At 40.2% G+C, this 113,726-nt stretch overlaps 4 protein-coding genes across 7 annotated transcripts; 2 read left to right on the top strand and 2 right to left on the bottom strand.

Moving 5' to 3' along the window:
• Positions 1-15,364: 15,364 nt before the first annotated feature.
• On the bottom strand, positions 15,365-23,944 carry LOC125329696 (carboxymethylenebutenolidase homolog). Its single transcript, XM_048311992.1, has 6 exons — positions 23,740-23,944; positions 20,598-20,811; positions 19,894-20,001; positions 17,887-18,029; positions 17,413-17,504; positions 15,365-15,760 (listed from the first exon to the last, which is right to left on the bottom strand). The coding sequence occupies exons 2-6, from the start codon at positions 20,801-20,803 to the stop codon at positions 15,581-15,583; spliced, it is 729 nt and encodes a 242-aa protein (XP_048167949.1). The 5' UTR covers positions 20,804-20,811; positions 23,740-23,944; the 3' UTR covers positions 15,365-15,580.
• A 16,885-nt stretch (positions 23,945-40,829) lies between these two features.
• On the top strand, positions 40,830-86,506 carry MARCHF6 (membrane associated ring-CH-type finger 6). Of its 2 annotated transcripts, none has more exons than XM_048311979.1 (26): positions 40,830-40,915; positions 45,702-45,798; positions 46,631-46,704; positions 53,222-53,365; positions 54,715-54,787; positions 56,504-56,672; positions 58,051-58,243; positions 58,540-58,601; positions 60,589-60,621; positions 61,453-61,504; positions 64,174-64,232; positions 64,831-64,911; positions 66,098-66,166; positions 66,287-66,361; positions 67,198-67,332; positions 67,783-67,902; positions 69,968-70,068; positions 70,775-70,912; positions 72,367-72,568; positions 73,965-74,034; positions 75,272-75,453; positions 76,772-76,906; positions 78,766-78,855; positions 80,183-80,315; positions 81,490-81,625; positions 83,477-86,506. In XM_048311979.1, exons 1-26 carry the CDS (start codon positions 40,897-40,899, stop codon positions 83,565-83,567), a joined length of 2,733 nt encoding a protein of 910 aa, XP_048167936.1. In that variant the 5' UTR covers positions 40,830-40,896; the 3' UTR covers positions 83,568-86,506. The 2 variants fall into 2 exon arrangements, with proteins under 2 accessions (XP_048167936.1, XP_048167927.1); XM_048311970.1 differs by having other exon boundaries at positions 45,699-45,798.
• Positions 86,507-90,490: 3,984 nt separating this feature from the next.
• ROPN1L (rhophilin associated tail protein 1 like) lies at positions 90,491-101,794 on the top strand. Its single transcript, XM_048311957.1, has 7 exons — positions 90,491-90,566; positions 91,478-91,507; positions 92,875-93,024; positions 94,844-94,967; positions 95,139-95,300; positions 97,695-97,870; positions 98,728-101,794. The coding sequence occupies exons 3-7, from the start codon at positions 92,894-92,896 to the stop codon at positions 98,789-98,791; spliced, it is 657 nt and encodes a 218-aa protein (XP_048167914.1). The 5' UTR covers positions 90,491-90,566; positions 91,478-91,507; positions 92,875-92,893; the 3' UTR covers positions 98,792-101,794.
• On the bottom strand, positions 100,401-108,363 carry SNRNP48 (small nuclear ribonucleoprotein U11/U12 subunit 48). Of its 3 annotated transcripts, none has more exons than XM_048311927.1 (9): positions 108,277-108,346; positions 108,090-108,203; positions 107,942-108,002; positions 107,124-107,198; positions 104,519-104,707; positions 103,473-103,594; positions 102,924-103,039; positions 101,586-101,756; positions 100,401-100,685 (listed from the first exon to the last, which is right to left on the bottom strand). In XM_048311927.1, the coding sequence occupies exons 1-9, from the start codon at positions 108,313-108,315 to the stop codon at positions 100,646-100,648; spliced, it is 927 nt and encodes a 308-aa protein (XP_048167884.1). In that variant the 5' UTR covers positions 108,316-108,346; the 3' UTR covers positions 100,401-100,645. The 3 variants fall into 3 exon arrangements, with proteins under 3 accessions (XP_048167884.1, XP_048167894.1, XP_048167904.1); XM_048311937.1 differs by having other exon boundaries at positions 101,586-101,750; XM_048311947.1 differs by lacking the exons at positions 100,401-100,685; positions 101,586-101,756 and having other exon boundaries at positions 101,878-103,039; positions 108,277-108,363.
• Positions 108,364-113,726: the final 5,363 nt, after the last annotated feature.

The raw sequence follows: 113,726 nt of genomic DNA, 5'->3' as shown, positions 1-113,726 counted from the left end.
ATTCCAGAGCAAAGTCATAAGGCTCTAAACCCAGCCCTTTTGGGTTACATTTTTGGCTCTTCCCACTTGTGTGCTACGAAGTACAGCGTTCAAGGACCTTAGGTACTCCATACCAGCTTAAGATAACAGCAGTCAAATAAATGAGAGAAAAATTGTGAGTTTTCATCATTCCTAGAAAACAAAAACGGCATCAATGCTTGCAGAACCTTCTCTGCACTACGGCTGTTTAACCACATTTCCACTTTCTCAGTCACGTGGTCCTGGAAATAATTCTTTATACGTAAAGAATTTATTCCACTTTACCTTAATATTAACGTTAAACTTTGGAAACTAAACTGCTTTTAATTTGATTTCCTGTTGTTTCATGTTCCTTGATAGGCAATATGTGCTGGTTTTTCACTTAGAAGTCAAAACTTAATGCAATGCATCCATGTTCTCCGTACATGCAGTTGGCTGCACTTCACACTGTAAACACACACCTCTTTCAGATCTCACATTTCCAGCTCTTACTCGGGGACTTACATTTTTATCATGAAGATTTGGCTGTACCTGTAGTAACTATAATAATATATGTTATATATAGATTTATTCATATATACATGCTTTTATATATGTGTGTGTATATATATAAAATAACTATGATGATACGGTTGGGTAACTAGCTACCCTTTCATTTCAAGAAAATGCTGCATCTCAGTTTGGTTTTTTCCTTTTTGCTTAGTCACAGTGTTAGTGTTGCAGTTCACATGCCATTCCAGAATTTATGAATGACTGCTATTCTCTAAATAGACGTCCTGATTGTCCTCTCCCACATTAACTAACTTTCTAGCGTTAATGGAACACCATTACTGTGGAGTTATCCTGGTTTGACACTGGGGTAATTAAAGCACAATACACTTCCAGACTTCTGCATTCTTCTCCTGGCAAACGTGTTATGACAGCTGTATCACCCAGGAAACAGCTGCATTTATATATTACATATAGGTGGTGTCACATGGAAATCAACAGTTAATCAGCAGTTTCAGGTCAGAATTCTCTGAAGACATGGGAAAGATTAGCCATTAGCAGCATGTAAAGGAGGAAAGCCTTTACAATCCCATTAACAGAAATACAGGTCATTAGTACTGTTGACTATCTTTACATGAGACACACCACAATAAATATTTCCCTGACAGTATATTTAATTTGAGACACTGTCATTAGTAAAATTAAGATTTCCCTAAATTACATTTTCACCCCATTTAAATTACATACAGTCTTTATCTGTAGCACTGAAAGGGTGAAAGGGGACATACTCATGTTTGGATTTCTTGCAGCTTTAGAAGTACCAGCACCCGATGAAGATACGAAGCAGCTGGTTTCAAACTAATGGTAATGAGCCTTCCTCCCTCTCTAATTATGAGCCATAATTAAACCATGGAAGTCACTGTCACAAGGTGTGCTAGAGATCAGCAGTTCAAGCAGGTTCCAAAAAGGTCTGGCAAATCCACAGACTCTTGGTCTACCAGTGGCCATTCGACACAGTGCGGGAGTGGCAACATCTAGCTCAGAAATCCCCTAAAGTGAAGGTTGCCAAGATGTTTAGCAAGGGGGGAATATTCCCTACAAAGCCACTGCTGGCCACAAATGGAGTCTGGGTGCTGAGGTGGATGCAATCTTGAGGTGATGCAACATGGAGAATTTTGTCATATCATTGATGGAAAGACGAGCTAACAAAATACACCATGCAAAAAAACATGGATTGCTTTTTGAAATGTAAGATTTCCTCTTCAGGCAGCAGCCGTGGTTGTAAGTCTCACATTAAAATGTCCTGTCTGCAGACTGCATTGCACACTGATCAGACTGATCAGTTTGGGAATCTATAGTGTTTCACAGAGCCACAGGTAATCTGAGAAAATAGTACCCCCTCTGAATAACCTTAGCCACAAGTTTTGAAACAAGATGTGCTCCATTACATCACCTTCTAAATACACATCTGCCACCAGGCTACAAGCCCAAAAAGGCTTCATCTCTCTTAAATGAGCTTCACCAAACAATGTATTTGTGTTCCTAAATTTTGGACTTGTGATTTATGTGGAACATAGATGAAAAAGGGCCATAATACACAGATTAATTTGCCATTAACATTAATTTACCATCAAACATTAATATGAATCTCAAGGAACTGGAGAATATTTCAAAGCATGTTAAAACATGACACCTGCTCTTGCAGTCAGATTCTAGAAAATCTGTTAAAAGCAGGTCTCACAATCTGCAAAGACATGGACATAACAAAAGTATTTCCTATATGTGAAATATATGACAGTGCTACATACACTATAACTGAACAAAAAGCCTCTAACAGACACGTATGGATGCAATTTGTCACATCCTACATGGTCTATGGGTTCCTAGAACCAGTAGAAAAGAGTGTCATACAGCAAAGCTTAGGTGCCTGAGTAGATTACTCCAAAACAGCAGTGGAATTTTGATAAAACATTTTTACTTGGGTTAGTAACCGTACTTCCACAAAAGAAAGACACTTAAAAATATATATAGATTTCATTATTTGCCTAGGTTACATTAGCCCTTCTATGCCTAGTTCCATATTTCTGCTTGATTTTTTGATCTTCAAGCACTATTAGGAGGCTGAGTTTTGACTCACAGGATGGAAATTAAAACATGCAGAAATCAAAGATGATGGAGGTTATTAGCACATTTGATGAAGGGGAATAAAGACATCATTTTCAGTAAAAATGAAAAATTTAGAGTTCGTGAGATTGGATATATCATCTGAATCTTTGATTACTCCTAGGAAACATGAAAACAAAATCTTCAACTGACATTTTAGGGGAAATCCAGACTCAAATAGAGCATTCTACTTCTGCAGTGAGAAATTTTCATAATGTGAATATGGCTGTATAATATGTAGCCATACATACTAGCTTTACTTTTGAAGTTACTGGAATCACGGCTCCTCAAAGAATACCTTTCTAGATTAAAACTCTATTTAAACCAGTTTCTTAAGATATAGCCTGAATATCTGAATTAAGACTTCAAAGACGTCTTCTGTGCGTACAAGCTTGAGTTCTTCCAAACTGACTGGGAAAACCAATGCTTTAGTTAGTAGTCCAAAATTTACATTCTGAGAACATCAGGAAAGGGCAGCTCAGCTATCCCAGCTTCTTGAGAAGAGCACAAAAGGAAATCTGGTTTTAAAGTAACTGCAATCTAACCTTACAGAGCAGCTACAACAAAAATAACACTCTCTGCTCCCGGGTGAAGTTCTGGCTCTGAAGTATGCAGAGCAGTAGTAAACAGGAAAAAGGAAGCTAAATTGGGAAAGTGACCAAAGGACAACATGTATGTCTGTCCAGATCCAAAATAAGGACATGGCTACTCTGACCCGTTCCAAAACTAGGAACGAATATCCTCTCCACCATCTTCTTTGCATAGTATCCTTCCAACTCTGCTGAAAATATCTCTCCTCATCAGGTGATAGCCTCACTTGAAAAAAAATGCTACCTCAAGTGTTTAAGCTACACAATACACTTATGCATGTGTGCCTGCTGTAGGACATTCTTGGATTTACCTACCATAGAGAGATACACTGGCCTTTAATTCCAAGTGTGTGATCATCAGGTGACCTACATCAACACCACCCCCTCAAAAACCAATGACCCCTAAATTCTTTGCACCACACTTCTCCCTTAGGTGTTTCAGGACAGCATCAGCTTCTCTGGAACATATAAGAAAATGCAAATCAAGCAACCATAGTAAAACAAGTATTAAAATATGAAAATATAGAGATGCATATGACTGTCACCTGCATATGCTGCTACTATGTTTTCTTTTGCATACTTTAAATAATTAATTATTTCAGGTAAATGTTAGGGGTTGCTAATCTGATATCCTCAGAAAGACAAAAAAAGAATCTCAGTGGGATTCAATAAAAAAGTAACATAACTACATCAAAGAAAACATAAAAGGATGGATTGAAAAACTATGGATATTGATTACACACCTACCTAAGAGTTACAAAAGCTTACCATTCTGTGAGAAGCTGGATGAATTTTTGCTTTGTAAGTGTTGATAGAAAAGTAGTAAAAACCTCTCTAGAAAATACTATTTATTAGCCAGTGAAAATGCTGACAGCAACCGTAGGTTGTCATCTGGGATATTTGTTGCAGGGAAGTCAATGTAACAAACATGATAGATGTTTTCAGAATTTTCAGTGTAGCCTGAAATACATCTTGCCAAGATGCTGCGTTCTGAAGATACCTGTTTACCCCCGAAGCATGTTTCACCATGCAGAGACAGTAAAGAGAAAGTATTGGTGGGAGCGAGGTGGCAGTTCAGGCTTTTATATCACCTGCAGGCTGCTCCCAGCCCCAGCTCCTCACCCCCTTGGACACACCAGTGAAATTCCCCAACACTGCAGCCTTGCAAACACAACATTATCTGCCAACACACAAACACACACAACAAGCAAATTAAGTGCCAAAAAATTCTTTCCTGACTGGAGCTGACACTTGAAATATGTGAAGTGCCTATAAGAAATGCCAGGCAGCACCCAACCCTGCCTTCCCATTTCAGCAGAGAGGAGAGAGATTCCAAGCTAAAAAGTTTCCACAACAACTGACCCCTCAGAGACAGGAGACTCTGGAAAAGATTCAGTTATGTCTCCCATAACCTTCTCACCAAATACCCAAGCTCAGCAACATTCGATGTAGCTACTCCCAAGAATCCAAGGTATTTGCTCTCCCTGGAAAGTTAATTAGTTTGGCCTCTAATTAGTCTGATCCCTCTCAGTGTTGTCTTGCCAGCAGCTTCCCTCTCTGTTATTAAGGCAGTAGAGCCTGCTAGTGACAGGTCTTTGCTGATAAATGTGCAGGCAGTGTTGCACACAGGAGGGGAAGATGTGATACTCCTCCTGGCTCTCAGCACCATATTCCCTAGGGAGCTGCTGCTGGCCCTCACTGTGCCTGAAGATGCAGCCCTCAACTCCCTGGGGGCAATTACACCATGCTGGGAAAGTTCTCTGGCACAATCAAAAACTCCTTTCTTCTTTCCCTATAACCCCTTAAAGGATTAGTCTGTTACACTCAGTGAACCACCAGATCAGAATTATGGTTTCTCATGGTTTGAGTCACTGAGCACTTTTAAACTGGGATTTTTGAGGCAGAGGAAGCAACTTGCAGCCCATGTCACCAACAGCAGGTGACAAAAATTCTTCACCAAGCAACTACAAAGAGAGTTGTCCTTGAATTCTCTTCAAGGCAAAATCATTCATTCCATCCACTTCTAGGAAGTCATTTTAAAAGACTACTTCTGCTAGTGTAGCTAAAATAGCTGCATCCAATCTCAAACAAAACAAAACCAAAAGAAACACTAAATCAAACCAAACCAAAAAAAAATGGAAAAGGCAGTATCTGACAGCAGCAGGCAGTGTGGTATCCAGCTCCTTGACATTTTACTTGTGTATTTTCCTGCCATCTCAAGTTTTCAGCCAATCCTCAAACTCAGACCACTCATCAGAAGGTTTCTAAACTTCTCTTTCTGAAAAAAGTCTGGGCAGCTGGCTCTGAACACACAGACACAAAAATCAAAATTAATTAATCACCACACTGAGATTTTTTTTGGCCCTTCATTGCATGGAAGGTTTCTATCCAGACATAATTTTGATATCTTTTCTCCTGATAAAGTAATGTTTTTAAATATCATTGTTAACTATTCCACAGAAATACCTATGAGCATTAGGAAAGATTTAAATGTATCTATAAATGTTGATTTCAATGACTAAACCACAAAATACATTCTGTGATACAAATCTGGAAAATACTGATACTTTTATCCATACTATTTATATGTTTTTGCCTGAGTTTGAGTACATAATTTGAAACTATACACAGTAAAACAACAGATGATCTTGTAAAATATGATAAAACTATGTCCTGATTACAAAAATTTTACATTTTGCATACAACATACAGCATTTAACATAAATTCATCATAGATGGGTTTCATGTAAACCAAGATAATAAAATAATTGTTTACTGCAGAGCACATGGTGAGACTTACTTATGAGCTAGATAAAACCAAAACAACAGACACCTGATGGACTGAGGTCAGCAAAGAACAAGTGAAGGGGAACTGTGTGTGAAGAAAGGGAGGAGGGTTTTACTCATTTGGTGACTGGAAAAAGGGAATTGCAGTAAGAGTCCACTCAGTACTCAAGAGTTCCTACATCACAGGATGCAAACCCTGGCTCAGGATGACCTCGGCTGAAATGTGTCGCATGACCAGCAGCAGAGTTGTGGTGGTGCACTCACTAGTGGAAGACAGTTTCCTCTTGCAGAAAGGAAACAAGCAGGGATTCTGGAGGCTGCCATCACTATGTCACCAGCAGGTGCTGCTGTGTGTTCTCCCAAGCCCATCCCAGTTGGGAGCAATGGGATCCCTAGGAAACGGCAATCATCTTTCACTTATTAAAATGTCTTTGGCTCTCTCGGTCCTCAGACACACCTCATGGGTGTTACTGAACATGCTGAAATGACTGGATCCGTTTGGCCTGAATCAGACTGAAGTATGTTGCAAGCATTTACTTTCTTCACCTTTTTTGATCATTTCTACAATTTCTATGATAAAAAAACCCAACAATGACATCCAGACCATAACTGTATTTGGAAATGAATGGGCAAAACTGTGCAGTCTTTGGACAAGAATCTGTCAGAAACACACTGATTGCTTTGAAAGTGAACCTTTCCAAACCCATGCAGAAGAACTGTTTTTCCCACTCAAACTGATCTAATAAGGTGATACTAGACATCAGGCTTCATATAGTCTCTGAAAAGGAGTTCCTAAAGCTCTTCATCCCATGCCACAGTAGGAAAAAATCCATCTATTTTCCTCTCAGTAAACACAAATGCACCAGTTCAGCAGCATCTTGAAGACACATACAACTTCTCTTCATTCAGACACTGCTGCCTGAAAACACTCAGTTCTCCTGAAGCCTTCTTCCCTTGACCACTGCATTCTTAACAGTTCAGGTGGAGGGAAAGAAGGTATCCCAGAAACAAGTATGGCATAGCATGAATCATAGGGAAAATTTGCAAGGTAGTATGGAAAAATACCAATTGATCAGACACTGGGTACTTTTGACAGAGCAGATTCTTACTGTAACAAAGCAGCACATTGTCACACCAGTGATTTGCCAGCATCCTGCACAGCATGAAGGGTGTGCGTCCAGTCTCATGTTGAGAATGTTTGCATTTGGTCACAAGACAAACATGCTTCCAAACATGGAGCAGAATAGGGGATGCCAAGTCCTCAGGAAAGACAGTAGCAAGGAACAGACAATAGATCCTTGCATTGTTCCAGTGTATCAGAAAACCCTAATGCTTGCAAAGGTAGTGTTTTTTTCTCCAGAGACACAGAGTTCCTTTCAAGTTCCACAGACAGACCTCAGCCACAGGGCAACTGTCTGCTGACATCTGGCTTCCCTCATGCTCCATAGGCTCAGGGCATTAAAAGCACTATGTCTCCAATCTAGACTTCTACAGGATTATGTGGAGGTTTGCTTTTTGGAACTGCAGGCCTGTTTGAACCCTGTATGAATGTCTGTAATGTATAAACCAAACTGAGTACATTGCACCATATCCAGTTGTTGCAAGATTTTGCTTCCTTTTGGAATTTAACTGTTGCTGGACATCAAAAATGAGTGTGAAAGGTGTGCAGGGGGGGAAGAAGATTGTATTTAATACCCATGTGTGCATATGAATCATTCATATGCACATATTCAATGTGCATATTCAATATCATATTCAAAATATATGACATTCATTCATATTTCTGCTGCTTTCTGATGGCAGTTTTTTAAAATCCCATGATATAACTCAAATTGAATGACTGCTTATTTTAAGAAGGCTTGTAAAAACAGAATAGACACTTGTGTTTCAGAGCACACTATTTTTAAAAGCCATCTCACATTGCTGGGAAAATAGTCAGAATCACTTTGTACTGCATTGTGTTTTCACTATTCTATGCATTCTATATGTGCAGGCACTTCTTCTGTAAACAGCAAATAATGAAGGAAGCATGCCATACTCTGCCATGTTCCACAGCAATGTTCCTTTTTGGTTTTATACTATGGAAATATGTCACTCAAACTGCCCTGGTAATAGTTTCCTCTCATGTATGAGAATAATAGTTCTAACGTGAGGGTAGAAATCATAAAGAGTGGGATTTCTTGGATAATAGAAGATTTCTTACATGTATCCATTAGTTGTTAGCATTATCAGCCATGTATCTGGTGTTTGGGTGTTGCCATCCAAATATATCATGAATCACAATCGCTTCTTTGCCTGTGCTGGCAGGTGGTTTGCAAACATACACCTTGATGTGCCCAACTTGTACTTCCTGCCCCACAACCCTCATAGTCAAACCTGCCTCCAGTATCACATGGGCAGGGCCTCATTCATCAGCCATCTAGGAATCTGCAGGAAAGCAGAAATGAAAACCAGTTGTTATCTGCAATAACAAATATGATGAGTCAATCTTCATGCAGTCCTCCCCAACCCCTTCCAGACACCTAATAATACCCACTTGGTACTATAAGGTTGGAAGGGAAATTCCAGGTGTTTATTGTAAATAGGCTGCTGACATGTTTATTCCATAAATATTCATGAATTTCAGGTCAGTCAGCATAACCCACAAGTGTGTTAAGGCCAAGGAAGGGTTTATGTCAGTCTACCACTCCTAGCTCTGTGCCTGAAGCAATTCAGCATGTGATAACTACATTTCCATGTGATGTCCCCGCACACTGTCCTTCATAACCACTCTTCTCATGTGGTCTTACAGTTCCTCCTCACAGGCTGGCACCGGGTAACCTCTTGTTGTTACTCCTGTGGGACCCCATTGTCAGCATGCTGATTTTCTGACTACTGTTCCCTTCAACCTTTCATGCTGTATGTCCCTTTTCCCTTCCTCTTTAGGGAATCCAAAGCTGCTGCTGCCTACCTACACCTTGCTGGTCTCTTATATCTCCGGCCATGTATAATCCTTTCCCAGGGAACCCATCATTAACCAGCATCTCTAAAAGTTCTAAGAAATCAGCTTGAAGAAGGTAAATCAGCAGAAGGTTTCTTTGCAAAGTTATAAATTGTGCAATCTGAACCAAGAGTGGTCAGAAGAACAGAGACATACACCAGTGCTGTGCATACAACACATCCTCATACATCCCAGATACGTAACTTCTCCAGAGGTATGTATTTTAGAAGACAAACTGGAAATTACTCCATTTCTCCTCAAGTGAAGAAAGGTTTCTAAACAGTTCAAGACCTAAGAGGTCTTTTTAGAAGAAACCCTCAAGCTCAGTTTAGTTTCTTGTTCCTTTCAACAGGAGACAGGCCACTGTAGCATCTTTTTAAACCAAGCATTAGACATTTGGTGCTTCCTACTCTTGCCCTTCACAGGCATTAGGTAGTCATACACACAGAGCATTTATTCTACCCAAGTCTGAGAAGCTGTTTAACCTTGCTCTGCTGTCACTCTTAACTAATCAAAATGGCACTGTTCACTTATTCCCATGTAAATGCATGTACTGGAACAATATTCCTTGGTCTGGCTGGCCCCCTTACTGAAGTGAAATGCAGCATGCTGCCAATAAAAATCAAATGTGCTCTTCAATGCTTGACTGTTTTTTGTTAGGAATATGTCTTAGCCATTTATCCCATTCTATATTTTCTAACTAATTCAAATAGATGTCAAATAAGACCTTTAATAACACTTCCAATAATCTCTCTTCAACTTCTCTGCTACAATTGTAATGTAGCAAATGGTATTAAAAAGAGTTTCAAGATTTGTTTTCTCACACAAGACCACCCCCCCCCCCCCAGGAAAATAAAACCAAATAACAAAACAATTCAGATAAGACTCAGTTTGGGCAGAGTCTGATCTGTGAACTCCTAATATTGCAGCCACAGCACAACAGCATCTCTGTTGTTCTTTCACCCATAGTGGTGAGCCTGGTGTTACAGCATCAACACAGAAATAGGTAACAAGACTCCAAATAGCTCTAGTTTGAAATGCTTCTCTGCCTTCTCCTTCATCCATCTATTTATTCTTCCCACTGCTCATTTGTCCTTGTCCAGTTCCTTCTATGACATGTCATCAAGGTGGCTGCTCCCCATTTTCTCATGCAGCATAGGAGTGCCAGACACATATCTGTCTCCACAATACTCCATTCCGAAGTAGAGGTTTCTGCTACCTCTAGTGAGCACTGGTGATGCTTGGATGGCAGAAATTCAGTTTCACTAGCTGCTATTCTTTGAATACTACTTTTGCAGTGATAAATATTTGGGCTGCCCCTCTCATTTGAGCTTTATTTTGGTGATGAATTTTAAAGTGATTTTTCATTATTTGGCCAATCAAGTTTAACAGAGAATTGCAAGGAGATTAGCTCAGCATTTTGAAACTGTTTGCCACAGTTAAAATTCCTTTAAGCAGCTTAGTGTAACTCTATTTATGCTTGCTTATATAGGAAAAAGATCTGACTCATGATGAGCAAGCATAAAGAGAATACCCTTGGGTTAAAATTCAAATCATGCTTCTTCCAACTTATTGTCTTATCAAGCTCTAATGATATCCCAAGGTAATCTGATTTTGCTACGTACAGAAGACAAACTGATAAATATTCAGTACTGCAATATAAAATGCAGGGTGTGATGATGCTGTATGACAACCGGTGTTTTCTCTGAATAACTACAGACTCCTAAGGAGCAGGTGACATTCCACCTTTTATCACAACCCAGCAGGCTGGTGCCTTGCTGCACACAGAGACAACAACGTTGAACAGCTTTGCTTGCTACAGCTTCCCACTTACTAGGAAGCCAGGTTTCCTCTGACACTGGTGTACTTTTACTGCAGGATTTGGCAGGGACCATTCAGAGTGTTGATTACTGTAATTAGAGCCAAACTCCCTAAAAGTCTTCTTCATGGCAGTCAAGGAAAGGGGCCCCATCTTGTGGACATTTCCTGGAGCAAGTATGGTCTGGCTGTGAAGCTGTTTACCACGGTGCTGTTTATGCAGTGCTGAAAACAAGCTGTGATAACCAACTGCACCAGATCTCACCTAAACTATAGTTACCTCTGGGCTAAGAAGTGCAAAAACCACCTCATTTCCTTCTCTCAAGGCAAACCATCCTCCTGTTTCTGTAGGTATGAGGCATCCTGCCCCAACGTAGCTTTTAAAGAAAGACCTGAAGGGGACTTCTACGTACTGCTTGCAAATTCCTTACCTGCTCACTGAAGAGGGAGAATGAGAGCAGAGGAGGGTGAGCAGAGATGAGGTCAGGGCATCCACCACCGGTGAGGTCAACTAACCAACCCAAGAAACAATTTCTCAGGCACCCCAGAGGCCATGGCACATGTGGCCACATGCTGTGAGCAGCAGGAGAACCTGGATGCCCAGAATGGCTGGAGACACCTTGTGCCAGCCCTGATGACCAATGTCTCAGTGCCTTTGGAGAAGAGTACAAGCAGGCTTTCACATCTCTCCTATAAAATCTGTTTACACAACGTTGAGCTGCATCCCACACACTCTATCCCACACCTACAACACCTGGATCATAGGGACAAGCGCCACCTAAAGAGGCTCCCCACTGAATGCTTATTTTTAAGAAGAGGCATAATATTTGGGAAAACAGACAGGAAAAAGCTGTTGCACATGCAGTGCATGTTTCTAGCCCACTTCAAACAGGTTTTAACACCAATAACACAACCGGCATTTTGCACTTCAGGACGAGCTACGGCAGACACTGCTTTCAAAGCTCCCTCAAATTCCTATTTCCAAGAGCTTCATCACACTTGTCCCTTGTCTCCTACAAAAATGACATCATGTATAGCGCTGTCTTCACAAAGGCATGACACTTGGAGAATTTTTCTGGGGTTATGTAGGCACAAGAGTGGTGCCAAGGGCCTGGAGCTCTCCTTGGCACACATGGGAACGTTTGTGGGACTGGGACCTGGACATTTGGCAACACAAGATACATGTAGTGACCTGGTACAGCCCTCTGGGGACATGGGCTAACAGAGACTTGTGCCAAAAGCACCAGGTCAGGTCAGCATGGGGACTTTGGGGATCAAAGGAGGTTGGAGGTTGAAGGTGCCCTTGGAACTCACCTTGTCCAATCTCCCACCGTGGACCAGGATGAGACCATGACTAGTTTTACTATACCACCACTCAATGTTTTACTCACCCTGAAGGGTTTTGAAACTCTCCAAAGAGGGAGATTCTATCACTTCTCTGGGCAGGTTGCCCCAGAGAAGTTGTGAAACATCTCAGAGCTCCGTGGTTCCCCTGATGCCTACTGCCTCCTCACCTTCCCCTGTGCCTTCCTGACACAACCTTCTCCACTGCACCTGTGGAGCATGAAGATGGAGGCAGCCCCGCTGCCCAGCCACCCCTAGTCCCCAGCCTTGCCCCACTCCCACTGAACTCCAGGCTGAACAACCCCAACACTCTCATCCTGTCTCCACAGGAAAGGTGCTCCAGTCCTCTCACCATCTTTGTGGCCCAAAGTTTATTTTGGCCTATAACCTGCTCCTGATGCCTTCCTTCATTCCTGAGAACCATGAAGGCAGCCAGTGGCTACGTCTAGTGAACTGTTTGTTTTTGTCAGCACACTACCAGTCACCTTCTTCCTAGGTCATTTCAGGACATGTGTGCCCTTTTTGCACTGAATTAAGCCTCGTAGTCCTAGGACTCTAGAATAAAAATGCAAAATCTTAAGTGCTTGACTGTAGTAAATCCAAAAGAAGACAACTCTAACAACCCCTCCATGACTAAGGACTGTCTAAATGCAAGTATTACATAAACTAATAATGTCTTCAGTTCTGTGTCATGCACAACAACCAGTAGACCATGCTTATTTACCAGTACTGGAAGAAGAAAAGAGTCTCAATTCCATCATTTTTTGGATGACAAATAGCAGCAAGTCACTCTGATGATAAATGTATTGTAGTGCACCTTAAAGTGAACATTTTCATGTACAGCAGTGACCTTGGTTGTGTAATTTTGTCAGTCCTTGAGTTTAAGAGATAACCACTTGTGTCACAAATCTCACGGTCCCCAATACAACTGAAAAGAAGAATGACTGTGCTCATATACCTTAAAATGCCCTTATTTACACACTCAAAAAAAAAAAAAATCCTTCTTTCTTCTTCTGCCTGAAAACTCACTGACTGCAAAGCAGAACCTCAGACTTGGGAAATAAGCAGCGCAGATTCCCCTATTCGTTAGAGTCCATGGATATAAACATTTTCCATCTGAAGTGGTCTCACAATATAATTTTTAGGACTGTGGCTCACCATTGCCTTATCTTCACCAGAGATTAAGGCAGCAAGGAGTCTTAAGAAACGGCTCCCTGGCAAGGCAAGGTAACTGCTGCCAAATCTGTGCTTTGACACCGTCAGGTTTATATTCCATAAAGAGGGAAGGTTCTCCAGATTTCTTGTGGCAGACTGGTGGTATTTCTTAACACACCCACACAAAATGATTGCATGTGGATCAGGCTGTGTCTGGGTAATAGAAGGTGCAAGGGAAAGGGTACCAAAACGTGAACCCTTTTGCAAGCAACAGAGTGATAGAGGAACTCCTGCTCGTGTCAGAAAGAGTAATTATCAAAAATCAGGATGTCACACAGAAATGGCACCCTTCCTGTAATTAAACAGGAACAGCTACTGACTTATTGAATAAGGACTCTGAAATGTATCAATGCATTAATACAGCTCGGCATGCAACTGTGAGAGACTGGAAGGATTGTTGGCTCGAAACATTTCAGCTGTGTGTGTGCGTGTGAGGGCAGGGGCAGGTCGGGCCTTGCCTTTGGTGAGGTGAGGCTGTGCCCTGCATTCCCCACCCCCAGGCCCGTATCCCAGCCCCGCCGTGGCCACCAATGCCCAGCACAGCTGAGGCAATGCTCCACACCTGCCTCTGGAGCCCCAGTCTAGCCCCAGAGTGGCCAGATGATGTGAAGGAAGGCCCCAGGAAAACCAAAGGCAATGCAGAGCAAAGGGTACTTAAACCGAGACATGAGGCAAGCGTGTCATGGCCCTACTTCCTCTTGGAATATCTGTCAGCTGAACACTGCTGCACTAGGAGTGGTAGCTATACTTGTTCTTTTCTATGTCTTTCCTTCTTTCTTCTTCTAATTCCTTCTTATTTTTTTTTGAGTTTTGAGTAATTTAAAATCGGATGGGCTTGGAGTTTGCTGAATTGAACAGACAAGGTAAAGACTTTGTGAGATGTTTTATGTTGATAGAATGCTGCTCTAAACCTTTTGCCAAAGTCCTCTGATTTTCTATAGTTGCCAGTGAAGTTTTTTTTTTTGGCCTCTTGAGAATACTGTTGGTATTTCTCCCATGCATCTAACTCAGAGCACATAAAAGAGTGTAAGCCCTTTTAAGAGGCTCATCGAGCAAGTACTGTTTAACACGCTCGGTCTGTTGAGGTGTGTGGACAACCAGCATGCCATGACCATATAGCTGCCTTGATAGGATAACAATGGGTGAAACTGCCAGAAATTCCTGATATCAAAGGGAAATTCATATTAATGTAGTTAGCTAGCCTTAACTTATGGCAACATTAACTAGGTGACAGGGTGAGAAACCGACAGATGTAGAAAATAAAAAGGGCCATGGGTTCCTTAGAGAATCTCTGAGTAAACACTAGCTGCCAAGTCATTACCAAGGCAGTGAAATAAAAAAACCACAGAGAGCCAGCATGTACGGGGGGGATGCTTATTTTTGTTTATATATTATGTTGTTGGCAGGATATAAGGGTGATAAAGGGGAAGAACTTGAGAGAGGAACAAGGATATAACACAAAGCAAAAAATATAATCAAGATTGAATGAGCCCTGTGCCTGATCACCACAATTTAGACCACGACAACAAACCCACTGTTTCTGCAGTGTTCATGTCTGGGTAACTTCCACAGGAAGGACTGTTTATGTTTTTTCTTGATGTTGATGAAGGAATACTAGAAATACCCTTCTTAATATCACCAAGGGAATACCTGGAGGGTGTCACCACAATATCATTCCTTCCTAACTCCTTAGTATAGCCAAGTGTTTGTTTCAGGCATGGGAAATTTTTCCCAGCACAGCTGAGAAAAATACTTTGTAGATAATAAAAGAAAATGTCTGTATGCAAACGCAGGGTACTTCCATGTGAACACCTATGACCACCATCATATCAAAATAAAGCCTGAAATTACTCAAGTAAAGTCATGATGAAGTCATGCTCACTAGCAAAGGCAAATGGATAAACACTATCATTACTATCAGGGCCATAATGTAAAATAATGAAGTAAATAAAAAGCAAGCAAATTTCAAAAAAAATTTTAATGCCTAATCATCCTTTAGTCCAACTTTTATTTCACAATCTTCTGTAAATATTGTAAACAATAATTTAAAGCTATAAATTAAAATGTTCCTATTTTGGTTTGTGACAATTTTTAAAATATTCTTCCCTTGACTATTTTCTTCTCTCAAATTAAATCAATCGCTGATCTTGAAGCCTAGCATTCCTTTCAGCTATTGTCAAACAAACATTTTGATCCAATCAATCATATCCCTTCTAGCTTCTTCAATATAAGGTTTATCTTCAGGTTTCATATCTTCTGGCTTCAGTTGTGCAAACCCATGAACTTGCCCAGGATAAACTTTAATTTTATATGGTACTTTACAGTACTGTTTCAGCTTGTCCTCCAATAAGAAGATCTGTAAAAAAAAAAAAAAAAAAAGGCTTTTTTTTCCATTACATTATGGGGCTTTTTTAAGTTTGCCTAATTTCTGTTTCTCATAGAGAAAATGCCTCTTTGGTGTAAGACCAAACTCTTTTTTTTTTTTTTTTTTTTTTGTATGGATGAGTCTAAGAACCTCAACAGTTGCAGCAAAGATAGTTTGGTAAATCTTATTGCCAGATGTGTTAATGTTCTTAGGCTTGTAACCTACACTTTAAGTTCTGATCTTGAGAGAACATACTCCATAAACCTTAGTGACCATCAGTCCGAAATATTTTGATAGGCTTACTGACATGGTTTAAGAAAACATGAAGGGCTTTTTATTTTTTGGTTTACTGAACAACAAAAAGACATTGCTGCTGCACAATGTTTTGGTGATTAGTTCACACATGTTTACATGCAAAGTACTACTCCTGTGTTTAATCACCGTATACATTTTCCAGCACAGTTTGTGCTTACTTCTATTAAAAGTCAGAAAACAAAAGAACGAACACTTATTTTGCCCCACAGGTTTTTACTTCTACACTTCTACCCATTGTGCAGATTAGAGAGAGTACTGTGATTTGTTTCATGGTTTTTTGTTGGTTTTGGGTTTTTTTCATACGGAACCCTTTTGTTTTTCAGTGCAGAAAACTAGGTATTTGAGGGGGGTTTTTTTGGGGGGGAAGGAATTTTTTCTTACACAACCTGCACAGAAAGAAAGCTTCAGGAGCAAAAGGCGTGGTTTCAATGTGTAACACATGACAGAAGAGATGCATTTGCCAAAATTGTGCCCGTGGGAAAAAGACACATTCATCATAAAATGAGGACAGGGAGTGAAGGATTTGTTTTCCTGTGTGAAGGAGGCACATATGAGGTATGGATTAACATGCTGACTAATGCAGTTAGAAGTAAATATTGAATGACTTCTGCATTCCCAGAGAACACTGCCAGTTCTCCAGTCAGACGCTACCCTAAAAAACAAGCTGTGCTGGAGGTGGTATGTTATCCTTGCAACTGAAGAAAAAGAGTTTATGCACAGAAGAGGGCACCAGTTTCCTACCCATATACTTATCCAGCCTCTCACATATGCTTACAGTAGGGGTTATATCAGAACACAGATGGCAGCCAGGAGTCAAAACATTTGAGTCTACAAGTTGTTATTATCTCAGCTAAAATCTGTGTCCACTCTTTTGACACAGTTCAGTTTGTCTCCTTGCAGCAAAAGCAATTATTCATTGGTCCCCATCATCAGAAAGTTCAGTTATTGAACTTCAGAAAGCAGCTGAAACTCCTTTTTTTTCCCCCTTTCAGTGTCCAGATTCAGTGGTTTAACTACCTGATTTCTCACCCATAGCAGTAGCATACAAGTTTTTGAGATGCTTGGCTCATACCAAGTTGGATATCCCTGCCCAGTTTCACACTCCACTTATCTAGCCACTCAGAAGCTCATGACTGTTCTTTACTGTATTTCCCACCTCAAAAAGGAAGCTTTGAATAACCTAAACAAATAGGAGGGAAGTTGAAATATAAACAGAACCATCCAACCTGTCTAATTTTTTGTATCTGAAAATGGTTTCTAATGAGGATTTCTGTGTGGGATAAATGAACCACGGGAAAAGAAGAAGTCTTTCCAGAACAACAACTTACCTGATCCAAAGAAATAGTGTGGTCTTTCTCACCAAAAATGAAAAATGTGGGATTTAGTAAAGCGTATCTTTCTTCAGAGTCTCTAACTATTCCTATAATGTTTTGAGAAACAGTCTGTTAGTGAGGTTAGCATTCCTGCAACATAAATGGCAAATTAAAAGACAAAATTCCTATTTAAGTTTACTCATTAGGTACATTACTTAGATCAGGACAGTGGCTATTTGGATGGAGAAAAAACATTTGGAAAGCATATTTCCCTGCTCTCCAGGTACCAAAACAAGGAATTAATTTTTTTCTTATTTACAGTATTCTTAAAATTTTTATACCAATATAGCCTGTTGCTGAAATAACCATAATTAAAATCTGCAACTCACCTTTGAGTTTTTATAGAAATTTGTTACAAAGGAATGAGTAGAATTACAAACTATGCATAGTCATGTGAACCCAAGTAAGTTTTCATGTGTTCTACACTACCATAGAGGGACACCCCAGCGGTTAATTGAGGATTTTTCAGCATCAAGTGATGTACTGCCATTCCACCCCAGGAAAACCCAACGATACCAATCTTCTTTGCACCGCATTGTTCCTTTAGATACTTCAAGACAACATCAGCTTCCCTAAGACATATAAACAAAAGTAAACTAAGGAATCTATTGCAGAACCAGTACTTGACAATTTAAGAAGTAAATTACAAGACATACATGATATTTTTTCTGTGCCTGCACCTCCAATCATTTAAAAGAGAGATTACTTTTAAAAAGCACATTTCAGGCTAGATAAGTGGCTTCTATTATTAAATGAGAGTTAACATCTCTGGTCCTAGTTTAGGGAAGTACAGGTGTAGGCACTTAAATACTTACCTGAATTGTCACCTGCTCCTTTGTTTTCAAAATTAGTAAATTTTTATTTGAATCACTTTGTCTAGGACAGGACAACTAAAGACAAGACATATCTGCAAGTAGAACAACACCTTGCATTATGGACTGTAGGAATAGATAAGCTTCACTGTACTATCTCTATAGAGTTCACCTTTTTAGATAAAGATTTTTCCTATGTCATTCCTGTTGCACAAGTTAATACTAAGATATCCTACCAAGGCCACATGCAAGAATGTTATGCTAAAGAAGCAATTACTCAAAATTACACTGTCAGTAACTACAACGTTTAAAAAAAACTTTTGCGTGAGGTGTAATGAAAAAAAATATGAAAAATATTTTCATTGTAGGTGAGAAAAAGTAAATCTTTTTTTAATTGCTGACTTCTTAGGTCTCAATAATTTTATCTTCTTCATTACCTACAGAGTTTTAAATTAAGTTTAAATGCAGACTGCATAAACTATTAACTATGTTTTCAAATATTAGGTAGAGTTGTATGGTCATTCAGGTTTGGTAAGGCTGACCAAAAAAAACCCAGTATGAGAGTGACATGAAGAGGACATTGTGTCCTAGGCCTGTGGCCATGCTCTCTCAGATTTGGTTTGTTTGAAAGGGTAATAAGAAAGTCATGGGTATGTTGGATTCCATGTTCTCTGAAAGAGCAATGGATCTAAACTGGAAAGTTCACCTACAAGTGAACCCTCAGAAGACAGCAAAGGCATGTCTTGAGATTTTAATTTTTTAAGACAGCATCTACATATCTGCTCCTCTTTGGGGTGGGATTTTTTTATAATTGTTAGTCATTTGTCTTTTCAAAAATTTGGTCACAGCTTCTGCAATTATATGGTCAAAAACTTTGCTGGGAGACATTGAAGATGTAGCTGCTGGAATGTCTGGACAGGGTCAGAAGAATACTTGTGGCTTGCAGGATGGTAGCTGAGTAATAAGGTGTCATTGCCTCACTATCATCTTCTGAAATTTTGAGCTGTGGTAAGAGATGAAGAAACAGTAATGCCTCCCGTAATTCAGGGAAGCCTTGTTACTGGCACTGTTAAGCTGTACAGATAATGATCCCTCTATTTCACACTGAAAAAAATAGTACAGTTGATCAGAGGTATCTTAGGTTTTGGTCAGTCTAGCAAATTTTTGTGTAGTGCTGCTCAGGAGAGTCTCATCAGTACCCTTCATAATCTGCAAGGTAGAAAGCAAGATGAGCACATGACAACTGGCAGATAATATCTGCAGTTATAGAAGAATTTTCCTCTTTATCTTGAGGAACTGGGGGCAGAATCAGCACTTGTGAGTGAGAGTACTGGGTCTTTTGTTGCCTGTGAAACACTGTGAGCCTGTGTGGCCAGTATAACATAGTTAGAAAAGGGCCCAGGAAAACAAGATGGGGACAATAAGCAGTGATGGGCAGAGCAGATGATCCTTTTCAAATCCCAGCCAAGACAGTGCCCAGAACCACAGAAGAATCACCCAGAATAAGAAACTGTGGTTGTGCAGCCAGTTTGCCCTGCTGTGAGGTGCCACTTCTAATATTTCCTATAAATTCCCCTTATTTGCTGGATGATTTTTAGAGTTCAAGTACAAATATGTATCTTACTTGTCTACTTTCATAGGATCATGATTTTTCATCCAGTCAGGAAAGTCAACCCAGTGATCAGTAGGTTTCCAGGGTTCTGTCCCCTTGAAGAAGTCTGGGCAGATGGTTCTGTGTGAGAGATGGAATTCAGTCAATTTTCATTGAATCTGTGCATGTCTAAATGTCTCCGAATATCTTCTAGTCCAGAGTACACATCTACATGATTATGGTCTGAATCATGTTTTACTCATCCTTTTCTGCTGATCAGCAGAGCTAAAAGTATATGCCTTTGGATGGGAAAAAAAGAAGACACAAATAAACGCTCATTGTTTCCTTAGACACACTTAATACAAAAGGAAAGGGATTAAACAAATCTCCTGATTCTATATAAACACATATATACTTCTTTGCTATTACAAGCTAAAGCAAATGTTCGAAAGGTTTGGTTCTGAAAAGGTTAAAATAGCTGTTTCTCTTTGGATCACCCATGCTGCTTCATAAGCACAAACACAGGCACTTCAAGAGTCCTTTGTGCTCAGGTAGCCATTTTTCCTGGGTCAGTTTTAGTATCTTTGGTGGCTCCATGGAAATGTTCTGTTCATTTTCTTTTTAATGTGCTCAGACTGAAATGGCATGGTTGCCTTCTGTATATTGGAAACATCATATGCCATGCCTGGTGATCTACCAGTTTATTTAAGGTGAAGATAGGAAAGAAAGTTGCTTACATATATCCATGACCTGCCATCAAATCGACTATGTATCTAATATCTGGGAACCGCCATCCAAATACATCATGAACCACGATCACAGCTTTGTCCGTGGAAAAAGATGGTCTACAAACATATGCCTTAAGGTACTCAATTTGTACTTCATGTCCAAGGCACCCATAGTGAGACCTTTCTCCAGTATTATATAGAAAAAGATCAGCCATTTGAAAACCTAAAAAAAAAGAAGAAAAAGACAGCAAGAGTGTAAAAATAATTTGTTGAAAAAAATTTTACTGGGAGCAGTTAGAAAAGAACTACGGTATGGATTTGTAAACTAGATTCCAGTGCCGTGTGCCCCTATGCCCTTGAAAGGGATTGCAAGTAAAGCATATGTGCACGCCTCATTCAGAATATTTGAGAGTGTTTGGTTTTGTCCTTTCTCCAAAAGTAGCAATTAGAGACAATGAGCCAGTAGATGTGCTAGACAGATTAAAGTCAAAAGTTGTTCTGACTCTCTGTGTCAAGAGCTTGGAATGGACTCTGTGCAAAAAGTAGATTGTGATCCTGTAATTAAAAGTGGTGTTACAATGCATCTGTACAAGGAATCCAATTAAGTCTGCAGGGGCAGTGATAATAGTAGCATTTCCTAGTCATGTGCTGACTTTGTCCTTGGGGGTGCAGTACACAGGCATGTACATTATGACTGTCTCTGCTTCATCATTTCTACATCAACCTCTTATTTCAGTTTACGTTGTAACATGTACTTCATAAAACCATCTAATCTTCATGGAAGAGCAGCAAATTCCTGTAAAAATACATGCCTTCCTCAGCTCTCCATTAACTAGAGCAGCAGAGGGCTACACTTCACAGAGTAATGGGAAATTTTGCCTAGGCAATACGGACACATTCGGAACCCTGTTATGGACGGACTGAAGAACAGAGAGTTGATGCCACAGAGACTCACTGTTTGCTTATGCCCTACACAACACTTCCCAGTTTGCATGATTCACTCCGGCTCAATAAAAGAATCCAAATTTTATGTGCATTTAGACTGCTTTATACCCAAGATAATCATCCTCCCCAATGCACAGTGTAGAGACGCTGTTCTTCACCATCCTCTCCCAACCCTGGGGCTGCTGTCACCAGATCTGGCAGGGCCAGCACTGAGTTTGAGCAAATACACTTGATTACAACCATAACCCCTGACTGATAGTGGTGTAGACATACAGGAACTGGGCAGACATGTCTTTACTGCTCTAATCAAGCTCATTCAGATAAAGCCATGAGATGGATGATCTCTCATCATCAGTAATCCCCTGTGCTGATAACTGAGAATTGATTACATGTGTTAACTGTTATCTCACCTTTCCCAACATCTGAATGTCAGGCTTGGTGCTAGGAACCATGAAATAGCCTGATCTTCAGAATGAAACCTCGATTGTTTTGGCATTATGTGAAAGTGGAAGCTGTGACACTCATGGGAGATTATCTCCTACCATAAGCCCCCCATAATGCTTGAAATGCCTGAGAATGCTTGAGAGAGGTCTGTTCATACAAAAGTGCTTCCTACCTCTCTTCTTATAACCTAAGATGAATGAGCTTGTTGAAGTACAGGAGGCTGCCTGGAGAAACCACAGGCACTCCCAAAGATAGCTAACACTGCTGCCTTCTGAGATGGCAGCCACAGTCTTACGCCACTGCAGTCTTTTGTTCAGAAGGGCACAACCTGTGGTGTCCCCTTCAACAAAGTAGTGTTTAGGAGGCATTAAGCTATGCAAATAGTTGTGAACCAGCCTACTCCCTATCCATCAGTTGCTTCCCAGAAACCATTTCTTTGGCCTATGCTGGCTGAGGCTGGGCCAGATGGCTTCTTTCCAGGCACCAGGCAGTGGAGAACGTTAGTAAATAGTCAGCCACACCTGAACCGCTTAGAAGTTTGATGGGATCCTGTTCAGTCAGAAGCTTTATTTGCTCCCGCCTGCTTTGTCCTACGCAATGTGGTGTGGCAAAGCAACACGCCAGGATATTTCCAGTCTCACCTCATTCCCTCTTCCCACCAATTTCAGCCATTACACTTTTCCTTTTCCTGCTTTCCCTGTGGCACAGTTCCAAGCAGGCAGCATCTCGCCTCTATGCCCCACTCCTCATCACTGAGCTCCAGCACAGAGGAGATAGAGGGCCTGCTGGAAAAGTGACTGCTGATAATGGGAAAAAAACCACAGATATTGATGAATCTTGTGTCATCCTACTGCTCCTTAAGAGAAAGCCTTCTTAGAGCTTCTCCTTCTCTCCAGTGGTCCTGCTCTTCCTTGGGTGTCTTGATATCATTCAGCTTTCGTGCAAGAAACCTAAAAACTGAGGAGTTATTTACAGAACGCAAAGGTGGGCTCCACCAAAGGTGGTAGGACAGACCTGAACTACTGCATTTCTAGGAGCAACAAATCACATAGTTATATTCTGCTGAGTCTTAGTTTTCATCAGGAAAAAACGAATCTTTACTTGGAAAGTGAGGTTAAAAATCTTTTTAAAAACAATCAGGTTAAACCGAGGCAAAGATCCTGCTAAGGACAATCTCCACTTCTCAGAAAGTAAGTATGAGCATGTGATCTCAAAGTGCTGTGCTGTTTGGCAGGACCTTGGACTACTGATGCCAAGATGTGACATCTCTGCCCTTTTCCCAGGTTGAGAGATAACATTTTAAGCTACAGCAGCATTTCATTTCAATGTTAAGGGTTCAATATACCAAACAAGGAAAAGAACGGAAATTCATTACCATAAGGGCAAAAAAAATTATTACGGTTCTTTAATGTGAACTTGGTACTTGATGAACATAAATAATCAGTGTCCTCAGAACTATTGCTGTGCCACAGCTTGTAGCAAAGACTCAAAATGAAATTCAGTCTTTCCCAAAGTTGACAGCCTTTATTTTCCCCTTATCTTATCCCCTTATCCCTTGATACTTGTCTTTGTGCGATTTTTTACTGAAACCAAAATAATAGTTTCTCTTTAAAGAAGAAGATTTGCTGATTGTTTCATTTCTTTTCAAAGAGCAATATCTATTTGTTTAGCAATTTCAGATTTTCCCTTTCAGCACAGGTAAAAGTAGCTATCCTTTCCAGCTGTCAACTCAGTCTGTATGGACCAGTTTGCCATAACATACCTGGAGTGCAGGATCCTGTTTCAGCCCAGCTCGCTTCTTCTGCTCAGTGAGACACCAGTTAGATTGCTCTAAACTGAAAAAGAAGAAAACCAGTTCTTGCTGACTGTTTTGCTCCTGGTGCTGCCCACCCAGTTTTCAGGTGCTCTTCAACTCTTCTGCAGATTTTGGGATTGGGAAGTGAGGAGGAGAGGCTTCGCTTGAGAGTCATCCTGAACGGAAGGGGTGGGGACAGATCATGCAGAGAGGCAGTCTGCAGCAGGCTCCACATCAGTTGCCTTTACTCTACCTTTTATTTATTTATTATCTAAGGAGTTTAGAAAGAAAGATGCACCCAAACACTGTACTACACTATGATGTATGTGATGCAGCCATTTAAGACACTGCAGAGGCTTTAGATGTCAGTATTTGTAACTGAGATATTTAGCATCAGTGCTGTGTTTGCCGATGCATTTTCTTGAAGAATATTCATATACTTTATTGACTATAATAAATGCCATTAATGAAATTTGAGGCGAATTAAGATGAATCTGTCCTGGCAAACTTGCAGCTTAAAAAACTTACTAAGTCTCCCTAGCACACACATTAAACATATTACAACCACACCCATAAGTATTCTCAACAAGTCGAAAAGTGTTCCATGTTACTTGTGATTAGACTTGCATTCGACAAGCGAGAAAGACCTGAGTCTGTGGTGGCTCATTGAAATTTTCCATTCCTATTTCCACAATGGCACTGTATGCAAGGAACATTAACTTAGCCCTCAGGCTGACATACACTCATTTTCTCTGTGTGTACTCATGGTTTGAGAGTGCATGCATTTTGTGGGGAGGGAGGGCGTGCAAATGAGAGAGACAAAAGAGCTCAAAGAAACTTATAATGTAATTTCAAGACAATATCAATAAATAAATTTTTATTCTTAGTATATATGACAAACAAGTTCCCAGTAGATTCTCAGGAGTACTCTGTGTGGTAGGGACCGCAATCTGAGGACTATGTTAAACAGGTGATGGATGGACCCAGTTCACTAAACTTCAGATATTTACAGTGATGATGTCTACATGTCAGCAAAGTGTCTACACTCAAACAGTGTCATCAATATTTAGAGTATGATTCACACTCCATGGGTGTCTTTTTTTGAATGAAAATAGGTAGTCCCCTAGATGACCCAACTAGTGCAATAAGATTGCAGTTCTGAGTGCATAATAACCCAGGCACAATGCGTCCTACCTCTCTGTGCTGTGGGAGCTGCACAAATCTCAAAATTAAGGTTTGTCATGACCAGAAAGAGGGTGTTTGTCCTGTCATACCTGTCAGGAGATTTGCACATCAGGAATGTACGAGAAACCATTAAAAAGATTGCTTGTGTTGCAAGGGATGGAGGGGGGAGACTTGACTGAAAAGATCCAGCTTGTACTTCGATATCAGTGGCATCTTGCTTGACCTTGTGTAACCCCACCCGGGTGGGTACCTTGTACTCAGATCCACAAGACTGAAGTACTGTCTTCCTACCTTGCCCCCACGGAACTTGGATTCATCCAAGCTGCTGTCCCCTGGAACAGACCAGACCAGCAGAGGCATACATCTGATCCCACATGGATCTCACAACTGTAAACCCTGTGTTGGTGCCCAGCCTTGGGGGTGGTTAGGGTGAAAGGAGAGCAAAGGAATCACTTTGCTCTAGTGCAAGCCTTTGCCTGCACACTGTGTTTATATTTGATCTGCAAACCCTCTATCATTCAGATCTCTCATACTTGATGAGACTGTCTTTTTCTCTGTAAGATACAATCACCTCTGCAACGGACTCAGGATTATGGAGATCATTGCACCCATGAACTTCTTACAGTCTCAAGAATCTTGGGCATTTAATTTTTTATGCCTGCTGTGAACACCTCTATTTTTAGGGTTAAAAAAAAAGAAGGGAGAAGACAGATAAGAGTTGGAATGAGCACAACAGATTTACTTGTTCAAACACACAGTGGTGGAATTTCTCCTTCACCTGAGACACACAGCTTGTTTTTGTTTGGCTTGATTTCTTTTTTTCCTGAAGGCTTGCACCAATACTTCTCCAACTGCTCCTCCTGGTTTTATAGAAATGGGCCTAGAATAAAGCCCAAAAGTTAATCACCACAGCTGCTGGCTGCAATTTTAGCTGTATATCAGTAAAAGAAACAAGATCCTACAACATGCAAGCCTGCTGCCCTGAGGCAAAATAGAAAGGTATTCTCTCCCAGATGACTACTGATATCTAAAAACCCAAAAAGGCAGGTACTCTGGTGGCATCTAATGCAGAAGTGAAACAGAGGGAGAAACCAATGAGCAAGCTTAGACATGCCTGATTCACAGTCACCTCATGCAGTATTTGGAGTGCTGCTGGTAACAACAGACTCGTCAGAAAGTTGAAATCATTACAAATGTTACATTTATGTTGTGAAAAAACCTGTTCAAAGCATCTCTGTTGAGTGATAGGATTGCAGCCTAGAAGCTGCAGAGGAGGCAAGAGGGACAGCAGGGCTCCCCTCTCCTCTTATGAGGTGCCAGCCAGCAGCAGCAGATTTAAGGGGTTACCATTGCCAAGGTACCTTGTGAGGAACTGGTAGGGAGGCTCTCAGGAAGGACCACAGCAGACGCACAGTGGGATGGGGTCAAAACGCAGCTCTGAGGAGCCAGCTGTAATGCCACTGGAGACTCTGTACCCAACATCTGACTTCATAGCAAGAGGAATCCTTTGGGATTTGGGTCTCTTCAAGAGAGGGGCATAGCTATTCCCTCTAATAGAACTTCACTGAAAAGACAGCCTTAGTAGTGAGCATGTAATTTGGAGCTTGGTTTGGTGCTTTTTTTTCCTGTGTGTTATCCCAGTTCCTTTCCCTCCATCCAGTAAAATGCTGCATACCTAAAGTTATCTATTGAATCATCATTTGGGAGGGGAGCAATATGTTTTAGCAAATCTGATTTAATACTGCAGGTTTCTGGCTTGGGTGTCCAGTCAGTGTTTGAATAAAGACCCTTGGAAATCAGGTCAGCTCTTCTTACTGCAAATCAAGGCTTGGCAGGAGGTTTACATGTACAGACACTTCATTTCACATAGGTGAAAACTAGTCTTACACTTACAATTTTGTTCTTTACCATTTACCTAGCATGGTACTCTGGAGCTGGTGGCTGCCTTTGCCTGGAACATTACAAAAATTCTCCAAAGGAACCCTCTGATTTGGTTAGTAGTGAGCCATATCCCTTACTCTTTCCCATGCTTTCCCATGTCTCTGAGAAAAAAGGCTCCGATGTCTGTCCTCTGTGGGAGTGAGTGACCTTATCTGCTTCATCTGGTGCATCATTGGCAGGCATGACCATGTTCCCTGGGCTGATCAGAGCACCCGCTGCTCCTCACAGGGCACGAGGACCAGGGTGATTGCTGCTTCTTCACTATAAATCGTCACATCTCTCACCATGCTTCCACTCCCTTGTGATTTTATTTGCTGCTAAAAAATAATAGACTCCATCTGTCGTCATCTCTCCCTTTGGCCATCTCCCCATTGCATCCACCCCCTCGCCCTCCTGTTCCACTCTGTTCCATTTATCTAAGTTATTTGAAGCCACTGGTTTCAACTGGTTTCTGGTTATCCCTTTTAGTGTGCTGGGATTTTTCTAGGGTAGCCTAGGGTCAGCTCTCAGAGTATACAAGTACTTATCTACCTAAAATCAAAATTATTACTTTGACCACAGGGATAGAAGGATGATCTGCAAATTATGGTTTTCCACAGGTATGTTGCCAGTTTGCTTGTTGGCAATGTAGAACTGGTTGACCCAACAGGTTCTGAGTTTCTCATGCCTGGCTTGGATTAATTTTTACTTAAAAATAAATTGTGAATGTTTATTCTCAAATTTCCTATTTTTCCTGAAAGAGCTTGTGGGATTTCAGAGGCTGTGCTTTGTGAACTTTATAGAGAAAGGGTGGAGTATAACTTTAATTATGCCACGCAATAACAGGAAAACTATTCTAATGTTGTGAGTGACATGCAAAGAGGAGGATTAAAATTCCTTACCACTGTCCAGGTGTTTCTAGGTTACTCAGTAGCTCTTCATTTTATTAAGAAACACTTCTAATGAAATTTCAGTACAAGGAAAATTATTCCAAATAATAATGAATATTACTGGCAGTGTATAGGGAAAATACTACATTCTGGTGCAATGGCTCAAAAACAGATCAAAGGCGGCATCAGTTTCTCACTGAACACTTTAAATACGGACATGAGCAAGACAATAGAGTTAAGAGTACATGGATAATTGCATGGAACAAGGGCTGATTTCCGTCTCTAAAAAATGAAACATCTATTTTGTGCATGATTTAAGATTGTGCCTATTGTCTTTTTCTTACCAAATATTTTGTCTTCTTCTCTAAAACTACAAAAATTAAAAATCCAGTAATTACTAAAGACCACTTTTTTTTCCCACTTATCCACCACTCAGAGTACTACTTTCAATGATTAATTCATTCCATATGGTAAGTCATTGAAACTGAATTTTGTATGCAGAACTGTCCTCATAAAATGTTGATTTAAAAAAACATATATTTGGTCAGTTTTATTCCAGGGCATAGGTCCTTTTACCTTTTTTTTTTCCTGTTGCTTTATTTGGTATGTGTTGTCTCATATAAAACTCATCTAATGCTCATTTTATATTTCAGAAACTTTCTGGGATTAATCAGCTGGAAGGGAATGATTTTGTTTCCTTGTAATTGAGGCCATATTTGCACTGAGATGTAAATACTATTTCAGCCTTCAGTACAAATAAGCTGTCCTGGACAAAAAGCTGCACCTTGTGCCCATAGAATTTATCTTGCTTTTTGAAAGAGGCAACTTTCGTGTGTAGAAATTTGGCTTCTCCTCTGTAAACTCCCAGAGCGCAGTTGAACAGTTTCATTTCTCTGAGATTTTCCAAGATATCATTTTAGAGCCAAGAGGACCCCAGAATTTCCACCTACATATGGTCCCCCACAGGTTATACATCTTCCAGATGAACCTTCAGAGGTTTTTTTCCTAACTGGAGGAAGGGAAACTGTTTGCTACTATCCCTGATTATTGAACAAATTTGGCAAAAATTACTATACTAATCAGTGTTTTAAATTCCAAAACCTTAAACAGAGTGCCAGGAAAAAAATTTAACCCATGTTTGCTCAACTTTAAAAGCCCTGTTTTGCAAATATGTCTATGCATTCGTAATCTTGGAAGGTATCCAGACAGCTTTGGACTGTATCCCACAAAGTAATACAGACGCCCAAGTACAACATCAAAGCAACGAGTTTAAGGAAAGTATATATAAGAGCTTCTAATTATATAACAAGATAATTACCATACATAATTCAGAGCAATCAAGGGGCTTTATTAAATATGCTTGCAGAGAGCACCTGTCTCACCCATTTTCTAAAATGAAATAATGAACTTTGCCCTAGCAGAAAAAAATTACGTTTTGGTGTAATCTTGCAAATGGTTGAGACTGTGCTAGAACCATCCTAAGTCTGTGCCAGTTGAACAAAATTAGTTACTAAGAGTCCCTGAGCTGGTGTAAACATATAATGGAACATCCCATAAGACAAAAGGGGTCCAGGCAGGAAGGGGGGGCCAGCCCCCCGTGTGAATCCTGCCCTGCAGGCAGTGCAGGCACAGGAAGGCACACAGGCAATGTGCATCCCATGTGAAAGGGAACACTTGGGCCAGGTAGGCCAAGCAGAGTGCAGTCTCTGCCCACCCTACCTGGTTCAGATGCATGTGGCATCAAACATCATGGTGTGGAAGAGGTTCTCTTCCCTTGCCCACCCAGACAGCTCAAACTTTTGCTAGCGCTGTGTGTGCAGAAGCAGTGTGCCAAGAGTGAACTCCTAGGCTTGCTCTTCCACAGCTTCATTGTGAACTAGTGAGTTTCAAACTGGACGCTTCAGCAAGCAGAAAGCATGAGCTTAAGCCAGAAACTTCAAGGCCTGATCAGATTTGCCCTAAATGGCTGATATTAGCACTTCCAGAATTCACAATTCCCAGCATGCTGCTTCCTTCTGGTCTGAAATGGATCTCAGTCTCCTGATAGACCCACAATGAGATCTCAGAGAGCTGAGATGTTATAGGCCATGAGACAAAAAGTTTAGGCCCACCTTATTCAATCCTTCACAAGGTTCATCTCCTAAGGTGCTGTGATTTTCTCTTTGTTCCCTGGAAGCTGCAGAGATGGTAGCCTGTCTTTACTTGACACGGCAGGTATCATAAGGCAAATCCCTTCCAAAGACCTGTCTTGAGCTGCAGCTTAGACCTCAGGACAAACTCAGGTATTCATTAAAGCCTGTTCTCCTGGTTCAGGGGGAAAAACCAATCCAAACCTGAAGCCTCAAGCTGAAATCAAATCCACAGTCACCTGCCTCTTCAAAGAGACCAACAAGCTGCACACAATTTATTAACTTCCCCAGAGCTCCTGCCTTGTTTATAGGTTTCTCGGGGAGCTGAGATCCATTTTTTGGAGTGAAATCACCACTTGCTTCTACCAAGCTAGACTCCAGTGAGTTTCTTTTCTTTATGTGCAAACCTTTTCACAAGTCCAGATACAAAAAATAAACAAGTCCTCCAGGGTGTGGATCACCTTCTGGCTTGTTATCTGGATAGGGAGGTAAGGAAAAAAGGGAAATTAGTCATCTTCTCTGTAGAAGGAATTCATAGTATGTCTCTACCATCACACACTCCTTCTCATGAGTAATAGACTGATATTAATTGGAAGCATTTGTCTGAATGTCCATACAAAAGGTAAAACTCAAATATAAAGCAGGTGGGAGTAATGCTGGGGAAGAAGTCTTGGACAGGCTGGTTCTGAAAGAAGGACCCAGGACTTTCTACCTAAGACATATGCCCTCAGTGTAGACTTGAAGATTTAACAAAAATATGCTGGATCAGAGCTCCGTGCTCAAGCTACTGCTCCACCAAGCTCTTTTGTGCAGAAACTGCCATACCCACATGGCCACTTCTCTGCCTCTGTCTTCTCTGGATGACTCTGCCTTGGTACAGCCACTTCTGTTTTTATGTGAGCCAGAACCAGAAACCTGATTCCTCTTGTTCCAGCCAGATACCAGTGCACTATCAGCTATTCAAACACTCCCTCTCTGGTTTTAAGCAGAAATTGCTGCCTGCTGCAGATCTCTTCCCCTGAAATTTCTTCAAAAGTGTCACCAAAACTGAATTTTGATCACATGGATTTTTCTGCTGATATGTATTTATCCTAATATAATCACATCTAGATCATTTCAATTCCTCAAGAGTTAAACCCCATGATTTAGCTGAGCACAACCATTCCTGTATGTTATTCAACAATTGTGATAATTTCTTCCCTGTGAGAAAAGACATAAATGCCAATATGTTCAAACTTAAACCTCTGAGAGCTAAATGAATTTCCAAGGACAATTATATATGTGAATTGAGAGCAAACAGAAAGCATGGCCTGACTCAGAAGAACAGCAATGAAACTACACGCTCCTCAGTGAACTTGTGAATTATGTAAACAGAAAATCAGAAATTAAACAACAGGCTCCTTCTTGGCATGGTAATTAAGGCTCTTGGTTACCATGCAAGATGCTGTTATAATAAAGGTTTGTTAAGAGGCCTATTTTTGTTTCCTGCTTTGATGGGATAAAAACGTTTTGTGAAGTTTGGGAAACAAATGGCTTCCCTAAATGCAATCTATATCTAGCACATTTCACCTGGGTCCATTTCAAAGTAATTTTTGCTGTGTTTATGTTCATCTTTCAGCCAGCTGAACTACTGACAGTTGTGTTGATTAATCCTGGAAACCTCCCAGAGAATCTACAAACTTCTTTCAAAGGTCACTAGGAATTCTTCTTCTATTCTACCGTTCTTTAGGTATGGTATCTTTTTGAGGAACACTTCTTTCAGTGATCTCCCAACATCAGCTGAAAATCAACAACTATAACCTCCTCATCACACTTGTAATTTTCTTTTCTCTTGTACTAAATGGCTCTCCATTAAATGGCTCTCTGTTTATCTTAAATGCAAATTTTACAAAGAAGTAAATATATTTTTCTGATTTTTGTTATGAAATCAAGCAATATATGGAGTTTTCCAGTTTGTTATCTCCAGATTTTAAAAAAACATAAACATGACTGGGGTGCTGAAGAAGAAGCCATGTTCAAGCCAAGCTCAGAAGAGCCAAGCCAGTACAGGTCCCAGTCCTACAATGCACACCACTTGCCCAAGGCCCCAGTCACTTTATTCCCTGTATTCCAGGGGGAACTTTGATTTGTTTGTGAGCACAGCACTGAATATATGTGGCAAATTTCTAAGTACAATGGATCCAGGTGAGTAAGAATTTTTTACTTTCATCTTCCAACTTTTATTAAAATATGGTCATATTAAATAAATTAAAATGAGTAGGCAAAGAATCTTATTAAATATATGTGATTATAGTTTACTATATATACTCAATATTAAAGCATAGGACATTAGTTGCTCTTCATATTATAAATATGAGTTCTCAAAAACAGAAAGAGATCTTTAATGTCTCTCTTTTCATCTGTCTTCAAGAGACAATCTAAATTCAAACCTTTTCTTGGTTGTGACAGCTGCTCTGGAGATCATCCTACATCCAAAAATTTACAAGCCAATACGAAGTATGCTGCAGGTCTAAGAATATTTCAGATACAATCATTAAAGATATGTTAACATATCTAAATCAGAGTATTTAACATAAGTTTACACTTTCAACCCCACGTTTTGGACTGCAGTGAGAAAATCTGTAGTAAAAAATCAAGCACAAGCTCTTGATGTACAGATTTCTTGATTCACAGATCCTCATTGCTCAGACGAACTGGAGAACTCTGGGTCACCTCTCCTGGCCTCTTGAACTTCCTCCTGTTACTGCAAGGTGCAGGCTGCTGGTGAGAACACATTGATTCACACAGGCACGCTGCCCCGTAGGGCTGGGCTGATGCTGGACTAGCTCCCATCCTTTATGTCCAGGCTCACACAACAGGCTCCTTGCATGAGCCCATTCGGTGTGTCAGTGCTGAAGCACTCCCGTACCCCTCCCTGCTCCCTGTCCCCTTCCTGGTGGAGAGCTAAAGCATATCTCTTTCCTCTTGGCTTCAGACTGCCTGATACTGCAGAGAGGATATTTTACCAGTTAGCATTTTGCATAGAATTTCCCAGATTTGGACCAAAAATTCACTGAATGTCATTGGGGTGACAGTTATCCCTACCTGGTTCCTCATCAATAAGGCCAGGTTAGAAATTTCTGACATGTTCTTCCCCACATCCCGCTGAACAGAGGGACAAGGGACTGGTTACCACCAGCGCTCAGGGAGTGCAGCACTTTCTGCAGCTGAGTGGAGGCAGAGATCATCAGCCACTGTCGTATCACCCCTGTGCTCCCAGGGGAAGCCCTAAATCCCCACATCTTTCTCCCAAACCACCTCCAGCCCCAACTGAGCACAGGCAATGACTGACCCAGCTCAAGGGACTCTGGCAATCATGGGATGTGATCTGGGGACTATTCCAGATCATTAATGAAGATACAGGAAGATATGGCAGCCTGAGACAAGACAGCAGATTGGCAGCCCCCAGTGACTCAGTCATTCAGCTGCCACCAGTGCTAGTACCAAGGTGCAGGGCAGCTGTTCAGGATGCTGGTTCAGATGTTGAAGACTTCAGACACCTGGAAATGCCCTGGGGCCCCTCAAGTAAAATTCTTCCTTAATCAGCTGACAGCATTCAAGGCAATAGTTTTCCAAAATCAGCAGGTGCTTGTTTCATGTCGCGTCAAAGTAGCAGGTGGCCCCAGCTGGGTGCAAGCCACCACAGTCCCTGCCTGACTGGCCACTGCGGGCCCCAGAGATGCTCCATCTCCTCCGCCACCTTCTTCTCAGAGTCGCCAAACCACCTCCTGGGCCTGGAGTAGAGGTGCCCTCTGGTGGCACCCTTGGAGCTCTGCCACCTCTCTGGATTGGTCCATGCTCCTGCTCCTGGTGTCCTGGTCTCTGTTTCCATGAGAATCTTTCAATGCACATTGCATAATCTTGCCGTAGGTTGAGATGACGCTGACTGGCCTGTAGTTCCCTGAATTCTCTTGTTTTGCCTTGAAGATAGTTGGGACACTTCCCTTTTCCCTGTGTCCAAGGATCTCTCCCTATTACCATTTTTTTACTTCATAGAATCATGGAATGGTTTGGGTTGGATGGAACTCTAAAGATCATCTAGTTCCAAACCACTCCCCCCACCATGGGCAGGGACACCTTTCACTAGACCAGTTTGGTCAGAGCCCCATCCAGCCTGGCCTTGAACAGCACTTCCAGGGATGGAGCATCCACATCTTCTCTGGGCAAATTCTTCTAGTCTTTCTCTTAGCCCCACTTACATTCCTCCCATCTTGCACTACTCATCTTGGCCATGCTATTCACCATGATCCTTTCCACCAGGTATCTCTCTAGCTCCTGGCTGTTCCTGCATTCCTGCATGGTAGGACCCCTGTCCAGCAGAGAAACTGTATTTGATCAGCCTCAGTTTACCCTCATTGGGAGTGAGTTTGAGGGAGAAAAAGAGTTGTCCATGAGCCTTTGCTCTCATTGAAGCTAGTGTGAAGCTGAGGCCTCCCAGCGAACTCCCTGCCCCTTTACTGTATAAAATTCTTCCCTGCCTTTCCATAGAAGCAGGATCAGGAACTTGGCCCAACAGGACCAGGAGTGTGTAAGGAAAGCAGAGATAAATCATCCCCTCAAGAATCTATAAATAATTTGAAGACTCCTGATTTCCTTCCTGTAGAAGATGAGTAAAAGAAGAGGAAAAAGGAGTGGAACGAAAACTTGGAGATCCAGGGAAAAATGAAAGAGGAAAACCCAATTTGTCGTCCTGAATATATAAGACCTGACTGGAAATTTTGGTACAAGCTTTTGACAGCAGTTTCTACTTTCAGGGCTCAGGTGATAAGTAATCAGAAAGGTCTCAGGAGACTTTTCTATCTTAAACAGTGATAAACTCGGACTGACTTTTAAAGTAGGAACTTTCCCAGATGTTCTCCACTGAAAAGTACAGATTCCAAACAAGGTTGTTCTCAGAAGCTGAATGGTGATGCTGAATGCAGCTGCTTAAATAGACTTCAGAGCCTCTGAGGACAAGGCCATCAGAATGAAATACCATGCACTGCCATTTCTCTGTGTGTTGTCATCTTTGTGAGATTACTCTTTCTTTAGCACCTCTAACCAGACTGAGGCCCTGGCAGAGCCCCATCTTATATGACTGTGTTAAAACATGAGTATAAAATAAATGTTTAATTGATACATGAAGGAAAGTGAAGAGAAGGTACCTTTTGAGTAATAAACATGTTTGACATTACATGTCAGTCACCCAACTGAAAATCTACTTCACTGAGCCAAGCATTTTTCTTAGAGATCAAAAGCATTAAGTGGTTTCTTCACTATATTCTTTGACCCTGCATTGAAGGCAGTACACACAGCAAATACATTCCTGCCATAGGGAAAGGAGCAAAAGCTGGGGGCTATGCCCCATGATGCACATTCTCAGTGTGTAAACTAAAGTGGAGTAAAAGTTACTACAGAAATCAGACAACCTCACAAAACAGAGGTCATTGATTCCAATTAGCCTTTAACTCTGACCTTTACACTGTGGCTCACTTTCCCCAGGACACTCTTTTTCCCGTTGCTGCAAACATTTCAGAAAAAGCAATGAAAGAATTGTTACAAATGCAAGCCCTTCTGTATTTCTTTCCCAGTCCATGCAGAAGCACGGGCAGTAACATAGGTGATGTTACGGAAAGCGACTACAGTGACTACGTGGATCATTTTCCCTAACAGATACATTTTCTTTTTTGGCAACACTCATGGTTTTAAATGAAGTAAAACTGAACCTTGCCCTGAGGAGTTCAATTTAATTTGGTTGGCAGTCATAACCTTTAATAACATCTGGAAGGTCAAGATAAAGGCTTCTGGCAAAATAAGATTGTTTCTGCTAAATACTGGGGAAAATCCCTAACTGCTGTCATCTGCAGGGATATTTTCACAGAATTTTAAAGACACAAGAACCAACATGTCCTCAGAAGCACTTATAAGCAGTTACTTGACAATGGTAATGTTTCACACCACACCCTCCATTACCAAGGAGATCAAAGTTCTAGAAGTAGGAAAAAAAAATCCTTCTAATCTAATGACACAAATATCTAACTATCTAAAAGGTTCGCTTGGACATGATGAAAGTGTTTTAAGTAAAGAACTGTATACTTCAAATTATATTACACTTCTTAGGAATGGGATGTTCTGAAAGATGAATACAGTTTTGTTTGGTTTTGTTTAGTTGTTTGTTTAGATTTTTTAAATTTTTTTGAATGCAGGAGGCCTCCACCAAGTAATCACAGCCACAGAGCTCTGAATCCCAAGTAGATTAATAACAGCCATTGGCTCCATTCTCAGCATGACAGCAGGATCCCAACCAAGCTGATAGGGCTAATGTTTTAAATAGAAAACCCACTGCAATCCACATGTGAAAAGATCCCTGCTGTGTTTAAGAACTATAATTTGGGGAAGAACATTCTGCAGATCTTGAAAAGAGCCATGAAGTTCTGCAAATATTTCTTTACTCCATGGAAATGGTTTGTTATAATTATCCAAGTATTGCCTAAATTCTTGAAATCTAGACTTAAAAACAGCCTTGACTGTCTTTTCAGTCAGACTCATTACTGTAGTATCATTTAGACTAGGTTTTTTACCTCATCTCTCACTTAAAATGCTAGCAGGCATAATTTTTTTCTTGGTTGAAATATTAATAATCCATGGAACAAACCCCAGTGCATAGACAAAGCGTCTCCTCAGAAAGAGTTTGTAAAAGAAGCAGATCTGGAGCCTATGTCATTGCTGTGTCTGATGATGCTCAGACATTATGCCCATCCCTTAGTTTATGTTTGGTGCAATACTGCTACACATTTCATAGCACAAAACATGAACCACAAATCACATATTCATTCAGGAAGTTTGACTCTTCCAGTAGCTACTAATCATAGCCCAGCTTTAGTAAGAAGCAAGCACCAGCCAAAGGAAAACACATTGTTCAGTACTTCATATACTGAGGCGTCAGAGTTAGTATTTAGCACAGTGCCGCAGCCTGGGCCAATCTCCTGGTGCAGCAGCAAATGTCATTGCATTCAGAGCACATCTGAGAGTACTTCCCTCCACGTTTGTTCCAGGAACCCATAGCCACAGCAGCTACCTGCTGGTGAGGGACGGTTCAGGAGATGTCATGGCATAACAGCCACTGGCCAGGAAGCGCATGCTCTAAAGGCCCTGCAGTGCACAGGGAAAATCCAGGCTGGCAGTGGCTTTCACTGTGTGTTTTTGGAGTCCACAGACCTCTGTGCTTTCTGATTGTGTCTGGCCAGTTTTCTGTAGGCCATACTTTGTGCCACACACCAAAGAGCCTGTTCTGACAGTTTTTCTCTTGCCATGGAAGCTCTGGGCCTCCCTAGTGCTGGTGCATCACTTAGGTACCAGATTGTCCACATGTTCACTCCAAATACTGCTTGGTTTTTCAAGATAAGCTGACAGCCACTTGGTTTCATTTAAGATAATCCATAATGTTTTCCACATTTCTGCAACTTGCTGTTTGTAACTAACTGAACCAATTTTGCAGTGAGAGTCAAGTGAACAGCTGACGGAAAAAAAAACCTAGGACGGCACTGAAAAAAACCCCCAAACAACTGGTTAAGAAAATACATGCATTTTGAGATGTTCATCTATAGAAAAGCTGAAAACCAATAGCTTTTGCTGTTTGGCTTTTTCAATGCTCTGAACTTTCAAAATGACTCTAAAAACATAAGGGAATCATTTTTTGAAGCCATTTAAAAATGTGAGGGTAGATGGAAATGTCGTAGTACAAGTGCTGGATAGTTTCCATTCTGCAATTATTATTTTGTATTCTCTTAATAGAACTCTTGAATAAAATGTATTATCTAAACATTTAAATCATATAAAACCAAAATAAGACCGTATTCAAAAGGACCTTGTCTTTTTTTCCACTCTCTCTATACACGCTTATAAACATGCCTTTCCTTTTGCCATAACCTTCTGTAATTTGGGGTTATATCTATTATTGTCTTCAGTTTCTACCTGTAAAATTACCATATTTCCTCTGTTATCCAGATGATAACTTACATGGAACAGAGATTTTTTTTTTTTACAGTATGCTTTTTCAGTGTCTGTTGGCACTAATTCTTGAGTCAGAAGCTAATAATAGCCTTCTAACATCCTTCTCTACCAAAAATTAAAAGCTACTTAAGTCATGGGTATTTCTTAGGCAAAAAGCACCTAAAGTATTATTAAATAGACAGGGTTTAATAACATGTTCACCAAAAACACCAAGAAGGCTGAGAGATATTTCATTTAATATAACTTACAACAACATCCAGTAATATGTATTTTTTTTTTCTGTTTAAATTATAATGATCTGCCTCCAGCTCATGTTTACTGGAAAGCTATTGTATAGCTTATATTGAAACACAAAGTACGAACAAAATTTTGGGATCAATTCTCTCTAGGTGCTGAGAAGATGGTACACATGCAATGTTTGTTAGGTAACTTAAATGGCTGAATAGACAGATACAGACAGGAATTAAATTATTCACTGGCAACATACAGCGACTCCTTTCAAAAGCTTTAATGGAATTTAAAGAAGCCTACCATGAGAGAGTGAAATTGGAGAATTTTATACATTAATCTTGCCGTGGCCTTTGAATGTGAATTATAATTAGAGACTTTTATGCCACAGTTAATTTATATTTATCACATCAGAGTAACAATGACGTAACCAATAATAGTTACGTGTTTGGGAAATAAAGAGTGGGAATTAGGAATATACTTGAAAATTGACATTCTCCATTTCTTGGCTTTTTCTCCTCTTTTTTTCCATTGATTTTTCCTTGCTCTGAAGAAATCAGTATTACAGCATTTCTCATATCCTCAGTACTATGCTGGCAGTTTTTAATAGGCCAAGATAATTTGCTGACACAAAACCGAGCTTATTTTTCAAATAAACGGGGGGGGGGGGGGGGGGGGGTGGGTGGAGGGGTGGTATTTATAAGTGGGAATTTTTCCACCTTGCCTTTCTGAGTGGAAGGACACAGAAGAGCTGAGTATGGTAGTCTAGCCCAAGTGTATTTTATTGCAGGACTTCACTGTATTTATTCAGCTTGGAGAGCCATATGAAGCCTTCACTTTTTCCTTAATTTTTTTTGCTTACACAGGTAAATATCATACACTCCACCAGCTTGAAGAAGGTAATTTTGAAGGAACTAACACGGTTACGGTTTAGGAAAAGAGAGTTATAAAATTGCAAATTGGGCATGTGCCACCTCTGCACTTTAAGTCCAGACTTAACTACATCCACTCTGCTGCTGACACGAAGCCCGAAGGCTTAATGCAAAGGATTTAATGACTGGCTGGACACAAAGGTTCATACAGTAAAGAGAGATGAGAGTTGCTACGACTCATTGATCAGCTGGAGGGGTTAAAATAGCTGCCACAGTGGAACACTAAAACAATGCACGCACACATTTCATCAGGATGGAATTCCTCTTTACCATGAATAAAATTAAATTGTTTTCTTCCTTAACAATGTTCCTGCCAACTCAGCAGAGCCTGAGTGACTGCTCTCTGTGCACGTGTCAAAGTTTTAATGCGTGCTGCCCCGGCTGTGTAGGGCAGCAAGATATGGAAACATAAATGATTAAGCTAAGAGAGATTTTTGTGCTTTACTGAACGCTTTATTAGTTCTGCTGGAAAGTCCCAGCTCTGGAAGGCAAGGTGAGATTTGAAGAAGAGCACAGGTGGCCGCTTGCCACTGAGGAGGAGGACGGCTGTTTCCAGGGTTTACACACTCCTGATCCCTGGAACACTGACCCTCTCAATAGTCTGGCCGACTTCACCTAGGAACGCAGCGTTTCTCTCCGGTTTAGAGTAGAATTTAGAACCGATTTTGGCTACATTTTGTCCGACTCCCGCGCTCCTCCCCGGTAGGATGGCCGCCCTCAGCAAGGACCCGCCCGCCCGCCGCCCTGGCTCCGCCTCCCGCCCGAGCGGCGGGGCCGGGTCCTGGCAGAGCTTCAGAACCAAGTGGTGCGTCCTGCACTTGTGTCGCAGCAAGCCCAGGCAGCGCTACAGGCTGGGGGAAGAGTGTCTGGAAAGCTGCCCAGCGGAAAAGGACCTGCGGGTGTTGGTCAACAGCTGCCTGAGCATGAGCCAGCTGTGCCCAGGTGGCCAAGAAGGCCAAGGGCATCCCGGCCTGTATCAGGAAGAGTGTGGCCAGCACTAGTGTGGTCCCCAGGACCAGGGACGTGATTGTCCCACTGTGCGCGGCACTGATGGGGCCACACCTCGAGTATTGTGTCCAGCTCTGGGCCCCTCAATTCAGGGAGGATATTGAGGTCCTGGAGAGTGTCCAGAGAAAAACAGCAAAGCCGGTGAAGGGTCTGGAGCACAAGTCCTCTGAGGAGTGGCTGAGGCAGCCGGGGTCGTTTAGCCTGGAGAAAAGGAGGCTCAGGGGGACATCATCACTCTCTGCAACCACCCGAAAGGAGGCTGCAGCCAGCTGGGAGTCGGCAACTTCTTCCCAGGCAACCAGTGATAGGAGAGAGAACATAGTCTCAAGATGCGGCAGGGAAGGTTCAGATTGGACATTATGAGGAATTTCTTCACAGAAAGGGTGATTGAGCATTGGAATGGGCTGCCCAGGGAGGTGGTGGTGTCACCTTTCCTGGAGGTGTTTAAGGAAAAGCTGGATGTGGCACTTAGTGCCATGGTCTAGTTGACATGGCGTTGTTCGTTCATAGGTTGGGCTCGATGGTCTCGGAGGTCTTTTCCAACCTGGCTGACTCTGTGTTTCCGTAGCTGAGAGCTGTCCCGCAGCAGCGGACGCCCTGCCCCAGCCGGACCCCCGCTCCGGGGCCTCCCTGCGCGCGTGCCCGGCAGGCGGCGCTCGCGGCGGGCGGGCGGCGCTCTGTCCCCGCGCGGCGCTCTATGGCCGCGGGCTCGGCGGCGCGGCCGGTCCGTCCGCTCGGCGCGCGGCCCCGCCCCCCGCGGTCACACCACCCGCCCGGCCGGCGCTGCGTCAGCCCGGCAAGATGGAGACCGCCGAGGAAGGTACTGCGCTCGCCCCGTGACCGCCGCCAGTCCCCGAGCGGGGGCTCTGCCGGGGCAGCCTCGGAGGGCGGGAGGGGCGCGGAGGAGGAGGAGGGTGTCGCTGGGCCCGCTGGGCGGGCGGGGGGCTGTTCGCGCCCGGAGGGGCTTCTCGTACCGGGGCTGCAGGTGCCCGGGCCCCGCGCCCCCCCCCCCCCCCCGCACCGTGCCGGGCCCGCCGCGCCGCGGGGGCCGGGCCGGGCCGGGCCGAGGGGGGCAGTGTGTGAGGCGGCGCGCGCGGGTGCCCCTTACATAACCACGGGGAACGGGGGGGGAAAGGGGGGCGGTGCCGGCAACACCCGGAGCGGGGCTGCCGTGGGCCGTACTGGGGCACCTGGGTACCGCGGTCGGCCGGAGCCTTCCGCTGGCTGCGGCTTTCCTTGGGGAAGTGGGGGCCCGGGGGCGAAATGAGATCCCGGGACGGAAAGCAGCAGGCGGGGTGCGTACGCTGGGGCAGCGTGAGAGGCGGCGAGGAGGGCACTGCCCCGAGCTCCCTCCTGGCCGGCGGACCTTGTCGGACCCGGCCGGCCCTGTAGCACAGGGAGTCTTAAATTTCCGCTTTTGGCTGAATAGTAATAGCTGCTTCTTTCGCAAAGCTGACTTTGTTATGTGTGCTGGACAGTCTGTCTGAAAAATTGAAATAGGCGGGAGCTGACATGTTTCTGTCTCTTTTACAATAGACTAATACGTAGTCATTTATCTAATTAAAAAAATTGTCGAAGGTATCATAGTCATGAGGGTTTTTTTACTTGTAGTTGCCATTTTTAAGGGAATTGCTTTATTTGAGATTAACCATGGGTATGTTTTGTCAGCACTTTTGTTATGCTTAGATAACCACAAAATCACAGCATTGATAGGGTTGGAAGGGGCCTCTGGAGACCATCTCCTCCAACCCCCTTGCCAAGGCAGGGTGACCTAGAGCAGGTGACGCGGGAATGTGTCCAGGTGGGTTCTGAATGTCTCCAGAGAGGGAAAGGGACTGCTTTGTCGTTCAAGCAGATACCGGAAAACCTTGGTAGATCAGACCTTCATATTGTAGCATAAACCAAACTAAATAAAGGATGTTTGTAGTGCTGTGTTTCTTGCAGTATTTGAGCTTTGTCTGTCATCCCAAACAATGAGTGCAAATACATATTGCAGTAGCAAGGCAGTTCCAAGGAAGGCAGTTTTTGTCTTGGCTTTTGATACTTTGGTATCATTTTGAATGTAGCTTTTTATCAGGTGTCACTTCATTTTCCAGCTTGAGAGGATTAAAAAGAAAAAAAAAAGCTGGAAAAACATGAACCACTGGATGAAGTAATACAGCACCTTTGTAGTAGTGTCCTTTGGGTTGTGCTGGAGACATCTTTAATACCCATGAACTCTGATGCTTTATCGAAATATTAGTGTTTTTAAAATCTAACATTTAAAAGTGCTTGCTGCAACTCTGTAGACCAACAGTCACACCGATGAAATCAACAACAAACTGAAACTTTGATCGCTTGTCCTCCGCTTACCCAGAAAACCTGGATTTTTTGCAAGCTGTGAAGTGGATACTCAGAAATGACCTCCTGATTTTCCACCACTCCAGTAGCTGGTAAATCCATCTCGGTGGATTTAACTCAAGCAGCATAGTTGATAATTTGTTACAGGCTGTTACCAGTGGTAGACTTTGATCATACCTGACTTAAGTAGGTGAAGAAAAAAGACCAGGAAGGCAAAGAAGAGGAGGTTGTTAATTACATCATTAAGGCATGGTCTTCTTTAACCAAACCTTTGTGTTAAGTTCCACACTTGACATTTGGACTTTTTTGGTTTTATATATATAAGCACACACAAAGGCACATATATCTGCAGCTTTAGATATTATATTGTGGCCTTATCAATGTTGCCCTCAAAAGCTCCAAATGGTAGCATGAAAGTAATCAGTCTATATCCTCACTTTCCATAAATACCACTAGAATGTTACAACTTCTTCTACAGTTTCAAACCTCAGATCCTACTATTAGAACTTCATGCAGCTTGCCAGAATGCTGAAGAGGCTTCCCAAGGTTAGGAAGTTTTGAACATCAGTAGCAGCAGCACCAAAGACTGTGTTAGTGCCTTGAGGAAGAGGAAATACTATATAATTGTTTGCTTGAACTTCTGCTGCAAAGTGTCAGATGGACTTTCTGAACTGATGATTGTCTCATAACAGTGTGATGGCCATTTTGGTTCTGATGGGTTTTGTGCTTGAACTGTATTGTGGAGCTACAAAACTGAACTGCATGGTGAGAGCTTAGATAAGAGAGGCAGTCTGGGATCATGGTCAGACGTAAGTGGAAGCTGCTTCACCTCAGAACAAATGTGAAAGTTGCTTCTGTGCAGCACCTGAGAACACCAGATACCAGGTTTTGCTGATGAGAGGTCATTCTGGTTCTTTCTAGTTAAATTAGTTTGTTGCTAAATAATGTAATCTTCACTTTTTGATATTCCAGTGTTGAATTCAGTTGGCGAGTTAATAGGCAATGAATCATTCTCAGGGGAACAGGAAAGAACTTATTATTCCAGGTCATTTTTTCCAAAATACGTGCTTGAAGAACAGGATGCAAAGTGTGTGTGCACTTAGAAAAATAGTGACTCTTGCACAGTGGAATTCTCTTTGACCGTGGCTGTAGGTCATAAGGTGCATAGCTTTACACATTGACCCTCAGCGGACTTTATTGGTTTGAAGCTACCAGTTGCTTAAGAGTCCAAACAATTACACTCATAATATGTTTAGTTGCATTTATAAAACAAGTGGGAGTATCTAGAAATTCTCATAGCTTTGAAAAAGTAAAATATAGGTTTAACTTACTTTAGTAAGCTAACAGTCTTTTCTCAAGTAAAGAATTCATTTGCTTACAGCAATGCAAATCGGTTTTTCCCAAAAGTTTTGAGAATAAGTGAATAGTTTGCTGTGAGAATCAACAGGCCATTAAACGAGCAGATTCAGAGAGCAGTGGACATCTTTCAGGGAACAGTGTGCTTTTAACTTGCTTTCATTGGTGCCAGGGTATCCTTAAAGCAGTGGTTTCATGTGCTGTCTTTTGCTTGTCTGACCCTTTGTGAGGCTGATCCAACCTACAAAGTTGTCAACTTGCTGTAGTGAAACAGCTCTGTTAGAAAGAATGCGGGAGGAGGTGGGCATGCCACAGCGAGTGGGTAGGGCCTGCCTGTCAGTTGGAGAGACCTGTCCTGTGCAGCCATCTGGAAGTGCTCTCTGGGATAGAGGAGTCATTTGTTAAGAGGAGTGGTGGTTCTGGTCATTCTCATCAGCAGAGGAGCCAGAGACTCCTGATGTTTGCAGCAATACTGCAAATCATTGCTGCTCAGTATGGCAGTGATGGAAGTGCTCTTTATGTCTCTTTGTAGCATCACTGATGTGATACTGAATACCTGTTTCTGTTAATTCTAGGTTTTTGTGCTGCATGAATGAATTCAATCAAGCAACACTTCCATAGATAGAAAATTGTTTGGGTTTTTTTCCTTTTGAATCGTCTGAATTCTTTTGCTTTATGTGTAGGAACTGTCATAACACTGTATAAACTGTGGATATGGTCACAATGTGACTTCTTTAGAGAAAAAAAAATTAGTCTTTGGTGCCTTTTGGAATGTTTTGTAGAAGAGCATTAACTTTTGAAGATTTTGGCCAAGAACAAAGATAGGCGATTCAGTCTTGAAATTGCATATTTGCTGTATTCTTGCATCAATGCTTTCAGTTCGTATTTTTCTGACAAAGGTTTCTGATATACAAGTGTTACGCTCTTGCAGGTTTGCTGGATAGTGGTTGACAGAGAAATAATTAACAAAATAGAAAATCTCAAACTCACATATTCTACAAAAATTGATATTTTATGTTCATTTCCTTAATAGATTTAAAAGGAGGAGTCAAGGCAAGATATCATGCATCTGCATGATAAACAATCAATATCAATAAACAGATAAAATACTTGATTTTTATTTCCATTTGATTGTGTGTTTAGAGCTCTGGCTAGCTGAATGGTATTAAAATAGACACCTGTTCTTTGGAGGGAGAGGCTTATGCTCACTTCTTTATCCATAAAACCTCTTGCAACCTTTAGTTGTAAGAAAATGTCAAAAATAGGGAATAAAGAAGGTGTGGGACCTATTGAAATACTACTGAAATGATGAAATAAGAAATAGAAAATGTCTTTTCTTGCTAGACTGTAGACTTTGTCCAAGTTGTGTAGCAAACTTGCAAAATACCTATGTCTGTTATTTTGGATTTTTTGTCTTTCATCAAGAGCACCAAGGAAACATCTGTGTTAGGTTCAAGAGTAACAAATTACTTAAGTCATTGTTGGACATTATTAAATATCTTCTATTCAGCCTCTCTAATTTTTCCAAACTCAAATGGAATTTTTCCATTTCAAAGTCTCCACTTTCAAGAAAATTATCTTTAACAGTTTGTATGTTGTTTTAGTGATAACTCTTCAGGTAGAATACACATCCTCCTGTAGTTTTACTGTGTGTATTTCCTAGAAACTGTAAAATTTTGTAAGACGTGTTTTGAGTTTATGTAACATGATCAGGTAGATAAAGTTGCTCTTTGTGGTGCTCTCCCTGTCTCTGTCTTGCATCAGATGAAATCAGTCTTTCATCCTCTTTCATTTTATTCTGGCTTCATTTTGCTACATGGTAAAGTTTCTAGAATGTAATTGTGTAATTTGTCTTGTAAATTCGAGTTCTTTAAGCAGTAGTGTAATAAGCTTTTTGTCCTTGTCAGCAGATATATGCAGAGTCTGTCGGTCGGAAGGAACTCCTGAGAAACCCCTCTATCATCCATGTGTGTGTACTGGCAGTATTAAATTTATTCATCAGGAATGGTGAGTTCTGTGTCTGTGGATTTCTTAATTTTTTTTTTTTCCTAATGAAAATATATTAACGTGTTTCTAAAAATACTTCAAGTCTTTAGGGTTAACTAGTGAAAAAAATCCAATTTGCAGTGGAAATGTGTTAGGGGTTTTGATGTTTTTTATATGATGATTCATTATAATTCAGGAGCAATTTAGTAATTATATATGGAAAGAAAGTACTGATAATTATTTGTGTTTGGAACTGCAGTTCTGATTGTATGTCAGCTTTATGAAAACTAAGCAGAAAAATCAGTATGTTGGGGCTTTTTCTGCCCACTTATAGTTGTGAATAGAATGAACATCTAGCCTCACAGAAAAAAATAAAAATGCCCTAGTACTTTTTAGTCATTTTGAGGTGTGTTTGATCAGGAAGTGCTAAAGTAAAAACTGTAGTTCTGGTCTGTAGCACACATTCCTTTTGATGGTATTTTAATAGTCCTTCTTTCACAAATACAACAGTTCTAAATCTTAGCTGTGTGCATCTGTATGTCATATCTTGAAGTATTTATAAGAACTGGTGTCACTGGTGGGTGTCTGTGCCAGGATATCTGCTTTGGTCAGTAACGTACTCAAAGAATGTACTTTATCGATACTGTGACGTATGTCAGTTTATCTTTTTCTGCTGTTTAAAACTTACTTGATGGCCTAAAGGGACTTAATAAATATGCTTATTTAAGTCTTGCTTGACAGTACAAATACCCTGATTTAGGAGTGAAAGCAGAGAATTGGTGTGTTTTCCTTAGTGGAGGGATAGGGCTGAGAGATGTATAGTGTGTGTTAATGTGATCACTTTTTATTGCAGCTTAGTTCAGTGGCTTAAACACAGCAGAAAAGAATACTGTGAATTATGTAAGCACAGATTTGCTTTCACACCAAGTAAGTATGTTTTACTGCTCCTATTTTTTTTCAGAATTTTTCTCACTTAGTATCTATGAAGTGATTACTTTTTCATTCAGTGTGATAGATTCAAACTTGTGGTTTAAATTCTGTATTCTTGTTTGAACTGCAATTTTTATGCATGTTATTGCAGACTGTGAATTGCTTAAATAATGGATAATTTGGTTCTTTGATAATCTTAAGTGAAAGTATTAAACGAATAAAAGTATAAAAAAAGTATTAAAGAGTAAAAAAAAAGTATAAAAGTGTAAAAGAAAGTATTATTCTGTACCTTTTCTGTCAGCCTCAGTCCCATTCGTTGCCATCATTACAGTGTGTGCCATGTTTTCAGCTTCACTGATAAATTTGAGTGTTTGGAAGTCTGAATGGTAAAGTGGAACCACAGCAAAATTTAAATTTGAAAGGCAGTTTTCAGTTACCTTTGAAGGATCTACCTGTAACACTAACACTTGGCTTCTGTCAGCTTCAGTTCAAGTGATCTTGACAGATGATGGTAATTATGATTATTCCACTTACATTTCAGTCAAGATATGCTGACTACCCAGTATTAAATTGCCTTTTATGTTACATACAACTAAATAGGTTAGGCAACGTATGATGAAGAATTACTGTATCTTCATATAGTTCCCAGAGGATTCTTAATTACATTTTAACTGATTATAGTAGGAATAGGTGAGGTCCTTTGGCTTGGTGGCAGGCTAGTATTATTTAGTGTTGTCAATTTATTGCCTGTTGAGCAGGTAAAGTGGGCTTTATGCTACATTTTTCTCTTTAAATTTACTGATTTATTCCTGCTCCCCTTTCACCTGTTTTTTTGTGTGTTGGGTTTTTTTTCCTCCTAGTTTTCTACTTTGGTAGAGAAAACTGAGGCTAAGGTGGTTTAATTCATGTTAACCCTTAATCCACCTTCCTCCTCTATGTTGAACCTCAGTATGATGTATTTCTGCCAACAATTAATTAAACACATTAGACCAGCAGTGAAATGCGTGATATTAACTCTGTCTTGGGAGGGTAATAGCATATTTTATGTTGAACACAGCAATGCTTTCCGGTTATTATTCTTAAATACTACAGTGACCTGTGTGAGGAATGCTTGCAGGTTTTATTTATTAAACATTTTTATAAAGGCATTATATTGCTTCTGTGTGGAAGCTTTTGCAAACTAAGTCTGATACAAGTTAATTAGCCACTTTCAAAATTGCCTTCTGCAACTAGGTCCTCTACCGAATTTAGTGTGCAAGACCAGAAAATGGCATTTCAGTGATATATTAGTTGTTAAGAAAGAAGACTTTCTAGCTTTGAATGGGAAAAAAAAAGTTCATAGAATTTTCCTCGGGCTCTAGGCAAAAAGAGGATGAGACATCCTAAACTAAATACACTTTATATGCGTGTTACTATTGATAAGAGGAAGCTTAGTTACTGCCCTTATCAACAGAGGTGTTCCTGCAGAAGTTAATTCTTGACTGACAGTGCTGTTGCCAGCACAGCTTGTAAGGTACCTGCAGGTTATGGACAGGGGAGAAAACTTAGTTGAGTTAATGTGGTTCAGCAAGTCACCATTTGTCATAGCAGCTTTGAAATTGGTAATAAGGAACCACTTTCTTCCTCATGCAATAGAGTGTATCCTCCACATTCAGCCTCTAGTAAAGATCTGCTTATCCTCTACCACACGCTTGTCACTCCCCTGACTGAGCAGGCTCAGCTGATAAGATTTTCTTCTTGGCTTTCCATATTGCAGTGTGCTTTTTCCTAGCAGGCTTCACTTGGTGGTAGCACGTCAGGTACCCTGCACAGATTCCTCCTGCCCTCCCTACCCATTGGGTGTTGTTTCATTGTTTCCCTCACACCCAACACTTATGCAGTTATAGTTTCCTTAGTTTCTCTTACTTATCCCTCTTCCTTTGGAAGATATTGTGGCTGTCCAGTCTGGAAGCTGGATCTGCTTGTGGAAGCTGGGAAGGAGTCACAGGGGCTGGAGAGAGAATGATAAGGCAGTAAAAAAAAGGGACTGGTGCATATGCCAGTCATCCCAAGCAAAGTTGGATCTGGCCTGTAACCATGCCAGGTATAACACACTTTGAGATAAGTTGATTAACCACGGGATGTGGTCAAATAAACACATGCATGTAATTAATATCTGTGCTTCAGCAGACAAGCACTAATAGTGTAACAGAGTAATACTGCAGTAATACCAACAACTGCTCTCTCGTTTAGCTTGGTTTGCTTGCTAAGGCTGTTGCTGTCATTCTATCAAAAATGCTCCCTTGCTAGTGTAACTTCTTGTGTATGGAGTACTCATAAACTATTTCTAGTGCATTTCTTCCCAAAGTTCTGTAACATTTTGTGGGGTTTTTTTAGCACCTGAACTGCTAGTTAAGTTACTGTTTGGAAGGAAGGAAAAAGGAGAAGATTCAACTTGCATTTTGGCAGGAGTACAAAGGAACAAATTTTTCTTTTGAGTAATAGCATCATTCTCTAAGTGTGTTTAGTCATGTAGGTAAATGACTCAATTTCAAATGCACTCTTTAAAGCTAAATTTTTAATGTTTTGAAATTAATTCCTTTTCTGCAGTTCTTCAAGTTAGGAATTAATACAACTATTTAAAAAAGTAGCTTTTGGCTTCTTTTAATTGTCAAATGAATTTAATTGATTTTTTTTAATATCATAATTTTTAACTTGTGAGTTTTCTTTCTGAGTTTTTAAAGAGTAAGTACTCCGTATTCTTTTCCTCCCCACGCATGTGCTTTCTTTTGTCATGTGCAAGGATGTGCTTCTATTAATGCTACACTAAACATTCATAATCACTGACACGTGAAAGAAGGTGAGGCTGTATTTCCAAAGAAAATACAGTTGTCAAAACTTTTCCATTCTGTAGGAGGTAACATTAACATAAATACTGCCAAAACCACAAATATGGAAGCAGACAAGGCTGATCTTTGGCTGGAGATCGGGATGGGTTCACTTCTCCACTTCCTATGCAGCTTCACTGCTGGTATGTGGTACATACAAGGTCACAAGCTTAGTTAAAACAAAGATTGTAAAACTAAAGGAAGCCATATGGGTAGGGTGTTCATTATCATGTAATTTGGATTTTATTGAAGGATATATTAAACTGATTTCTTTACCTGTTCATTTTGATAAACTTCTAACACAGTAGTCCATAGCTTCTGCATTTCTAGAAAGTTTAATTTGAAAAAATAAACTTCTGGAACAAAATATTACATGCCTGCACAGAATTCAGCGTGTCTTCTGCCATCTCCAGTGTGCAGAGTATACACACAGTTGAGATTTAGATGAATGTTATTTCATATATTTGTTAGAGCTGGGCTTGCCTGGGAAGGAGTGGAGTTTTTTTCTCCTTTTGCCTTAGTGGTCTGAAGTGAAGTCTGCATATGTTTGAAGGGTGTAAAACACAAAAGCATGGAATGGTTTGGGTTGGAAAGGTCTTTGAAGATATCTAGTCCAACCTAAAGAATAACTCACAAGCCCTGTTTTACCATACTAGTACTTTCACACAGCAGCTATAAAATACATGTTTTTTACTTATGAGTTACACAGTTTTATTTCACAATCAGTACACGAGGATGACTGAGGCAGCATATAAATTGCTTGCAAACATAGTAGTAAATAGAAAATCTGTGGGTGATAGGGTTGTAAGTGTGATGATTCGGTAAGTAGGCTAAATGGCAGCTTCTAAGGGTAGCCATGTGTTTTTATTACCTTATTTGTGTCAGTATAAGAGCAGATTTTTGTCATGCCATCTGTTTTGGAGAAGTAAAATTAATAATTGTGTTCCTGGAAAAGTTAGGCTTACAGGTGGGGAGTGAAGGGTAGAACAAAAAAACCCCACCTCCTGAAAGCAACCAACCAACCAAAAAAAACCCACCCAAATTTAGGATTCACAACTAAATTAGCAGTTACACTGCACAGGTGTGACCTAAGTATCCAAAAAGCTTTCTGGTAGTTTTTCCATGACCCGTACAGCTCGAAGAAGTTGAGCTAAACCTATGAAAAACTCAGCCAAAGTCTGTTTGAATTTCGTGCTGTAATAGAGAAAAGACCAACTATTGTTTCAGCTGGTCTCTAGTAGAAGGATTTTTATTTGGAGGAATTGTGGTAAATAATGCAGGAATTTGGTTTCTCAAACTGAGTTAGGAAAGATTACCGGGATAGAAGGTAAGGGATGGAGATGTGTAAGAAGGTAAGGTAAGGGATGGAGATGTGGTGAGGAGGATGCGTGTACAAGTGAAGAGGATGTATGCTCTGGTGGCAGCAGTCAAAGTCTCAGGCCTCAAAGTGATAGTGGGGAGTGGATAAAGGGAGGTGCAGTGTGGGTGGAAAATGGCACTAGATGACAGACACAAGTGGGACTATAAGCCGTGAAAATCACTGCCAGCAAGCTTCAGTGCTGCAGGTGTTCCTGTCGTGCTAGGAATTCCTGCATTTCATGCACCTGAATGGCGCAGGACACAGGAGGATGTTACCTTATCATCATGGTATAAAGCTTCTAGTGGAAGAAGTTTTACGTATTTTGAGGTCTGACAGTGGACAGAAAAAACAGCTTTCCTCCCACCCCCAGCTTCTGAAATCATCAAAAACCACCAAATAGTTAAAATTTGGGGGATACAGGTTATCTTCTCTGAGAAGTCATTGTGCTTTTATTTGAAAAAGCTCAGCTGTAACCCGAAAACCTGTAGAAAAGTGAGCATGCAAAAATGCTAGCTTATATAATCATTTCTGCTTTATTGAGGTATGATGGGCATTCTTTCTTACAGTTCCTTGTGTTGAGTGTTCAGTAATTCCTGAAAGATGCATTCTGAGTTTTTTTTAAAATTTCAAGTCCTTCCAACTTAACAACTTGTCCCTAACAAAGAAGTCATTAATACACAGTTAATGTTTTCTGAGTAGTCCTTGTTGAGTTTCAAATTGTTGATCAAAATACATTTTTTGAAAATGAGAAAGATCTCAAAGTATCTGCTGGGTTGTCTGAGTGGTACCATAAATATTTAACAGATCTACTCTAAATATATTCTTTTGCGCCCTTGACAAAGGTTTTTTTGTCTCCTGTGGCAGAAATTTTCCAGAATGTTTGTTCAGTGTGAGCTGAGAGATCATTATTAAGACTTCGGTTGGCATTTTCTATGGTTCCAAATTGTGTACTAAGTCTGTTTTTGTAACAAGACAATTGTAAATTGGTAGAAGGTGTCAAAATATGTTTGTGTCCTACTTTCAATTTACTGCTCTATGTTCTCACAGCTGCACTTCCCTAGTGTTACACTTTGAGTGCTTTCTTTCATGAATTCCAGTTCCTTGCCAGATACCTGGCGAATAACAAGCTTTTAAATTTCAAACCAGTTACTACTTGTCTGAGGGGTACTATTTTGTTCTACTTTGTGTCAAATAGAATCCACATATTGTTGAAATGCACCAGTTTCTCCCCATTCTTTGACTACTTCTGGATGTTGATACTGTTTGTCTGTGCTCTTGAGTTCTCTTGACAATGCAGAAACTTAGGGAGATAGCCCTAGAGAGAAAAGGATTTCTTTCTCCAGTAGAGGCTTCTTCTCTGAGACTAGTAAAAAGATGATTGGGAATGTAAGAGAAGAGGATGCAGGTAGATAGCATAAAGCAGTATTTGTTAGACTCTTAAAGGATTGCTCATGAGAGCAATGTAGAAACTAAGTACGTGTAATGAAATTGTTAGATGTTTTCTAATTGTTTGCAAAAGAAGACCTCATTACTGTTTTTGTTGGCTGTTGAGATGGGATGGGCCTGTGCAACACATAGGTGTTGAATTTAAAAAGTCAGGAAAATTTAGTGTTATGAGGATATCTATACAGGGTGAGAGATTTGCATTGTGCTCTGTAATAGGAGCATCCTTAAAAGAAATTCTGCATGATGTGAATCATGAAAGTCAGTCATGTGTAAATTTCAGTGTATGTGGATACTTAATCAGTTCTCTTCAGTTTTCCTCCCTGTGTGCTGCTTTTATTTCGCTGTGGGTTTTTCAGTCTGTGCTGTTGGATGGCAAGTAGAATCTAAATTATCTAGCACAAACAAATGGAAAGTGTGCAAAAATTGCTAATTGCTCTTGTTCCTTGTGCTCTTTCCATGAACTAGGTTTATAAATAACAGACAGAAGAATCTTTGAGGTTGTGCTGAGTGAGAGGGATACTGATTTTAGAATCTGCTTTTTCTTGAGCTTATTTGTAGGTAATCAGAGTTTACAGTTAATAAATGAAGCTATTAAAAAAATTTCTCTTAAGTCAAAAACTAGCATGGAGCTTATTAATTTTCCCATTCCACCCACTACACAATGAAACAAATGTGTTTTATGATATGTTTTTCTTTGTTTGGAGTCATCTCTTGAGAACATAAAATATGCTTATTCTTGTAGCAAGCTTTTGTGAGATACAAACAGTTTGTAGTTGGCAGGACTTTCACATAAACGCTTCTTTAAAGGGCAAACTGTTTCATAAGTGCCTTTTCTACATAGTTTATTCCCCAGATATGCCTTCACGGCTTCCAATCCAAGACATCTTTGCTGGACTGGTTACGAGTATTGGCACAGCAATACGATACTGGTTTCATTATACACTTGTGGCCTTTGCATGGTTGGGAGTAGTACCTCTTACTGCATGTAAGTATTAATTTTTTGTACATAATACTGTTATACACACGGAAATATGCCCCTTCCTTCAACAAAGTTTTGTGAGACCGTTATTGGTTTATTAAAAAAAAATCAAAGACATTATTTATTTTCACTCAGAAATTCTACCCATTTGACTCTTAAGCCAGTAGTGCAATGCAGGAAGGTATTAAGACATAGGAGAGAATGCATGAAAGAGCTTTTAAATGTCTTACTTCAGTAAAATGCCCCTTCTCAATTATCTTCTTTAAAATCTACATGGAAGGTTTTATTTGATGCCGTTTATTAATATTTGGATAGAAGAGTTATCCTATTTTTTCTAACCATCTGTAAAGGAAAGTGCAGGGGTTTTTTATGTGAAAAGTAAAATTCTTTACAATCATGGACAAATTGATTAATAAAACTCCTAAAAAATCTCAAACAAAGTCATGTAAATAGTAAAGGAATTCAGTAGAAAAGAGAGCACACATTTAAATTATTGTAGTATCCAGTTTGAAATTCACTTTCGAAATAGGGGTGGAAAAAGAACTATGGATGTTTCAACAAGCTAACAATACAGAGAAAATGGAGAAAGGCAGAAGTGATAGAGTGTTCAGTCAAGGAAATCATTGGAAGTGCATCTTTGCAAACCATAATATGCACCTTGAACAAAAGAGCAAGGGAGTAAATGCATCTCCCCAGACAGTTTCTCAGTTGAGAATAGCACAATGTTGGCATCACCTGATCTTCTGAAGTCAATCATATATGCTGATGGCTTACTTTTTAAGTACAAATTATGATAAAAAGCTAACATTAAAGCATCAAGTATTAATCCATTAAAGTTATTTAAAACACATGATGAAATGGTGATGATCCTTGCTACATGATATCGTAATACCAGAAGTTTATACACATTCAAAATATGATTGAACAAATTAATGGGGAAAAAATTTCATCAAGCATCAATTAGCTGTGGGATACTTTGGTATAGGAAGTGAAGCGTATGAGAATGTACTGAAGAAGTATCACTGCAAGTATCTTTAACCTGCTTGCATATTCTTCCTTAGGCATCCATTAGTGTGACCAGTGCTGGAGACAGGTCTAGATGAATCTTGGGTCTAACCTAGTATGGCAGTTCTTGCACTTTGCACATGTACTTTTAAAGATGTGCAGCTAAAATACAGCTTTGTTCCATGTGGTTGTATATGGTCTTGAGTTCTGTTCATGTACTGAAAGTTGAGATTTTCTTCCATGTCATGAATTTAGTTGGACACCAGGTGAAAAGAGGGTACCTGTGGTCCTTTCCAAGTGAGGCTATAGCCAAAATCAGATTTATACCAAGCTTCTGTTTATTCATGCAGGTCGTATCTACAAGTGCTTGTTTACTGGCTCTGTGAGCTCACTACTGACGCTGCCATTAGATATTCTTTCCACGTAAGTACTTCAGCAGTAATACAAAATGATACAAAAACCTGGTTTAGTCAGATTGCCCTGGAAACAGTAATTTTGGGACTTAGTATCCCTTTCATCCAGTTACACTTGTTATCTTCCACTATCTTAAGTAAGCTACTGCCCGTTAGCCTTTGTACAACCAGATGTATGGACAACAGCATTACAATAGAAATCGTTTCACTTTGGAGTTCCATTATTCAGGATCTTTGGAGCTGGAAAACTTACTTTACAAAGTGGGCCTGGTTAATGAAGATTTGTATTTGATGTCAAGAAAACTTACGCTGCAAAATTACACTTAATAATTAAAAAAAATTAATCTCCTATGCATAGGAGCTACACTGTAAAGTTATCTGAATGTTTCTTAGCCTGTTTTTAAAGGTTTAGTGGTCCCAAATGTAATTCTTATCTAGAAAATATATTTCTGACTTTTTTAATTAATCTCAGATGCATAGTAGAATATTAAGAAATGAGTTGCTAATAATGTCACACTCTGTTTTCTTTGTTGCATTTTTATATTTTGAATTTAATTTTATCCATTCTGAGTCTCTTACGTGAGAGGGATTATTTTTTATCAGATTTCCTTCTAGCTGATACTTGGATTTTTAATGCTTCAATCACCGTCTGCTATTGCACATTGTCTTTCTTTATCCTTTTTAAATCAATTTTGTCTAAAGAATCAATAAATACCAAACAACAGAATTTCAAGCTGCTTCTTACTTTCTCATTATCTTGAATGTGAGGAACTGAAACTGAGTTTGAGTAGAATCAGCTGCACATCAAGCAAATTGTGGTTCAGTTAAGTCATCTCAACTGGGCTATTTGATTTATCAGGTCAAGTTGCATTTAACTAATTTTCATTATTGGAGAGAGATGCTTGTTTCAGTCTAATAACAGTATTTTTCCTGTTATCTCTGTAGCATAGATTCTATTCTTATTTTTTGGAGAAGAATCTGATATAACTGAACCTAGAGCACATCATGTGTATTACAGTCTAGGGAGATAATAACGGACTCAAGTATTTGTCAGATTTTAATGGTGTGTGAAACTGTGTTTTGACATTTATTTCTTTGGCAGAGTCAATTACAGTAGCCTTTTGTGCCATCTTTTCATTTTGGACTTCATGTCCCCATGGTATTCACTGTGCTGTGCAGGCACAAGTGTGCAGCTGCAAGGAGGGCCAGACTGATGCTTCTTAGGAGATGGCAGACTACTATGGTGCCATGTCTCTTACTTATTTTAAAGAACATGTTGTAGTTTCCAAGGAGGTACCTGAAATTAGGGATGAGGATTGCTTAAGATGGTTTAAGTATCTCTTGCATTGCATGAAACCCTGGTTTTGGTTGGCTGGCTGAACTTTGCTTTGCTGCTGCTATACAATTATGTATGACATAATTAAGATTTTTCAGGTATACAGAGAATATCTGAGATAAAATGCTACCTGAAATGCAGAGCAGTTGAAGGGAAACCCTACAGTTATATTCTTCTGGTTCGGGTAGCTCAGCAGATAAAATGCTTCGGTGGACTGGATACTGTGCATTTAGCCATTTAAGTAAACCTGTTACTGTATCAAACCATTTACTTTAGTGACTGTGTAGTGACTTTCCTTTGCTGCTCTGGAAGATTGTTTTTTCTGAACTACTCCGTAGTCTTACCAGCAAAATACTGTTTTCATTAATACTTTTTTTTTTTTTTTAACAGGGAGAACTTACTGGCTGACTGTTTGCAGGGCTGTTTTGTGGTAACATGCACTCTGTGTGCATTTATCAGCCTTGTTTGGTTACGTGAACAGATCGTCCATGGAGGAGCACCACAGTGGTTGGAACAAAATCAACAACAGCCACTCAATGGTGTTGGTCAACAAAATGAGGTAAAACTTACTGCTCCTTAGTTCACAATTAATGTAGAAAATGTGGTTCTTTGAATAAATACTTTATCAGAACACAACAGTAATGTTATTTTATTGCAGGGTATCTTTATTTGTTAGCAGAAGTTGAACACTTGTTCCTATATAAATTCAATGAAAACCACTGTTATGTTTTTGAAGTTGTTTTATTGTGTGGCATTGCACAGATTCTTATCTCTGTATCTTCACCATTTTTAAAGATAATTCAGCACATAAAGCTGAATTCTCAGGCATCGTCGGCGAAGATGCAGCTTGTTTTTATTTTGTCTTTTTCATAAGTGTTTCAGTAGTTCATGGGGTAACAATTCACTGTTCTCAAAGCAATTGGAAGTTTTATTGACACCACTGAAGTTGGAGCTTCTCTGCCCTCCTCCCACTCTCAACACACACATGCACTCCTTCAGTGCTTACAGGAGCCTCTTGGGTGGGAGAAGAGATGATATAAGCAATCCATGCAAAGGGAAGAAATAATTCAAAATGTTGTTTTGGTTTTTTGTAAATGTCAGCTTTTAAAGACAGAGATTCTCATCTTGGTGACTGACTTGGGTTGGCCTTGAATTATCATCTAATATAACGATAGTTTTCATAAGAGAGTTCCCCTCTATTAAGCATTGGTGAGACCACATCTGGAATGCTGTATCCAGTTTTAGGCTCCCCCAGTACAAGAGAGGCACGGACAGACTGGACTCAGTGCAGTGAAGAGCCAACAGAAGGACTGGAACATCTGACATGGGATGAGAGGCTAAGAGAGCTGGAATTGTTTAGTTTGAAAATGAGAATGCTCAGGGTGGACCTTATCAGTCTGTATAAATGCCTGATGGAAGGCTGAAAAGAAGACAGAGCCAGAGTTGTCTTGGTAGTATTGAGTGACAGGACCACAGGCAGTAAACTTAAATTAAAATGCAGGAAATTCCATTTAGATTAAAAAAAAAAAAAAGGTGGGTTTTGTTTGTGTTGGGTTTTGGCTTTTATTTTTATACTCCTACTGTGATCACCTACTGGAACAGATTGCTCAGAAAGATTGTAGAGTTTCCACCTCTGGAGAAGGTGGCTCAAAAGCCAAGTGCAAACAGCACTGAGCACCCTGCCGTGGCTGACCCTGCTCTGAGTAGTCGGGTTGGCTAGATGATCTCTAGAGGCCCTTTCCTACCTCAGCTACACTGTAAAGTTATCTGAATGTTTCTTTGCCTATTTTTAAAGGTTTAGTGGTCCCAAATGTAATTCTTATCTAGGAAATATATTTCTGACTTTTTTAAATACTGTTCAGTTTCATATACATACAGGATAAAAGCATGAAAAGAGCTCGATCAATTTAACCAAATACTAAATCCTGTTTCTGCAGGCTCAGGCTGCTGTGAATGGAGGTGTTGAAAATGCTGTGCTTGATCAACCTGCTAACCCAGCTGCTGAGAATGTAGTTGTAGGTGAGAACCCTGAAATTCAAGAGGAACAAGTAGATGAAGAGGAGGAAGATAACGAAGATGAAGAGGATGCTGTAGTAGAAGATGCAGCAGATGCAAACAATGGAGCACAAGGTAACAGGTGACTCAAAACATTAATGTTCTAGTTCTTATTAAATAGAAATTAATTGAATATAGAGCTGTCATAATTGAAGGAAGCTGTGTAAATTCCTGCTTCAGCTTATTTATCTTGGCTTTGCAAATTTCATGTATTTTGAGTGTTGAAGCATCTGCTTGCTGAAAAGCTACTGACAGTTACAAGATGAATACTATGCACTCCAGTCTTTTTGTTCATTTAGAACATAGCATGGAGTGGTTACATCTTGTTTTGAGTGATCTAACAGCTGTAAAAATGGCCATTGTCTCCTCAGATGACATGAACTGGAATGCTTTGGAATGGGATCGAGCAGCAGAAGAGCTTACTTGGGAGCGAGTGAGTAAGAATAATTTTCTTGAATTTAATAATGCAGGCTCATGCTTGACATGATTAGTAGTATTGCTGTGTTAAAATGCATTTGGGATAGATTTGGAAATCATTCTTTTGTTATAAGCCTTTAGTGACCTAGAAAAGTTGTTGTATTATAAACAAGATGTTATTGTGTTACTTATTAAGTATCAAAGAAAGCATTTCTTTGGTTTTAAGTATAGTAGCAGCTTAAAACATGTTTTAGTATTTTAGAACATGTTTTAGTTTTCTGCAGTCTTCAACGTGGTGAGGTGTAGAAGTGAATTGCAGCTTGCTTTGAGGACGCTGAGCCAGATTAGGAACGCGCAGATGTTGCGTTAGATGTAGTTTAATGCTTAATTTTTGTATTTATGAAAGCATTAGACTGAAGAAAAGAGATAAATGGAAATTTAGGTTTCTTTGCAAAAAGCAAATGTGTTTCTCTAAAAACGATGAAGCATTTTAATGTAACATGGTTTCTGTATTGTTTATGGATCACAAATTCTATAACTAGAGCATGGCGTGCATGTACACTGTAGTCATAGAGTAGTGTAGAGACTCAAGAACTAGGTTTTTGTAGCTGGTCTAGAAGTAGCCAACATCTGAATTCAGAGCTCACCACATGCAGCAAAATCTGCCTGAAGGTAGGTGCAGCAGCTTCATGTGATTTACCAGCACCACTACACACTGTATTCCTAGGCTGTGATATAGTTGTTGCCTCAATTGCAGGATAGTAGAAATACAGTTTTCATCGTGAGTGGCAAATCTTGATATTTATTTTGTATCTACTGAAAGCTTCTAAGTGTGTTTTGAAAGATATTTCATGAAAAAGGACATATATAAATTCAGGTTCCTGAACCATTCTGTTGTTTATTTAAAGATGAAGGTGTTATCTTTCTGAACCCAATTTATTTGCTAGAAAGTGCTGATGTATTCGTAATTGGTAATAATTTGGTTCCTCTCCGTGAATATAGAAATCAGTTTCCGCATGCTCTCATAACCACTTCCAGTGTTATGTGCTGACATAGGCAAGAGATGTGTAGTTGACATTTAGTATCAAAATCGGGGTAGGCTCTTCTACTATGTCATCTATGTGAAAATACCACTCAAATTTTCTGAATTTTCAAAAATTTTTGCATCTTGGTTTAATTTGTAACATACGTTCAACTTTTATATCTTCAAACTTAGTGCAAAGTCCTTGTACAAAAGAGCCTTGAACCTGGAGCTTTACAGCAGTAATTGTGGAGTGTCTGGATTGAAATCATAAGATACCGTTGAAGTGAGGGAAAAGGAGACTTTCATTTTTTTTTTTTAATAGATGCTTTATATTTGGCTGCTCTGTGGGTGCTTCCCATAACAGCTGTGCTGAGTGATGAAGAATTTGTTTCCCATCTTCCCTAGCTGTAAAACAATTCTGTTCAAAAGTTAATAACATATATTGTAGCAAATAATCCTTTTAGTAGTTGCTTTTATACATGAAGGGTAAAATACTAACTTTTCTCAGTGCAACAGAAACTGATAGGATGAAATAAAATGGATGAAACAAAAATTTGCTCTTGTATTGAAATACTGAGTTGATTAAACATGTATTTAAATAGCCATGCAATCACTACAATATTTTGTAAATACAAAATCTTAGTCAAAGTCTTGGAGAGAAACAGCCTATAAAGTAATTGATTCTATGTTTCGTTTGATGCATATAGATACATGTGTATTCAGATATTCCACATGTATATCACTGCCTTTGCACACCTGAGTTTACTGTGTTGAACGGGGACTTAGTTTCTGTCTTCATCTGTAAGAATTTTTGTTCCAGTACTGTTGGTTGAGCCATAAAAAAAGCTTTTGACTGTATTGAACATTAAAGGTCAATGTGAAAGAGGCATATTTTAGATTCAAGTTGCTTAGTTTTTCTAAGTTTCTAAGTTTTCTTAGTTTTACTTTCTAAGTACAAATGACTTTCTTATCTTCACAGATGCTTGGACTTGATGGATCTCTAGTTTTCTTAGTAAGTGCAATCTTGCTTTTCAAGAATTTCTACAGAAGGATTTTTTTAAGATCCTGCACTTTTAAAAAATACATCATTGTATTTGGGATCCTAATACCACCATAACACCACTAGTGACTTTTTAGTGTAGACTAGATTTTAAATTCTAAGATCTTCAGTTAGCTTTGTTGGGTTATTTTAATCTTCAAAATAGTCAGTCTATATTAGAATCATTACGTTTGTAAACCTAAGACATTACATTTATATATGAGACATTGATGATGGAAGTCTTTTTCAATTATGTTATTAGTCATTAACCTTAAGTAGTAGTATCAGAAGAAGTAAAACTCCAGTGTGCTTGTGGCTGAGGTCACATGTTAGCTAAAAGTAATATTAAAAAATAGACATGTGCTGTCATTTCTGGAGTCAGAGCTGTCAATTTTGGTAACGCATTTGTTGTGGCAAAGACTAATTATTAAAAGTTCAAATGAACATTTTCTCATTCATAAAAAAATATCCACACACATTTCATGTAAGTCTTTTTAAAGATGGAACTGTTTGTACTGATTTTAAAATAAAAGCCTATTTTTACAAAATGTAAGCAAATGTAAGTGCACTTACCTAGATAAATGTTTGTGAATGTAAACAGGTGCTTTCACAAACTGTCCTTCACGTTTCTGTCTTTGTGTTAGAGCAAACTTCCTGTCTCTAACGCGAGGTGTGCAAGTTCTGGTGATAACAGACTGTTGAAATAAGTTGAGATACAAAAGTTAAGTCACTTGTTTAGAAGACTGACATTTATGTACTGTTTTCTTGTCATCTTCCCTCCTCTTTCCCCCATACTCCTTACAGGAACATGTCTTTTGGGTGGTGTCTTTAAATACACTGTTCATACTTGTCTTTGGTAAGTATCATTTGCTCTTAGGTTTTAAAATTATCCTTCTTTGTGAAGTGATAGTGCAGGTCAATTTTAAGGCTATTCTGGAAAAATGAAGATGTGACGTCTAAAAGTAGAACCATAAATTAATTCGGAATATGAATAACAAATCCTTATTATTTTCTAGTTTTGTAATTTTAATTTCTTTAAGTGAATAGGTATAAAATAGGAAATCTACTAAAAAGCTCAACCATGTCAAACAAAGCACAAAAAATAATAGTTATTTGTAATATTGTTAAATTAAAGGAGGAACCTCATGGCATTTAATTTGTGAGTAAATGCAGTACTTTGAGGAATGGCTAAGATACTTTTTTTCTCCTGAAAGTTTTTACTAGACAGTTATATCACTTTTTCCATCATGAATCCATTTTTGGAGCTCAAAATTGGAAGGAAGGGAGGTATGCAAGAACGTAGCGTTTTAGTGACACGATGAAGCATATTATACACTTAAAGAGATACCAGCAAAAAATAACACAAAATTTCACTTGCTCTTAATGATCAGTTTAGAAAATAATTTTTTATGTTGCTTTGGTGTTTTTTCAGTGGTCTTGGCAGAAGAGTTTGAGGTTGAAAAACTGAGGTTGTACTGTAGATAAGTTTTTACTGGCTAAGTAAAGCTCATAATGCTGAACCGGTGATTTGAGCATCTAGATATTGAAACAAATCAGCAGATCAAAAGAAAATAAAAATGACTACATTGTATGTTTAATTCACAAGAAACTAACTGTTCTAAAATAGGCGTTGGAAAATACTTGAATTATTTCTTATAATTATTTTATTTCAATCTGTAGTTGTCAGAAGTTAATTAGGTTATTTTAACTGCTGTAAAATGTAGACTTTTTTAGTAAGTAGATCATAACCATGAAATTTCTAAACCATAGATTAAAATTCAATAATAAGTAAGTAATAAGAATAATTAATGAGGTTGTCATATAGAAACATTTTCAGTAGCTGCTTTGCCAAGTGGGAAACTCACAAACAGAGAAGAGAATGACTTTCCTAAGCAACCACGAGGTCTGGGAATTTAATATGTGCCTCTCAAGCCTATTTTTAGTATCTTTCCCATTAAGTAATGCTGCTTAATTTACAACTGCCAAATCTCTAGTAATTATACTGCTTGTGAGTTCAGATGTCACAGGAGGTATTCATAAAAGATAAAACAGAAGGAAAGCATTTGTAACCTTAATTAGTGGTCCAGAAATTCTCCTTGGACAAATTAACTCATTTCAACTTAATTAATATTTTCTATAGTTCATTTTAGTGCTCACAGAGGAGCTTGTACTCCTTTATGCTTCTTTTTTTAAGGGATCTGTTAGAAAATTTCTTCTAAATAAGGTTGTTTAAAAGACACGATAAACTGTGTACTATATTCTCATAAAATTGTCAAAAATACAACTTTTAAGTCATTAGTGTAGTATCTGTAGGAGTTGTGAGCGTGATCTTTTTCATCTCAGTTTTCTTTCTCTTCTTCTTACTGGGCATGGAGAGCTCAGTTCCTCCCTTTATCTTTTACATGTTTGAGCTTCCCAGTAACTGCTGATTTTCCTGAAAGGGACATAAATTAAAGCTCTTTTTATCCTTGGTTAGGGTAATATGAGTCCTGTTATATCTTTTCTAGTAGTTTTTTTGTTGGTTTGTTTGTTTGCTTCTTGGGTTTTGAGGTTGGTTTTTTTTATATGTTGATTATACAGAAATGAGGAGGAGAGAGAAAATCATCACACTTTTCATTTGCAGGAATGTTAAGTCTGTAGACTTAGTCCCACAGTGGACTATCATGACATAGTGAAGACAATATAGGTGAAAATAAAAGCTTGCCACTTCTGCAGACCCTTTCCTTTATACTGATGCTCTCCACTCCTATAAATAATTGATGTTGAATTCTGTAGTCCTTTGTAACTTGGTTAGAAAACAACAGAGTGAGATAAAATAACTAAAAAAAAATATTTTCTTGCAAATGCACAGGTTTCTAAAAATAGGGAAGTGCTGTGTTTTTTCATCTATTTCCCCTGAAACCTTAGAATTGTCAGGAGTGAGTTATCAGGAATGATGAACAGTTTTCAGTACATTAATTCAAAGTAAAAGACTTCAGTTGCTCCTCATCCCTTCACTGGGTATCATCTTTCTCCGCCTCCTCTTCCCTGTGCAAATTTCTGCAGGGCTTGCATTTTTCACAGTATTCTTAAGAATTAAAGCATTAGAACTGAAGCCTTGCTAAAGCAAGTCTCATCTGACCAAGCTGTCGAATGGCTGCTGAAATCCTTTAGTGCAGAGGAAAGAATGAATATACAGCATAGGCTCCTACAGCGGCCTGAGAGAGATACCGGCCTAGGACATAAGACTAAGAAATTGAATTAATTTACACAGTGCAAGGTGATGTAAGATGGAAAAGACTGTCCTCTTATTCTCTGTGGTTTTATGTTGTTTTAGTCTTTAAGTGCAAATTCTGATTTTCAGGGCTTGTAAAATTATAGAAATCAAACACTTGCAAGTATTTGCACAGAAATTAATTTTTGTACTTTTTTCATAAAATTTATGAGAAGTAGAGTAATACCATGTTAAAATATTTGTCCTCCAAATAAGGCTCCACCTAGCAGTTTTCATGGCCTTTTTTTCTCCTTTCTGCTTACATTATACAGCATTTTGTCCATACCACATTGGTCACTTCTCCATTGTTGGCCTGGGCTTTGAGGAATATGTGAGTACTGTTTTATAATTTCAAAATGAAAAAGAAACTACCACTGTTTATTCAATCACAATATTTTTGTAGCATCTTTCCAGTTGTGGTTGCAAAAGTCACTTGGAGTATGTCTTCTTATTAATCCTTCAACCTTTTTGAATCTATGATTAAAAATGATTTCCCACTCTTCCACTTCCTCCATTATTTACATTTCATTGAGGTTTCCTACTTTTTGTAAAAACTGTGTATGTCTTCAGGGTTTTTTTAACAGCCTCTTGTTCCTTGTGTACATCTTTTAACTTGTGTACTAATTTTCATAGAGGATGATAATAAGTAGGGAAAACTAGGGGATAATGAAATAATGTAAGGTGACACTTTTTGTTTCATATATTGAAGTTGTTTTGAGTTTGAAAAAAGTAGTTGTAATGTAAATGTAAACAGTATCTACTCTTGATGAAGATACAAAAATAGTAGTAGATTATTAAAATATGTAAAAACTAGAGAAACTTGGCATTCTTGAAGAGTTGAAATTTGGAATTTATCTTAATTACATAGAAAGGAGATGTAATCTTCTAAGAGACTGATAAACTTTCCCCTTTTTTACTCTTTGCTCCAGGTCCAAGCATCTCACTTTGAAGGCCTGATTACGACTATAGTTGGATACGTTCTGCTAGCAGTGACTCTAATTGTTTGTCATGTATCCTTTTGGCAGTAGTTACCTGGTTCAGATTTACATGTAAATAGTTTTTCTGGCTGTGCTTTGAGGAGGCAGAGACATGATGCAGGTGCAATTAACTTATCATTTTTCTCTGCTCTTTTGGTGAAATGAGAAGGAAAGGTCTCTTCTGTTCCCTTGGACATTTAGAAGTTGTCAGTGTGACTGCCTGCTTTCAAATACTTGCACATGTTTAACAACACAATCAAAAGCTTTTATGCTTACTTGAAGGTCTGTCTGAGGAGAAGAGAGTAGATTATGCTTCTGCTGTGGACTGTAGTTGGAGCAGAGAGATTATGAAAGGAGGGATTATGAAAATATGTGAGGTATGATGGGAAATTTTTTCAAATATTTTTGATCCTGACAGATTTTTTGAATATGAATTATTTTAGTTTCTTTGTTATGTCTCTGAACTACTGAGATTTTGCAGCAAGAATTTCCTTCTCATAATTACTTTATTAGAGAAAACTACTTTCTCTTAGGTGTAGAAAACTAAGTCTTGGAAGCTGGAAGGATTTATTTGGTCACAAGTAAGAAGGCTGCATTCCAGCTGCATGGTTTTTTACGTCAACTTCAATGTGAAAGAATATACATTTGTTAGCAGTTTTCTGTTCAAAAGTACACAGAGTTAACATCAACTTTCTGCATCAGTATACCAATATGCAGTGCAAATGTGGTAAAACATTAGTTGATTGGCATGTGGGTTTTGCCTGCTAAAAAAAAAAACCCCAAAACAAACTCCCAAAGTGCAATATGCATCCAGCTTTTCTTGGAAAAGGTGAGAATTTAATTTAGACTGCAGGGAAGAGAAAGTTACTATTTAAAGTGAGTCTTCAGTTTTTAGACTTACTTGTTTGTGGCAGATGTTTTCAGAGACAACTATTCTTGAGAAAACTTCTGGTTGCTTAATTTAAGAAGGGTGGTATTGTCAATAATTATTTATTTAATTTAGGTGCATATTTGGGGGTGTTACCCAGCACAGCAGATCGTAACTTCTAGAGTGACAGCCAGTTTTGAAAATAGAACCCTGATAAAACACATAATTACTAATTCATTTTTCTCTTTTATAACATTTCTTGTTGCTAAAAGCACCATAATACAGTGTTTGATATTAATTAAACTGTTATAAAGTGTTTTCCAGTATTATTTTCTTGACAAAGCTATTCAGGGTTTGGCAGCGCTTGTTAAGTTCCAGCGATCACGTCGTTTACTAGGAGTGTGCTATATTGTTGTCAAGGTAATCAATCCTAACGTTTTGTGTGGGAGAAAAAAGCCATCTCAGTTTAAGCTGACATTATCGTTTTCTTAGAAATTTTTGTTGAACTAGTGAGATGTTATTTTCTCTCTTTTCCTAAAGGTTTCCTTGTTAGTGGTGGTTGAAATTGGTGTGTTTCCTCTCATCTGTGGCTGGTGGTTGGATATATGCTCCTTGGTAAGAACAGAAACAAATGGGAAAAAATCTTTCGTAACAGTGTTTATATTTGAAGAAAAAAAAAAAAAGTTCTGATGAGAAGAGAGTTGTTCATACGAGTTTGACAGCACTCTTCTGTTTTCATAAGCAGCATTCCCAGAGGGAATGGGTTTTTTAGATACTGCCTAATGCTAGTTTTGGGGGTTTTTTATGTAACTGAATACAAATTAACATGCTGTTACTAAAAAAACAAGATCCTAATCCTTTTTAGTGCAGTTACAAGACCACTGCGATAATGAGTTTACTTACAGGCAAACTTGTGCACTGAATAAACATCTTTATGTAGCCATCTTACGTGAAATGGTGATGGCTTCATATTTTAAGTGGTCCAGTCTCTTTCTGCTTTGGAAAAGATCCATGCTTCATTTGCTTGGAATTGAGGACAGTTTTTCTGTCCTGAAAAATATGGAGTGATAAAATTGAAATGGACAAAATTAATTTTTTCCAGCCGTAGTAGAAATAGAATTTTACTTAGGAATTATTTGCTTCCATCATAGTCCTACTTTGTTTGAATTGATTTGTAATTCATATAATTTTTATGTAGGGTCTGTTAGTGATAAAGTTGACTTACTTCTTCTCTCTGTCAGAAGAAATAAATTGATCAGAAGTTAATCTTTATTTGCTGTTCTTATCATAAAGTAATCCCTTTTTTCTCTAATTAAACGGTGTAATGATTTATGTGTTAAAGCAAACATTTAAATTATGCTTAGTAGTATATATGAACTAGGGTAAGCAAACTGAGTAGTTGTGGATGTTTGCCAAACTTTACTCATATTTGTTTACTACTGATCTTCTAGGAGATGTTTGATGCCACTCTGAAAGACAGAGAATTGAGCTTTCAGTCTGCCCCAGGCACCACAATGTTTCTGCACTGGTTGGTTGGAATGGTTTACGTCTTCTATTTTGCATCCTTCATTCTTTTGCTAAGAGAGGTAAGGCTTACATACAGAACTGTTAAATCCTTCATGTGTGGGTATTACTGCTACCATATTTTGTGTGTATATTGGATTCAGTTTTACATAAAAAGTGCCATGCTGGTACTTACTGCAGTGGAAAATTACGATTTTGAGTATATTTTACTTAAAAATTTTTGGTTTACAAATAGCTCTTAAATCTGAGTGTTGCCTTCAAATTAATCCAAATATGTTTTAGTTGCTTATGATCAGTTAGTACTTGAAAATAAAGCTCGTGTTTGGTTATTGCTTCTCTGTGATAATACTTTCTTTGTTCTATTTCTGTGCAATTTTGTTGAATCTTGTTCAACGAATATCCCTGTTACATTAAAACTTACTTTCTGCAGCAGTGTTGTTCAAAAGGAAAAATAAATACAAAGATGATGATTATTATTCTCCTCATATATTGTTTTCTATTTCCTACTTCAGGTATTGAGACCTGGTGTCTTATGGTTTCTCAGGAATTTGAATGATCCAGACTTCAATCCTGTGCAGGAAATGATTCATTTGCCCATCTATAGACATCTCAGGAGGTTTATCTTATCAGTGGTAAGGACTTATCTCAAAGATTTCTTTATTTGGAAAGAAAGCTTCATGTGCTGGCTCCCATATACAGTACTGTTTATTTAAAGAAAAACATTTTCACCATGGAAGTGAACTGATACTGGAACAGGTTACCAAACAGAATCTGCATCTTTTGGTACTCAAAACTCAACTGGACAAGGTTCTGAGCAGCCCGATGTATCTGGGTCTGCTCAGAGCAGGGGTTTGGGAGAGTTGGTTGGACTCCATAAGTACCTTAAGCAAAGTCACAGAAAATAAGTGGTTTTTATTATGGGTATTGTAAATCACATAACTCTCATAATGCCCTCAGTTATTGCAGAAAATGTTGTTTGTCCAGTTCAGCCAAAATAGTGCAGCAGGGGAGAGTAATTTTCTAGCTAAATTTTGGGTTGGATTCTGCTGCTCTAGCCAGTGGTGATGTTTCCAGATTGTCATTGTAAGATACTGAAAACAATGAGAGATTTTTTCCCTTTGCTTGTTTGTCTGAGGTTTCCTGAGCATGCAGTCAAGGAAGGGTCTCAGGCTGTCTTTGACATAATTGTCACGTCAACTGTGTGAACTGACACACCAGAAACATTCTTTGATGTACTGTATTGTTACACCTGAGGTGCTTTAGCAGTGAAAGCTCAGAAAGATCCTGGTTCTGTTAGAGAGCCCTTCAGTATCTGAGCAGAGCTGGCCTTTCCACCTTTCAGAGCATTTTATCCTTACATAATTGTAATTCTTCAGCTGCCTGAAATTTCGTGGTGCATCAGGTGGCCCAAATACAAGCAGAGATCTACTGGTTGCTCATGGTCTCACTTATGTTGTCACACTGTGTTGGAATGGGCAGTTACTTGAACTACGGCTTTTGATTTGTTCAGCTAATTAATTCAGAACTTTCACTAGCCTCATGCTAGAATATGGGACCCAGAATGGTAATCATTTACCATTTCAAAGAATAAATCACACCTTTCAAGCTCTGTTTATTTCTCTGTATTTTTAAGAAATGTCTTGTGTAGAACATAAACTATTAATTTTCAGGAAGAATGGGATTCAGTTTTTCTTTTTGACATAGTTAAACACCTTTTTTTTTCCACCTTCTTAGTCTCTGGTGGTGCATTTATATGAAGTGTAAGAATGTGTTTAAAATGTACTTAAGTTTTCATCTGGTTCCTTAAGGAAGCAAGATTCATAAAAGTGCATTGTCTTCAGGCACTTGATGTACCCTACTAAATTTTGGTCTTTCAGTCAATTTGAAATGTGAGGAAAGAGGAACTGAAAGGTCTTTGACGCTTCAGGAAGATGCTTAAAAAGTCAGCCACTTAGAAAAGAGAGGACTACAAAATAAGTAATGCTGGTGTTGGGGGCAGGGGAAGAAAGAACTGTCTGACATTGCTCTAGCTGTCAGCAGGCTTATTGAGGTGCTTATTCAGCTGCAGTCCTATTTGGCGAGGGCATCGTAGTGTGCTGGTCTGCCTGGGATAGAATTGATTTTTTTCATAGTGGCAAATGTCCTTCTGCACCTTGAATTGGCACCTAACACAGGGCCTGTTGGCTATGGCTGGACAGTGCTTGCACAGCATCCAGGCATTTTCTCTTTGCTGCTCTGGCCTGCTCCCTCACCTCCAGTGAATAAGGTGCAGGTTGGGAAGGAGGATGGATATGCCTGGAACAGCTGACCCAGACTGACCAAAGGGATAGGACGTCATGCTCGTAGTAAAAACTGTGAGAAAGGAGGTAGGGGTGATGTTCATGGTTATGGTGTTTGTCTTCCTGACTTCCCAGGAAGTTGCTGATTGTCTGTCTGCTGATGGGAAGTAGAGACTGAATTCTTACTGTTTTGATTGCGTGCTTGGTGCTTTCTCTATTAAATTGCCATTATCCCAGTTTTGCCTTTGGTTTTGCCTTCTCCTTTGGCTGCAGAGGGGAATGAGCGAGCAGCTGAGTACGTATTCAGCTGTTAGCCAGGGCTAGCCCACCACACCCAGGGAACTGGCCAGAGATGGGTGGGGAACTAGCTTTGGTTGTTTCTACTATTTGGAGTAACTTGTTTACTTTCTTATTGCAGATTGTCTTTGGATCAATTGTGCTGCTCATGCTCTGGCTTCCTATACGCATTATTAAGTACCTCCTTCCTAACTTTCTTCCATATAATGTTATGCTCTACAGGTGAGCATTTATTTCTAAAATGATGGGGTTTTTTCAGTGTTTCTATAACTGGAAGAGGTGTATTTGCACTGCTTGAGCATTTTTTGACTTTTTTTTGTTGTGTTGCTTTGTTTTCAATTAATCTAATCTTAATTGTTCTAAGAGAAATAAAGGGTAAAGGACGTGGCTACATCATACAATGTTACAAATGAAAAGCTACTTTTAAAAAAAAAGCATTTTGTATTACTTCTGTAAAAATAACTGTTTGGGGCTTTATGCCCTCAAAACACTTCCCATTTCAACTTTCTGATAGTGAAGTTCCTTTCATGTTTGCTTTTTTAACACACACATTCCTGATTTTCATTGCTTCAAGCGTAAAAGAGTATCTGTAACTGCATTTTTTTAATGATAGCAGGTTTTTTTCTATTTCTGAATAATAATTGAAACAGTAATGATAGCAGCAAATAAAGGAGCAAACTCTATTATTAGATATAAACTTTCTCAATGTTTTTTCTTAAATTTCATAAATGCCAAAGTGCCTAAATGCTTATGAACACCTAACCTCTGCTCAGGGTTATAGGGAAAAATGTTTGCAAAAAACTAAGAATTTTCCTTTTTGGCATCCAATGTATTTTTGTATCGTGGTGGCAGTAATAGGATTCAGTGTAAAAGACTCCTATCAAAATGTTCCTTGTGTTTGACTTCCTGCTCTTCCCATTGTTTCTAGTGATGCTCCAGTAAGTGAACTTTCCCTAGAGCTGCTTTTGCTTCAGGTGGTGCTTCCAGCTTTGCTAGAGCAAGGACATACAAGGCAGTGGTTGAAAGGTCTTGTACGAGCATGGACTGTTACTGCTGGATACTTGCTGTAAGTACAGAAATCCAAAATCAGCTACAACCACTGTGCCCAGTTTGGCCTTTAAATATATAAAGACAGCTTTTGAGAAAGTTATCCCAACAAGCAGGTTTAATAGCTCTTTTACAGCTAAATACATGATGAAAAACTTCTATAGCGATTGCTTTCTTCTAAACAGGAGTTGTATCTACTTCTGGACTAGCCTTTGACAAGTCATTCTTTTGGCACACTATTACAGCATTTGCTTAGTGAAAGAAATCTGTAAAAGTATGACTAACATCATCTTAACTCCCTATTATAAGGAAATAAAGAGATAAATGTCAGCAGAGTGTTTCCATGAATCATCTAAATAAAATATATGTGCACTTCTTGTATTTCTTATTTATAAGAAGGAAAAAAAAAGAAAAAGTATTTAGAACACTGAGCTGAAGAAGTGAGCAACTTTGAATTGGGGATTTGAAAGGTAAAAGTTCAGAATCTAGAGAAGGATAAAACTGTCCCTTTGTCAGATAAAGTAAATTATTGTACTGCCAGGCAGAGTTCTAGCACTTGAAATTATTTTTTAGTTCATCTGTTGTTTGCCAAATTAGTCAAGAAAAAGTAAGGTTGATTTTGTTTCTCTACCATTTTAAGTGTAACTTCAAAGTATATTGTCATTCTCCCACCATGTTTTGGTCATTGTTGCACTCTTAGGATCAAGATTTATTCTTTGCCAAGTTATGTCTGAGAAACTGAGTGAATGAATGAAAGACTTTTTTTCTTCACTGTAATGCAAAATAATTTATTTTAGTTTCTCATAAGGAAACTCTCCTCACCCCCTCTTCTCTTAGCTTGCATTTTAAAGAAGTTTTTAATTAATTTTTCAAGTTTTGATTGTGTTTAAGTATGGTGTAATGAGAGTTTTGGAGATAATGATATAAAATAGGTTGATTTTTTTTCTAGGACTGGTACTCTTAAAAGGTTGTGAACAGGTTTTGAGCAATTTAGAATCTTCTTGAAAGACTCTGCCTGCCCCTGTACTTCTGACAGCACGGCTGTAGCAGCGCAGCACTGTCCTTGTACAGTTTAGGTTTGAAGGGCCTTGTTTCCAGTAGAGCTTAGTGACAGTAACATTCAAGCTGTCAGTAGAGCCATGTGCTTACGTGAACTGAAATATCTGTGCAATTTTCCTTTCACGTGCACAGCAACCTTAATACCAGGTGATACTTTTAAAGTAGTCAAACAGATAAGTGATCTTTCCTTGTGGCTGTATTCCAACTTGCATCTACACCAGCATTTTTCTTCTAAATTGTGTTTAAGATGACATTGAGTACGTTATCAAAAAAGGCTTATTTTACTTTATTAAGGTTCTGCCAGTACTCCTATATTAGTTTTGTACAACCTCTTTGCATTCTGAGTAGGCCTGTATTTCTGTAAGTTTCTCGTTCATATCAAACAGAACAAAACTGAAATTTTGATTGCTACAGGGATCTTCATTCTTACCTACTTGGTGATCAGGAAGAGAACGAAAACAATGCAAATCAGCAACCTAACAACCAGCATGCTCGCAATAATAATGCCGTTCCAGTTGTGGGGGAAGGTCTCCATGCAGCCCATCAAGCCATACTTCAACAAGGAGGACCTGTGGGTTTCCAGCCTTATCGTAGGCCTTTAAAATTCCCACTCAGGGTATGTATATCTAACACATTAAGCAAAAAGAAAAAGGCATTTGAAAAAAAAATGAGATATTTTTTCCTAAGAAAGATTTGGCCCATGTTATCAGAAGTCAAGTGGTGGGGTCCTGTTTTGTATGGTTTGCAGCTTTCTAAAACGTAGAGTTGCAGGTATTCTCACATATGGCTTTTTTCAGCCTGTAACTTAAGACCTTCAATTACAATTTTATTTATAGACCCCATATATGTTGAGTATTATCTGTCAGTTGATGTCTTGTTTTCTTCATAGTTAGTAATGGAGAGAAAGAGAATAAGCCCCCCCTCAAACAGGTAGTTCAGGTGTGCCTCCGACAAGGCATGGCTTTCAAGGGGGCATACTTTGGTCTTGTAGCTGAAGTGTATTTTAAACTATTTTGCTTTATAAGAAAGTAAACAGAGAACTTCTGTTACTTCTGCATCTGTATTAAACATAGAAAGGCATTAAATAATACTTGCAAGTTCTAAATCCTTAAAATTAGAAGGGAAATTTTGTTGGCAGATACTTGTATTTCTAGAATAACATACAGCTTAAACTAGATAACTGTTTTGTTGTTACCAGAACTCTGAGTTAAATACAGGCTTCACCACAGCTCACTTACTGTGGTTTCAGGTATAGCTCAAGAATGGAAGTAATGGCTAACATTAGGCCACTGTGGTATTGATTCCTTCCTTTATATCAAAAAGTCTTGTCAAGGAAGATGTGCGTTCCAGATTTAACTTTCTCATGGTAATATGTTAGAATAAGATGTTAGCTTTCCCATAGCAAGCTTGCTTGTTGTGTGGCTTTGATGATAAGTGAAGCAGAACTTTATAACACCTGGTGCTTGAGACATATTTAAAGAAGTTAAGTACATGGTAATTCTCTGGTGAGATGTCAAACTGACTGAGGAGCAACCAGCTTCACTGGCAGCTTCTGAGCACAGAAACCTGAGCACATCTGGAGGAACTTTGTCAGCAAGATTTTCCTGTCTCAATTTTCCTTCCAAACCACTGTCTTGCTCATATGGCATACAGGGCTAGAAACCTTTCAGGATTATTTGAGAGTCATGCTAGTCAGTACAGAAATTAAGAGATGAACTTTTTAATGTGACATAACAAAGAACTTCAGTCATTCTGGATTCAAATGTTATTTTTTACTCTTGGAACAGCTGATGGAAAGTCTTAGAAATACACAACACTGTAGATGTTCTGCATGTACTGTGGTTAGGTTTCTTATTGCTGATTTATTTATACAGTGAAACATCAGTTAACATTTGAACATCCTAGTTTAGCTGCCTTTCTAGAATGATGTATTTTTTTATGCTGGTGCTTCTTGGGGTTTGGTTAAATAACTTTCTTATAAACTTCCCCTCCTTTTTTTTTCCCTTTTTCAGATATTTCTTTTGATTGTTTTCATGTGCATAACATTACTGATTGCTAGTCTTATCTGCCTTACCTTACCAGGTGAGTCTATTACAGTAAACTGTGATTAAAAACAACTCAGTATGTTGCCATGCCCAACCATGGCAGATGTTTTGAAACCACTGTTTAAAGTTAAAGGGCAAAAACATGGAGACTTGTCTCATTTTTAATCATTTGTCATCAAACTGTAATAATCTAAAAATATAAATGACAGAGATTGCCATTCCCTTTTTGTTGTAGAATAATTTTCCTCTTAAGGACAGGGCTTTGGGTGCTGAGACAATCTCAGTAGTATTGAGTGAAAAAGAGAACTGAAACTCTTGCACCTATTTTACTGTTTAGAGAAAGAAAATATGTAGATTGTTTCCAGGTCTTCTACAGTATTTTCTTTAATTAAATATTCTGAAGATGTCATTGTTAAGTCCTGTGAGGAGCAGGGAGTTGGACTCAATGATCCTTAGGGGTTCCTTCCAACTTGAGATGTTCTATGATTCTGTGATCTTGACAGGTCACTAGGAAATTTTGTGAAGTGTATGTATATCACTTTAAAATGTCTGAATAAGTGCTTCAAATCAAAAGCACTTGGTATTTTTTAAAATAATTTGTAATAAATGAAGCCATGTTAACCAGCTTCAATTTCATAACCTGTCTGCTGTAATACCTTGTAATTTGTACCTTCTTGTGTTAATGATCCTGAAGTCAATAATGTGTTGAGATCAAAGTTATAAATTCTGTGATTGTTTTAGTAGTAGGACATAAAATAATTCCACTGTAATACTAGGGAATGAAAACACTATTAAGAAATGATCTGTAGCAAATTAGTCTCCCGTTTTTGTCAGACAGCTTCAGAAGCCCCATCAGTAAGTCCTAAAAAATTATGTGAGGCAGTGAAACAACCCAAAGATAGCTCATACAATTTTAAGTTCAAGCTTATGCACTAATGCATGATTGCCTTTTGCAGTTCTAAAGATCAGTGTTTAGGCTCTGAACAGGGCAATATTCAGGGCTTTGTTTTGCTGTAGCTCAGGTCACACTGCTGTCATAATGAAATTTTAGGTGCCAAAGGATTTCTGTGTTTATTTAGCATCATTTCTGAAGCTATTTGCATAGTGCTTCACACATTTATGCATTATGGGTATAGTACCAAAAGAACTGTTTTATGATTAATAATATTTGTGCAGGGGTATTTCAGATAAATTTGATAAATATTTTTTTGATAGGCATCCTTCCCTAATAAATCCAAAAGCATTACTGTATTTAACAGTGTTTGTGTTTTCAGTGTTCGCTGGCCGGTGGTTAATGTCCTTTTGGACGGGGACTGCCAAAATCCATGAACTGTACACAGCTGCCTGTGGTCTTTATGTGTGTTGGCTGACTATCCGAGCAGTGACAGTGCTGGTTGCCTGGATGCCACAGGGTCGTAGAGTGATTTTCCAGAAGGTCAAAGAATGGTCTCTCATGGTGAGTTTTGAGAAAAATTTCTACTGAATTATCAATAAATTAGCTAATGGAACTTGTTTAATTTTTTGCTTGCAGGCTTTCTTCTGTCATGTATTCTACATTTTCCTTTTCAGACCATTTTGAAGCTTTTGCAGCTTACGTTCCCATTGCATAGGCTAACTATTTTTGGAAGGCAATTAATGTAAATACGTTTGTGTGTATATATGTTTTTATATATGTCTATATTTCTCTGTTTTCCTTTAAAGGCAAATATATTGTATTATTATCCCATGCCTTATGTGTTCTCAAAGACATTTACATTTTTGCATAAACCTGGAAGCTTAACTACTTACTTGTTTAGTAGCGTGAAATTATTAAATGAAAAAAACCTAATAAAGCTGATAGATGATGACCATGTCTCTGCAAAGTAGCTTGATGCATATTTTCAGAAAGATCTTTATCAGTTGTTGAACTTGTGTTGTTCAAATAAAAGATATTTTCATCAAAAATATTAATTATGAGGAGTACAGATTCTCAGCATGAAAACAAATTTATACCCCACCTTTTTATCTTGGTTTTGATTTTGAGGATTTCTATGGTAGATTTCTTGCTACTTCCTTTAAACATCAATAGCATAAATGGTATCTTGTTATGGACATTTTAATGTGCTTAATGAATTGTTACACTACTCTTCATGTACTACCATGTTTCCCAAATACCTCGTCCATCATTTTGCTTTTAGCTTCTTTAAGAAAATTCAGATCTAAAACGTAATCTCTACTTGTTCTTTGCCCCTTCTTCTTAGCATATTAATTAAGTCAGGCTAGTTTTGTATGATGCATTTAAATTAAGAGAATTCCAGAATAAATAAAGATTCAAGCATGGCATTCTGAGTTCTCCAATTTTAAGTCAAATATTCTGTAATGACTGAATTTTTAAGGTTTGTTTTGCTCCAGAGAAAAATTGGTGGTTTTGGAAAAATTCTTCAATTTCCCAACATATAAGAATACCCAATGTATTGAAGTGCCACTGGATAGTATTCCCTATTGATAACAGTCAAGGGTGATTTTATGATTTAGAGCTATATGAATACTAGTAGGCACAGTCATGTTTTTTTCTGGAGGGGCATGGAATAGGACCCAATCTTGAAAACTTGCATTGCAAAACTATGTATGTAGTAAAAATTACTTCTAGGGGTGTATATGCATGAAATAGAGGTCTGTGTAGGTTTGGGGCTTTTTCACCAGGGCTGTATGTTTATGTAGTGTAAGTTACATTTTAGAGTTCAAACAAAGAATCCTCTGGTAAACACATTAATGAAATGTCTTGGGTTTTTTAGATTATGAAGACACTGATAGTGGCTATACTGCTCGCTGGTGTGGTTCCACTTTTGCTCGGTCTTCTGTTTGAACTGGTCATTGTCGCACCTTTGAGAGTTCCTTTGGATCAAACACCTCTCTTCTATCCTTGGCAGGTCAGTTGCTCCCGTTCTTTTGCTGCTGTTGATGTAAGGAGTATGGGCTGCCTTGTTTCATGTGGATTCGGTGGTTCAGAGCATTTTCCACAAGTATGTTAGTGTGTGACAGAGAAAAGGCAGCTAGTCTGGATGTGAGGATTATTTGAAGCAAAAGGACAGGCTGAGGAATTTAAACTGTGAAAAGGTGAACTGTTGTGAGATGACATCAAAGGACGCATTTCAGTGATCAGCTACTTTTTCAGTAGCATAATTGTAAAGTTATATATATATATATCTGTATGTATGCACAGATGTACGCACTCTGTTTTGGAAGGCTTTCTGCATACACTTATGCAGCAAGAGGTTCAGGCAATTTTGTTTTGTGCAAATTTCTATCCTGCAAGTTGGGAGACAAAATGAAGGTACAGTGGATTGAATGACAAATGCTCCCATCACCTAGGCTGAAGTATGAAAGAAATCATAACTCAAAGAAACCCAACTGAGGGGACCATAACACAAAACATTTAGAATGCCATTACTAAATAACAAGAAAGTGTTCAGGGTCAGTGACTTTCTAAGCTGCCCACAGACAAGCTTTCATTTACTTTCAGTATCCAAATGTTTGAAAGCCATAATATAAAGAAGAATTTGACTACTAATTTAATTATTCCATTATTTTAAAATCCAAGTGTATTTTTGAGCTGAGTAGATGACCAGAAAATCAGGACATAATATAATTACAGTGGTAGATTACAGATCATGGCTTCCAAACAGCTTTGGAAAGAATTTTTAATGCTAGAGATTATAAAAATTCTTTACTATTGCATATTAGTCCTTTAAAAGTTTTAAAAGAAGTATACTGAAAACTTTATTTTCATGTGGCAGAACTTCTTCAAAATACAGGATAAGTGGGATTTGAGACTTGTTCTAAATCAACAAGGAGCTATCAAAATTGAGACTGATTTCTGTTTTTCGCAAGAGAAGAGAGTTATACAAAGGTTACATCCTTAAATAAACATGAATCAACTTTAACACTGGCTTTTTTTGTGACAATTTTTAAGATTTTTTAGAATTGACATTAACAAAAGTTATCTTTTTAAGTAATCAGTTAAAATGTATTTCCCCAGCAGTTTAAGAAGGTTAATTAGTCTATGATGTCCTAAGTCTTAGCAGTTCTGTAGCTGTTTATTCTGCCTTATCAGCCTATATTTTGCATACTTTCTTTGGTGGATTTTACTGCAAATCTCTTACAAATACTTGTAATCCACAAAGGATGGACTTAACGATGTGTTTACTAGAAGCCAGTAGTTACATTGTCCTAATTCCATGCCATAATAATTGCAGTTTATGTTAAAACATAAATTTTCCTCTAAATACTATGACTTTTTCTGTGAAGAGTGTTGCCTTGCTTTAAGCTTTCCTTACATCAGGTAGGGTTTTGGGAATAATTAAACTTCAAAAGAAGGAAAAGAACTTGTTTCCTGATGCGTGTGAACATCTTCATGTCTTTTTTCTATTCTTTTATAAAGAAAGGAAATTAACTTCCTTTTATGTAAATTAGTTGTACCAGAATGATAGTCAATTGCTTTAAGTAAGTCTAATGCTTTTATTTTGTATTTGCCCTTGGTTTAATAGTGGTAGTGATTTTCCTGGTCCCAGGGAGCTAAATTTACAGATGTCAGTTAATCTTGAGCATCTTCTTTTTCATAGGAATTTGCAGATGATGTCACCTCTTTGAATCAATGTCCCATGTAAATGGAAAAGTAATTATATTTTCACTTATAAGTAATATTAACACATTGCTCTTAAAGCTTCTGGTTGTCTGACCTTTTAAAGGTAGGGTAATGCTAACACTATTATTTTTTTTACAAAATTAGGACTGGGCCCTTGGAGTTCTGCATGCCAAAATAATTGCTGCCATAACACTGATGGGTCCCCAGTGGTGGCTGAAAACTGTTATTGAACAGGTAGGGAAAAATTGTCCATGTGAATTATCTGTATAATTACTCTTACAGTAATGGAGTAATTGAGTAAAATTCCAATAGTCTTGTAAAAACCTTTTAAATTGTGTAGCCTAATCCATTAATGTACACTTAACAGTAAAAAAACAAACTCAGAAATCTGAATTCAAGAAAATGCTGTGTATACATATAGACATTTTTATCAGGTTTGTAATAAAGTGAGAAAGAAACATGATTATTTCTTCAGATTAAGTCCATGTGTCCAAATACTTGTCCAAATATTGGATATTATCCACAACTTGAGAACATAGAATTTCGCCTTCTCTGAAGCTGTAGGGATTACCCCATTCATAGATCAGTAGAGATGAATGACACCATTTCTGTTTCCCTTTGATTATTAAGCAAAACAGGACAGTTTCTCTGAGCAGTTCAGTCACATGGCCTGTTGTTTTGTCAGAAGCTTTTTTTCTTGGTTATAAGCTTTAAATTCCATGGTTGTCATCTCGATGAAGTATCTCAGTTGTTTGTCAGAAGGTAATTTTTCAGCCCTGCCCTATATGTGATGCCTGTGGTGCACAAGGTGCCTCTCCTGAGTACGTTTTAGCACATAGTCCCAGTTACTAAATCACTTCAGCTGTCACACTGCAGAAATATAGTCTTAGTCTGGGAGTACCTTTTGTGCATACCACGGCTCCCTCTTCCATTTTGAATGCTCTCCACTGGCTGTTTGCACATTCTCCTGGGCCTTCCAGGCTATGGGGCAGAGGCCATGGTTTAGCTGTAGCTGGTAGCCATTCAAAACTGGTCTTTTCCCATGCTTAATCTGGTTACATTTTGACCTTAGCTTCTGGTAGCAACTGCAGAAGCTTAAGAATTGTGGAGGCCTTTTTTCAGGCACAGACTCTATGTGCAGAGGCTCTAGTCTGCCCCACCAAGTACAAAATAAGATCCTATTTTCTGCCCATTACCAAATTTAATAATTTATTCTATTAGCATATACAGACAGAATCCTCTTCTAGGAAGTTAACAGCCCAAAGTGATCCCAGGTCGCCCATAAAACCATTGCCCACAGCTCTATTAAATGACCTTTCAGAAGGTCTCTTGCATTCCTGCAGCTGAATCACAGCTCTGTTCTGGATTAAGTTGGTCTCTTGGGCATTCTTTAAATGATTTTCTGGAATCCTCATAATGTACACTGGCAGAGTTTTTCCTTCTTCAGCTGTGGCCATGGGAACACCCATTTCCTTTCATAAGGAGAACTGTGTAAAACCTTGTAATTATTACTGTAAGTAAAGCAAGGCTTTCTTGATTGATCTAACTTATTCCATTTTAGGTATATGCAAATGGGATTCGTAACATTGACTTACACTTCATCATCCGTAAACTGGCAGCACCCGTAATCTCTGTCCTCTTACTTTCCCTGTGTGTACCGTACATCATAGCTTCTGGTGTTGTACCTTTACTGGGTATGTATGCATTCAGAATACCTGTTTATCATCTGATGGGTTACAGCAGTGTAAATATATTTGTGGAAATAAAATTTCAAGCTCTAATTTATTAAAAAAAACCCCAAAACAACAAACCACAACAACAACCAAAAAAAAAAAAACCCCAAACAAACAAAAAACACCTTTTCTGCCAACAAATGTAAATGTTTAAAGACTTCCAAGAGTCACACCACATTCCAGGAATATTGTCCAAATGCTTCTTGAACTCTGTCAGGCTTGGTGCTGTAACTGCTTCCCTGGGGAGCCTGTTCCAGTGCCCAACTACCCTCTGGGTGAAGAACCTTTTTCTAATATACAACCTAACCCTTCCCTAACACAACTTGAGGCTGTTCCTTGGGTCATATCACTGGTCACCACAGAGAAGAAATCAGTGTCTGCCCCTCCTCTCCCTCTTGTGAGGGTGAGAGTAGGGGGAGACACTGATTTCTGCTCTGTGCATTTTAGGTATCTAGCTAGCTTGGGAAAGGAATGATTAATGCATTTCTTCTTTAGACAAACAGCCTTTGATTTTAGTCCCTCTAGGAGGTATACTGAGCTGAGGCCATCTTTTTCTGACTTGTCAAATTCTAAATGAAGCTTAGAACAGGTGAAAATCCTGGGTTTGTTTTGAGGTTTTAATAGTATTAAAATGTAAATTTTAAATATATAGTGTTTTTTCAGACTTTCCTATCTCCTCATAATTGAGGTAGATAATTTGATGATGAGCTTTTTCATCAACACTTGTCTTTTACTAGTTAGTTTTGATGTTAGCAACATGTTCAAAAAGTCCCATTTTATTCTTCGGTCTTGCTTGAATGCTGACTTTTATTGCATTGATTTTTCTGATACAAGGAGAAGTCAGTAAGCAGATAAACAGAAGTTAATAAGCAAAAAGAACTGATAAGCCCTTTATTTTTTCTACTGTGGATTTTCACTCTTGTTAATGGAAAACTTTCCACTCTTAGTGCTTCAGATTAAAAAGAACAGCAGCTGTCATGTTAGATCTTTGATGTAAGTGGATGTGTAATTTATTTCACAGCCCTTCTACTGAAGTTACAGTATAACAAAAAGTATGGAAGCAAGTACAGAAGCAGAAATACATGAGTTAGTTCAGCAATATTAGAATATCTAAGGGTTGTGTCTTGTTTTGTAGGAGTTACTGCTGAAATGCAGAACCTAGTTCAGCGACGGATTTATCCTTTTCTGCTTATGGTGGTGGTTTTGATGGGAATTCTGTCCTTCCAAGTCCGCCAGTTCAAGCGCCTTTATGAACATATTAAGAATGACAAGTGAGTATACAGTGGGGTTTTTTAAATTTTTCCCCTTTATATTATGATAACTTCAGGTTGAATTCAGGTGTTGTAGATTCCTAGGACTAAAACAGGTTTTAAGAAGTTTTCTAGACAAATGACTCTTTAAGACAAACTGTTCGTGGGAGATGTTTTATCTGTGGTTCAGGAAGATAAACACAGGAATAGACTGTCTTCATAAAGAGAAAACACTCCCCCATGTCTAACATGAGTGTGTTTTCCCACAAATGAAGCTGTTTGTCTCCTCTGTAGTCTTAAATGACAAATGAATGTCATGAATTACAACATATCTGGAAGTTAAAATCATGTCTCAAGCTGCTGCTTATAAAACCATTTCTTCAACCTTTTCTGCATAACTCCTTTTCTTACTCTTCCTACTCATTTGTCCAACTAACCTGTTAAAGAATGTTCAGTTGATTTGATAGTTTGTCCTTACCAAATTTTGTATGGTTTTCTGATGTTTTTAGTGATTATTACTCTGTATTACTCAGATGCCTGATAAAAATAATAATTTTTCTATTATTTTCTGGTTATCTTGCTTAGTTTAACCTTTTTTTGTGTTATTGCATTATTTTTGGTGTTACCCTTATTACCTTTTTTATTGGTTAAGAAGATTAACAACTAATCTTCCTAGGCTTCTTTTGTATTGAAAAGGAATAAATGAGTTTGTTGTGTTCATATCCTGAGTTGTCCTACAAGAGTTTTGCTTTCCAATAACTACAAAAGGAGTCAAACCTAAAATAGACTTCTTTGAATCTTAAATGTTAAGAAGCGACTGATAAGTTGTTTGGTGTAAATGTGAAATTAATAGCATCTGGCAGTATTAAGAGAGTTGTAACTAAAATTAAACTCTTGGCAGAGCAATTTATATTTTAGCACCTTTTAGTTGATCAGCTGATTTGTATCCTGTTCCCCACCTGCCTTCATAGTGTGTTCTGTAATATTTGGCTTCCTGTAGTATGTATAGCTGGTGTTTGTATTTACAAATGGGTTTAGAGCTAATTGTTAGTATCTTTCAGGCAGAGTGTGGATTGAATTGCAACTTCCATTAATGTAGCAAGTTGCTTTCTTGTGTAAATAAGACACATAAATGGTACACAAATCTATGAATATATATCTTGAGTGAAAATTAGTTTGATATTAAATGAGCTTATTAAATAACATCCTTGTAGACAAGAAGTTTGTATGACTTAATTGTCTCATTTCAGGAAGTAAGCAGACACAGTCGTGCCAGCCAGTAGAGATTTGTGCTTTAGAAAGATGCATAATTAAATCTTTCATGTAACAAATTTTAAAAACATACACAAGTTTTTGTGATATTCTAGAATGTACAAAGAATGTGCGATGGTTGTTGGTTATGGTACTGTGAGAAAAGGAGCAGTGGTGAAAAAGTTCCTAAAGGAAATGGCAGATCTTAGGGGAAGAATTCATAGGTGTGTAGGGTTCTTGTACACATAGAACTAGCATGCAAATAGGAAGCATGGAGCATGGAAAGGAACTTAGGTGGCAAAAAGTGTGAATCAATGATACAGAGCAAGAAAGGAATAATGTGAAAGGTATGAAAACTGTTAAGCTGATGAGATAGTTGAATTCTGTTTCAATATCACACTAAAGGAATCTTGCACCCCTTAAGCTTTCCATGAAGTAGCATCAGGGTGTTTTCTCTCTCTTTAAGCAAGATAAGCAGCAGCTGAAGTTCTTCCTTTATAATTTATAGAATAACTTTTTATCTAAATGAAAAAACGACTTTGGCAGCAAAGGAGATAGAGTGGATTTGTGTTACAAAATAGTATTACCTTGTGTTAATTTCTGGTTTTACTGTAATCCCAGGTACCTTGTTGGACAACGACTTGTGAATTACGAACGGAAGTCTGGCAAACCAGGCACATCAACAACTCCACCTCAGTCTTCACAAGAATAGATGGTCATATTAAACATCTTGACCTTCCCTTTGCCTTTACATGTCCTTTTTTCATAGACTCTTCTCGTCTTTGGATATCTCTCCCAATAATACTCTCAGCAGTGTTTTGGCTTCTGTTGGTAGCATTCAGATAGCAGTTAAGGCTCTGTTTCTTATCTGCATTTTCTGATGTTATAAATGCTGTCTGAGGTCTGTATATGTGTATATAGAAGTGTCCTGACACCCTAAAACCTTGGATTAAAAAGAATGTGCATTGTACATCTTTAAAAAGTATATTAATTTATTAAATCTAGTTGTCACTTTATTTTGGACTGCTGTTCTGTTGACAGTGTGCCACAAAGCAATAGTGCAAAGAGGCAAGATGTTTTTATAAAATTTGGAGCTTACTTTATGGTTGTTCATAACAGTTCTTAGTGTAGTAATACAGTATGATTTTTCATGAGTGGAAAGGCCACGTAGAGAATATCAAAAGTAAATAACTGTCTTACAGTCAGCAATGAAGTTGCTGTGGTGAGAACATAATGAACTATGTATCTTGCTGTCCAGTCTTTTTTATTATTTTGTATAACACCAAAGCTGTTGTACATTTTTCTATTGCCTGATTGTTTTTCATGTGTCAGAGTTTGTAATATTGTACAGTTGCTGTTAAATCAAGAAAATATTTCCTCTTCTGAGAATTCAGATGTACTTGTTGAGGCTCAGCTGGATTTTTCTGTTTGTTTGAAGGGGGTAGGTGGGTGTTTGCTTTGGGATCAGGATTTCATTAATTGAAACAGTAAGTATAAATTTACTAAGGCTAGGTGATGGAAGCATTTAAAAGTACCAATTAAAATTAGATAGGTTTACAACTTAAATTGTAGCCAATTTCTTATCAATACTAGAATTTTTCAAGATCTCAAGAAAAGGGATGAACCTTAACTGATGTGCTTGCACAGCACAAAAAGCATAGTGTAAGCAACATCCTGACCTGATCCTTAGTTAAAGAGCTTGAAATCTTTTTTCTGTAAGTTACCAAAGTTGAAAATTGTAGTATGAATTTTATATTGCACAATTACTTTTAAAAAAACCCAACCAAAAAAAATTCTCTCAGAATTGGTCACTGTGAATTTTTATGGGAATAATACTGAGGAAGTGATTTATCATGTACCATTTATGGCCCTGAGGGGCAGGGAAATACATATGCTATTAAACAGGCAAGGAAAAGTTAGCAGATTTCTTTGCAAGAACACAGTTGAACAGGAGCCACCAAATCAAGTCTGTGTTATTTCTATATGTAGATAAGAGTTCTTTTGCAGTAATGTGTGGGGGTGGGGGGTTATGTAGATAAAGAAAATCCATAACAGTATCACAGAGCTTTAAGTAGCATCAAATCAATGCTTAGATTGCAGTCTCTTTCCTGGACCAATGCGGAAAATGTGAACATCCATTGCAGTAATGAGAAAATTGATGGAACATCTAACTTGCTATTCAGTACACTCCCCTTCAGTATTCTGTACTTTACCATGTGTGTATATAATTAATACTTGAGAATCTGATATGGTATGAGCTAATGTGATCCAGGCTGTGATGGTGGTAGTTCTTATTTTTGGTGTCTGGACTCATGCTCTAAGGCAGTGAGCACAAGCCAAATGCATCTGAATGTAGTGGCAGGATGATTGGGCTGTCACTCTCAGATCCATACTATTTTACAGAATTACTGTTGTCCTGATGGTTTTGAACCACAAATATTACCCTTTGGAGTGATTTATTAGGAAATTTCCAGTGAAATGAAATCATTGAAAAATAGCCAAAATATTTCTTTCATTCACTGTTGCTGATTAAATGCTAAACTGAGTATATATTCGCCCCATATATTTTTGATGTGCATAAATACTGCATTTGATTATTTATAGTGGTGTACATTGTGGGACAGATATATTTTCACAATAATCAATTCACTGGTAACATACATTCTTACTTATGCCAAGATTCTGTTTTTGACATACCTTTCACAAACAGTTCCAAAATGATCTTGCCACTCAAATATTGCGAGCACTACTGTGCGTTATGCAAAATTTGGTACTTGGTTACAAGGTACTTGTAACTTTGTGTTTTTATCCAGACAAACTGGTCTTAATATTAAAATCTATTAAGAAAAAGCCTTTGTGCGGTTTCTTACTACTGGTATTTTACAAGTCATGAAAGAAAATATCAAATCAGGCCAGTCATGCAATGTGAACTGCAGATATTTTGATATAGCTTACATTATCTGCTTTTGGTTTTTTTTATGGAAAACTGGTTTCAAATCCAACTGTTGTTCTGGCTTTTGCACTGCTTTACAGATCCCAGGTGAAATTTGTTTCCAGAACTGTCCATTGTGAACTTTTCGGAAATCTCATCTCCTCACTGCTTATTTTTACACATTTTTTTGGAAGAATATGGAGGCTGTAGAGAACAGAAATTAAATAACAGTCCTTTATACATTGTTCTAAATTTCAGTGGTTTGCCTTATTGTGTGCTGTGTACTCCCCTGGCATAGAAACTTGATAAGTAAGCATGTAAGTTAAGTGGCTGTTTCTGAGGCAGCTGATGAGCACTGTACCAGTGCTTCCATCTGTGCTGGATGGATGCAGAATGGTGTGGGCTCCTATTACTTTTCAAGTGGGAAAGACTGTGTGTGTGCATGTGTGTGTGCGTGTGTGTGTGTGTGTGTGCTCTTTCACCACAAATTGTGTTGACCTTGGTCTTGACTGGAGGGGTTGGAGGTGTGTACTGGCTCAATTGTATCCCCTTTGTGTGTTGAGAATCTAATGCTGTTGTTAGTTCTACAGGCCTTCATGCAAGAACTGTCAGATGGCTCTGTAGCTATCTTGTGCATATTGAAAGAAGTTAAGTGCAGCATGGCTTTGACTGTTTTTACACAGATTATTTTATATTGATTAAAAATAGTTAAAACTCTGCATCTTTTCTGTCTGCCCCCTCTCTATTGAGTGAAGCCAAAGTTACTTGATTTTGTTTCTGAGGGCCCTTTGGTACCTGTAACTGCTTTGTGTCTGACTTCCTCAGTAAGATGCCATCTCCAACCTATTACAGTGCTCACATCACTTTTCAGCTGAGTGCATTAATTCTTTCCTTGCCTTCCCCTATGTTTGCATAATGGTCTTCATAAAAATCCTCACAGCAGCCACACGGTTCTTCAGAGAACTCTGTAAAAAGCCTCACAAAGGCCTGCGCCTTACAAAGCACAAATGACTGGGTTTTGATTGCCTGGCATGCTGATCAGCATCATTTTGTTTCCTTGGATGTCACTGTCCATTTTTTTACATCTAGATTGGAAAGGTTTTGTGGTAGGGTCAAGGTTCTTGTTCTGCTTGCCTTGGGAATAATGGCCACTGTACAGCTTGGGCAATGAGTGAGGTTCTTGGTAGAAATGATGAAGATAGTAAAAACATTAAACAAGGAATTGAATCTTGGTAGTGTAATGAAGTTCAGGATGCAAAATAAAGGAAGCTGTTTTCTGAAACAGATGAGGAAACAACTTTTATGAAGCATAATGGTAAGTTGGAACTCTTACTCTGGCATTTCAGTTCTTAATTAGGTAACTGGAACCAAAGAATTGCTTAGGTAACAGCAATTTTTTTAAAGCTGTGCTTCTGGTTTTAATTTCTTCATTAAGAAGTCACTGTAAATTGAGAAATTATATGGTGAAATAAAAGTTACTCAATAATGGAAAATTCTAAAAGATTGTATTTCCAGCCGTTAAATACAGTTTCAAAATAAACTGAATGTTTTGAGTTCAGTATAACACTGAGAGATGGAGCAAGGCAGGATTATTTCACAGCTCTGCACATCAGTTCTTCTGCTTACCTGCTGTTCTCTCTTACCTGTTGAATAGTGGCCAACACCAAAGCTGCAGAGGCATTTTCCCCTGTATAAGGTGAAGTCAAACACCTGGAGGTGTCTGACATCACGTGTGAGAGGAGGGGGTGGTATTTAACATTACTTGCCTTTCAAAGGCTGTGTTCCTGGAAAGGGCATTAGTTTTATTTAGAATTCCTTGTTGCTTACAAAAACAGAGACCACTGCAAAGCTGTTATTTATATTGGATAGAGTTTCTGTATTAGAACCTAAAATAGTGCAGAGCTGCACTGCTGTGCCATGTTCAGCAGATACAAATTGTATAATTGCTAGAGTTAGGTAAGGAATGTGATGAAAGAAAAATACTGCTGGTTTAGAAGGGAGAGTGCATGGGATATTTTGACTAGTTGTGAGCAGGAGTTACACAAGTTGGAAGCAGCAGAAATTCTAAGCGATGCTGCTATACAGCAGCATTTCTGGCTGTGCTGCTATAAAGCACCAATTACGTCCGTGGGTATACTTTTAAATGTTCTTTACATACAAGACTCGGTATTATACTGTGCGGGGAAATACTTCTAGGAAGCAGCACAGCTTCATATAAAGAGACTATTTACGAGGGCATGTGACAGGACAAGGGGGAGTGGCTTCAAACTGAACATAGGTTTACATAAGATGTTAGGCAGACATTCTTTACTGTGAGGGTGACGAGGCACTGGAACAGGTTGCCCCTAAAAGATGTGGATGCCCCATCCCTGGAAATGTTAAAGGCCAGGTTGGATGGAGCTCTGACTAACCTGGTCTAGTGAAAGTGCTCATGCCTGTGGCAGGAAGGTTGGAACTCGGTGATCTGTAAGGTCCAACCCAGGCCATTCTATGAAAATACATTTCATTAAATACGGCAAAAAATTTCCACCTACATGCTGCTGTTTCTCAGTGTGGCAGCTTTATGCATGATTTCACTGCACTGGACCAAACTGCTGGAAGAATTTAGAGTATGATGTTTACTTTTTGGCCTTTTAAGGATAGTTTTGAGTGTATGCAAGGACTGCAGATGAGAGATAATATGAAACTTGCTGTTTATCTGTTATCACTAGACACCTTTGAAAAACTGCATTGAGAAATCAACTTAATTGAATTCTATTCTGTAAGCTCCTGCAGGATGATGTTTGCTTCAGGTTTTTCTTGCTATAATGTTCTTAAATGATGCTTTAAAACAACTAAAGGATAGGTATGGCATTATATGTCAGAAGTTTGCTGTTTTCATGTAGTTACAGGAGTCTGCAAAGTATTTTGAGGCCAAATAATTAGCCTGTGGCTTATGCTAAGTATTCATGTTTAATGAAAGATTAAACAGTTAAAATGTGGGCTTTTTGCTTTCCAGAGCCCACCATTTTATCTTTGTCCTGGATGGCCTTACATGTTCATCAGTGGGGACATAATGTGGATTAAAAAGGCCTGGCTTCAAATAAGATTGTGTGCTTCTGCAGTAACTGCTTGGCTTGTTTCAAGCATGCAGCACCCAAGTTTCTTCGGAGCAATGGCTTGTGAAGGGTTTCTGAAGCGAATAATCCTATTACCAAGTTCATTTGAGTGCTCGGGCTATGTACAGTCCGTGTTAGAAGGCACAGGAGGGATATTGCTTCGTAACCAAGAGATGTGCTGGTGTCTTTACAGAGGATGCCAGGCAGGTTATCTCCAGTGCTGTTTTTATCACAGTAGAAGGAATACTTGCAGCTGTCCACCAAGACTTTGTGGCAGGGAGGGCACTTTGGATCCTTGGCATTCTGGAGCAGTGGGAGAGCCCACGTTGCCTCGTGGTGTCAGAGTTGGAGCAGCAGGTGCTGAGAAGAAGCTGGCACTGGCCCTGCTGCTCTTGGTGGTGGCAGATTCTCAATGGTGCTCCTGTCCTAAATGTCCAGGACTGTGGAGCCTGACCAGGAGAGGTTGCTTGTGGCTGAGCTGTCCTTGGAAGCAGCAGCTACTGCCAGTAAAGGGAATTTTTGGGGATACACTGCCCTCATTTTCAGCTCAGTCAGCGTTTTTTCACATTTCATCCAAGTCAGGAAATGAGGTGCAAGAATGCCAAAGGCAAGATGGACATGCCACCCTAACACTGCTCACCCAGCAGAGTATCCTTGTGGCCAGGGGACATGCAGGGGCCAGTGGGCTGTAGTGAGCCCAGGCACTCAGGGAGCAGCCTCCCCGCCATGGGGTCTGCCAATAACATGGTGCTAAGATAATCATAGAATCAATTAAGTTGGAAAAGACCTCTGGGATCAAGACCAGCCTCTGACCAAACACCACCCTAGCAACTCGACCATGGCACTAACTGCCACATCCAGTCTTTCCTTAAACACCACCAGGGATGGTGATTCCACCGCCCCCCTGCATCGACCTTTCCAATGTCTAATCACCCCTTCTGTGAAGTAGTTCTTCTTAATGTCCAACCTTAGTGTGTGCCCACATCTTGATGTGTACCACATCTTGAGACTATGTCCTCTTACTCTATCACTGGTTGTCTGGGAGAAGATGCCGACTCTCGGCTGGCTACAGCCTCCTTTCAGGCAGTTGTAGAGAGTGATAAGGTCACCCCTGAGACTCTTCTCCAGGCTAAACAACCTCAGCTTCCCCAGCTATTCCTCATAGGACTGGTGCTCCAGGCCCTTCACCAGCTTCGTCACCCTTCTCTGGACACCCTCCAGGACCTCAGTGTCCTTCCTGAATTGAGGGGGACACAGAATTCGAGGTGCATACATACCAGGACCGCATACAGGGGAATAATCGCTTCTCTTATCCTGCTTGCCACAGTATTGCTGATACAGGCCAGGATGCCATTGGCGTTTTTGGCCACCTGGGCCCACTGCTGGCTCATGTTCAGCTGCTGTACCCTCCAGCCCATTCCGACCCACCTTGCTGCCGTCCGTGAATTTGCTAATTGGTAGACTCAATCTCCTCATCCACGGTTTGGGTCTTTTCGGAAGTTTGCACAAGACAGGTGCGGCTCTTGCGCTTTAAACCACGCCGCCATCAAGCTTCTCCGCCCCGCCGGCGCCCGCCTTCCCCCGCCCAGCGCCCGGGCCGCCCGCCCCGCCCCGCCCCGCCCCGGCCCGGCCCGGCCCGGTTCTCCGCGTTGCCGGGGCAGCGGGTCGCGGAGCGTGGCAGGTGAGGCGTCGTGCCCGGGCCTTCCCCGCGCCCCGGGGCGGCCCCCGCGGCGGTGTCCGGGGGGCTGGGGCCGTGGGGCGGCCCTTGGGCTCCCTCCGGCCTGCGAGGGGCCGCGCCGGTGAGCGCCGGCGCTGCCTCCCCACAGCCCGGGGCGGGTGGGCTGCGGGCACCCGCGGCTGGGCCGCCTGCGTGTTGGCCTTAGCCTTGTTTCATGAACACCTGGGGCTGGTTTAGGGTGCGTGAAAGGAAGAAAACAGAAAATAAGAGCTAACATGAAGTGAAAGTGATCAGCTGGTCTTTGTCTCTAGCGAGAGTAACGAAGGGGTGAAGGGGTGCAGAGGCTGCCTGCCCTGGCTGTGCTTTTCTTTGCTCATTAGGTGTGTGTATATGTACAGGAGGCTCCTTCTCAACATCAAGAAATCCTTTTTCCCTGTGAGAGTGACCAAGCACTGGCACAGATTCCCAAGGGGAGTGTGGAGTCTCCATCCTTGGAGATACTCAAAAGCCACCTTCACATGGATCTTTTGCACTCTTCTCATAGGTTGTGCAGGGGGTAAGACCAAGGGGTCTCTGCCAACCAAGGGTACATGCACACACACCTGTATTCCTTCCTCAAAGTTTTTCTGTTGTCCTGAAATCCTCAGCTTGTTTGCCTTTGGCTTCAGTTCCTTGGCTAGAGCTGTATTTTTGAATCATTACTGAGAGCGCATGACCAATGTGGTAATTAAATGCACACTTTGAAGTCTATTCCTGATGCAAATTGGCTGTGTTGCAGTGATGAAGATGCTGTACCCTGTCTGCATTTCTCCGTAAATAAAGTTCTAAGTACGGTTTGATCCTCAAAGGAGCCTTGAGTCACAGCAGTTCCATTGCTCTATCACTGACTTTTAATTTTTTCTTTTCCACTACAGGAGAATCCAGATGAGAAAGCCACCTGCCAGGTACTCTTATTTTTAGCTTTAAAAAGTCTAAAGGGATAGAGGATTCTGTTACATTGATTTCTTTCTTTCTTGATGCTGTTGCTTTCACTGCTCCTCCTTTCTGCAAATAACTAATGGGTTTTCAGTTCTTGTTGCTAAATCAGCTTAAGCATGCCATATTTGTCCTGGAAACGATGAGGAGAGTACTCATTTCCCACTAAATGTGCCCTATTGCTATGATGGGAGAAGGACCATACAATAGCCTGTCTCTGTCCCATCTTTTGGATCCTGGGGAACAGGACTCCTTGCAACAAATGAGTTACATCCTGAATGAGTCAAACACACCTGTAAAGCTGTATGAGCAAAGTGCAGTGTGTGCTTGCAGCACACATGTGATGCCATGATGATTGTTTGCCTTTTCTTTTATACCCCTGTTATACCTTTTTTACAACTTCTGTATTCTCAGTGCTTTTTGCCTACATTCTTGGACTTGTTTGTCAAGCTAAGAGACTAAACATTTTAGAAGCTTCGTAGCTAGGGATCAGTGTGCCCCAGACCCCAAGGTCTCTCCAGAACACATTCTGTAAACTAAGATAGAACCATCCAGGGGAAGGTTCCTTGGGGAGGGGGGCTCACTTAAGCCTCTCATTGGGGAATCTTTGATAGATATGCCAATTAGTAAGACCTGTAATGTTATACCAGATCTTTTGAGGGGTGTGCATTTCAGTGTATTCGACCTGGACGTAGTGCACCTAAGGATCCTTAAAATAAATACCAAGGTAAAATCCCTTTTCCCCTTCTAACCGTGTTTGACTCTTGATTTTAAGACCAGGAAAAGGCATCACATGAATATTTTGTTCATCACTGTAATTGTTTGATGTAAAATCTGTCAGGAGCAAAAATTACTAACTTTTTGCTACAGCATTTTTGAATACATAAGCACAGTAGAAACTTGGTCATCTGCATACTCTGGCATCTGTACAAGAATGCCAAGATTTTCCTTGGCATGCAGTAGGGACTTGTCAATGTAGATACCTTTCATGTTGGCATGTGTGGTGTGACTTGTCTGGACTGCCTGTTTTACAGATTTGAGGAGAAAAATCAGTTTAAAGCTATCTGAAGATACCTGTTAAAGTAGTAGTTCTCCTCACCCGGAGCTGTCATTGGTGCCCAAGCTCCAGTGTTTTACTTGGTGTTGCCGCCAAGTTAAAGTTTTTTAGAGCCACGTGGGGCTTGTCTGTTTACCCTTCCAAGTCTGTCAGCTCTCCAGGAGCCCCTATCAAGTAGGACAGGAGGGAATTTGGGGACAGGCACTGTTCACTCCCATGTGCACACACAGTTTTTCATTCACATCCTGCATCTGTGAACTGCTGTTTTATTTCTTTCAGGTCCTTGTGACTGGACACCATGCCTCTTCCAGAAACCATGTTTTGTGCTCAGCAGATCAAAATCCCCCCGGAGCTACCTGATATTCTGAAGCAATTTACTAAAGCTGCTATTAGGACTCAGCCTTATGATGTTTTGCAGTGGGCAGCTGCGTAAGTATGATGTTCACCTAACAACAGAGAGCTATACATAGGGACCCTCAAAACCTCACTGCCTCTCTTTATTATGTAGTGGCCCTGGCTTTGATTGTTAAATCAGCATGTCCATTGCACGCACACTTCTGTGTATTAATGCAGCATGTAAGCCTTTTAAAAACAGCGTGGTATTTTATTTATTTTCTGTTTCCTTGAGGTTTAGGGCTGGCTTACTGGCTTATTCTGAAATAGCTGGATTTCCATACAGAAAAATGCATCTTAATTTGCTTTTTGTTACTAGTTTTTCTATCTGAAAGACCAACCCTTTTTCCTTTTGGTTTGGTTTGGTTTTTCTTCTCTCATGTGAGATTTAATTCTTGAAATTTAAAGGAAAAAATATACATTAGCTTTCTAATTCTTAAGCTTGGTTAGGTTCCCCTTCTTTCTTTCTGGGGAAAGTGCCTGAAAAATTGCACCTTTGAAGTGATAATCCACGTAATAAATCTCCCACTATAAAGTTGATTTAGATGTTTAAATGTTTCTTCTTTAGCATCTATTTTGTTTTCTTTTACCTCAACTGCTCACTGTAATTTTTTCCTGTCCTATGGTTTGCGTGGGCAAGCTCTTGAAAGGTACCTATGAGATGTTCTCAGCTGGGAGGATTGGAAAACGTCTGTACTGTGTACATGAGGGAGGGGAGGCTGTTAACAAAGCCAGGCTGCAGTCTGGCTTGTCTGCTAAAAAGAAAAGAATCTGAAGCTGAATTGTTATAGCTGCAGTGTTGGGGAAAGCCGGCAGGACCACCTTAAAATGGTGTGGCATATCTCTGTGGCTGGTGCCTGCTGGGACTGGCGAGAGCCGGGGCTGCAAAGGCCACGCCACTGGCCAGCCCCCGACCTCGCCTAAGCACCGCACCAGCTCGGCGGGAGGAGCCCCGCTGATGGTGGGCGGCTGCTGCTGATTGCACACCCCCGTTCTGGAACATGCTCCGGTGTACCTGAGCAGAGCAACATCTGTACCTGGGAGCCGTGCAGAGCAGAGCCGGGTGGTGGCTTCACGTGTGCTGCCGGTGTTGTAGCGTTTGTCCCTGTGAATAATCAGATGGGGAAATGGATCTGGCAAATAGGCCGGGTGTTATATGTACATGCATACCGTGCATCTGTTTCTATACAGTCGCACTAATTCAGTTCTGGAGTGCTGCCTGCTGTGTATTTTAGCAGGTATTTGCACAGCATGGGATAGCCTGGACATGGACATGGGTGACCAGGGCGGATGAGACAGGACAAGTGGAGAAACTTTTAAATTAGATGCAGCTGAATGAAAACTGAAGTTTTCCTTGCACAATTCAGATTGCTGGCCAGTTAAGGCAGAGGCAGCTCTTAAGGTTGTGGCAGCCTCATAATTAAAAGGATGTGTATCTAGTGTCCTTTATGCTCTACTCTTAGATTTTGTTTTGGAGTGGACAGAAAGAGCAGAAATGCTGATGAGAGAGTTGCAACGTGAATAGGCAGATGTACATTTTGGGTAGTGCGTGAGGGGAATGTTAAACAGGTAAGCCCTCAGGTTCATCAGTCAAAAGAGCTGAGTATATCATGCAAAAAATAAGTTAAAGGCCTTAAGAATTACTAGAGTGTCATGAAAAGGAACATGTACAGTCAAAAGATTGTGGTTTCTGGGCACAGGAAGATGGGAGCTGTGCATGAAGGCAGCTTGCCAGGTGCTGCTGCTCCTGTGGGGGAGCCTGCAGATTCTTACACTGAACTGTAAGAGCATTTACTTCTGTGCAGTTTGTAATGGCCATAGGCATTGAGGTTTGTTGCTCTTCCCTTTCACTTAGGTATTTTTCAGCCTTGTCTAAAGGTGAACCCCTTCCTGTGAAGGAGAGGATGGAAATGCCTTTAGCAACAGAGAAAACAGATGCTGGTTTGACCCCAGGACTCCTTAAGGTCTTGCACAAACAGGTACAAGCTGTTCTTTATCAAATGCACAATGCTATGGAGGAATGCTGATGTGGTGGAGATGGTTGGGGAGAGAGACTGTCAAGTAGTTGAAGTATTTTGGGGAGACACTGTGTTCTTAAATTCATTCTGGTTTTTTGAATTCTTATTGTGGTACCATGATTTCGTTCAAAGCTTTCTTCCAAAGGCATGGTGACCATTGCAGACCTGAGGGAAAAATGGAAGCATTTGGGCTTGCCAGAGGAGCAGCTGGAAGCTATCCTGCAGCTGGACAGTTTTGGCGAGGAGGTGGAATGGATGAAGATTCTGGCACTTGGGTGCAGCGTGCTTGGTGGGGTACGTTCACAGCAGGAGCCCTTGTATCCAAACACAAGTTGTTGTCTAGGATCATATAAAAGATAAACCATAGAACAATGAATGCAGATGGATTTGGGGTATGGTGATTGCTTTTGCAGCAGCTGGAAAAGTGGCTTGCATGTTTACTTCTGTTGCCCATCAGATTTTGGTCTGGGGAACTTAACCAGAAGGATGGCTAAGTCCTCAGTTTACTGGAGTGGCAGTAGAAGAGCAAGCATGTCTGCAGGGAGGTCATACTGTGTGAGAGAGGATGATAGAGGAGTGATGTTGATGGCATCAGTGTAAATGTCCATGGAGAACTGGAGGGAGAAATTAAAGAACCAATTTTTAATTGATTGTGTAGCAAATTAAATTTTCACAGCAGCACTTAATGTTACTAAAGCTACACTTAATTCTTTTAATGTCAGTAATAAAATCCAGCAGAGCATTTCAACAGAATGAAAGATTATAAAATGCATTAAGCTGATGTTCTTACAAAGTATAATACTTTTAATGATTTCTACAGTAGGGAAGAAGAGGTACTAAAAAGAAAATATATGTGACATAATATTTTGTGAATGTTGCAATATCTGGAAACCCTGAATGTTCATCTGGCCTGGCAATGCAATTGTGTGTGTATATCTGTATGTCTGTCTGTCTATCTATCTATCTATCTATCTATCTTTATTTCAAATGTGTATTTCTTGATTACAGTCTCCCTCCCAAAATGATCTTGTAGTTTAGGCTCTTTTCTTCATTTAAAAATAGTGACAGCAACATTACTTATCTAAAAAACAACAACTCCTCTCTCCCCCCCAAAAAATCCCCAAACAAACCAAAATCAAAAACGGAGTCACAGGAACATCATTCTGATGGAGCTAGACAGACTAAATTTCACCACCTCACCATCCTTTTGGATAGTAAGTGAATGGTTTGATTTCAGTACTACATAATGAAACCTAAACTTCAGTTTCCTAAACCAGAGAGAAAGACATACACAAGAAGTTTACATTCACTTCCTGCAGCTGTAAATTGTGTTCCCAGTCAAACAGGGTCACAGCTGAGATAGAAGAGTAGTCAAGTATGAACTTCTTAAGAGTATCTTTTTTGTACAGCACTGATGCGTTTTTACAAAAGCCTTGGAGAAATGACCACACAGGTAGCCTGTTAAATTGTCTGTCAAAAGTGGCAAAATGGATATGAATAACTTCACTGTGTTGTGAGAGAGAGACCATGGCAGCTTGGAGTGGCAGGACCAGAAAGGGCAATAGAGGGACAGCCAAATGCAAAATGTAGAGTTGGCCATCACAGAGTCAGCTGCCTCTCTTTTCCCTGAGAAGCCTCCCAGGGGAGGAGATACATTAAGTAAAACTGTTAAAGGATTTTAAGATGACACTTCTCTGGCCTGTGTTCTAGATCTTAAACAGATACTGTATTTATTTTAAGTATTGCTATTCTACTTTAGGAAATGCTGTCTTTTTACACAGACATTGCTTGCTTGCTAATGAAATTTTAAGAGGAAATCTTGAAAAAGTTGCAGTGAAAAATATTAAGACTTAGGTTAAAGAAAGCCTGTGTGGGTTTGGTTTGTGCTTTTATATTGTGTGTGTGGTTTTGTTTGTTTCTTTAATGGCATCCAACCAGTCTTTGACTGAACGAAACTCAATGCTGAATTTTTCCACTTTTCTCCATATAGCTCAGCATGCATAGGGCACTGGATTGTCAACACCATATTAAATAAAGGATTTTTTCAAAGTAGATTTGGAACTAATAATTTGAGGCATGTTTTTTAAAGGTAACTCAGATGTTATTGGCCTTTGACTAAACTGAAATATTCTTTAAATACTTTTTGCCTCAGTGCTTTTTCTACTATCTATTAAAATGGAACTTGCAAAGAGATAGGGGAAACAGTAAATATCAGCTAAAATATAATCTAAAAATTATATAAAATCATGAAACCTGTATTCATTTTCTGAGGGTTGCAGATTTGTCTGTCTTAACTGCTGCTGAGAATTCATTTAGAACCATTAATATACACACACACACACACACAAACATCTCTTACTAGATACAGTGATGTTGAGCTTTTACAGTAGCAGAACACAGAAATTTGGCCCTACTGGAGACAGAGCTCAGATTACCCTATGCCATCTTTAACCATCACAAGATTCTGGTATTTTTTCTCCTGTCTCTACTAGAACTTCATTATTGTTTCCATCCTTGGACCTGCACTAGAGAGTAAATTTGGGGTTTAAAGCTAGGCAGCGATGGTAACACCTTCATCTCATTTACCCTCACTTGTAATGGCTTACAGTGTGGATTTGGTCATGGTATGCAAAGGATGTTCATGGCTCTGATACTTTTCCTTTCATTTCTTGCTGGAACCCCCTGCAGTCCTTACTGAGTTCAATGAAACAGGCCTGCGAAATCCTAACAAGAGACCCAGAAGGCGGAGCAGCTCGAATTCCCTTCGAAACGTTCTCATTCCTTTATTCATATTTGGCTGGTATTGATGGGGAGATATCAGAGACAGAAACTAAAGCATTCCTTCAAGGAATTAAAGAACAAGCGTAAGTAAAAATCTGTGCAAGGAATTTTAATGTATCAATTGCCTCTGGGTTCTTCATGAGCCTTTAATTTCAGGTGAATACTCCATCTTCATTTTGGGCATAGGCATGATGACAGGAGTAAGGATTGACTGAGATTGTATCAAAAGTATGCATAGTTATTTTTTGTCAACTTCACTGTTTGCACTGTTAAAAGATAAACTGTTATTTATCCATCTTCCTCTGAAATACTGAAGTCTCTATCTGGTGGTAGAATTTTCCCTGTAGGAAGCTATTGTATACAGGTGTGTAACATCTGCATATTACTGGCTCTGGAACCAGCAGCAGCTTCTGGGCTGTTCCTTTGAATTAGCATAGATCATAAACCAGAGAGAGAGACTGGGAGTTCTCTCATTGTATCTGTGGTCACACATAGATCACCTGAAACGCACTTTAACCAATTCAAGAAGATCTGTAACAGGCTTGTCCTCCGAGTGCTGCCTGCGTAGCACGTTTGCATACAGACACTAAACTCTTCCTACATCTCTCTGCAACTGTTCTTTCTGTGCATGGTGGGCTGACGACCCCAGAGGTGCTACCACCATCACTGCTGGGCCAGCTCTCTGAAACTCACACAAGGCGCCACTGTGGCCCCCACCTCCCCCCAAAAAACACTGCCATGTGAACTCCATACTAACAAGAGCATACAAATGAACTGTTTCATCATTAGTTATCAGACTGACAATTTTTAGTAAGAAGCACTTTTTAATCACACCCCTTTTGCTTGCAATTCATATAGCCCTAAATTGTACCTTGTCCAACACACTAGGATTTACCATGTGAAAGTGTCATTTTAAGAAATTTGGTTTATTCCTTTCCAGGGACCAACACTCTGGCATGGTGCTCATCAGACACTTCCTGCCATACTCCTTCATATTTTATTGATCAACCCTACTCTCCAGCATGAGGTGGGAAGGGAAAAAAAATGAAGGAATAAGTAAGTTCAAGAACATAATTTGTGTTCAAAGTACCATAATTTGCACATTTCAGAACAACATGATCCTCTTCTCTGGCACTTCCTTTTCTTTGTCCTACTCTTGAGATAGCCCTTCAGGGGATGTCAACTGAAGACATGGTTATACTGTTCTCCTGCGTCTCAAATACTGATGGCCACCCCTAGGGTGTGACCCCTTCACTTTTCTGCTTATATTGAGCAAAAGTTGTTTTGCTACCGAGCTTTCTACCTACACTCTGTAAGTGATTGTTAAGTAAAACATGGAATTCAGTTAAGACTGGGCAGCTGTAACTGGAGCATTTCTCATTATGTTTCTGGTAGCACTGACATCATTTTGACTCTGGCACAAATACAGCTGGTCCTTAGACTCCTTTGTCTGCCTGGACATCCTCTATTTAAACAAAGCGTTTTACCAAGCCCTACTGAAAGAACTTAATGAGAATCCTGTGGCTGAGCTGGTAAACAAAACCAATGCAAGGGCTGCAATGGTTCCATGTTGTTTTCCCTCTAATTAGAGCCCTTTCAGAACTTAAAACTTTTTTTCATTTTTGTATAAACTTGTCTAATAAAGATGTTTTAAAACATGTCTTGTTTTCTGACAGGAAAAGCTACTGCATTTGTCACGTAGGTGAGGAATCCCTGACACAGAGTTGTTTGGTTGGACTGCTGTAGCAGGTATAGAAGCATAAATCCACCAGAACTAGACCAAGTATTTAGTGACAGACAATCACACTTAATTGCAGAAACAACTAAGGTATGAAAGAGGATACTAGTGGCTACAGTAAAACTGGAAAGATTCCCTTTGACTGAAAAGGCCACAACCAGGAGCAACATAGAGTGCCCTCTCCTGGCACATTGATCAAACAGAAGTATTTAGGAAAGATGGATCTGCAAGCTTATTCTTTTATAGTTGCTTACTTTGTTGAGGCAAGAAGCTTGGTTGCTGATGACTGATCTTGCTGAAGTAGACTGTGTGAGGAATTAACAGAACTGCACGTCCTTAATATGTACCTGCATGTTTTAAGTCTGTTTTATCAACCTCTATCACAAATATTTGTATGATAGTCCACAGGACGGGAAGTCGTCCTAGTTATTGCTGGAAGGAAATGCACCTGGTGTTTGAATATGGTACTCAGCAATAGCCCAAGTGTCCTTGGTGCCTCCCCCCTAGCTTCTGTGGAGACCTACATTCTCATCACCTTTGCCAGATGATATTGAGCCGAACTTTCTTTGAGCATTAGCTCGGGAACACTAACTTTTGTGTTACTGTCCATTTAACAGCAGCTGCAGTTGAAGATGTTTTAGCCTGTTGGAGAATTCTGAAATCTGCCCTCTGGTACGTGCTGTAATTAGGCAATGTCACCTAGAGGTGACAGTGTTAGGTAGGAGGAGGAGCACTCTTCATGCCTCCGCTGTTCGTAACTCCTCTGGACTCCAGGGATTAGCTCTGTTCGTTGTCCACTAGGGGGCAGGAAGGCCAATAAATACAACCTCTCATAGATTTTATTCTTCAGCCTTGTCAGACTAAACTCAAACACATGAGAGATCAATACAATTTATTAACAGATGTATAAATGTTACAGATTTACACATTTTCTGAAATCTACTGCTTCCATCCTGACAATCATTGAAACTTTTTTGTCTCCGAGCAGCACAGGTGTGATGCAACACCAATATTATGTGCACACCTTTACTGTCTCGCGCAAAACAGCAGTAACTATAGTTCTTGTGCAAGTTATATTTTGAACAGCTGATAAAAAAAAAAAAACATCAGATTCTTGTTTCTACTTTCTTCTTTTATGGTTGTGATACTTGTCTTCATCCCTGAAACAAAAGCATAAACATTGTCTGGGCTGTTAGTCTCGGAGTGACAGAGTCTGAAGAGAAAAAGCAACTTGGAAAATGGAAAGCTCTCATTAAATGTAGTCATGTCCTCCTCTAAGGAAAGAAAGTAAACTGCTTTTGGACATTTATTTTCCATGCTGCTTTAATCAAAGCCTTGTCAAGCAGTGTCAGAGTGGCAATTAGTTTAGGATGAATGGCATCACAGTGTAATGAAGCCAGCTTCGAGACAAGCCATCACTGCCATCCACGCAGTTATGTAATGCATTTACCCAAACACATGAGGGACAAGACAGCATTTCTTCTGCACAGCAGTCTTCATCTCTGCTCAAACACAGGTCCCACACACCTGTGGTCCTGCAGATGTTGATGGTATTAGAAGGTGTGGCCTAGATTTGTTTTCTTTTGCTAAATTGTATTTAGTACTGAAGAGTGACAGCATTGTTTTGAAGCATCTAATACAGAAAGGCTAGTGTATGCGTATTAGTGAAACAAAAAATCCTATTTATTAAGGTCTAGAGCAAACTAGAGCAGAAATCAGCATGAAACATAACAGGCACTTAGCTGTGGATGAGGAACTGTCCATTTAACCATGTTGATCAAGGAGCAAAATAAATAGCCTGTTACACTACTGTTGCAGTCCTGCAGCATGCTGCAGAAAGTGCCAGCTTTCAGATGTGAGAGTAAATTCTGAAGTCTGGATCACAGTTTATGACCTCACAGCATGTTTTGTTTAGTATTAATAGCCTCACACCACTGGCTTGTCATACTGCACGTGAGGTTAGCCTAGCTTTTTAGTTGGACTAGATATTCTCAATCTCTGCACTAAATTCTCACAGACTGATTCAGAAGCTGGAGTCAGCTGTCACTATGTCTGCTCACCTCTCTCTTTTTCTCCGAGAGTCTCTGTCTTTGCCTCTCTCACGACTCCTTCTTCGTTTACTTGGACTCCTGCTGGTGTCTCTCCTGTGTCTTGTGCATTCCGTATCCTTACTGCTTCCCCCAGACTGCCGGGAATCCACTGAAGCCGACCGCCTGTCTTCCCTTCTGAAACTTAGTGATTTTAATCAATAAAAATAGTTTCACAGTCACTGTTTGCATACCAGTTTTGTAATATAATGACCTACTAATGATGTAAGACATACCTTTTATTAAGCCTCTCTAAGAAATACAGTACCTACCAAAAGAGGCCTGAAGACCATGCTCTTACAGGTGCATATCTCAGCACGCTATTCAATCCAATTATTTCCTATAAACACAGCTCCTCAGTCTTAACACCTCTGCAGTATAAGGGGTTCATTCTCTTTTGCTTTAAATCTTTAACTCTTCAACCACCTGTCTTAAGTTGCAGCCTACAGTGGAGAACCCAAGTCCTGATCTCAGAATCACAGAATTGTTAGGGCTGGAAGGGACCTCTGCAGATCATCTACTCCACTCCCCTTGCCAAGGCAGGGTCACCTAAAGCAGGTTACACCAGAACGTGTCCATGTGGCTTTTGAATGTCTCCAGTGAGGCAGACTCCACGACCTCCCTGTTCCAGTGCTCTGCCACCCATTCATCTTCATTTTAATTCTGGGCACAGAGTGCCACTCTGTAGTTTGTTTCAAAAACATTCTCCTCTCAAAGGCCTGCTGAAGAGGCACAAATAGGCTATCACTAGGTCATGACTCCACACTTACTTCAGTGACAAATGTTTGGAAGGGTGCGCGGTGTTGCTTGACACAGCAGAAATAAGTACAGCTAAAACACACTCCCAATTAGCACAGCAGCATTTGCAGGGGTAAGAACTGTAAAGCCTCCCCATATTTATTATGTTATGGAAACCTTTACTCTGAGGTTTAATATAGCTAACACATGTCATGTGGTAGGGAAGGGTAAGAAATTGTGTACTTGTATTTCCAAGTGTCCCTCTGTAGCCAGCTACAACATATGCACACATTTGGGCACAGAGGAAGCACTATTCATCACCCAGATCCACCAGAAACTACCTGTTCAGCTGAATCACTTGCAACTAGCCTACTTACCTCTGAAAGAAAGATACTTAATAATTTTTCCCCATCCTTCATGCAGGCAGAGCTTCTCAAGCAAGACTTAATAGAACGAGTATAAAATAAAACATGCATATGATTCAGATAAGGCTGGTATGTGCTGTTAGAAGAAAGTGGTAAGGTAGAATTACAATCTGCTCCATGCCCGAAGAATCTGTCAGCTGTGGCATACCTTCCTGAAGATTTCGACTTCCCTCCTTCACATATCTCTGCATTATCCAACCTGTTCTCCTCCTGCCACTGATTGCTGAGCTCTTCCAAATGCACACCAATCACATCCCGAATCACCTGGAGATTAAAATATGTTAAAAACAAACATGTCATGGTAGGGCCTGAACTAGCACTAGACAAACTGTGAACATCTCAAAAAACCCAAACCCCACAAAAATCTCCCCCAAACCCTGTACATCAGATGTTTGAATGGGAAGTCTTATTTGCAGAAACATGTTTTAGCCTAAATTTAAATAGCACCATTTTATGATAGTGAGTTATATCTTGCTGGCATTTTCATATTCAAAACTCAGCAGTTAGCAATGCTCATTATTTGTAACTTGCTGCAACAAACCAAAAACATTCCTCTATAGTTTGCAACAATAATGAAGCAGGGTACAAGAAGCAGGGAAAAGACACATATTCTTTGTCTTTGAAAGAGTATATAATTGTTTATGCAGATACATAATAAGCACTTTTGTTCAAAAAAGCCCTCCTTTTCCAATCTCACCTCAGTGTAGGACTTCTTCGTTATATGAACATTCTTAGCTCTGTATGACTGCCGCCGCCTTTTGTAATCTCGCATTTCAGCCAGAATTTCAAGATGGGACTTTGGACCTTTCTGACTATCATCTAGCAAAAAATTGGGAGTAAAACAAATGGTCATGAGCAGGACATTAGCACCTGCAGGTATGCAGGCCTCATACATTCAGGAACATTAAATACGTTGTGTTCTTTCTCAAGTTCCTCCTGTATTTACTAACTGTGGTGAATTTATCTGAAGCTTCCTCTCCAGCCTTCTTGCTGGCTGTTTACACACAACTAAAAAGCCACCAAGAAAATGCTGTTACGTGATCTCAATCTCCAAACTGCGATCCAAACCAATATATGGGCTTGTGATTTGGTCAAACGCCTTCTAAATATGCATCATGTTTTCAAAGCCAGTATTATAGTAAGACACAGAATGGGAAAGCCAGATTCTGTAAAAAATCTACCTGTGTAGATGCCAAGCACTGTCTCACCTCCTAGGCACAGCAGGGCCTGCAGGGTGACTCAGATGCTTTTGCTGCACTTGGTACAGTTACAAAGGCCCCAGACCAACACCAAAGTATGTTGCTCAGGAGCTCCACCTGGATGACTGCCAACCTCTCCTGTTCAGCTTTTACTCTTAAGCAATCTTGAATCTCATCATCTCTTACAGCAAAGAACTGCACAGCAAGTTGGCAGCATTCAGCAACCTGAAGTCAGCTGCAGCAAAGACAGAAGATCCATCCACTGAGATGCACACAATACATGTGCCAGAAGCAGAGCAATGAGGCTTTCCCAGAAAGAAAACATCATGAAGGACATCAAACTAGCATTCTGTGATGCCAGGTCTTTGCTGTGGCTCTTAACCGTATGCTTTCCGCAAAAAAAAACCAAAAAAAAAAAAAAAACCAAAAAAACCCCAAAACAAAAAAACCATAACCAATTCTGTTCGGCTTTCAACAAAACTCATATAACTGGACAAACTGAAAGTTCTGAGCCATAAATTCAACAATAGATCATTCTTCAAACCTTGAGTGATTTTTGCTGCTAAATCCACAAAGAGATCACTGTCATTTTCCGTTATCTGGGATCTAGACCTCTGTTTCTTTGTTTCCTCAACAACGTAATCGTAAAGAGCAAGGCGGTCAGCTTGAGTCAGGTCACAGATGAAACGCTTATGGTTTTGAGGAACTTCTATGGGCAGTAATGAGTAAGATCCTGGAGGTTGGACAGAGAGCTGTTACTTGTAAAGTAGCATCATTATGCAGGAAAATACCAAGAAGGTCAACAAACAAACAATGCAGTAAACTCCCATACTGTTTTCATCCTTCCCCTATGTATCTGTAAGAAGTTTCAACTTTCTTAATTAGAAAAGATAAAAACTGCTCAAAGATCCCTCCCAAGCCCCATGCAGGCTGTATAACCCCTCTTGATTGCTTACACAGATACAGGTTTTCATATGCCATTAAGGAATCGTACTAGATTAGATCAAAATGACACTCTGTAATTTCCCATGAGTTTCAGCTCTTGACTTAGAAGGTGAATCAAGAGAGGCTGCAGCTCTAACTTGTGGGTTTATCTTACTCCTAAAATGTTGAGTAAAGTACTAGCTGCAAAATACGTGTTCTGCCAACAAGAATGAAAGCTTCTAGGAGACTAGATAACTGAGCACTGTGTAAATCAGTCTCACTCACACTGTCACCTTCTCTGCAGAGCTTTTGTAATAGACTGCCAGAGGAATTTATAGCTAAAAGGACTACAAAGGCACTTTCAAAGTGCTCCAGATCAGTTCAGATAACTTACTTAAAGTTATGGAAACAAACATATTGCCTGCACACTCCTCTTTCCCTGACCCATCAGCCTGGTACTTGTTTTTCTCATTCCCCAGTTAAAACACATATGCCTCCAAACAAATAAATCCATTCTCAGTCCATTGCAACTGCAGTAAAGTGACTTTCCTAAAGATACAGGATGCAATATTCTAGGACATTGCCTGCAAAAAAGCATTTTAGTCAAAACCACTCAGTTTTCCAGCAAACATTGACCCAACCTCCATAATCCTGCTTCCCCCAACACAATCCCACACATCTCCAGGTGGACAGAAAAGCCAACACGTAAGAAGGGTGTAAGCAACGTCCTTCACAACAGCAAACCTAGAGCTTCTCCAGATTATGCAGCTCTTAACAGAAGCTGGGCAATCTTTCACATCCTACTTTCACTAAAGACACAAAGAAGGAGAAGAGGAACCGCAGTAAGTCTACCAACAAACCTAAAATACAAGATTTCATCACTACTGCACTTGGAACCTAAACCAGAACTGTTCTAATATGAACAAATGGATTTAAACACAAAAACTAGAATTCTGTTTTTAAAATGCACTGTTCTTACAGGGTCACAGAAGTCCATAAAAACGCACTGATAATTACATGCTTGTGATTTACAACAATTACACAACTTGTGATTAAGACCAATTTTTCTGTTCTACAATGTAGCTAGGCTAATATTCTATATATGGTTAGAATTGAAAAAAAAAAGAAAGAAAACAAAGAAAGAAAATCACTTCCTTTGATACAGTGAGTCAAAAGGAAATTTACAATAAAAAATTATTTTTCATTTGTTTCTGTTGCCAAAGACCTTAAATTGAACAAACAAGTCAGTAAATCTCACAATAGGCCAAGTTGCCACAATGAAAACCACCAATCCAGTTTTAATGTTATCTTCAGAGAAAGGCAAGCTTGCAGGGAAATCTGGGCAATGAACACTGGCATCTAGTGGCTCACTGGTGCACCTTTGCAATGAACCACTCCACAAAGCGTTTATCTGTTGCTACTCTACTTGGATGTGCTTGTGTCAAATTAATGAGTTCCCACTTCCCTTCGGAGGGAGTGCACCTGATGTGCTCAAAACACAGTGCTCATCCCAGGAAATGTCCTTCCCAAGCAACTGTCCTTTAAGCCTCTATTTGCTATGCCAGAGAAACAAAGACAACGTGAAAAACTGTGTGAGTGCTGCTGTATTTCACTATCAGAAACGTTTCAGTGTCACCTTCCCTTCTGCCCATATGTATTTAAGAAACCAAAGTCTACAGAGAACAAATGCTGTATCTTTCAGGTGTTGCAGTAATTTCTCAATCATACACCAAAGCTCTACAGATTCCATGGGGAGCCCTATTTTTCTACTTTGTCTAAGTCTGAACCCTCAAGGCCTCTGTCCTAGGCTCGTCCCGTGGCTGGTCACAAAACCCACCGAAAAATGAAACGTAAAGGAATTACTGTGCTTGGAGCAGTGACAAAGGACAACATCACGTTTGCAGATGTGCCAGCATAGTTCTTATACAACTTCTTAGATCAGTCCTGAAACAGTCCCACATAGTAATATGCATGTTGTTTGGTTTTTTCAGTCCTGAAGATAATAGAGGTATGAACACAACAGACTCAAAGTCTCTCATCTAGTTGCCCCAAGTATATAAAGTAATCATGCTCCAAAATATGCAGGGGAAGGAATATTAAAAATAAATGAAGTGAAATTCCTCACAGGAGTTCTCAGTGGAATGAAGGAAGCAGCAAGGAGGGAGACAAGAGCAGTTCTCCACTGGAGGCTGGCGAAGTCACCTCGGTATTTGCTTGCTCCTTACCTTCACTGTAGCCTGTACCTTCCTTCACACTTTGAGCTCTAGCCTGCTTAACAATATGAAACTGTAGATCTTTATCTGCAGGCAGAGAAGAAAATAAAATCATTAACTTTTACATCAAGTTCTCAGGTACTTGATTGGGTTAGCATTTATCCCCCAACCTCTATTATGAGACTTACGGTATGGTACAGAACATCGTAGTTTCATTCATGTACAAGGGGACATTTGAACTAAAAATGTAATTTTCATCTATTCCATATTTGAAATGAGGGGAGAAAATTAAGAAAAATATTATCTATTTCTGGATTACAAGGATATGGAAAAAGAAATGTATGTGTATTGCTCTCTGTACCATTGCTTTATCGCCAGATTCTATGGACAGTTTTCCCCTTCTAAGCATGCATTTTAATAGAGTGGGGACTGAGAACATAGGAAGAAACTCCTAAGAGGAGTTCCTAAGTTTCCTAAGAGGAAAAAACATCCTCCTTGGATTTTAAGATGAAAATATAAAAGTGACCTACAGAGTAGAATTATACAGTGATAGAAGCATAAAAACGGTAAATTAAGGCAAATTGCAAATTACAATTTGAGAAATCTAACTTACTGATTGAAACACTCAGGGTTTTCAGGAAGCCTTGGGGAGTTTGCAGCTGACGAGGTAGTGGGGTTGTGCTACCGTGAGGACCCGGACTCCTCAGACCCACATCTCTGCCCCCCAGGGATGTCCTCTCAGCCCCTCATCCTCGGCACCTCCCCAGGGTCTCTCCTCAGCCCCAGCGGTGTGTCCCTCCCCGTCAGGCGGAGTCCCCGCTGCCGCTCACCCATGGCGACGGAGGGAACCTTCAGGTTTTCGTAGAAAAAGCTGGAGTCGTACATCTCGGCCTGCGGGACCAAAGGGCTCGGTCAAGGCCCGGGGCCGCCGAGCAGCAGCGCCGGCCCCGTGTCCCGCTTCCCGAGCCGGGCTCCCACCTCCTCCTCAGCGGAGTATCCCATCTTGCGGAGCCGGCAGGACGCCGCGTGCCTCTCCAGCGACGCACGGGGGACGCGGTGATGGACGTCGTAGGGGCACGGCACCCACTCTACCTGCGAGGGGACACGGGTCAGCCTCGCCCCGCCAACCCCGCCGCCCTGCCCCGCGCAGCCCCCGCCGCCTCACCGAGCCCCCGCCGAGCCACACGGCGCTGGGCGCCGCCATCGCTGCGCCGAGAGGCCCCGTGACCGCGCCGGGGCGGGGCCGGCGCCGCGTTCGCTGAGGGCGCTCCCGCCTCGGAGGGGGCGGACACCGAGCCCCGCCCCGCGGGCGGAGGGGTGCGAGTCAAGCTTTGCCTTTTATTCTTTAAAATGAGTAGCCGGTGCCCGGACAGTTGTGATTAAGCAGTTGCATTGTGAGCATCGGATGCTTGGTTAGTCTTTTAAGGAATAGGGAAGACAATCCCAAATTGGATGGGCTCTCTGGACGAGAGCCGCCAGGAGCGAAAGTCAGCGGGGCTGAGCAGTAACTAGGGAATGGTAATTCCGGCAGTGGGCGATCGCGACCACCGACTCACTGGCCACCTACTCGGAACAGACTCCAGGCTCAGATGGAGGGAAGGACCGCGCCTGCGGACTGATTAACATGAGAAGCGACAGACACAGCCAGCAAATGGGGGTTGAGTAGTAATTAATACAGAAGTTACGTAATTTGCAGGCAATGAATGCTGATGCCCTTGCTTGTTGAAATGTGTAAACAGCGTGAAGTTTCGATGCTCGGTGAGGCAGCCTTGTGCGGGTCAGCCCCCGCTCACTACCTGGCGCAAACGGGAACAAAGCCCGGGAATGCCCCGGTGCCTGAGGGGCGCGGGCGCCGCCTGCCGGCGGGAGGTCGCAGGAACAGCCCGGCCCGCGACGGGCGCGCCGTGCGCGGAGGGGCCGTGGTCTGCCCTCGCCACGCACCGCTCTGACCTGCTCGCCAGCCTCGCCACACACCGTTCCGAACTGCTCGCCAGCCTCGCCACACACCGCTCTGACCTGCTCGCCAGCCTCGCCACACACCGCTCCGACCTGCTCGCCAGCCTCGCCACGCACCGTTCCGACCTGCTCGCCAGCCTCGCCACACACCGCTCCGACCTGCTCGCCAGCCTCGCCACACACCGTTCCGACCTGCTCGCCAGCCTCGCCACACACCGCTCTGAACTGCTCGCCAGCCTCGCCACGCACCGTTCCGAACTGCTCGCCAGCCTCGCCACACACCGCTCCGAACTGCTCGCCAGCCTCGCCACGCACCGCTCTGACCTGCTCGCCAGCCTCGCCACACACCGTCCCGAACTGCTCGCCAGCCTCGCCACACACCGTCCCGAACTGCTCGCCAGCCTCGCCACACACCGCTCCGAACTGCTCGCCAGCCTCGCACGGGTCGCTCTCCTGAGCGCAGGGCGTGCCTGCCTGCGCGCCCAGAGCCCCCAGAGCGATACTCCTGATCGTAGCGGGGCAGGAGGAGCATCAGCCACCGCCGTCGCCATCGAGGCCGTGAGGCCCGTTTCCCTCTTGCAACACGAGGAATGCGGTGCGAGACGGCAGCAGCGCCTCCAGCAGGCTCCTGCCGCAGGATCCGTGAGAGGATCCCTAAGGACCACGATAGGCAGTGCAGAACCAGGATGGGTTTGTCCCCTTGTGGAGAACCGGGGTGTTGTCGGGCTGTGGGGGGGCTGCGTGGCTGCACAGGGATACCCCAGGGATCCTGCCCAGTACTTGGCCTTAATTCTGAGAGCATTTCCCCGAGGGGCTGAGGGAGCAATAGGGCTCAATCAGACTGTAAGGCAGGATGAGGAAAGAAGGACTATCTTAAGGGATAAATTTCACATGATTGACATTTCTGCTTGCCTATTTCTGTCGTCTATGTGAAAAGCAAAGGCTGGAAGGAAGAGTGGGTCTATCAAGGCAGGGTGGGGGAGAGGCAGCATGACAGATGCAGCTGCCAGAATGACTTTCATACGTCTGCTTTTCTTCAGCAGATTACAGCCCTTTCCTGCACAGTGAATTTGAGACTCAGCTGGGATTTTAGCCCTTTGAGAGATCTACTGTCTCTAGCTACGTTTGCCTGGGGATCTTTGACATCACATGATACAGAATACTTGTGAAGACTTCCCAGCTGCCCTTGCATTTTCATCTATGTTGTACAGAAGTACACTCACTAACATTAGCACACTTTATCAAAAGAGTACTAAGAACAGCTCTGCAAAACTGGTCGACCATCTCCACTGGAAAATACCATTTCTTCAAAGTTATGAAAGTCAAGTTCAATAAAGTATCCAAGCAGATTTTTTTTAGACTAAACAAAAATTTGATTTTGTTTACTTATAAGTTAAACTGATAAGAATCAGGATAGACGTTTTGTTCTGCTAAACAGCAACATTTTGAATGATTCAAAATTAACTTAGGGGTTCCTTTTCCTTTAAAAAAACCCCAGTTCCTGTTATCATGAAACAATCATGTGGCTACAGTCTTTCCAGCAGCAAACTGACTGGATGGGAGACAAAGATCAACAGCTTACAAAAGTTCATAGCACCACTTTTCCTTCCAGGCAAAATCACACTTACGTTGGCTTCCCATCAAGTAAAGCGTGAGATCATCACAGTCTTTCAGCTAAAACTCTTTCTCAGCTGTTGTGTGCAGTCTGTGGCACATCCTCTTCTCCTGAACCCAGCACTGTGCTGCTGCTGCCCAACAGCGTTGTGACTTTGTAATCAAACAATGTGATTAATAATGTATATTTAACACATTCAGTCTCATGGTCCCTTCTGAGAAGGAGAGAGGAAGCTCCACAGCTGCATTTCCCCAGGCAAGAATGCTGCCTGGCTGCAGCATCCTGGAACAGGGTATGAGTATGGTCTGGCGCCTTTGCAGAGCTGCAATTCTGAGTATGCCAGAAGTGTGGTGCTTTTGTAGATGCTCTTTCTGGACAATGTTGATGTTTGGAGAAAGTCTCTGTGGAAATCAGCCCCACAGTGCAGCAGAACAGTCCTAAACTGTGGGACAAGCAGAAGGTACAACAGGGAATTGGTGTATATATTAAGCCAACATAAAGACCATACAGTGCTTCTGGAGAACTCCTTAAATGTATCACCTTGTGTCTTCCTTCAGATGGCATTTATATCACTAGATACCCCAGCTGTTGGCACATCAAGAGCACCTAGCTTAAGACCACACCCTGGGGCACAAAGCTTAACCTAGACTGAGTAATCCCAAACCAACAAAGCCACCTGGTACCCCCAAGAGTGCCAGGTTGAAACCATGCTGAAATCGCACTGCTTTTAAGGTCCAAACCTTCCTAATGGGTGTGCAACAGGAGTGGGAGGCTCATCCCGAGTGACAAACCCCTTCCCCACACAGCTGACCACAGGGAGGAGTATCCCATGGCTTGTGTTGGTTTTTTCCTCCACTAATAACAAAACCTTGTAGATTTTCTGCAGCCAAATATTTATTTAGAATTATATTGACTCCTTGAACAAAATGAATTTTACTCTAACATGAAAGAAAGACATTTTTCATATTTAGCATTCCTTCTCTTCCTTAGATTCAAAGCACTACTTACAGTTTTATTGTGTTCACAGTTCCCCCTGGAAACAAGGGAAAAAATGTGAAAGCTCAATTTATTAATTTTTTAAAACATGCTTTGGGTAAAGAGAAATAAAATAAGCTTTGTAATAGTTTTCTCAATCCCTACCACATTCAGCATGCACATTTCTGGATGGGAAAAGGGCCAGGGAGCAAGGCAAAGCAAGCTGTAGGATGAATAGAAACTTCTTGGGACTACCCAAAAGCCACAATGGAAGCAGCCTGGTTTATGGCCCCAGACAGCCCACGCAGGCCTGGCAGATAGAAAAGACAGCTTTTGACCTGCAGCTGTGATAGATTTTTGCTGGTTCCACCCGACATGTCTGGCAAAGTTACAGCCAAGATCTCTGCATCTTTGCAAAGGGTAAGGAGTAAGCAGCCAGCAGCTGGTAGACCACAGTCTGTCCTGCAGCAGGGAATGACTTTCCCCATAACATCTGCCATGCAGATCCCTCGGGCAGTTTCAACTGCAGCTGCTTCAGTAACTCACCCCTTGGACTGCAGGAGCCGGGAATGTTGAACGGGGAGGTGGGGGGTCCCAGCACCTGGGTGCTAAGATTGACTGTACTCATCTCAGAGCAGCTCTGGCAGTTTGCCTTTGTAGTGATGCCATCCCTTCTCCCTTGCCCCTGGAGCCCACATGTCAACCTCTTTTTCTCCAGGGAAGGTGTTGAGATATCCAGGCTGATAGCATGGGTGTCACTCTGCAAAAGCAACTGAACTAGAGAAAGATTTTGTGAAGATGAAGCACACAGACACTTAAATTTAACTTTTTTTGGTCATTGTTGCTATTACTCTCTTCTACCTTAGACTTCAGCTAAGATGCCACATTCAAAATCTGTAGCCTCAACTCAACTGAACCAGCTTTGTTATTTACAGGGACATGAGGTGAGTTTCTCTAGCACATATGAATCAATTTATAGAAGCATCCTTTATGCCATAGGCATATTTTTCAAAATTCCTTTCACCAAACCACTGACTAGAGTTTAATTTTCATCTTTTCCTGTCCAAGTTCTAATTTCCCAGCTCATTCTTGAAAGGAATGAGAAACTTGTCTTTACAAACAAGCTCTGGGCCTGCTGGTTGATGAAATTAGCACTGAGAGATAAAAGAAACAATGACAAGGGTTCCACTGACTGATGAATGGGAAGAGATTTGTCTCTACAAACAAACTGTAGGTCTGCTGATAAATGAAATTGGATATTGAGAGATGAAAGAAACAGTGGAAAAACCATAAAATTCAGTAAGAACTAAAAATAAAGGGGGGGTTATACATTAGAAGGGAACCTTAGGTATTAGGCATTCCGGAAAGTCTGTACCTCTCGAGTACCTCGAGCCAATGGGGAAAGAGAGAGGGAAATGTGGCCAGGAAATTAGGATAAAAAGGAGGCTGCGCCCTCCAAAAGTTTGAGAGACCCCAGGGGAAATGCCCCATGGCCTCTCCATTTATTCGAATAAAGTAACAGGACTCCTCTGTCTCCTTTTTGGACATAAACCTCTGGTGTTTGTGGATTAATTTTCCTGACATCCTGAAGTGCCAGTGTGGAGCAGTGCAGGTGCTGATGGCAACCAGAGAACTCAGAGAATGCTCAGACCTCACTGCTTTCTCTGCTGGGGTTGTGCAGCTGCTGCATTCCTTCAGCTCTGTACCACTTAAAGCCTGCTGCAAGTCCTTGGATCCTGGATGTTTCTTCCTTTGTAACTTAGTCCAGTCCACAATTACAGCCTGTGGTGTATTTTATGAACTGCAGTGCACCGGACAATTCCAAATTGATTTACAGGCAGCAACTCTAGCATCTGTTAGTGCCTTATTGATTCTTCTCTCTGTATCTCTCTATGATCTCTCATGGATTCATCAGATTTAGATGAGTTTAATCAGGCTGGTATGATCCTCATCATTAAAGATGAAGCACTGTGTTATCACTTGATGGAGCTGGGAGTTCACTGATAAACAGCCAGAAGTAAAATCCAATGCCCTCTTGCACACTCAACACATGTTTTGAAGCCTGCATG

This window comes from Corvus hawaiiensis, chromosome 1 (genome assembly GCF_020740725.1).
Source record: "Corvus hawaiiensis isolate bCorHaw1 chromosome 1, bCorHaw1.pri.cur, whole genome shotgun sequence".
Taxonomy (NCBI): domain Eukaryota; kingdom Metazoa; phylum Chordata; class Aves; order Passeriformes; family Corvidae; genus Corvus; species Corvus hawaiiensis.
Note: the sequence above shows the minus strand (reverse complement) of the source record. Positions and strands in the feature narration are given on the sequence as shown.

Bases quoted from the DNA above. Each gene is read 5' to 3' on its own strand.
- ROPN1L (XM_048311957.1), top strand. From the start codon at position 92,894: ATGCCTCTTCCAGAAACCATGTTTTGTGCTCAGCAGATCAAAATCCCC. The intron at 95,301-97,694 runs GTACGTTCACAG...AACCCCCTGCAG, and splicing joins GGTGCAGCGTGCTTGGTGGG to TCCTTACTGAGTTCAATGAA. The intron at 97,871-98,727 runs GTAAGTAAAAAT...ATTCCTTTCCAG, and splicing joins CAAGGAATTAAAGAACAAGC to GGACCAACACTCTGGCATGG.
- MARCHF6 (XM_048311970.1), top strand. The intron at 56,673-58,050 runs GTAAAACTTACT...CTGTTTCTGCAG, and splicing joins GTGTTGGTCAACAAAATGAG to GCTCAGGCTGCTGTGAATGG. The intron at 66,362-67,197 runs GTAAGAACAGAA...CTGATCTTCTAG, and splicing joins GGTTGGATATATGCTCCTTG to GAGATGTTTGATGCCACTCT.
- SNRNP48 (XM_048311947.1), bottom strand. From the start codon at position 108,315: ATGGCGGCGCCCAGCGCCGTGTGGCTCGGCGGGGGCTCG. The intron at 107,199-107,941 runs GTGAGCGGCAGC...CTCTGCCTGCAG, and splicing joins GGTTCCCTCCGTCGCCATGG to ATAAAGATCTACAGTTTCAT. The intron at 104,708-107,123 runs GTAAGGAGCAAG...TCCAACCTCCAG, and splicing joins AGGTACAGGCTACAGTGAAG to GATCTTACTCATTACTGCCC.
- LOC125329696 (XM_048311992.1), bottom strand. From the start codon at position 20,803: ATGGCTGATCTTTTTCTATATAATACTGGAGAAAGGTCTCACTATGGG. The intron at 18,030-19,893 runs GTAAGATACATA...TATATGTCTTAG, and splicing joins GATCCTATGAAAGTAGACAA to GGAAGCTGATGTTGTCTTGA. The intron at 17,505-17,886 runs GTAGTGTAGAAC...AAAACATTATAG, and splicing joins CGCTGGGGTGTCCCTCTATG to GAATAGTTAGAGACTCTGAA.